This window comes from Ornithorhynchus anatinus, chromosome 19 (assembly GCF_004115215.2).
Source record: "Ornithorhynchus anatinus isolate Pmale09 chromosome 19, mOrnAna1.pri.v4, whole genome shotgun sequence".
NCBI lineage: Eukaryota > Metazoa > Chordata > Mammalia > Monotremata > Ornithorhynchidae > Ornithorhynchus > Ornithorhynchus anatinus.
In genome coordinates this window covers 30,900,566-31,044,744 of record NC_041746.1, presented here as the reverse complement: position 1 = coordinate 31,044,744, position 144,179 = coordinate 30,900,566, and the positions used below count along the sequence as shown (strand labels likewise).

The 144,179-nt window shown below is 41.8% G+C and overlaps 1 protein-coding gene and 1 non-coding gene across 3 annotated transcripts; one reads left to right on the top strand and one right to left on the bottom strand.

The window, feature by feature from the left end:
- Positions 1-31,037: 31,037 nt before the first annotated feature.
- Positions 31,038-114,472, bottom strand: FUT9 (fucosyltransferase 9). Of its 2 annotated transcripts, none has more exons than XM_007671834.3 (3): positions 113,997-114,472; positions 35,369-35,480; positions 31,038-34,339 (listed from the first exon to the last, which is right to left on the bottom strand). In XM_007671834.3, the coding sequence occupies exons 2-3, from the start codon at positions 35,406-35,408 to the stop codon at positions 33,255-33,257; spliced, it is 1,125 nt and encodes a 374-aa protein (XP_007670024.1). In that variant the 5' UTR covers positions 35,409-35,480; positions 113,997-114,472; the 3' UTR covers positions 31,038-33,254. The 2 variants fall into 2 exon arrangements, with proteins under 2 accessions (XP_007670024.1, XP_028902731.1); XM_029046898.2 differs by lacking the exon at positions 113,997-114,472 and adding an exon at positions 110,669-110,830.
- A 19,726-nt stretch (positions 114,473-134,198) lies between these two features.
- On the top strand, positions 134,199-134,336 carry LOC114805785. The gene has a single exon (XR_003753808.1). It is a non-coding gene; the product is annotated as a small nucleolar RNA SNORA7 (small nucleolar RNA).
- Positions 134,337-144,179: the final 9,843 nt, after the last annotated feature.

Sequence of the window (144,179 nt, the reverse complement as noted above, 5' to 3'; positions counted from 1 at the left end):
AGCTCTGATCCACTCATCTGTCTGAACATAATGGGAAACTATTTGAGAATAGATATTTTCAAGGAATTTATGAGATTGTAACAGGCAGGATAAAAAGGAGGATTTCACCACCTTTTATTTATAGTATTCACTCAGACCATTCATATAGTATTATTGAATATAGAAGAGACCATGCAAGAGGCTCATTAACAGTCTCAATTGCATTCCTGCTGTGGGCAGAGCCCTTAGGAACATACACTAGAAATGAAAGGCACAGTCCCTGACCTCAAGGAGTTTACAACTGAATGGTGAAGGAGAGTAGACACTAACTGCAAAGACTCCCCAGGAATGAGAGGAAAAGCACAGATACAAATGCTAAAAATACAAGTAGGTACATAATGAAATCAATAGATTGTTCTATGCATGAGTATAGACATGGTCTAGATGTGAGAGTAAGCGTAAGCTTAATCAAATTGATTCCCAAAGCAACTAGGAGACTCATGGGTGAGCGTGACCTAATGGAAAGAGCACAGCCCTGAGAGTCATAGGACATGTATTCTAATCCCAGCTCTGCCCCTAGCTTACTGTGTACCTTGGGGAGATCATTTAACTTCTCTGTATCTCAGTTTCCTCAACCGTAAAATAGGGATCAAATCCTATTATCCCTTCTACTTAGACTGTGAGTTCCATATGGGACAGGGACTGTGTTCTCAGACTAAGCCCCCCTTTTCCTCAGCTTCCCTTCCCACCACACCTCGCCCCTACTTGCTCCCTTTGCTCTACTGCCCCCCGCCCCCCGCCCACAGCACCTATGTGTATATATGTACATATCTATAATTCTATTAATGCCTGTTTTGCTTGCTCTGATGTCTATATATATCTTTAATTCTATTATTTAAATTATTATTCTATAATTTTTATGTTTGTCTACCCACTTCTAGACCCTGAGCCTGTTGTGGGCAGGGATTGTCTCTCTTTGTTGCTGAATTATACTTTCCAAGTGCTTAGTACAGTGCTCTACACACAGTAAGTGCTCAATAAATAAGATTGAATGACTGAATGAATGTGTCAGACCTGACTATCTTGTAACTATCCCAGCATTTAGTACAGTGCTTGTAAATACTTAAATGTAATTATTGGTGGGCTCCATAAGCATTAGGGAGAGAAAACTAAGCATATCAGCTTTATCAGACTTGTTAGGAGAAGGGTGAGAGGTGACAGAGCTTTTGTATTACTTTAATGACCTCTGGTCATCCTACTTTTTCTCCTAATATGAAGGGAACAATTGGGAAGCTGAGACTTCTGAGATGCATAGTCTGTTTCCTTTCTGTTGTTGAGGCAGTGGTTGTTGACGTTAGCTTAGAGCAACGTGTATTTTGGCATTCATATTGTTTTGTCCCAATTGAATAGTGAGCCTGTGAAATCAAGACCCCTTGGTCATACAGCTACAGGATGGATAATAAGATGCTATGTCTCTAGATGAAGAGAAAAAACTTGTGCACAAGAAAGGCACCTCTGATCTGGTTGATTACTGGGGAGAGGAGGGAAAGCAGAAGACTCAATCTCACATTTATTAAGCATCTTCATGGGCATTTCTTAGAGAACAGTGCACTTAAAAAGGGCTGGTCTGTGCCCTCCAGTGACCTGGCATGGGATTTTGAATGCCACAAGTGGATGTGGCAATGTTAACATTAAGAATGTGCCTTGTATTTTCCCTCCCCCGGTTACTGCTTTGCTTCCAGAAGTGGAAAAATGTTTTTCTTTTTCCTTTCGGGAAAGATGTTCTGATTCTCAACTTGACTGAGCAGTGACGTGACCCCACTTATTTCTCTTCCCTGGTCAGAAACTGAGTGATCCAACCCCTTTAGACCCCATTCTCTGGCAGAGTGAGCCCTCTTAGATTGCCAGGTACCGAGACGACTGCTCCCTCGGTCTCTCTCTGCCCTCTGCCCGCCCTCTGGGTCTCTGGAAAGAATTTGCTCTTTGCCTAGCTGATAATGTATTCTGCTCTTTTCCTTCCTATTTAATTCTCCTTCAGATTTAAACCAAGTTGCCAAAGGGACTTGTTTTTATACCCAGACTTCACGTGCTCTGCATGGAACTCCTGTATGGAGTATTTCAACGTACCCAGGAAGCTTTCTTTATCTTCATTCCTTTTGGCTCTGGCTGAGCGGTCACCCCACAGTCCATTCCCTTCTTCTTTGCCTCTGGCAGCGTCTCTCAGAATGAAATGAGACATATCCTCCCAACGCTCTTGGCTTGTAGGTTTCGATGTGAGGCACATAGGAGCTATTGATTCGTTGTGAATGCGGGGCTAGGGGTTTTGGTTGGTGGTGAATGTAACGAGGAGATAAACTCCACAGTTGATAAGGATGATATTAAGCACTCACTAGATGCCAAGCACTGTGCTAAGTGTTGGAGGAGATACAAGATAATTGGATTGCACATAGATGGAAATGACAAAAATGAGTGACAGAAATGAGAAGCAGCATGACCTAGTGGATAGAGTGCAGGTCCTGGGAGTCAGAAGGACCTGGGTTCTAATCTTGGGTAAATCACTTAAGTTCTCTAGGCTTCCATTACCTCATCTGTAAAGTAGGGATTAAGATTGTAAACCCTATCTGAGTGCACACTGATTAGCTTCCATCTACCTAGTGCTTTAGTTCAGTGCCTGGCACATACTAAGTGCTTAATAAATACCATAAAAATATCCCTGGTAAAAATTGATGAAGAAGCTGAAACCCAGAGAAGTTGAATGACTTGCCCAAGATTATACAGCAGGCCAGTGGTGGAGCTGGGACTAGAATTTAGTCTCATGATTCCCAGTTGCTGGATCTTTTCACTAGGCCATTTGGACTAGGTCAGTAAGCCACATTTTAGGTCTTTTTCAGTCTTGTATGGAAACTCTCGCATCTTGTCAGAAACTTGGGACAAGAAAAGCTGAAAGTCCAGCCTCAGTACCTAAATCCACTATCTCATCTATAAAATGGGGATTTAGATTGCAAGCCCCAACCGGGACACGGACAGTGTCCAATCTGATTAGCTTGTATTTACTCCAGTGCTTAGTACAGTGCCTGACATAGTAAATGCTTAACAAATACCATATAAAAAAAAGCAAACAGAAAAGAAAAAAAAAAACATTTTCTGAATTTCTGGTGCTATGGCACAGTCTCTGCACTTTGTGAGGATAGTCTAATGTGCTGCCCTTCATCTTTCTTTGAACTCCAGGTCCCGGTGGGAACATTACTGGCAGGGATGGGAGAGTCCAAGTGAAGCTACACAAACCAGTAGCACTATCATCTCCCCAAAGGAAAGGGTGGGAAGTTTTAGGGAGTGAGTCATGCTGGTCTCCCCAAGAGATCAGACAGTCATTCATCAACCCACAGTATTTACTGGGCACTTACTGTGTACAAAGCACTTTACTACTGCTGGTCATGGTACAATAGAAGAATACCCTATCTGACAGGGTTAGTAATTTCATTTTTTAATGGTATTTGTTAAGCACTTACTATGTGCCAAGCACTATACTAAGCCCTGAAGTAGAAACAAGCTAATCAGGTTGGACACAGTCCATGTCCCATGTGGGGTTCACAGTCTTAATCCTCATTTTCACAGATGAGGTAACTGAAGGACAGAGAAATTGAGTCGCCCGAGATCATGCAACAGACAAGTGGCAGAGCTGGGATTAGAACCTAGGTCCTTCTGACAACCAGGCCTGTGCTCTATCCACTAGGCCACTCTGCTTCTCATTTCTGTCATTCATTTTTGTCATTTCTGTCACTATTTTCTCTTCATCCCTCACAGTTGACACCTTAAACTTATATTTTGATGAGGTCGGAGAAGGGCCTTATTAATGTTTTCCTCAGCATTGCTCTGCTTTAAATTGAATCCATTCCCACATTGAGGATGTGGAAATTGTTTTTTTTTTATTGCTCGTTAAAGTTAGTGTTCTTATTAGCTTTTGAAACACTAAAATTCTCTTTATTCAAATTTGGCATCCCAAAGTACGACTGATAAATGTTTAACTCCTGCTGCCAACAATGTAAAATTTTGCAGAATAGTTGGGCCAACAAAACTCATTTGCTTTCAAAATCATTTTCATACCAGGAACATGAAAGCTAGGAACCAAATTAAAGCAATTCAGAAAGTCTTGATTTAACGCCTCATGCATTCTGTGGGGGAATTTATGAAGCAGGGCCGTTTGTGTTTCCTGCCTTAAAACATCCGATGCCATTCTAATGTTACAGAAAACATTTTTGTTCATTTTGGGTGATTATCTTTGTGAACCCTCTTCTATTCTTTAGGAATTGGTAGTAGCAAACAATATGTCAGTTTCATTATTAAATCAGCACTCAGTAGTGTGGCCTAATGGAAAGAGCATGGCTTGGGAGACAGGGTGACGGGTTCTAATCCATCTCGGCCACTTGCCTGCTGTGTTACCTTGGGCAAGTGACTTAACTTCTTTGCAGTTTTCTCACTTATAAAATGGAGATAAAGTACCCATTCTCCCTTATTCTTAGCCCTATGAACCTCATGTGGGAAAGGAACTGTGTCCATTCCACTCATATTGTATCTATCCCAGTGTTCAGTACAGTGCTTGGCACGTAGCAAGTGCTTAATGAATACCACAATTATTATTATGTGTGTTTATGTGTAGGGGGCAGAGAGGGAACAGAATTTAATAAGAACCCATAAAAAGGAAGCAAGTATCCTTAAATTAATGATAGGAATTAACTTCAGCCTACATAACAAAATAACGAGGAAAAATCAGGAATAACTTCATAAACAATTGCTTTTCTTCTTCTGTATTATTGACTCCTCAGTTTATCGACTTCTTAAGGTCTGGAGCCCAGAGCCCAAGACATTGTTCTGCTCACAGTGGAAATTTAATAAATTTGAATGAACTAATTAATTAAATAATTAGCCCTTGGAGGAGAAACAGGGAGCCAAATAGAAGCAGCGTAAACTAGTGGAAAAAGCACAGGCCTGGGAGTCAGAGGACCTGGGTCCCAATCCCAGCTTTGCCATGTGTCTGCTGTGTGACTTTGGGCATGTCACTTAACTTCTCTATGCCTCAGTTACCTCATCTGTAAAATGGGGATTCAATTCTACTCTCTCCTACTTAGACTGTGAGCCTCATGTGGGATGGGACAGGGACTTTGTCCAACCTGATTGAGTTGTATCTACCCCAGAGCTTAGAACAGTGCTTTGCCCATAGTAAGTGCTCGACAAGTACCATAATTATACATGCCATAATTGAAGAAGACAGAGGAAAACTGCATTAAAACATTTTCTAAATGTGTCCATGATCAGCTTTATTGCTCTATTCTGTGCTCTAGAAAGTCTTAAAGGACTCTCCCTTCAAAACACTTTATTTCCATAGTGTTTCACATGCTTGTTCAGGGTCAGGAGATGCCTGCAAGCCTCACTCCTCCCTCTAGTATTTTCATGTCTCCTGCTTCAAAATGGCCATCGTATATGGTCATCATCAATGGCTTTCACATTCATAGGTCAAGGAGATGCATCGGATGTCATGTGTTATGCTGGGAATGCAGACTAACATGATGACTTTAGTTTTTCCCTGCCCTCTAGTCTGTAAGGTCATTGTGGGCAGGGAACAGATCTATTAACTCTGTTTCACTGTACTCTACCAAGCTCTTAGTTCAGTGCTCTGAACACAGTAAAGTGCTCAATAAATACCACTGATTGATTCCTCAGGTGAGGGAATTTCAAGAGATAGTAAACAATCTTATTTCCTCACCTTCTATTCACCACCTCCTGTTTTTCTAGCTCTTCAATGTCTCCTCAGTCAATGTGAATTCTGGCACAATGTTTATACTGAGGAACTCAGCAGTGGGAGCCATCGGGGAGAAATTAAGGGCTGGAAAAAAAAAGCTGCACACAAGTGCTCAATACCACATCAGACGCATGGAGGCTGGCAGGGGACAGACCAACTGAAAACTGGCCATCTTATGATCAGTCCAAACTCAGCATCCTCCTGAGAAAGCAAGTCAGGTTGGGCACCTCAGCCCTTCGGTCATTTTGAAGATCGATGCTTTCTGCAAGGGTTGGGGCTTCACTCCTCAGTGGCTCTAAGAATGATGTCTGCTGTTTAAGAGATTGGGCTTCTGCAAACACACTCGAAGTAATCCCTTCACACAGATCGCCTGAGTTGCTGGGAATCATTTCCTCCTGGAATATACCAGGGTGTTGTTCCTGCAGTTTTTATCACAGCTCCTGAGAAGAAAGTCTCAGGCATTCCTTGGAATCTGAAATGGAATCGAGATTCCGGCCTGAACCTTGAGCTCCCGTGGGGATGAAAAGAGGAGACAGGTAGTACAGGTTACAAGAGTCTGAGCACCCTTGTAACATTCCAGTTCTCTCACCTGAGGAAGTAGGATGATTTAGAGTGCTTTCGGTACCCCTGAAACTCTCCATTTCCCTCTCCTGTAGAACCAGAACAATTTATAGTGTCCCAGGGCACCCTTTAAACTTCCCAGTGCCCTCACCCGAGGAAGCAGAATATTTTCAGTGCTGTGGAAACCTTTGAAACTCTCCTCATCTTCCTTAGCTGAGGAAGTAAGACTGTTTACAATACCTTGAAATTTCTTCACCTGAGGAATTAGTCAATGGTATTTATTGAGTGCTTACTGTGTGCAGAGCAGTGTACTAAGAGCTAGGGAGAGTACAAAACAACAGAGTTGGTAGACATGTTTGCTGCCTAGAATGAGCTTAAAGACTAGAAGGTAGGGAAAGCATGTTGGGGAGTTTGGAAAGATATTTCTGTGAATAATAATTTTCTCCTGACAATAATCATTGTCCCAGCCTGACAATGGGACATTCCCTATCTCCCCCAGTATTAGGGAGCTCTAACCTTCTTTATTTTTTTCAAGGTGTTCAGTTTCCTTCCGTCGTAGGCAGCTAGTTTACTAGCAGTAAATCACAGGGAGCACAGAGGGGCTTTCATTAATCTCTGAGCTTCCAAGCATCCATCTGCACAACCTTCCATCCATTGCACCCTTTGGCAATACCTTTTCCCAAAGCAGACTGCTCTCTGTACTGCAGCACAAATTTAACCTGAGCTCCCAAGCAGGTTTCCTGATGAGTCTGCTGATTTTCAGGATATTTCATTCTGAACAAGGACATACACATCGGGAACCAGCAATAAGCCTCCTTAAGATCCCCTCTAGAAGTCCAGCCCTTTGAGGCAACATCCCTCGAGCTGGCCTGATACCCCCACACTCACATAGATATGAAGGAGGGTTAATTTGCAGCTGTGGAGGATTGAATGTATCTTTCCTTGAGGAGCAGCTGGAATCCAGTTTATCTGTGACCTCCCTTGAAGCTGAAAAGACAAAAAACAGAACACATCATCGAAGGGAGGGACTGTGGGGTGTTACTAGGTAGATTTAAGAGATGTCATCAATTACATCATAGGACAGAAGAGCATCAAACTCACAGCACATCAAAATTCTGCTCTCACACTGCAGTGGCTGTCCTTGGTCTCCCGTATTTGAAGCCACAATGTTTTAACTCTCCCTCCACTGACCTACCTGCACTTGAGGAGAGAATCTGATTTGAAGAATCAACAGATCGTATTTATCGAGCACTTACTGTTTGCAGAACACTGTATTAAGCACTTGGGAGAGTAAAATATAACAGAGTTAGGAGATACATTTCCTGCTCACAATGAGCTTACAGTCTAAAGGGTGAGGCAGACATTAATATAAATAAATAAATTACAGATATGTACGTAAGTGCTATGGGGCTGAGGGAGGGATGAAGAAAGGGTACAAATCCAAGTGCAAGAGTGATGCAGAAGGGAATGGGAGAAGAGGAAATGAGGTTTACAGTTCGGGAAAGCCTCTAGGAGGAGATGTGCTTTTAATAAGGCCTTGAAGGTGGGGAGAGTGATCTTTTGTGTCTGATAAGAAGAGGGGAAGGTATTCTAGGCCAGAGGTCAGATGAGGGCAAGAGGTTGGCAGCAAGAGAGATGAGATTGAGTAGGTTTTCATTAGAGGAGGGAAGGGTACAGGCTGGGTAGTAGTGGGAAATCAGGGAGGCGAATTTGGAGGAGGCAAGGTGATAGAGTGCTTTAAAGCCTACGTTAAAGAGTTTGTGAAGAAGGTTTGGAACCCTCAGTTCCCAGGCTTTAGAATTTCAAGTAGAAGGACGATTCTGTTCTTCAGTGTCCTTGAGGCACAGCCAAAGGGGTCAGAATGAGACAGAGACATAAACTAAGCTCTCCTCCCCAATTCTACCCACATCTTTCTTCCTTCCCAAAGCCCCACCCACCCTATTAAGATGGGGTTGTAAATCAGTTGGAAGGATGATTCCAGCTCCGTTTCTTGAATTGGTGGAATAAGGTAGCAAATGAAGAGTTTGATGAAGAGAATTACTCTAGTTAGCCTGGAAAATGAGTTCTAGTACTCACATCATGGGTCTAAAAAAAATTAGGGAAGCCTAAGAGGAAATCATTTAGATGATGTCTTGGAAATCAGGCAGCAGACCTAGAAGAAATGTCTTTTTTCTATTTAGAGAAGCAGCATTGCCTACTAGATAGAGCATGGGCCTGGGAGTCAGAGGACCTGGGTTCTAATCCTGGCTCGGCCACTTGTCTGCTGTGTGACCTTGGTCAAGTCACTTAACTTCTCTGTGCCTCAGTTACCTCACCTGTAAAATCGGGATTGAGACTGTGAGTCCCATGTGGGACAAGGGACTGTATCCAACCCAATATGCTTATAACCACTCGAGTACTTAGAACAGTGCCTGGCACATAGTAAGTGCTTAATAAATACCATTATTATTATTATTATTGTTATTGTTAACTTCTCTGTGACTCAGTTACCTCATCTGTAAAATGGGAATTAAAACTGTTAGCCCCACGTAGGACATAGATTGTGTCTGACCTGATTAGCTTGTACCTACCCCAGTGCTTAGTACAGTACCTGGCACAAAGTAAGTGCTTGACAAATACCATAAAAAATTATATTACATCTCAGTGGGAAGGAAATCTGAGTGATGGTAGTAGAAAGATCAATCAGTAGTATTAATTGAGCACTTACTGTGTGCAGAGTACTGTACTAAGTGCTTGGGAGAGTACAATACAACACAGTTGGTAGACGTTCCTCACTGTATGCAAGGAATGTGTCTGTTTATTGTTATACTGTACTCTCCCAATCACTTAGTTCAGTGCTCTGCACACAGTAAGTGCCCAGTAAATATGATTGACTGGAATGCTCCCTGCCCTCAAGGAGCTTATAGACTAGAGTATGCCTGCATTTTTCTTAGCTCAGCAGCATGGAGATCAGGAAAAGGAGGAAGGGCATCAGGTAGAATGGCACTGGTCAATGTGAGTCTAGACTAAAGTGAATGGGCTGAATGATTTTTTGAAAATAAATTGCTCAGCTCCTTAGACCCCTTACCATCAACTTAAAAGCACTCAGTCCCCTTGTCCTTCTTACCTCACCTTGCTACTCTCTGACTAGAATTCAGCCCACACACTTTGCTCCTTTAATGCCAATATATTCACTATACCTTAGTCTCCTCTATCTCACTGCAAACCTCTTGTCCACATCCTGCCTCTGGCCTGGTATGCCCTCCCTCTTCATAACTGACAATTACTTTCCTCATCTTCAAAGCCTTATTCAATCAGTCTATTAATCAATCGTGTTTATTGAGGGCTTACTATGTACAAAGCACTGCACTAAGTGCTTGGGAGAGTACAATATAGCAGTATAACAGACATATTCCCTGCCCATAGTGAGCTTATGGTCCAGAGAGGACACATCTCCTCCAAGAGGCCTTCCCTGGCTAAACTCTCATTTCCTCTTTTCCCACTCTCTTCTGCACTGCCCTGACTTGCTCCCCTTATTCATTATTCATTATTCTGTAATTTATTTATTTGATGTCTGTCTCCCCCTCTAGCGTGTAAGCTCACTGTGGTCAGGGAAGGTATCTGTTATGTTATATCAAACTCTCCCAAGTGCTTAGTACAGTGGCCTGCACACAGTAAGCACTCAATTAACATGCTTGATTGATTGACTGATTAAACTCTGCTAGCAGTCACTTTAAAAAATGTTTGCTCTTTTCCTTATGCTTTTCATACTGTTTTGGGGAGGTTAAACACTCATATGGTTACTAAATTATGATTGACTGAAAGACCCCATAGGATTCTTTTGCCCCCTAAATATTTGGCTGATGGCTGATTTAAAGATGCATCCTCAGTGATGGAATTTTGATATCCACCTCTTCCAGGCTGCCTTCCTTGAGTTAGGAGACCTGGGTTCTAATCTACTTTGTGACTTAGAGTAAGTTGATTGACATTTCAGTGCCTCAATTTCCTTATGTGTATGGGGGCTAAATCTATTTTCTGCCCCCACCTAGACTGTAAGACCCATGTAGGATAGAATCCGTGTCTGAAATGATTTTCTTGTATCGATCCCAGTGTTAATTTCTGTGCTTGGCACATAGTAAGGGTTCAATAAGTATCAATGATTGATTGTTTAAGTGTATAACTAGTATTACAATGATTAATTCCCAACACCCTCAGACATATCAACCCAACGGTCGACTCTAGGACTTCACATATTAATTCATACCCATCTTCAGCACAATGATAAATTTAGTACATTTAGGATTAACTCTCTAGGGAAGCATAACAGAGAAGCAGCATAGCGTAGTGGAAAGATCCTGGGCCTAGGAGTCAGCAGACCTGGCTTCTAATTCTGGCTCTGCTATTGCCTGCTGTGTGACCCTGGGCAAGACAAATAACTTTTCTGTGCCTCAGTTTCCTCATCTGTGTAATGGAGTTTCAATACCTGTTTCCCCTCCTTCTTAAACTGAGAGCCCCATGTGGGACAGCGATGGTGTCTGACCCACTTATCTTGTATCTACTCCAGCACTTAGTACAATGTTTGGCACATAGTAAGTGCTTTAACAAATGCCAGAGTTATTTTTATTGCTAAAAGAGGGAGATTTAGAAGTACTTCAAAATATCCAATTGGTCACCTCCTGCCTGCCTCTCCTTGCTGATCTTCATTTTGGGGATAGATGGAGGAGGGATCCCCTGGGATTGAACAGGACTTCAGTGAAATGTCAATAGAGTGCCTGGAGAACTCTGGGGAAAGAAAGCACTAAGAAAGTAAAATTGAATTTCATTACCAGTGTACACTGGGCTGTGGGGGTGCAATCATGCTTTCTGTTTTTAGCAGGTGATGTTTATTTGCAAGAGATCTACTTACTTCCTAAACTCAGGAAAGGAGAACACCTGGGTAAGCCTGAGGAGCCAGGCGGTTTACCTAAGTGAGAAAAGCCTCATTTTCAACACAATTAGCCTAATTACACTCCCAAATTTCCTGGAGGTGATGGATTTGCCTGTGGAAATCATGTAAAAGCATTCTGAGATATTGTGCTCTCTTTAGTGCACAGCTAAGTGTACAGGGATGGACCTGAATTTGAAATCATTTTGATAGCGGGGTAAAAAAAATTCCTTCTACATGGAGAACTGGAATGGACACACACAAGGGCTTATGTGCACATCCAAAATTTAATAACTGTTTCTCCCTCTAGACTGTAAACTCCTGGTGGGCAGGAAACATCTCCACCAACTCTGTTGCAGTGTACTTTCCCAAGTGCTTAGTACAGTGCTCTGCGTATCATCAGTGGTATTTATTGAGTGCTTACTATGTGCAGAACACTGTACACAATATGGTTAATAAATACCATTGATTGAAGGAAAGAGGGCAGAAAAAAGATTTTAAAAATGTAAGGAAACACAATCTTGAATCACATAGTGTGGCACATATTTCACACAGCGCATATAATGTCAGTGTCATCTAGTGATAAAGCATGGAACTGGGAATCAGAAGATTCTGGTTCCAGTAAATAATCATCATCATGATAATAATTATAGTAGTATTTGTTTAGTGCGTGCTATGTACCATACACTGTACTAAGTTCTGGAGCAGATAATAATAATAATAACAATATTTGTTAAGCGCTTACTATGTGTCAAGCACTGTTCTAAGCACTGGGGTAGCTACAGGGTAAGCACTGTTCTAAGTGCTGGGGTAGCTACAGGGTAATCAGGTTTTCCCACATGAGGCTCACAGTCTTAGTCCTCATTTTACAGATGAGGAAACTGAGGCCCAGAGAAGTGAAGTGGCTTGGCCAAGGTCACACAGCAGGCAAATGGCAGCACTGGGATTAGAACCCATGACCTCTGACTCCCACTAAGTGCACTTTCCACTAAGACACACTGCTTCTCATATTCAGGTTGGATCCAGTCCCTTTTCTACTTGGGGCTCACAGTCTAAAGTAGGAGGGAGTAGGATTTAATCAGATGAGGAAACCAGGGCGTAGAGAAGTGAAATGACTTGCCCAAGGTCACACAGCAGGCAAATGGCAGCACTGGGATTAGAACCCAAGTCCTCTGACATTCTGGTCTCTGCTCTTTCCACTAGGCCATGCTTTAATCCTCCTCTGCCACTGGCTTGCTATGTGACCTTGGGCAATCAATTAATCATATTTATCAAATGATTAATCTGTGCAGAGCACTGAACTAAGTGCTTGAGAGAGTAAAATACAGCAGAACTGAGAGGCGTGTTCCTTACCCACACTTTATCTCCCTGGGCCTCAGTCTCTTCATCTGTAAAATGGGGATTAAACACATCCTTCTTAGTTTGTGAGGCAGAGACTGTGTCTGATCAGATTATCTCGTGTCTACCCCCGCATTTAGCAAGCATTTAGCACAGGTTTGGGCACATAGTAAACGTTTAATCAATACCATCATTATTATGAAGGATGTGAAGGGGTAAAATGGGCAAGTGAGTGATAAAGGAGAGGATTTGACTATCATTGACTTGCAGCACCAGGTCAGAATTTTTTCGTGGGTACATGTTCCAGCAGTTCTCCAGGATGATAATGCCTGTCTTGCCTGAGTGGCCTTAGGATTTGCGGTCAAGTCTGAGGATAGCATTTCGCTCTGCACCTGTGATTCTGGCATGGGACTCGAACAAGCTGCATTGTCCCTTTTGATTCTGCAGAACAATAGGCTAACTGAGGGCTAAATGGAGGATTTTGTTTTTTTTTATTTGGCCTTTCAACACTCAACCTTCATGTTGCCCTTCACAACCCCAGGAGACAAATGTGAATCTAGCCAATTGCCAAAAGCCATTGCTGTCTAGTTTATTTTTTGGTTGTAGTCCCTGAGGTGTAGGGCAATTGAGGCCCTTCGGGTATTGGGAAATAGGTCAATAAGCATTTTCCTACCTTTGTCCTTGAAAAACAAAGCCTGTTCTCTGCAGAGTTTTTCTAGGAAATGCTATAATCCTCACTTCCTCCAAGCCAATTGAAGAACAAACCCCAAGGCAGAAGGAGCTTTACAGATGGATGTATGAATATGTGAATCACACACGAGCATTTCAATACATTAGCATGATAAATCCTTCATGGATGGGTTTACCCTTTGAAGCGAAATGTCGGGGTGAAAAATCCGAAATGAAAATAAAATGGAAGTAAAGGAATGAAATAAAATTAAGAAAGGAACAGAAAATGTTTACCCAAGTCTGACCTTCTTTGTGGCCCATCTAAAAGAGCCATGAAGTACCCTCCTTATGCCGTTCATTCCCCTCTTTCCTAGCCATTAACTTTGTATGATTCCTTGCCAATTTCACACCAGGAAGCCGTGCACGACAAATGGTAGAGTCCGGGCAACTCAACCACAAAAATGTTGAAAATGGCTTCTAAATCGGGCTTTGTCGACATCCCCTGAGGCATCTAGAAACAGTCTCTGAATTTGGAAGGAACCAGAAGTCCCAGGTCACATGGTCTCCCCTCCTCATCAATTCCCCTCTTCTTGGAAGTTTGGACTCCTTTTCAGATGGTACAGATAGTTTCTTCCTTTTCCACATTAAGATCCCACCAGCCTTGTGTTTTAGTAGGGAGAATCGTAATAGTGTTTACTGAGCATCCCCTTGGGAAAGTGCACTGTATGAAGCATTTGGGAAGTACAAAACAGAGAAGAGCAACATGACTTGTCCACAAAGAACTTCCACTGTAATGGAGGAGATTAATGGAAAAATATGAACCAACAGAGTAAATAGAGGAAGTCACTAAATGCACAGTTTGAATAACCTGTGTGCTCAGCTGCTCAGGATGGTTGTCATTAAGTGCTCAAGGGCTGGAAATTTCTGGTTGGTTTATTTTGCTTGAGGTACGGGATATCAGCGGAAAATTCCATCTAGGCCCAGTGTGTTGGATTCTTCTTGAATATGTAACTGGAGAAGGAAGTAGGTGAGGTGGAATTCAATGGCCGTGAAACAAGAATCTTATATTTCCCCTGCCGTGGGAAAGCTGTAGAACAACAATAGACATTTCTGGGAGACTAAAGGAAACATCTATCCACTTTGAGCTAACAATGCCGGTCATTCTAGAACCGCAGTCTGCAGGTTCAGACCCTGGCCATTATTGTACTACATCATTATTTCTGATGTAAGCTCTTTGGGGCCTGTCTGTGTAATGGAGTTTTACTTTTCCCAACTCCTTTCTCAGCCAAGGGTAGGGTTCTGGGCCCTGTGTTGGTCTCTCTGATGGTGACTGGCTCCCCTTGATGATCCCTCTGAGGTTCAGCCTGATGGCCATTTTAATTGGTCATCCCCCGATGGTTACTCTAACCATCATCAATAAATCAGTCAACAGTATTCAGGGAGTGAACACTGTACCAAGCTCTTGGGAAGGAACCATACAAGAGAGCTTACATCATTCTTATGGTCACCTCAGTGGTCACCCTGATCATCCCTCTGATGATCCACCTGACGATCCACTCTGGTAGTCATCCTGAAGGTCCCTCTGATGGCCATTCTATTGGAGCCACTGAAGAGACCCTCAGATGGGCAACCCCCCTGCCTCCAGGCCGAGCTCAGCTGGGAGGAAAACTGGAGGGAGCATCACAACCTGGAAGAGATCTCTTCCTGCTTTAACAACCAAGAGCAACAGTCCACTGCCTGGTAGCCTCTCAGGAAAACACCGGAAGCATTAAAACATTGGAATTGCCAGGAGGAGCCACCCGAGAGAGAGACCGGAGGGGGAGAAGGGAGAGGATTGAGCAAAAGCTGGAGAAAACTCTGATGGTGAACCAGGTGGCCTTGGCCGAATCACCTCAGAGTTGAATCAGAGCCCCCCGGTGGGTCTGGCTCTTCTCTTTATCACTGACAGAATTCCTTTGTGTGTCCCCTTCCTCCTGTCCTCAACTCCCCTCCTCATTGTTCCTCCTCTCACCTCCCACAGACCTTTATTGAGAAGGTCTCAGCAGGCTGCTGCTGCCGCTTCTTGTGCAGGAGGTTGCCTCTGCATTTTGAACAGTCCCTGTGAACAGCTTGGCTCTCAGGTGGTCCCACACAATGGGATTATCATAACTGAAGAACTGGGAAATCCTCCACCCCACTGTCCCCAGGATTCAGCCTCCCCGACACCTGTCCATAAAAGGCACAGCTTCATCAAACCTCTCTTTTCTAGAAGGCTCTTCCTTTAATCAATCAATGGTATCTATTGAGTGCTTACTGTGTGCAGAGACCTGTACTAAGTTCTTGGGAGAATACAAGGCAACAGAGTTAGTAGACAAGTTCTCTGCCCACGACGAGCTTACAATCTAGATAATATTAACAATAATAATTGCATTAAGTGCTTATTGTGTACTAAGCACTAGGAAATGTACAAGATAGATACAAGGTTAAGAGATGGGACACAGATCCTGACCCACTAGGGGTTCACAGTCTATCTCATCCCCATTTTCTAGATGAAGAAACTGAAGCCCAGGGAGATTAAAGCAACTCACCCAAGGTCATACAGTAGGCCAGTGGCAAAGACAGGACTAGAACCTCATTCTTTTGACTCTCAATCCAGTGCTCTTTCCACGAGGCCAAACTGCCTGCTCTTCTGATACAGTAAAGGATATAAAATACAAATTAAATCTCCCCTTTCCTTCTTTAATGGTATTAAAACAACAGTTGGAGGATCAGGATATATCCATCCTTGAATGACCGTTTGGTGAGTGGGGAATACTAACCCAACTCCTTTGTCTAAGGGTTTTCCTCTTCCTCATATATCTAAAAGATTAAAATCCTCCTTCTGGCTGCTTACTCTAAGAAGGGTATTCTGAGAGCAGTCCAGTGGGGAGGGGTGGAGGGAAGTGGATTGGCCAGTGTGAAATTTAAGCATAAATTAAAATCACCTCCCATCTGATCTGGCTCGGTGTACTCCGCTGAAGCTGAAAGGGGAATTTAATTCAAAAAGCGGAGAAGTCTGGAAGAGGAATGTACTCATCGATACTTGTCAGCTGCTCACTGTCAGGATTCATTGTCCACGCGTTGTCTCTTTCTTTGTAGATAAAGTCTGGATTGGTGGGCTGAGCTGGAGGGGGTGTTGGGAGGGGGCGATTTGGGGTCGTCAGCTTCGCAAATGATTTATCTTTTCACCCGACTTCGCTTCTTGGCTTTTTCTGCCAGCATGAACCATCCTAGGCTATAGGACTGTTTCAGTCCTGCCTGTGTGAGCAGGAGGAAGGGCAGTAGTAAGCATTTACTCTTTGCCAAGCCCTATACCAAGCACTGGAAGAGAGATATAGTACAAGCAGGCCAGACACAGCCCCTGTCCTGCATGGGGCTTGTGATCTAACATGGAGAATGGTATCTTAAATCCATTTTCCAGGGGAGGTAACTGAGGCAAAGTTAAGTGACTTGCCCAAGGTCACATAGGCAAGTGGCAGAGCCAGGATTAGAATAATGATTAATAATAATGATTGTGGTATTTGTTAAGCATTTACTATGTTCCAAGCACTCTACTAAGAGCTAAGTTAGATACAAGATAGGTTGAGCACAATCCCTGTCCCACATGGGGTTCATAGTCTAAATAGGAGGGAGAACAGACATTGATTCCCCATTTTACAGGTGAAGAAATTGAGGACCAGAGAAGTTAAGTGGCTTGCCCAAAGTCACACAGCAGACAAGTGGTGGAGGCGGGATTAGAACCCATGTCCTTTGACTCCTAAGCCCGTGCTCTTTACTAAGCCACACTGCTTCTCAAAGTGATTTGCTCAGAGTCACACAGCAATCCAGTGGTGGAGTTGGGACTGGTATTTATTAAGCGCTTACTATGTGTTATGTGAAGGGTTTAGGTTGTAGTAAAGTAGGGACAACTTTGTCTAGGGACAACTTTGGCTAGAACTTTGCTTCTAAATCCACATCCTTCTCTTTAGAATCTTATTCTCATTAAGTTGAGAACTAGTGTGGCCTAGTGGAAAGAGCACAGGCCTAGGAGTCAGTTGACCTGGGTTCTAACCTCAGCTCTTACCACCAATTTTATTTTAAATGGTACTAAGCACTTATGTGTCAACCACTGTTCTAAGCACTGGAGTAGATGCAGATTAGAATAGTCCCTGTCCCACATATGGCTCACAATTTAAGTAGGAGGGAGAACAGGAGAACTGAGGCATGGAGAAGTGAAGTGACTTTCCCAAGATCATACAGCAGGCATTTGGCAGAGCCAGGAGTAGAACCCAGGTCTTCTGACTCCCAGACCCATGCTCTTCCCCCTAGACAGCACTGCTTCTCCTCTTGTCTGCTATGTGACCTTGAGCAAGTCACTTAACTTTTCCAATCCTCAGTTACCTTATCTGTAAAATGGGGATTAAGACTGTGAGCCCCAGGTGGAACATGGACTGGGTCCATTAATACCTTGTAACTACCTTAGTACAGTCCTGACACATAGTAAACGTTCAACAGATACCATTTATAAAAGTGAAATATAAAACTAAAAAAAGTTTCCAGCCCAGGGATTGTCCTTTCTGAAGACAAAGGCATCACTGAGGCAAAAATCATTTAAACGTTTTAAAGCTAGTGTTTGAAGCTCCTAGCAGGGGTCCTCTGGGTTTTTGATTTGTTTGTTTTCTGATACTAAAAACATAATTAGCTGAGCACCGTACCAGAAAAAAGCCAACTTTTCATAAATAGAAGGTTCTCATTTCCAGTGGCTGACACGCTTGGGTCAATTAGAAGTGATTTGTTTTTCTCCAGACTTTCCACTGCCTGAATCATCTGCATAGAGTCCTCTAATATCACCTTGTATGTGTGTAATGTTCTTTTCTTTGTCCAAAGCGCTTTCACCTCGATTAACAAAGCAGCATAGCTTAATGGAAAGAACATGGAACCAGAAGTCAAGAATGCTAACTTCTCATCCCAGCTCTGCCACCAGACTGATGTGTGACCTTGGGCAAGTCACTAAACTTCCCTAAGACTCAGTTTCCTCAGCTGTAAACTGGGGATGAGGTGCCGGCTTAGCCTCCCTCTTAGACTGTGAGTCCCACGTAGGGCTGAGACTGTACCTGGTTTGATTATCTTGTATCAAGCCCAGTGCTTAGCACATAGGCAGTGCTAAATAAATGATAAATATGACAATCATTATCTCATCTTATCCTCATAAAATCCCTGAGGGATCAGGAAGCCACAAACTGTTATCCCTATTTTATAGGTGAGGAAACTGAAGCCCAGAGAGATTCAGTGACTTAAGCACAGTCATACAGGAGTCAGGGCAGAACTGGGACTAGAATCTGGTTTCTCTGACTCCCAGAGCCTTGCTTGTTCTGTGATGCTGAATTTCTTTCTCTAGGGAGTTTTGGAAATGGATCAAAGCAGTAACCCCCTTTCTTTAGTGTCACATCTGTCTGAGGCATGACTCTTCTCTATGCTCCTACAAATAATAAAATTCCCAATTTTGTAGTTCAGGGAGTGCACTGGAATCTGGAGTTAGAGACTTTCTGGGCAGTGATCGACAGAAAATGGTTCAGGAGCAGAGACCTGTACTAAGCGCTGGAGTAGATACAAGCTAATCAGGTTGGACATGGTCCCTGTCCTCCATGGGGCTTATGATCTTAATCCCCATTTTACAGATGAGGTAACTGAGGCACAGAGAAGTTAGGTGATTTTCCCAAGGTCACACAGCAAACAAGTGGCAGTGCTGGAATTGGAACCCAGGTCCTTATGACTCCCAGGTCTATGCTCTACCTACTAGGCCACACTGGTTTGAGACTTCTTGAGGAAGAAAGAAGAGAGAGAAGGTTGAGAGTGATTTTGATGAGCTTTCATAATGGTGAATTCTATCATTTTCCCTTGATACCTCAAGTTGGAGAAATGATCTTGAACGGAAAAACAGAGGTTTTTCACTGTGCTAGCCTTGGCCCTGGAAAATGATGCAACTTAGGGTCAGGGGGAGACTATGGTGACTGACCCAAGAACCTTTTATTTTATGTCCTGACCCTGGAGGAATGGGAAAAGGAGCACACTAAGATTCCTGAGCTGCTGCTGTTCTTAGAGAAGGATGCCTCTGTTAGCAGAAGTCCTTGTTAGCCAAATCTGGTGGAGGTGTTGGATGAAGGATTTCAGTGGGTTTCAGAGGGTGGTGGGAGGTTGGATGGTTCAGTTGGGGTTCAGGATACCATCTAGAAACTTTAATTTTGTTCCATAGACTAAGCTCCTTATCTTGTCTTGAACTTTCCCAAGTGCTTATTACAGGCTTCTGCACTCAGCACTCAATAAATACCATTGATTAATTGACTAATTGATTGGGGAAATTTACTTGAATTTTTTTACCTGCTCTAGACAGCGATCTCTTCCTTTTTCTCCATCTCCACTTTGTCTTCCTCCTCCTTTTCCTCCTGCCCCTCTTCTTTCTCTTTCTCCTCTTTCTCTTCCTCTTATCATCCTTCTCCTCCTACTCCTAAAATCACCATTCACCCTTTATTATGGGATTTTAAATTTACCTATGTATTCAAATTCAGAATTTGGAACGTATTTCAGCAAATGCAGTGAAGGGGCATAAAGAGGCAGATTTGAGGTTAAGCTCTCAATTACCTTTATTGAAGTTTCATTTAAATAGTGTACTCTGAAAAATAGATGGAAAATGAATCCTTCCTGATCCCATTATCAATAGAAGCAGATAGGAATCTATAACTGGACAGTTTTCTCTTTGAGAAGCCAATCCTAGAATCCTGAATTAATGTTGCACAGATTCATATCCAGGAGGAATCCTAGACAGGGATGCGATTTGCATAAAATCTTTGGTTAAAGAGTGTTGTGGTACGCTGTTGATTCTCTTAGATTGCAGATTCCTTATGAGTTGGTGACATTGTCTAACAACTCTATTGTTCTCCCCCAAATACTCTGTACAGTGTTTCACATATAGTAGGTGCTTAGAAAATATTATTGATTACTGGTTACTGATTATTGGTTACTGAGGGAGCTGGATTGTGTTAGCACTGTTGGTTGTTTTTGACTTTGCAGTGATTGGCGGGGAGAAAGCACCTCCCATTGGAAAGGAATGTGCCCATGGAACTTTCACAGCACTATTTTTATGGTATTTGTTAAGAGTTTACTATGTGCCAAGCACTGTTCTAAGTGCTGGGATACCAAGTTGTCCCACATGGGGTTTTACAGATGAGGTAACTGAGGCACAGAGAAGTTAAGTGACTTGTTCAAAGTCACACAGCTGACAAGTGGCAGAGCTGGATTAGAACCCACAAACTCTGACTCTCAAGCCCGTGCTCTTTCCACTGAGCCACACTACTTCTCTAGCCCAAGAAAGTCACATAGTTGACAAGTAACAGAGCTGGGATTAGAACTCATTTCCTTTGACTCCCAGGGCCAGGGTCTATCCATTAGGCATGCTGTGTCTCACTGAGGCAATGGGGAATTAGAGAACATTCTTCTAGCCACACAAGTCTGACTGGACCAAAGGTGATATGATTCTGGAAGAAATGGCTGTGCTCATGTACATGGCATAGATCAAGGCAAGAGTTCTCCTTAATGTAGGGGGAATACAATAAAATTAATAAGCACAATCTTTGCCCTCAAGGAGCAGAGAAACTGGAAGGGGGGCCTAAAGAACCCCTTAGAATGCTTAAGAATCCAAAATTGATTATGGATATCCAATCATGCAAACTCTTTGTGAGCAAAAAATTCCTTGGCAAAAATTTAAAGGGAAAAGAATAATCCGGTGTCACTTGCTCTTTTAATTGGGAACAAGTGATCTCTCATCTTTGGCAATTTTTTTCCCAGTGCTGGTCTGAAGCTAAGAAATGGAGTGAATATTTTTAGCTCGTATTCATTCAGAAACATGTTTCAATTTTCCTAGAGGTGCTCCATAAATCAATAAGATAATTGGACATTCTTAATGATTTAGGTATTTTTAGGGCACTTTAGAATTTCAATCATTGTTAAAATGAACTTCCCATCCCGTTAGCTCAAAAAGAAGTAACCAGTAACAGTTACTGCTATTACTACTACTACTACTACTACTACTACTACTACTACTATTTATAAGTGCTTGTTATGTGCCAAGCACTGTGCTTGAGCAGATTCAAGGTAATCAAATTGGACACAGTCTACGTCCCACTTAGGGTTCATGGTTTAAGAAAGAGGGAGAACAGGTATTTAGTGTTCGTTCTACAGATGGGGGAACTGAGGCACAGAGGGGTAAAGTGACTTTCCTAGGTTCACACAGCAGGTAAAGGGCAGAGCAATGATTAGAATCCATGTCTTCAGACTCCTAGTCCTCACTCTTTCTGTTAGGTCATGCTGCCTCTAAATAAACAGGAAAGGGCTTCTTTGCTCGAAGGACCAATGATACATAATGGGCAAGTGACAGGAAACAAATGGAAAACTGAGGAAGAAATAGTTGAACAAAAACTGGCATTTGCAGATCTTCTCTTACCTTGCAAGTAAGAAATCATGTAGATCCATGAAACAAAAATGCTAGAAGATAGGGGTGGGGACCTGAATACATTTTTGAGGTACAGTTTTATTATTGATATGCTGACCCTGGAAATTTTTCACAAATAAAATAATCCAAGTTCATGGAGAGAAAATAATAACCCACAACTTGTGAACCTAGCCCTAAAGTTGGCTAAACAGCCATTAAATTTTAACCAGGACCAAGCCATCAGTAGCCCTGCAAAGAGAAACACCCAGAATGTCTCCAGCAAAACATGGATGAAGCACCCCAAACACCAAGTGTCACATCAACCCAGTAGACAATTACCTTATTTATTTATATCCAACCTCAGCTCTTGTGATATATTTATATGCATGCTCAATTGTACATCCAATTAATATGTTCTGACTATTCAATTTGTAAATATTTTTTATGTTTGTCTCCTCCATCAGGGTCCAAGCTCTTGGTGGGAAGGGAACATGTTTTGTGCTTCTGTTCTACGTTCCCGAGTATATAGTGCATTTCAATCAATTAGTGGTATTTATTGAGCACTTACTATGTTTGTAGCACTGTACTAAACACTTGCACCCAGTAGACATTCAGTAAATACTATTATCACTATTACCAACATGAGAGGTTGGATCTTTACTTTTGCACTTAGACCTGAACACTTCGGGCACTTGGAGTTCACCTACCCTCAGATAACTTATGTACAGTACATATCCATAAATTTCTTTATTTATCTGACTCCCCCTTCCCTCTAGACTATAAGCTCCTTGTGGGCAGGTAACATGTCTACCAACTCTGTTGTACTGTATGCTCCCAAATGCTTAGTACTATGCCCTGCACACAGTAAGTGTTCACTAAATACCATTGATTGAGAAGTTGATCAGTGGAGTCCAACAAGGAGCCATATAGATGTAGCATGTACTGAAAGCATACCAGACGTTATTTTTCCACAAAAGGTTACAATACTTGAGAAAGAGAAATCTGAAGAAAATTTCTATCTACTCTATTTAAGCTTTGACTGTGTTAATTTGAATTTATTTTACAAGCCCCAGGGGGAGATGAATAATTGGGAATGTAAAAATGCTAAACAATCAACAGAAACTAGTGTACATTTAAAATGCTTCCTTTTATTTTAAGTATATCTATTACAGTAATCTGTTAGGCATGTATAGAGCATCATTATTTACATAGACATTGTTTGCGCTTTGGGTGAATAATTCATTCCAGTGTTAGATAAATCAGCAAGGGGCTTGCATTATTGCAGGAAACAAGATTTCAAGTAAGAAAGAGATCGATCTCCCACAAAGATGTCAAAACAATGAAATCCTGGAGGTGACTGCATTTTCCCTTCACAAAAGAGTTCAGTCCTTATTGAACATTGGCCATTATATCACTAAAGGAAACTAATAGCAGCCACATCATATTTCAGCTGCTAGAGAGATCTTCCCTAAAATAATGGTAGTTTAGCACTTTCTATGTGCCAAAAACCTTGCTATGCACTGGCATGCGGTGATACAGGATAATCACATCAGTTACAGCCCCTGCCCCAGAGAGGGCTAACAGTCTAAGGGAGAGGGAGAACAGTTATTTAACCCCATTTTACAGATGAGTGAGTTGAAGCTCTCCCGCCTATGAACTGATGCTTTATCAATCTGAAGAGGGGGTGTCTATGGAGTCGCTATGGGCTGAAAACAACTTGAGGGCATATGAAGAAGAGAACTGAGCCTCGGAAAAATTGCCACTTGTCTTCATCCACACAACAGGCAAGTGGCAGAGCTGGGAATAGAACACAAGTCTCCTGACTCCAGTCCTGTGCTTTTTCCTAATGATTGGGAATTGACCCTTAGGAGAGAAGTAATCTCAACAGGATCCCATTCAGATTGAATTTAGCTACAACAACTGCCTACCAACTCTATAATAGTGTACTTTCCCAAGTTCTTGGTACAGTGCTGTGCACACAATTTACATTCAATAAATATGATTGATTAACTGATTGACATTTAGAGAATGGATTTTTTCCCCCTAGATATCAGTGAATAGGGAATGGGTCCCTATTATTTATGTTTTATGATTTTTTACTTTTATGATTTATGTTTTATGATTTTGTACTTTTCATAACGCATCCTTTTTGCTGGGCAGGGAACAGAACAGGTTTTATAAAATTTCACTTTATACACATGGATACCAGGGTGGCAGTTGTCTCAGACTTCAGTGCAAGAGGCAGATTGATGTCAGCTTGCTGTCTTTGTCCTCCAAAAGCCCAGTAGAACCAGATTTCTTCACTATTAAAGAAAAAACCAATTCTCCTTCACCTTGTGGGACATTCTGCCGATTCATATATTTTAGAATCTCAACACTTTGGAGAAGCAGCACTGCCTAATGGATAGGACCTGGGCCTTAGAGTCAGAAGAACCTGGGTTCTAATTCTGTTTCTGCCACTTGTCCGTTGTGACCTTGGGTACATCACTTTACTTCTCTGCATCTCAGTTGCCTCATCTGTAGAATGGGGATTAAGACTGTGAACCCTATACCGTGTTCAGCCTAATAAACTTGTAACTTCTCCAGTGCTTAGCACAGTGCCAGATACAAAGTAAGCACTTAACAAATACCATTAAAAACAATAAAACACCAACCCCCCCAAAATAATAATTGTGGTATTTTTAAAGCGCTTATTATGTGCCAGGCACTGTACTAAGCGCTGGACACCTGGTGCTTCAAACTTATGTATTCTCCCTATGTGCAATTCCCAATCTATATTACTACTACTATTATTACTAATTGTCGTAGTTAAGTGCTTACTATGTGTTAAGTGCAATTCTCAGCACTTATGTAGATAGACCATAATCAGGTTGGACACAATCCCTTCCCACATGGGGCTCACAGTCTAAGTAGGAGGAATTTTTTGTTCATTATGGATGTTTCCCCAAGCACAGAGGCATTTAACAGATTAACAGGTTTTGTGGATTTTGGGACACGTCTCCTCCTCTGTGCATTATGGCGCTGTTGGCCTTTTGGGTTAGAAGAAGCTGAGTGACGTTTGTGTGCGCCTGTGGAGGGGTATAAAGTGGATGCATGTGTATGTTCGTAAAATACCTATTCAATACTATAATGTAAAAAAACATTCAGTTCACCCATATAATGGGGGTTGTGTTCTTGCAAAACCCTGTGCTCAGGAGAGCTTGCAATGTAGCACTCATTCTGTCCTCTGACACTGGCATGTATCCAACCATTCCTTGCAACACTTAATTACAGTTGACTCAAACAGGCTTGTGATATCGGTCAAATGTTCTCTAATTCCCAAAGGAGATCCAAGACAAAACATGAGTGAAAACCCATGTTCTGGAAGAGTTGAATGTCTATGCCACCACAGATATATTCAGTGTAGCCACACAGCAATATTGTTTATATTTATATGGCACAAAGGGATTTGGATCTCATTCCTTTCCTTAGATCAAACTGGCTTCATTTCATGTGGATTCCTTTTATGTGGCATTCTCCCCAAATGCTTCACTCCCATCTCTCTTGTGGCTAACTCTTGCTCACATCTTCCTTTCTGCATGGAACCCCCTCCCACCTTCTATCCAGCAGACCGCTGTTCTTCCCATCTTCAAAGTTTCTGAAAGCCCATCTCCTCCAGAAATCCTTCCCAGGTTAATCTCTCAATTATCTACCCTGTTTCTCCCCTGTGCCACTTCTGTAGAATTTATGAATATACCTTTATATACAACTGCTTTCTTGCAGCTGTAATTATTTTAGTGTCTGCCTCCCTGCTAGAGTGTAAGCTCCTTGAAGGTAGGGGTCGTGTCTCCTATTCAGTTGTATTTACTGAGCACTTACTGTGTGCAGAGCTTACTCTGTCTCCTATTGTATTCTCCCACGTAGTATAGTGCTCTGCACAAACTAAACACTCAAATACATTTGATGGATTCATAATCCAAGGAAAAGCAGGTTGTTTGCTTAAATAACACAGATGGCTTGACTGCACTTAGATTGTGAACCCACTGAAGGACGGGGACCATGTCCAATTCCCACCTCTATATTCTCTCTCAGCGCTTAGTATAGTGTCTGCACACAGGGTTCAAGAAATATTGCTGCTGCTGCTACTACTACAACCACTACTATGCTACTTCAATTCAAGGGGGTGATGATTGTTTCTCCTCTTTAGTTTGCATTATGGAGACCAGACCCAGATTTATTTGCCAGTTACAGCAACAAAGCACCTGCTGACTTGAGCAAGATAGAAAGTGGCTCACTTTGTTCACTCTGGAAGAATTTGTGTCACCCAGTGGACTTAGTTGACATAGGCGTCACTAAGTGTTTTCTTGTGAAAACCTGCTGGAAAGGGTAACAATGGCCTACCTAGCCTAATATCCAGTATGGAACTCTAATGGAAACGTTGAGCACAAGTTTCTACCAAAACAGCAGCTCCATCTGACAGCACTGTAAATAATGGACTTCACTGTAGCAAAGCCTCAAAATGTGCTTAAGAAAAGGCTTGACCCAAACCTGTTGATTCAGAGAGGAGACACTGAGTCCAACTGGAATTGTGCACCACGGCACCGCAGATGTTGCTGAAATCCGGCATATTTTCCCTCATAATGGTGGTGCATCCTCACACCTTTACTGCATGCTTCATTCTCTAACACAGCCACTTTCTAATGTCAATCTGCTTCTACAATGGGTACCCGAAAGGGAAAGTGACAGCATATGTAAAACAGTCATATGGTGGAAAAATACTTTACGTGAAAAGAGGTAGAAAAGTGATTTCTGATTAATGAATATGGATTTTATCTATAAAAACCAAGATATCTAAACAAGGTGCTTGAAATGTCCCTGAAAGTGCTATGACCTGATAATACATTACAATCGCAGTTTACACAATTATACAACTAACATCACAATATCATGACACATTAAATCAGAAAAAAATGTTAATTTCCAAACTGTACATTTGGCATGTCAATATTAGAGTTCTTTTTTTAACCCCAAATGGTGCAAAATTACAGTGCATGAACACAACTTCCTGTAGATGTCATCAGAAATGGTTTTTGGATTGGCGGTCACCTTTCTCACCCACAGACTGGAAAGTAAGCAGCATACTGGTTCTGCAGATGTGGTGGCTTTGACCCATGGGCTGAATGTGAGTTTTAAACCATCAAGCATTCTCAGTTCCTTGTGGGAAAGAATTCCCCAGAAAATTCCAACTTCTTTAGTTGGGAGAGCCAACCTCTTTCTCCACTAGAGCTTCCAACAGGATACCAGCAAGAAGAGAAATGGGCAGATTTGGGTTATATCTTTCCCTTCCCTGTTTACCCTCTGGGGATGGGGAAAAAGCACAATGAAACTGCCCATTAGTGGAAGGGTGGGAGGCGGGGGAAAGAGATGTGAAAAACCCTGGATAAATCCAAATAAACAAGCGAGTAAGGTTGTTGTTTCTTTCCAATCTTAATGTCACAGGGAAGGAGGCAATCTTCAGCCTATTTCTCATCAGAATACAGGAAATTCCAAAGCATCAGAACAGAACAGCAAACAACCCGAAGAGATGGACTCATTCATCAATACTGGATGGTTCATTTAATTTTCTAGGTCATTCTGACGTTGGCGATAACGATGGAGTCCCATCGATTTTTGCCAGCTCTCATGTGCCTGATGCAGTGGGCTAAAACTCAAAAGCAGATTTTGCAAAGTGAAATCTGTCACTGAGATCTGACAGGGAATGCTGAAGCCTTCAGATTTACAACTTCCTTTACCTGGATGTAAAACACAGTCAGGTACTACCCAGTTTCACCTGCCTTTCTTTCCCAAAGATAGATTTTGATTTTGATTGGCTGCCCAACTTGTCATGGAAAGTTTAGAGTAAATTTCCCATTAGATAGATGGTAGATTCCTCCTTAGATTGTGAACTCCTTAAGGGCAGGATGGTTGTGTCATGCTTCCACTGCACTCTAGCATTTAGTACGGTGCTTGGCACTCAATAAGTGCCATTGAAAGAATAAACGAATAAAAGAGGGCTCCAATCCCGACCCAACTCCTATTTCAATCATACAGGTGAATTTAGAAGGACTTATAGTAATGTTCCTACACTTCAAAAGTGAATACAAATACACTGTACAAATACATTTATTCAGCTTCTTTTATATAAGTTTATATCTGTCTTCCTTATTAGAATATAAACTCCCTGTGGATAGGGAGTGTGTTTTCTCATTCTGTTATATCTTCTCCAAGATCTTAGGGCAGGGCATTGAACTCAGTAGGTACTTAATAAATACCATTACTAAGACTAGAATATTGCTCTACTCTTTCCTTAAAAAGCTACTTCTTAATACCGCTTACCGAGACACTTTTCACTTGGTCCTTGAAAAACCTTTCATTATCCATAAATTTAATCTGACATTAGACCTAAGCAATGACTCGGTTCAGTGAATTAGAGTAATTGGAGGGTCTACCATGTAAGAATAAATCAGTCAATAAACAGTATTCTCTGAGCTCTCACCGTGTGCGGCACATTGAACTAAACCTATGACCTAAACTGCTGTGTTGAAGTGCAGAGGGATTAAAAACTGATAGTGTTTCCTGCTTACTTCAACACACTTGAGTGATTTTTTTTAAGTAAACTTTTAGTTGCTAAATTTCAAAATCGGAGTGCATTTTGTGCTTGGGAAGGCAATGGATTGATGGCTCTGCAAAATGAGGTACTCATTTGGCCTAAAGAGGAAATTATCATCATTTTCTAAAGGTCATCCTCAATCCCTCTTACATATTATTACCTATCATTTGGTATCCTTTCCCAATTGCATGATAGTAAACTTGGATATGCCCTCTTAATTGAAGATCTGCCCCTTTGATTGTCGTATCTATGGGATTCAAGATGACTAATGAGGTCAAACCCGACATCAGCAAAGCTCCAGTGTCACGGTGTAGGGCCCTATTTGCCCTAATGAGCAGTTCTGGTTTGTAAATTTGCCCGGCCTTTATTCCCATTGCCTTAATGGACTATTGATCCTCATTAGCCAAAGTGGAATACAATGGTATTAGCAGACATTCCTGGGAAACTTTTCCTGTCTGTGAAAAACTAGGTCTCCGTCTCATCCCTCTTCACACCGTCCATACACTCTTTACTTCGGCTGTCCTGTTTAGGAGTAATCGGAGTTCAGAAATGTTTACAGTGCTGCGGCTTGGGTCTGCTGGTCAACCCCAGGTACTGACTCATTTGTATGATAGCAAAAACACAGTCCCTTCCTGTGGAGAAACCAGGGGTGCTTGGCACTCAGGAGACCCCCCCCCAGTAAACCTTACTGAATCTAGTGAGGGACCTGGAGAATCTTTTTGCAGTGGCAGTCTTCAAGTCTGATTATTGAGATGGTTTGTTTCTATGATGCCGGTCGGGAGACTATCTTGTAGCCAATAGGTCAGTCTATAGGAAAACTGAAGAGACTGTAAGCTCCTAGAAGGCAACTAACTTTTACCTCTGTTATTTTATCCCAGACCCTTAATAGAGAGGAGAGAATCAGGGTGATTTAGTGGAAAAAAATCATGGGTCTGGGAGTCAGAGGACCTTGGTTTAATCCCAGCTCTGCAACTAGTCCTGCTGTATTTCATTGGATGAGGCACTTAGCTTTTCTCAGTTTCCTCAACTGTAAAATGGGGATTAAATGCCTGTACTCCCTCCTACTTAGATTCTGGGAGCCTCATGTGGGACAGAGACTGTGCCTAACCTCATTATCTTGTGTCTACACTAGTGGTCGTCACATAGTAAGTGATTAACAAATATCAGAATTATTATAATGTGCTGGTCAGTCCTATCTCATTTTTACTTTGAGTGCCGTTATAACTTCTGGTTTCCTGTATCTATCCTACTAGGGCCCAATCAGTCGCCTTTCCATCTTGGGGTTTTAAGGGCTATTCTAGACTGTAAGCTCAGTTAGTCAGTCTTATTTATTGAGCACTTACTATGTGCACTTACTATGAGACTTACTATGAGACTGTAAACTCGTTATGGGCAGGGAACGTGCCTGCTAATTCTGTTGTTTTCTCCCAAGCGCTTAGTACAGTGCTCTGCACATAGTAAGCACTCAATAAATACCATTGATTGATTAAGAAGGACGGAACCTTTTTAGGAGCTGAGTCCGAGTGGGCAGTTCCCTTTAATGGCTCCTCCCAGCATCTCACACCTCTGACAATAGGCCAGTGGTATTTATTGAGTGTTAACTGTGTGCAGAACACTGTTAGTGTGGAAACACCCACTAATATCCACCTCCAGTTAGAATTTAGGCTGCAAAGATGACTGTGATCTGACTACTTTGTATCCATCCCAGCACTTAGAACAGAGTTTGGCACCAAATAAATACCATAATAATAATAATTTCTAAAGGATCCAAAAATAATCTAATAGCAATCACATCAATTTCTGTGGCAGGGAGCTCATCTGAATTCACTCAACCCAGACTGATTCCAGAATGCCATCTTTTAATTCACCTACAACAGAATGCAAACTCTCCCTAAAAATATTGTCTATTTTATGGTTAATGGGGGTATGTGACAGTGCAAAATCTTTGTTCCATCAACTCAATTTCCCTGGATCAGCTGTGAGTAGGCAGGTCAGATTTTCCTGACACTGCATTATTTTGTTGACCACCGGACATTTTTATACTTAATAGGTCAAAGTTAGAATAGCTACTTCTCTCCCCTTGCTGAGATATCCTCATTTAAAAGGGCTCCCTTACAACATGATGTATACAATGCCTCTCAGCCATTATCATCTGAGAAAGTTTCATGAGGAAGACCAAACATGATTTTTGGTGGAAAAACAATTATTTAGAATTTCCCCTCATATTAGTATGATCCATAGACCTTCCCATGCATCTTTTTTGAGCATCTTCCAAGGCAGGAAACAAGATGGTATGTATTTCTTAGCAGAAATATTCAAATTTTCCTTTCACTTATTTACCCTTTGACATGTGGTTGCATCTTTTTCAGTTTCTCTTGAGTACCTTCATGAAAGGAAATCAAACATTCTTGGCTTAGCTTTATTTTTTTATAGTAAATACAGGATTTTGGGGACTTTATCATTCTTCCATTTAGACTTTCTTTGGGGAAGATTTGCCTTCAGTCTGACAAGTTTATGCTCATCATATTGGCTAGCTTTCTCTGGCAGAGTTTAGTGTAGGTGGATTTGGAAGTTTCAGGGAATAATCTCCGTGGTTTAAGACCTTATAATAGATATGAAATGAACAAGCAGTAGATCACATAAGCTACAAGTTTCATAGTTCAGTATACTGAGACCAGAATTTTACAATTAAGTCTGTATTTTTCATTTCATCCTTATATCCGAATCCATATGCTACCTTTAACGTGTTTTTCAGCTTGGCAAGCAAGATAATGCCCCCAAATCAACACATTTTTCACCTAGAGAAACAGCATCAGAGGAATGTATTACTAAAATTATTGTAATCTAATTCTGAATTTAAAAAATTAAAAATTCATACCCTTTATTATTCATTGGTGACATTTTTTATGTTAGAGCAAAGCTTCTAACATTGTTAACCACAAAAACTAGTAATATGGCCAGGGTTTTCTGAAGAGCTCAAATAATTTTCACCTAGTTTATGTTGTGTGTCCTCACAACTGAGTCCCAAAGTCATGCAGCAGATTATGGCAGGACCACTAACATTAACATTCAGTTTAAATACATTAGAGGAATGTTGAATTCCAATTGCTTTCTTTCATATAAAGAATAAAATCTTAAAAAAAATGGTCATGGTCCCTTTCAGGGATTGCATGAATCCTTTCACCTCTGATCTAAATGTTTCCTCCTAGAAGATTTTAAAAAGGAAGAATCCAAGAGCGATCTCTGGATCATAAGTTTCAGATCAGAAATAAATGATTGGGTTGATTTTTCTGAGTCATCTCATGATGGCAGGGTGCTGGAGTTAGAAAGAGAAAGACAGTACAAAATTTCCAACTGAAAATTCAACTCTTGCATTTTGTAAGAGGGATACATTAGTCATTTCACATGAGAAAATCTGCTGTCTTGCCTGTCAAGAACTAGATATTACAGTACCCATAATAAGCATAAAAATCTATGAGTAGATAATGTTCATACAATTTAATCCGTTCGCATGTGAGCACCTTTGTCTACATATCTGTCTCTCTCCCTTTCACACACTAAGATATATGTTACTTGACAAACACAGACATCTCTCCTATCATAAGCATCTTACTTTCCCACTTGGCCAAAATCATAAGGTGTTCATTTTGGTTTGGGAAAATACTTAAGAGATAGAAATACAATATCAATTGTTCCTGGAAGGGATTTTATTTCGGATGGCTAGGTCCCTCCTGGAATCTATAGATCAGGCGTCTATTTTCATGCACATATTCAAAATCATAATGACATTTGGATATTTGCAACCACAGAAAATAGTGCTTTGAACGTATTCCTAGTCAATGCATTATAGTTCAAGTAGCATCCAGAATTAGGACAGATGCTGCTTTTTCTTTACCACTTCCTTTTGTAGGAACAGCACTTTAGTAAAAATAACGTTTCAGGGTGAATTCTGGCTTATATTTGGTTCAAATGCCATAGGTGTAACAATTCTCAGATTACAAAAAAATATTGGGTGAAGCAGATGTTGCTCAATACTTTTATTTGATCTGAAAATGAAGAGAATCATGTTATATGCTTCCCAATTGTTCGTTGGCAGAGTCCTAGCCATTAGGGTGGATGTCAAGTAGGGCAATCTATTATATTGTTCTTCCAAGCATTTGTTGTGCCTCTGCTGGAGACTTGGCTAGTTGGACCACTGTTCTGATCCAGCAGTGGCATTGTTAATGATCTTATACGTTATCTTAGTGGAAACAAATGGAAAGACTAGTAGCTTTTTCTATAGAACCCCATCTCTCTGTTTTGCTCCATCGTCTTCCTTTTCTCTACATTTAATAATTCTGTTCTGAAAGTCCTTTAAAACAGGTAAAATAAGAACAATTCTCAACAAAGTCTGCACTCTATTCATCTTGAGCGTTGAGAGGCTAGAATTCAGTGGTGACATTTTCTTCTTCATTGCTTCAGTGCAAATTTTGAATAGAAGAGGAAAGAACCCAATTAAAACCCTTCATTATATTTTAAGCTCTGGGTCTTCATCTTTCCAGCAGACCAAACAGCCAGTCAATGAAGAAACACAACCATCACATCACCAGTTTATGATTCAGAGACAGACAGGATATCCCAAAATATGAAAAAATGGTTGACTAAAAACGGGAGTAAACAATAAATTATTTTTTCAGTGCACATAATTAGCTATATACAGCATAATTTAAACTGAGTGCTGATGATTGCTGCTGTTGAACACTTAACATCTCAGACAAAATATAAATAAGGTCTCCCCGAGAGGATGACTTGGATGAACTGTGGAATAAAACACAGAAGATTGCTTCCCTCTCTTATCCCAGCTTGGGACATTGATTCTGTCAAAACCTTCTGTAAACTGTGCAAGAGGCAGGGCCGTTTAGTTCCAAAACCATTTCTCTAGGTTGCCCACGGACTTGTATTCTTGGTGTCTTTTCACATGGTCACAAGCTAAGCAGGCGTGGGACTCCCAGAATCGTGGGAGGTTGACCGTGAAGTCCTTCCGCCAGTTAAAGTAACTAAGATACAGTTTATCATTTTTGTCAAGCTCCTTGAGATACTTGGCCAGCTCTCCAGGAGAGTTGTAATCTTCCACGTGGATGAAAGAATCCGCCGGGATATAATTCTCATAGTTTTCTCTAGAAGGACCCAGCACCACGGGGACTGACCCAGCCAGGAAAGCATTGTAGAGCTTTTCGGTGATGTAGTCTTTATGGATCGAGTTCTCGAAGGAAAGGTAGAATTTGCAAGTCGATATGGTGGGAATCAAGCTTTTATCATTCACGTACTCTCCAAACGCTTGCCCGTAGGTGTGGATCTCAATGTTTTTGCTTAGCTCATTGTAGTATTTGACTCTAGCGTGCTCTGGGTTCCAATTACTCACCACCCAGCACACGAGCTTCTCTTTGCTCGGAACTTCGAAGACAAAGGGGCTGGTGCTCACTGTCATGAAGCCATAAGGCACTTGAATGTCAGAGTCTCGTCGGTAGGTCAGTGTCAGGTTGAAAAGGCGTTCTATCCCACTCTTCTGGGGCGTGTGAGTTGGAGATTCCAAGTTCATCCAGATCCATTTCTGGAATGGCGGCCTGGCCTGCTGAGGTAAGTTAGCCAGGTCCCAGCTGATGTCACGGTGGTGGATCAGGACGGCGTGGGATTTATTGTACAGAGAACGGTCCGTGGTCAGGTGGCAACCCTGGATGTTGAACATGGCCTGGCAGGACGTCAGATCGAAAGTCTGGCCGAATGGCCACACCCAGATCAGTATGGTCGTTTCGTTGAGGCAGTCCACCTTGGAGAAGAAGTTCTTCATTTTCAAGACGGAGCTGGCCGATTCCATGGGGCCAAAGATCCAGCTGCTGGTTGGTTTGATGTAGATGAGCAGAAATGCCATGAAACAGACCAGGACAATGCAGGTGATTAAAAATGGGCGGAGAATCCCCTTGGATGTCGAGGTCATAATTTTTTCTGCAAAACAAAGACCAATGGAAATACACATTCAGGTGGCCAGTTTTCGAAATGGTTCGCAAATAGGCTTGGTCGATCTTTAAAAGAAGCAGCTCCTCAAGCCTACATTCCCTTCCCTGGTGAGAACCAGTGCTATCATCAAGGCAATCACATAATTTATTCCTCGTTAACAACATGTTAATTAATATCTCTGGGTTTACAACTTGTTAAAACTTCTATGTTGACAATATGTCCACACCTCCATGTTGACAGAGCATCACTGGGTAGAATGTGTGTGTACACACAGCATAGTCCAGACTAAGTGTCTCACGTTGGTTTTTTTATTACTGCTTTATTGATTGATTAGAACATCCCAGCTTTGCCACTTGCCTGTTGTGAGACTTTCGGCAAGTCACTTAACTTCTCTGTGCCTCAGTTTCCTTAACTGCAAAATCAGGATTCAGTAACTGTTCTCCTTTCTTCTTAGACTGTGAGCCTAAGGATTCAGTACCTGTTCTCCTTTCTTCTTAGACTGTGAGCAGGACAGGAACTGAATCTGGCCTGATTAACTTGTATCTACTCCAGAGGTTAGAATAGTGCTTGACATACAGTAAGTGCTGAACAAATACCATTGAAAACTTCAAAACATTACAGCCAGGCCAAGAGCAGTAGAGACTAAATGTACAGACTTTAGGAATGAAATTCCAGCCAGTTCAGTGTCAGGAAATCTGCAAAATCTGCTATTGTCGGTCTAAAGCCACATAAATGTGTGCAAAGGATTGGAGCTCCTAATCTGAGTTTTGATGAATACTTCCCCCTCCTCTGGGTCACAAAGCACCTAATTGAGTTATTGCAGACAATGCCTTTTGTCCCTCTTGTCGAATAATTTTCTACCAGAGAGATGTTAATAGTAATTGTCCTTTCCCAGCTCCAAGACTCAGGTGTATTAATATTTTACATCTACTAAAAGCTTAGAAGGTGATCCTGTCACATCACGGTTTGCTGAAGGTCTGAGAGGAGAGAGGTGTGAGGTATGAAGGTTCTACTTACGTGTTACAGGATTGACTCCATGAACATCACGCAAGTGCATTGTGAGAAACGTTCAGGCAGGTCGACCCATTGTAGCAGGTAAGAGATGCCTAGTGGTGGTCAGGCCATGGTCCTGTTTTTCAAAATATAGAGATTAAATCACTGTCTTGTTTGTCACATCTCAGGAATTTAGAAGACAAAGAGCACAAAAATCTATCCATCAATCAGCCAATCGGCAATTATTGAGTGCTATAGTGCACAGAATACAATTCTAGATATTTGATGGAGTTAGTAGATGTTATTGCTACCTTCAAAGAGTTCGCAGTCTAGGAAGGGAGACAGACACTGAAAGAATTTACAGATAGAGCAAAACAACATCCAAGTCAACCTGAAAACGGAGACTTCAGTACTCTCACAAATTTATCACTTTGATGCCCACAATAAGCCAAACATTCTTATATAGCAAAGGCTGATCACTGAGTTTAGGACAAAATAGATTAGAACCTATATACCATCTTTCTTTTAAAACTCCAAAGTGCGCTCCTCACCAATGGGATGACAGGATTAATTTTTGTAAAGGAGAACTCACTTCCTCAACATGTAATCATCATCATCATAATAATGGCATTTGTTAAGTGCTTACTATGTGCCAACTACTGTTCTAAGTGCTGGGGGAGATACAAGATTATCAGGTTGTCCCACGTGGGTTCACAGTCTTAATCTCATTTTACAGATGAGGTAACTGAAGCACAGAGAAGTTAAGTGACTTGCCCAAAGTCACCCAGTTGACAAGTGGTGGATCGGGATTTGAAGCCATGACCACACAATCACAACTCACTCTTTCTAAAATGGCAAAGGGGCACATTTTCACCATTTTGCACAATTGCTATAGCCCCAATCTCTGTTTAGAGAGTGTGTGAAAGAGAGAGAAGGAGGCAGAGAGACCAAGGGAGAGATGAGGCAGGCAGAGGCAGAGATGGTGAGAGACAGACAAATGCAGATAGAGGGAAAGACACAGAAACCTTGAAAGATGCAGACACACACACACACACACATGCACACATAACAAGTGTCTAGTACATCAGAATGAGGTGTTCTCTTAATGGTGTCCTTCCCAACTTCATTTTGTAAGGTCCAATTTACGTGGAAGAAATTCTTTTTGTTATAATTTCCTCTCTTGGATCATGATGTGACAATTTTATCTTCTGTTTGACATTTCTGTAAAACTTCATTAAGCCCATATACGTTGATTCAAATTAAAAGAAAATTCAAATTTAGTTCCCCAGTTGAAAAGCTCCCCTACTCTATGCTTAATAAAACGATCAGAGAATCTGAACTCTGCTACTGCAGGTTGGGTTTTTTTTCCCTATTCCTTTGAATTTTGAATAATGAGGTTTTACTGAAATAACTTTTGAAGTGAACTGGAAGTACTGAAAGAGAAACTAGTTTTGAAACATTTTTTAGATAATAAGATAGCGACATCAGCATCAGTATTAACTGAGTACTTACTGTGTGCTGAGTTATATAAAGAAGAAGCACAGATACACTGCCTGCTTTCAAGAGCTTATAGTACAATGGGAAGGACCAGGTTGATTACATTAATAAGCAAAGAGGATGCTTATTCAACAAACATTTTCATGTTAGTCACCCATTTTAGAAAGTAAGTGCCTTATGGACAGGGAATGTGTCAATTTTATTGTGTACTTCCCTAACACCTATTGTTATTATTGTATGTTAAGTGTTTTTTATGTGCCAGGCACTGTACTAAGTGCGGGTGTGGTTACAAGCAAATCGGGTTGGACACAATCCCTCTTCACGTGGGGCTCACATTCTCAATCTCCATTTTAAAGATGAGGCAACTGAGGCACAGAGAAGTGAAGTGACTTGCCCAAGGCCACACAGCAGACAAGTGGCAGAGTTGGGTTCACTCCACCAAGCGGGCACTCAATAAATGTTACTACACTACTACTGCAGTATTTCTACAACTACTTGTATTATTCCTACTACTACTATTACTAGCAGCATGGCCTAGTGAAAAGAGCACAGGCCTGGGAGTCATAAGACTTGGGTTCTAATCTTACTCTGCCACTTGTCTGCTGTGTAATGTCAGGAAAGTCACTTAACTTCTCTGGGCCTCAGTTACCTCATCTGTAAAATGGGGATTAAGAGTACGAGCCTCATGTGAGACAGGGACTGTTAACCTGATTAACCTGTATCTACCCCAGTGCTTAGCGCAGTGTTTGACACATAATAAGCACTTAACAAGTACTGTTATCATTATTATAGTTATTATTATTGTTGTTGTTGTTATTTGTCCAGGAAGGTTGATTTGCTGCAGCAGGGAAAGGAAAAGGCAGATCCTGCCATCTGAATGACCTGAGCCAAATGAGATGTTTGCGGTCAAGGGACAGGGACCCCTTCTCTCCTGAATCTCGTAGCTTAACTCAGGTTGATAGGGGAATGGGCTACTTACCTAGAATACCAGTTTTGCAGGGGCAATACTCTCACCTGTATGGGATACCATCCTCTGTGGACCCTTAAAAAGCTAAGTCCTTATAAATAACCCAAAAAGGAAAAATGCAAGAGGAAAGTAGAACTAGCCCTACTAGATAAATTAATCAGAGATGTCTCCTTCATATGTGATTAGGACAAAGCCCGTCACCCGATAACGGGGCTCCCCAGAGAGTATCTTGCCTTGCTGGATAATCTCTGGGTTACCCTCAGGGAAGACAGTCTGGCATAGAAACTTGTTGCTTTCTCTTTGGTCCCTGAGGCAGCACAGTGCTCTGCGAGGATGGACCGGCTTTCTATTTTGGAAATGAGAACGATTCATTTGCATCTAAAGGGCGGGCTGTGTGGATAGGCTTCACTTCCCCTAATGACGTTGCCGATGTTGACACATCAGCATCATTTCACACAACTCTGAAAGCTGGCTGCACTGAAGGATCATTTAGTCTTTACATTTCAGAAGGCAGCAGGTCCTCTGCCATGAATTCCTGAAGGTCTAGGCCAGTGATTTAAATAAATAATCATGGTCCACAATTAAGACTTCTCCAAATACATTTCCTTCAAGGGCTCTGAAACATTCTGGAGCAAGGGGAATCTCCTCAGTGTATGGCCAAAATGTCACCCTTATAGGGAATCCGTGAGCACTTTTGTGACAAATGCTGGAATCGATACAAGATAACTAGATTAGACTGAGTCTCTGTCACAGGGCTCACAGGTCACACAGGCCATCCCCTCTCCTCTCCTACTCCACCCCATCCTTCCCCAAATTACCCTCCCACAGTGCAGCATGGCCAAGTAGTTAGAGTATGGGCCTGGCAGTCAGAAGGATCTGGGTTGTAATCCTGGTTCTTCCATTTGTTGACCGCAAAACCTTGGACAAGTCACTCAACATCTCTGTGCCTCAGTTAATTCATCTGTAAAATGAGGATTGAGACTGAGGGCCCCTATGTGGGACTGGGACTGTGTCCAACCTGATTATCTTGTATCTACCCCAGCACTTAGAACAGTGCCTGGCACATAGTAAAGACTTAACAAATTCCACGGTTATTATTATTATTGTTGTCTCTGACCACAGTACTGGGTAGGGGATGAGGAAGCTTTGGTTCAGAGAACTGAAATGCCATCTAGAAGTCACAGACCAAATTTGTGGCAGAATTAGGAAAAGCACCCAGAATTTCTGATCAATCAATCAATACTGTTTATGGCGCTTTGGCACATAGTAAGTGCTTAACAAATACTATTATTATTATGTGCCGAACACTGTTCTAAGCACTACAGTACAAGAAAATTAACAGCCATATTCCCAGCCCAACGCTGTCTTTTTCCACTCCACCACAAAGTCTCCATCTGGTAGTCCAAAGACCTCCTCCAGACACTGAGGGTGGAAGGAATGAAGGAAAAAAGTCCTGTATTACTTTCTAATCGGCACCTAAAAGACTGTAATTGGCCACAGAGAAACAAATTTCCAAACAAACCTTTAAAACTAGTCTATTTATAGATAAGTAGTAATTTGGCACTTTACATGTATGCAGGCCTCTAGCACCCAAAACACTTTGCAACTAGCAGCAAAACATGCTACTTAACACACCGAGGGCCCCCGCCCCAATGCGAGAACATCTATTGTTTATCATGCAAAATTCTTCAATTTTGCTGAAATGCAAGTGCTCATGAAAGTATCCCAGATACAGGTCAATCTGGCTACATACAAGAATGAGGCTGTAGGAGCCTAGTGAGAGAGATACTCTGAATCACAGCTGTGGACCTTTCTGTATTTGTAGGGAGGAAGAGGAGGAACACATTTTAGTCAAACCAAGGAGGAGAACTATCTGTGACTGATATGATGGACTGGAGAATCAACCATTTCCTCTGACCATTCCCACCTGTTTCCACAAAACTGAAAGGTGAGCAAATGCCAAATTTTTAAATTTTTTAGAGCAAATGGGAGAAACATGCTACTGCACTCTGGACTGCAAGCTCCTCCTCTAGACTGTAAAATTATTTTTTTCTTTTTCTTCATGATATTTGTTAAGCACTTACTATGTGCCAAGCACTGTACTAAGTGCTGGGGTAGATACAGGCTAATTAGGTTGGACACATCCCCTGTCCCACACGGGGCTCACAGCCTTAATCCTATTTTATAAATAAGGTAAATGAAGCACAGAGGAATTGAAGTGATTTTTCCAAGGTCACACAGAAGAGAAGTGGTGGAGTAGGATTTGAACCCAGCAAATATTAGCAAATATTAATGATAGTGACAATAACAACAGTAATAATAGTGGTACTGGTAAGGCACTTACTAAAATACCCATGCTCATTGGCTAAATTTTGACTGGATTACGGGCATATCTGGGTGCCAGTTTCCACCCAGCTGAAGGGGTGATTAATGGCACACTCATGACCTGCCATTCTTTGATTGGTTTCTGCAGATCGGATCTGATTCGTTCATCTGATAAACTGGTCATAGCTCAAAATGGCACTAATCCTTCTTGGAACCCTTACCATCTATCCCAGGTTAGCCAGGATTGTTTTTTATTGTTCCAAGGCAATGATAGAAAAATGGACAGTTGTCCCCAAATTGGGACTGAGACATCCTACTTTTTCATTCCCCAGCTGCGCTTTATGCTCCACATCTGTCTCCCAAGGCGGAATGAATAGGGATTGAAATGCTAGGAGCCCACCTTGGAGAGTAATGCAGGGAGGTGTCATCGTTATTACTGAAGCGAATGTTGTGACAAACAAGATTAAATATCTGATTAAAAGCAACTGCTCCACTTCACCCCATTACCATCAACTATATTTAAAACTAGGAATAAGGTTAATGGTACAAACGTCACAAGAGCAGTTCAGTGTAAGAATTATAACCAGAAACAAAAGTAGTTTTCTCTGGAAGAAAATTAAGAATTCAATCTCATCTATCTCCAGAGGATAAGACAAAACAGCAGAGACATGAAAAAAATCCAAACAGAGTTGCCTATTACTGAGTGATAGGTTCAGAGGAGCTGCTGGACAGAGGAAGGAAGATATTCTCCTCAGAAAATCCATTGGTCCCCAGCATAATGCCTCTTAGGAGCAAGCGGTTATACAAGAGTGCCCAAGTTATAACTGGTGCCATCAGAATAAAAGAACAAAATTGAGACCATCTTATATTTTATGGTTTCTCTCAGTCACCTTTTTTCAGAGTGCCATAGACCAGTGACCCTCCCTTCTGTCTGGAACTCCCTTCCCCTTCATATCTTTCAGACTACCATTCTCCTTATTTCCAAAGCCTTAGTAAATTCACATCTTCTCTAGGAGGCCTTCCCTGACTAATTTTTCACCTCCCCATCTTATTTTAACCTCGTATTACATTACCTATGCACTTGGATTCTCACCCCTCTAAGCACTTAATTACTCAACTCCGATCCCATACCAATTACATACATATCTTCAAATTCTGCTGCATCCTCCTACCTGTAATTTATTTTAGTGCCTATCTGCTCCACTAGATTGTAAGCTCCTTGAGGCCAGGGATCGGGTGTACTAACTCTACTGTACTCTCCCAAGTGCTTAGTGCAGTGCTCAGCACTCAGTCATTGGTATTTATTGAGCACTTACTGTGTGCAGAGCACTATTCTAAGGGTTTTGGAGAGTAAAATGCCATAGAGTCGATAGACACAATCCTTGCTGTTAAGGAACTTACAGTAGAGTGGGGAAGCACAGAGTAAGTGTTCAGTAAGTAGTAAGGACAGTGTTTCTGAACACGTACTGTTTCCTCTTTTGTCTCCATCCCCCTGCTCCTCTCTTTTCTATTCACTGAGAGGCCAAAACCCAATGAAAATCACCCATCCCTATGAACACAAAGTGAGCCAAACACACACATACACACACACACACACACACACACACACACACACACGAACACATTGACACACACAGCACACTCTCCTTAATACCTCCCCTGCTTCCCACGCTGGCCACACTACTTCTTTGGACTATTTTTGCCATTCCCCAGCTCACTCAGTAATAATAATAGTGGTATTTGTTAAGTGGTTACTTTGTGCCAGGCACTGTACTAAGCACGGGGGTGGATACTAGCAAATCGGATGGAACATGTGTTTGGGGCTCACAGTCTCAATCCCCCTTTTACAGATGAGGTAATTAAGGCACAGAGAAGTGAAGTGACTTGGCCAAGGTCACCCAGCAGACAAGCAGCAGAGCAGGGATTAGAACCCATGACCTTCTGATTCCAAGGCCCGTGCTCTATTCACTGTGCCATGCTGCTTCCCCATCCATAGTAGTAGCTACAATTTTGTGTTTTTCTTACTCTCACTTCTGTCTCTTCCCCTCTCTAGACTGTAAGGTCGCTGTGGGACGGGAATGTGTCTGTCATACAGTTATATTGTACTCTTTCAAGTGTTCAGTACAATGCTCTGCATCTTGCTTAATAAATACGGTTGACTGACTTCCCATTCTGGACTGTGCCCAGGGGTAGATTGTAGATCAGTGAAGGATCTTCCAGAAAGAGTCAGTTCATCCTTCTCCTCTATCCAGGACTCTGCTTTTATGAGACCGAATCTCTTGTCAACTCGTGATTGTATTTCATTTCTTGCCCCAATTAGGTTCCTGCTAATTCGCTCTATTTTTTTCTCGCTCCCGTTATCCAAAGTAATTTTCCTAAATTTCCTCTCTGATTGAGTCCACACTCCAGTCCTGGACTCTCTTAATAGAAGGGGAAAAAAATGAATGCCTACAAGCCCCTTTACTCTATTACCATGGAAAAGGGGTTTTAATTGTTTCAGAATAATCAGTTTTAGATATAGTGATTCTTGGATTTTAGCTAGGATTCTCAGGGCCCAGGCTCAATTCTCTGGTATTGCCTGACCCTTGTTCCAGAGGAGGTGAGGATTTCATTAAATGGCAGTGATGCTTAACTAGGTTAGTCTGACAACCTCACCTGGGTTAGGGGCCAGTGCCTCATGGGGTTTTGGCTGATTCATTCATTCAAAAACACTTTTGAGTGCTTACGGTGTGCAGAGCACTTGAACTGAGCGGTTGGGAGAGTACAGTACAACAATAAACAGACACATTCCCTGACTATAATGAACTTACAGTCGAGCCATCCCATTCCACAATTCCCTCGGTGCCAGAGCAGACTTATATTGGGATGCCAGGCTCATTTCAATGGGGCAAGGGTCTAGTTTAAGGGTCTCTGTGCAAAGTCATTCAATGACACTCCAATGGAGGAAGTCCATTCAGCTGCACCATGTTGTGTACAAAGGACACAGATATAGCTGTTGGCTTGCACATTTTTAATCTTTATCTTTCAGTGGCATTCTTCTTCTGCAAAACTTAAGCACTTGGTTACTCATCCCTCCTCCGCTGCCCTTGTGTACATATCTTTCTACTCTACTACTTTCCCCTACCTGCAACTTACTGTAAGTTTGGTTTCCCCCTCTAGATTGTAAATTCTTGAGGTGAGAGGATCACATCTACTATCTCTACTGCACTCTCCCAAGCACTTCATACATTGGTTTGAACAAAATGAGCGCTCAGTACAAGTACTGATTGAGTGATGAAGTTCTTGGGTCCCTTTGTTTTTTGCTTGCTTAATCTTTACTCAACACTATTAATTTATTTAGCACTTTTTATCCCGTGAAACGAAACATTTCATAAATCTGGGTTTGTGGACATTTAAGATGAAGATTCGATTGGCCCGAACTCCCCTAACATGGAAAACTCATTCCTCTGGATTTTTCTAAGTCTAACTTTTTAGGAGATGTCCCCCACCCCCCCAGGGCTTATGTACATATCTATCTATCATTTAATTACTTTATATTAATGTCTGACTCCCCTTTTAGACTGTAAGCTCATTTTGGGCAGGGAACGTATCTACCATCTCTGTTATTTTGTACTCCCGTAAGTGCTTAGAGTGCCCTGAACACAGCAAGCTCTCGATAAATATTATTGATTGACTTAATAGTGAAGTTTGGAGTCCAGGTGAAAACAACTAGGCACACTAACAATCTCTACCACTTTATGGAGAGTTAATTTTTGTCTCCCAATTCCTCAAGTCTGGTTTGGGTTCCTGGAGTTTTTCCCGGAGCTTCCATGATCCTTTGCTGGCCCTGCTCTTGGGAAGAAAAAGTCCCTAACAAACCCAAGTCCTTCATAATCATCTTGGGCTCTCTAACTGATGCCCCTTTTCCATCAGAGCAATCTTTGTTCAGTCTTTCCTTTGTTGCTTCCTCTGAAACTAATTTTCTCTCTAGGCCCCTTTATCTCTGTTCAGTTATCTCTGTTCACCTTACCAGCTAATCTCTGATGTGGAACCGTGTCAAATGCTTTTCTAAAATATTACATATATTTCTGACCAGAACTTCCTTTATCTAGCCAGGATGTAATAACTTCAAAGAACACCTGCCGATTAGTTATGCAAGCCTGAATCCATGGTGGCCAGCCATTACCTAACTGATTCAACACACTGGAAAAAGGTGATGACTTGACCCAAACCTTTGGAGTTCACCTTCGTTCAAATACTCCTTGCAGAGCAGGGAAAGACAGGGAGAGTTGAGAGCCAGTTTTTAGTGACTCCTGCAAGTAGGCTTTTGGAAGTGGGAAGCAGCCTGTTTGGGGAGCCAGAAGTTTCATTTTTCCTCAGATCCTCTGAAGGTATGTGTAGGGAAGCAGCATGGTCTAGTAGAAAGAGCATGGGCCTGGGAGTCAGAGGATCTGGGTTCTAATCCCAGCTGTGCCACTTACCTACTGAATGACCTTGAGCAAGTCACTTCACTTCTTCATACCTCAGTTCCCTCATATGCAAAATGGGGATTCAGTACCTCTTTTCCCTCCTATTTAGACTGTGAGATGCATGTGGGGCCTGATCATCTTAGTGCAGTGCATCTTAGTGCAGTGCATAAAGAAAGTGCTTAACAAATATTATAGTTACTATTAGTTAGGGTATGAGTCCCACCTTGTATGAGATGACAAATCTCATTCTCCTTTTCTCATTCTTCAGCTGAAATGTCAAAATGAGGGCACCATGGAAAGAGCATGGGGCTGGGAGTCTGGACAGCTGCTCTTCCCTGGGCAAGTTACGTAAACTTTCTGAGCCTGGGTTTCTACTGTAAGCTCTTAGAGTCTACCAACAATATTGTACTCTCCCAAGTGCTTGATAATGGGCTCCGAACTTACTAGGCACTCAATAAATACCACCAATTGATCTGTAAAATAGGGCTTGTAATCAATCACCTCCTCGTCCCACTTCCCAGGGATGTTGGGAGGCTAAAATGAGATTATTGATGTGAAAGCACTGTGGAAATTGAAAGCACTATAGGAAAAACCAGATATTATTATCATTATTTTTATTGAGGATTAAAGGTACTTAGCCCATACTAGTGGACAGGACCTCTAGTTTAGTTCCGCCGAGAAAGGAAGAATGCAAGCAAGTGAGAAAGTTGGTGGGAGAAGAGTGACTTCTTGTGGGGTTAGAGTTGGGGAGAGAGAACCTGCCCTTTTCCCCCCTCCCCGCCTACTTCCTTTGCTTGCTTCTCTTTCCATTTTCTGCGAAGAGGTATTTCCATGAACACTTTCCTGATTTTTTTTTATGAAACGAGAAGCCCTGTTGATGAAATCATAGTTGTCCACAGAGAGAGAATTTTTGGCTCCAAATTCAGTAGTGAACAAGCAGGCTTGTCCATTAGTAGTAATAAAGCCAGGAAGGTGTTGGTCTCAAGAGCATTCCCACTGGCTGCTGAATACTGCTGTTTAAACTCATTTAAACTCCAACATTTTTTCACCATTTAGTCATTTGAGTCCTACAGCATGTGGCTCAGCCCAGGCAGGAGGAGATGAAGGTGCTGGTATACAGTCCAGGAATTTCTGGCTTTCAGGGTAGACTCCTTTCTTCAATGAAGGGTGCGTTTCTCCCTGAGTTAAAATACAGCCCGATGAGACAAGCAGAAAACCACTAACCATATAGTTGGGGGAAGAGATGAGAACTTTCTTTAAAATTCTAGGGTAAACAGAGTCTCTTGAAGGGGGAAGGTTCGAACTGGAATGGAGTATTCCTCTGACTCATCTTTCTGCAGTATTTCCAGATTTCCCATGCCCTGTGCTCACATTTAAGAATCTCAGAGACGTATCCCAGAGTCAGGCTTAAACCTTAGATCACTTTGGAACTAGTCTTCTCTGTTAAGGATCCTTCAGGTTGCAAGAGCCAGGGGTCTTGATCCTCACCTCCCAAATAAATATATCAGGCCTGGATAGAGTAGTAGATGCTCTTATGCATAAGAGCAGGGAATGTGTCACTATGTTTTGTAATTCCCATGCACTTAATAGAGGGCATTTGCACCAAGTGGGGTCTCAATAAATGCTACTCTCACAAACGAGTTAGTAGTAAACACAACCCTGTCTTCAAGAAGTTTATAATCTAGAGAAGGAGGTACAGAAAAGAGGAAAAGGAAAAGTGGCTATGCTAATGAATGAGGGCTTCAAGAAGAGGCCTCATCCAAATTACTTTCAGCCTCTCTTTATCGAAATTAAATTTCCACGTAAGAAAGGGATAGGAGTGAGAGAATAGCTTCCTTTCCACTTCTTTCTGCTTTCATTCCCCCAAAATGAGGCTGTTTCAATCCTATCAGTGCAAAGTCAAACAGTAAAGCTGACACGGGACACTTTGGTTGCCTACTTCAAAGGTTGAGTACAGATGTTATTTTTAGAAACTTTTGGAAAATGGTGACATATTTTATTCTGACACTGAAGTGTTTCTAAAGCCAAGTGCTACCTTCTTAAGATGCAAATATACACAACCATTCAATTCTCTCAGTGTCTTCCTTTTTTTAAGCGGGAGATCAGATTTGTCAGATGGGGCATCATAGGTAAGGTGCCACTACCAGCTTCCTGTCTTCAACTCAAGGGATTTCCTTGAAATAAATCCTGTTCCTTCAGGAATGCCTAATCCTAGCTAAAACTAGAGTAAGGGTTTCAGCTCACACATGAGCCAAAGGTTGAGATGATACTAAATGAAAGAGATAGGTCTGAAAGACTTCTAATCCACCTTGCCCTTATCTTTCTCCAAGTTCAAAGATTTAAGGGCCATGTTTATAGTTTCTGTCAAGAAGTTGGACAAACTCCCTTGTTATATTCCGAGAGGAAAAAAAAAGTATTGAAATTCTCACAGTCCTCAACAAACCTTCAAGCCAGCACTTTGTCAGAGGACTTAAAGTCTTGGTGGATGGCTTCTTACCGGTTGATAATCAATCAACCATATGGATTAACATTTAGTACAGCACATTCCACCAATCAGGTGCTCAATAAACACTACCATTTGTTGAGCATCAGCTAAAGGTAAAGCACTGCAGTAAACTTTTGGAAGAGTAAAACAGAAGAATGATTCCTGCCCTTAAGCAGCTTAGAATCTAATGGGGGAAACAAACAATCAGAATAGGAGAAAAAACAAGGATCTAACAGCCAGTAGTACAAATAAAATAGGATAAAATCTATAGAATGGACATGGGAATGCCTACCATCTCTTTGGGCAGAAAAATAGATAACAGAGCTAACATTCTTTAGGAGCCCGTGGTACTCTGTTGAAAGGTACTGCAGTGTAAGAAGAATTAGAACTGTATCTCTCTCTGGCAGAAGGAATTCCTGACATTATCAGGGGAAGACCAAGGATTCCTCTACCCTGAGAACAATGATAAAAATATACAGTCAATTGTACTGAGTAATTCCATTTATGAAATAATGGATATTAGATCTTAAATATTAAATTAATTTGATCCTTTCTTTCCCACTCAGTCTCTTCCCTCTTGCAGCTAAAATAACCAAGATCCATCGTGTTTTTTAATCAAATTAGCAAGCAGATTTCCTCCTTTATTGCTCTTCTATAAAAATCTATTTAGCATAAAATAAGGACGTGAAGCATTTTCAGGCAAAATTTGATTATATTCAGACTTAACTGCTTCAAATTCCAACCAATTATTGGAGGATGCAGCTAATTGTTTCTCTGCTTCTAATTCAGCAATCTGTTTTTCCAGTTGTTTCAATCTGGCATCTCATTCCCTTTTCCTATCAGCAGAAAAAGGAATAATAGCCCTCCATGAAACCGGTTGTTCTTTATGGACAACTTTGGAAGCCTTGAACAAATCCCATTATTTGTGCGACTAATTAGAGAAGATTCGCTGCTCTAAAGGAGAAGTTTGAGGAAGCATCTTCCTGTAATGTTGGTTTCTGAAAAGTCAGAACCTAAACCATCAATAGAATTTATTGAGCACCTATTATGTGCACTGCCCTGTACTAAGTAAACCAGTGGGAGAATGCTATAGAGTTCGTAGGCATGATACCTGCCCTCAAGGAGCTTACCAATTCATGGGGGAGACAGTCTCTAATATAAATGACCAACAGAGGAGGAAATAAGAGTATAAATATATATACATAAGTGCCTGTTGCCTATCAATCAATCAGTCAACTGATGGAGTTTATTGAGCACCTACTGTGTGCAGAGCAATGAATTAAGTGCTTGGGAGAACACAATAACATAAGTAGGCATGAGTCCTGCCCTACAGATTGTGGGCCGGGAAGTCAATACCTTTAACATACTTCTTCTGAAACTGAGTTCTAAGGCATTCTGGAAACCAAGGTTTTCAATCTTAGTGGCTGCTTCTCTTACTGGTTGTTATCAGCATGCTGTTCTTTAGAGCACTACTGGTGACCTTCCAACTGACCACATCAATTAGTCAGTATACTGTTTATTGAGTGATTACTCTGAGCAGAGCACTGTACTAAGCGCTTGGGCTTGGGACAACTCATCTCTGGGGCTATTTCCAAGCTAAATTCAGACTTTCACTAAAGAACTCCTACTCCCCTGAAAGGAAAATGACTGGGACTATGACTTCCCAGGACTAGGAAAGGACTTTCTTTGTTGATTAATTAGTAGGATACATTTATGGACACTTAAAAAAAGTTTAGATTTTGCGGCAATAAATGATCCTGTATACTTGGATGTTGACAGGCAAACTGAAAAGCAGTAGCCTTCTCCAAACTGAAAGTTCAGTGCTGATTGTTGCAGCTGCTATACTAAATTTCTGTCAGACTACACACTGGGGTAATTTCAGCCTATTAATTGTGCATTCAACCTTGCTGCTAGCCATCTGTATTAACACTTCTGGCTCTCTCTCTTCATTATGATGTGTCATTGTGAATTGCACTTTTCCTGTAAAAATGAAGTGTGAAAAGAAAGAAGCCCATTGCTTCTCGGGCTTTATTACCCAAGTATATTTCTGGCACATTTATTTCTTGGGTTGTCACCGAATTTTGTTGTCAGCATTCATGACGAAAAAAAAAAACAACACAGAGCAGTGCGTAAAGGAATTCATTTTCCTCTTGTGTAGCCATAGGAATGTCCTTCCTCTAGTCCTTCTTCTAGTCCTTCAAAGACCTCCTCAAATGCCTGCTTCTTCCCACTATCTCTGACACACAGTCCTGAAGAAACTGCTCTGTAAATATTTTATTCCAACCCATTTATTCATTATTTATTTGTTTACGAGTCTGTCTCTTGCTGCTTGCCTTTTCTAGATTTGTTGTACCATTGTGGGCTGTCATCGCCAGCTTTTGCCATTTGTTCTTCACTGCAGTTGGCTGATTAGTCTGAGAGATTTGAGGAACTTGGAATGTGTTAGTTTTATCTTTCTAGAACTTCATGCCCTCCCCTTGGGATCTGGACCCTTTGGAAATTGTTCTAATATGGCCAGGAAGCAAACTGATGGAGTAATCTGAAGGGCAGAATTTGGGATGCTTAATTTAAGGTGTAGTGGTTTTCTTGGGAAGATCTGGGGGTCAGATTCTGATGGAGACCCCCATCAGGATTGTCAACTCTATGATTCTGTCCTAGGTTAGAAAGAACCTCAGCCTTGAAATCATTGACTAAGTTGGTTTTTCTCTTGTCCTGGTGATAATTTTCGATTGTCAGTGTGTGGACGGCAAACACTAGGTTATAAACTCAGTGTGGGCAGGAAGAATACAATACAGCAGAATTAGGAGTCATGTTCCCTGGTCATAACAAGCTTACAGTCTAGCAGAAAGTGCTCAAATGTGTCTGGATCCAAACACTTGTTAACTGTTTTTAATCATTTCAACTTAATCAATCATAGTAATCATTGAGTATCTTCTGTGTGAAGGGCACTGTACTATGGACTTGGTTGACTACAACAGAGTTAAGACATGATTCCGGCCCGCTTAGGCATTTACAATCTAAAGGGCAGAAAAATGCAAAAATAATTTACAGGTGGGAGGAAGAGGGAAGAATGGATCTGTAGATTAGTGTTTCTGAAGTACTAGAGAGTGTTGGACGATATACACAGGAGTGCTATATGTGACTTGAGTAAACAAGTGTTTCATTGGCACAGAAGTGCTGAGGTAGTGATTAGAGGATATAATTTGAGGGAAAGAGAAATTAACTGGAAAACACCTTGTAAATTGATATGATACTGTAGCTAGAGGTCAAGAATAATCAAAGTATTTTACCTTCCCAAGATACTAAAATTAATTTGATAAGCCACATGTATCCACCACTGGCTGGAAAGGATCCCTCTTAGTTGTCACTCTATTGTCTTGGTGCAGGATGCAAATGATGAATGAGAAATGGAAGAGTGGACAGAACATGGTGCTTTGCCATTGGTCCTGATGGATCATTTTGACTATTAACACAGAAAAAAGCAACGACTGAAAATTGGAATCAGATAGGTTTCCATTAATTGTCACATTAGTACTGCTTGGCTGCAATCAATTGCTTTGTAAATGATCTCCACTCCTGTCCAATTTTGCTTTTTCCAGACAAGGCATTGCACCTGCCATCCTGGGTTATGAGGTGGATGGGTAACCACTGGAGTTTTTTGAGGTGGGGGTGACATATCCTGAATGTTTTTGTAGAAAAATGATCTGGGCAGCAGAGTGAAGTATGGACTGGAGCGGGGAGAAACAGAAGGCTGGGAGATCAGCATGGAGGTTGATGCAGTAATCCAGGCAGGATAGGATGAGTGACTGTATTAATGCAGAAGCAGTTTGGATGGAGAGGAAAGGGCAGATTTTAGCGATGTTGTGCAGGTGGAACTGACAGGATTTGGTGAAAGATTGAATATGTGGGTTGAATGACAGAGAGGAGACTGTCCCACATGGGTCACACTCATAATCCCCATTTTACAGATGAGGTAACTGAGGCCCAGAGAAGTTAAGTGACTTGCCCAAGGTCACACAACAGACATGTCGTGGATCTGGGATTAGAACCCAGATCCTTCTGACTCCCAGGCCCATGGTCTATCCACTAAACCAAGCTGCTTCTTGTAAGCTATGCTGCTTCTAGAGATACCATTAATAGATACTATTACTATTATTATTTTTATAAGTAGCCACTGAAAGCATGCAGACATATGATCTGGAAATGGAGGGGAAATCTGTGTAGAAACCAGAGAGGCAGAGAGATAATATTACATATTCAATAGCAATGAGTATGCTGATATTAGGGTGGGCTCTGATTCCCCTGTGTCTACCCCAGCGCTTAGAACAGTGCTCGGCACATAGTAAGCGCTTAACAAATACCAACATTATTACATTGTATGGAGGAGAAGATTACACCCCTAATCGTCCATCCTGATCTTCCCTCATCAACTCAATTTAAAAGTCCTCCTGGCTTTTAGTACAGTGCTCTGCACATGCTAAGTGTTCAATAAATACCATTGATTGACTGATTGATTAAATACAGCTGCATGATCAAATGGGAGATACAAACCTGTCCCAGTAATGAAAGACTTTGAACTGGATTTTTCATAAATCCTGTATCAACTTTCCCTGACTAAGCCCTCATTTCCCTTATCTTCCCCCCACCTGTGCCGCCCATGCACTCAGATCTGTAGTCAGACAATCATATTTATTGAGCTCTTACTTTGTGCAGAACACTGTACTAAGCGCTAGGGCGAGTACAACATAACAATAAACAGACCCATTCCCTACCCACAGTGAGCTTATAGTCTAGAGGAGGAGACAGACATTAATATAAATTAATAAATTACAGATATCTGTACCCCTGAACCACTTGATATTCGACCCACTTCCAGCCCACAGCAGTTATGTACATAACCTTTTCACTCTGCCATTGCCCCTACCTGCAATGTCTGTCTCCCCATCTAGAATGTAAGCTCCTTGTGGACAGGGAACTTGTCTACCAATTCTATTGTAGTGTACTCTCCCTAGCTCTTAATAAAGTGGTCTGCACGAAATTAGTGCTAAATAAATGCTGATGATTGATTCTACTAAACCTGCCTTGAATGGGCTGCATATTGCAGAAGAGTAATCCCACAGTTTCTTTGTATTCTTTAATCAAGAATGCATGTAACACCACTGAGCCATCAAAGGAAAAAAAAAAAACTAGTTAATTGTGCCCAAGCCTCCTTGTTTTTCACAATACTGATGCATCCTTTCCCTGGCTTCTTCTTGCTTTTCATTTATTTAATCCCAACGCTACCCCAGACACAAACATGCTAATTCATTTCTGGATTTTTGCTACGCTGAAAGGAAAAGCATCAGTCAGACTTCAGAGAAAACCACATTTTAAATATGCAGTTGGTTTGCCATCCACAAAATTATTTTAAGTTCAGGGACACCAGAATTTAGACTGCTAATTGCCTTTGTAAGAACTGCCAATTTTCTGTCGAGGTGTTGCTGATGAAAAGCGCCTGAATTGTTCCCCATTAACTCCTCTGTTCACAAAATGATTATGTTTTAGATCAAAGCTAAACTTTGGCATCACAATAAAAAGCTGTGGGCCTCGACAGTATCAACAAAATGAATGGCTCCACAGGCCGAGTTTTGGGGGGAATCATTATTAGGCGATAGGCGGATTGCTTCGACAATTATTTTTCAGCCATGGATCATTTATAACACTTTTCTGAAAACACTATTTATTTAGAGTCCCGTGTTTTCTATGCTACCCTTTGAAAACTAGTTTCCAGCATGAGGAAAAGCAAGAAGACTCTCCAGACCTCACTAATATCCAAATCAAATGTGAATCTCCGTTCATTAAAGATACTGAAGTCACAAACTTCCTAAATCAAAGGTGTGACTCAGAGTTGAAAGCCATTTTCTGCTTTCTGGCATTTGTAATTACTGTGAATAGTCACCTCTTTCTTTCACCATCGATTACTATTTTTAACATGTCCATCAGTATGACTATGCTCGAGTAGACAATCAATCGATAGATCACTCTGGGTTTTTTTAAAAAGGTGGAGAAACATTTCTTCCTATTTCCCCAGGTTGACTATCTCTTCTCCCTTAAAGCCTCCTAAAAGTTCACCTCCCCCATGAAATATTCCCTGATTAATCCATGATGCCATGTCCCCTGCCACCTCTGCATCCATGTATGCTCATCTGTTCTTGATCGATCAATCAGTGGTATTTGAGTGCTTACTGTGTGCAGAGCATTGTACTACGCACTTGGGAGAGTCTAATATAACAGATGACAGACACAAGGAGTTCACAATCTAGAGGGGGAGAAAGACATTAAAATGAATTATGGATATCGATATAAATGCTGTGGGACTGGGGGTGGGGTGAATATCAAGTGCTTTAAGGCGTTTTAAGATCCAAACACATGAGATCATAGGTGCATCAGATTATACATGGTACATTTTCCACATGGGGCTCACAATCTAAAAGGAAATGAGAACAAGGTATTTCTTCCCCCCAACCATTTTATAGATGAGGAAACTGAGGTACAGAATACTTAAGTGAATTGCACAAGATCACAAAAGAAGCCACAAGGAGAGCCAGGTTGGAACCTGGATCTCCCTTTCACTAGGCAATGCTGCCTTGAGAAAAGTTGCAAAATGAGATTTTTAGAAACCTCACAAATAAATAAAGTTATGCATACAGTAACTCATCCACCCATTTAGAGTGACTAATGCTTTGTGCTGGATGGCTGTGGGGGAAGCACTGATTTCATTTGTCGTCTACTTTTTTCTAACTGCGGAGAGGGTGGATTTATTAAAAATAATGTGTGGGTTATTATTCGGTTGAATTATTATGCGGTAGATAACGACCTGCTAATCTGCATCTTTTCTGAGACCTGAACAAGTGGAAGTCATCTTAAATGACAGCAAGACAGATTTTGGTGAATGAGGAGGAGGAAGGTTTGGACAAAGAATAAGGCGGCTCTTTATACGGGGGGTCTTGAGCCTTGGCAAATGCCCACACTTAAGGTGCTAACAGTCCTTCACACCACAAGGCAGGCAGATTACTGGAGGCAGAGTGGGTAGACTTGACTTCTAAATTTCCAGGACCAAAGGTATTTATTTAGCATCTACTTTATTCTTGGTCACTAAGGCTCTTGGTCCCCAAATTGCCAATCTCATAAACTGTAAGCCCGTCAAACGGCAGGGACTGTCTCTATCTGTTGCCGACTTGTTCATTCCAAGCGCTTAGTACAGTGCTCTGCACATAGTAAGCACTCAATAAATACTACTGAATGAATGAAACTGTACCAAAACACATCTGCCATTTATGACATGAGATTTCATTTCTCTAGACTGTGACTTATTCTCTGTCAAATCCCAGGAGACCTATCTGTCTTTTAATGTCTGTCTCTTCCATTGAAATTTAAAGTGTAAGCTCCTTGTGGGCAGGGAATTTACCTCTTGCTTCTGGGAGCTTTCTCAAGGGCTTAATACGGTACACTACACCCTCTAGACTGTAAGCCTGTTGTTGGCAGGGAACTTCTCTGCCAACCATTATATCGTATTCACCCAAGCAATTAACACAGGGCTCTGCCCAGAGTAAGAATTCAATAAATACAATTGATAGGTAGAATGACTGATTGGTACTCAACAAATACCATTATCATTGTAAGGTTTTCTCTTAGTTGGCACATTTCACCAGCATGAAATAATTTTTTTAATATCCTAATAATACGGTTGATAAAAAGGAGTTTTCTTTAAAGCTGGGTCTGTGATCATAAAGATATGAAGTTCAGATTTTAATAAGTGAGGCTGAGTTGTAAATTTTCTCGATATTAAAAATGTCTCAGCATTATGAGATCATTCTCCTGTACAGCAATTGTGTGACAGTTCTGATTAAGGATGCAGATATTAGAGTAAAGGATCACAAATGTCAAAATATTCATTCCTAACACAAATGAACCAATAACTTTGTCTTTTCGTCCAACTTACTTAGGTGGCATTCTGTAATTTAACCAGAGAAATACATTTGAATAGAAAGTGGTTTGCCTCTTAAATTAGATTAGCAAATTTTGATGATGATTTGAATTTAAATGAAAAAAATGGGTAAGAGCAGTTATATTAAAATAATATAAGACACAGGCATCTAAAGTGTGGTCTGACTAACTAAGAGCAAAACAACATTTTGTGAGGTCGCATAGCCTGGTGGAAAGAGCATGGGATTGGGAGCCAGGAGACCTAGGTTCTAATCCCAGCTCAGCCACAGGTCTGTTGTGTTGCCTTGGACAAGTTGCTTCACCTCCCTTGGCCTCAGTTTCTTCATATGTAAAATGGGGATAAAACAAATTGTGAACACTATGTATCACAGGGACTATGTCCCGACCCTTGTACCTACTCCAGCTCTTAACACACAGTAAGTGCTTGATAAATGTTGTTATTATTATTGTGCATACAGTGGTGGGAGATTGTTTTTTTAAACTGGGAATTGGGTTCACCCTTTCAGAATAAAGATGCATTACAGAATTGTGTACGCTGCCATTTTAAGAGGAAGTTCCCACTGTGTCTTCATTGAAATGGCAACCAGAAACTGCCAAACGAGCAACTTAATATTTAAAGGATAAACAATTTATTGGTGAGCCTGTGTCAAGCTCTGTTCTGTTGCTTCTACTCCATGTTTTTTGATCTCTAGGAAGAACACCTCCACTTCATGCTTGACCTTGGGGCACAGGTCCCATTTCCCAGGAGCCCACCACCCTTTAAACTAGGCTTCCCCGTAACTCCCCACCCCTTGTCACTCCAGCTATCTGGCAGGACCTGAAAGAGTTTCCCTAATTAGGACTGAAATGATCCCAAATGACAGGCTTTCTGGCCTGTCAGCTCTCTGAAGATGTCCCCTCCCAGCCCCTCACGCCCACCTAAAAGTCCGGCCTCCTTCTCGCCCCTGCACTTGAAATGAAAAGTGAGCACTTCTGTGTTGAGATATTAGATAAAAGGGTAAACATCTTTATAAAGGGCAAACATTTTAAATGAGAACCAGCATGCCCTAGTGGATAGAGCATGGGCCAGATAGTCCAAGGACCTGGATTTTAATTTCAGCTCTGTCACTTGTCTGCTGTATTACCTTGGGTGTGCCACTTAATTTCTCTATGCCTCAGTTCCCTCATCAGAAAAATGGGGATATTCTCCCTCCTATTTAAACTGTGAGCCCTAAGTGAGCTCTGATGATCTTGTATCCACCCCAGCTCTTAGTACAGTATTTGGCACATAGTAAGCACTTAGCAAATACCACATTTATTATTATTATTATTGCTATTATTATTATTATAAATCTTAGAAGTGGCCTGCTCCTATCATCCAGGTTAGAACTGATTAACCTTCTAATTATCCAGAGCAAGATCTCTAGGAGACAGTTGCATGGGATAATAATAATAAAATTGGGATTTTTTTAGCACTAACTATGGGCCAAGCACTGTACTCAGAACAAGGGTAAATACAATGCAATCAGATCAGACATAGGGTCTGATCCGCATGGGGCTCACACTCTTAAAGGGTAAAGAGAATATGTATTTAATCTCCATTTTACAGATGAGGAAAGAAAGGCAAAGAATTTAAGTGACTTGACAAAGGACACACAGAAGGCACCTGGCAGAGCCAGGATTAGAACTCCTGATCTTTGTTTCTCGGTCCTGGGCTCTTTCCACTAAGCAACACTGCACAGGGAGGAGATTGTCAGGGACAGAAACAATGGTGTTGATTTTCTAAAGGTCACTCCTGAGGTAGGTCAACTGGACACTCCACATAGGACACTGAAATCTAATCAAGCAGCTGTATTAGGAAGTGAGCAAGGCAATGGGTCTCTGGAGAAGGAATTTCTCCTGGGCCAAGGAAATTCTTCTGGAAAATGAGAAAAAGGAGAAAAGGAGAAACATCGTGAAAAAGACAAGCCAGGGAAATAGGGAACAGATGTTTAGGAATAGCAAAGAGAATGAAGAGAGGCATAAAAGGAAAAAAGAAACAGAGGGAGGCTGAAGAGAAAAGGAAGTTCGAACAGGGTAAAAGAGAGTACTTCTTTGTAATGCAGTTTTCACTTTCAGTGCAGGCTCCCACAAGCTGCCTCTGCTTCCATGTACACAGGACTTGAATACCAACTAGAGAACTGAATTTTTCTTTCTGAGGCACTGAAAACCCAGACAAGGTCTGGTGGAGGGTAATTCAGTGACTGCCCTGTGGTCCTGCACGACAAATCTCTAATTAAATGTCCATGGCCTAAAGCGAGGTCCCTTGTCATCAAATCAGACTTTTCAAACTTCAACTGGGGATGTTCCCTGTCCTGCCTTTACCAGTCAGGGGAATATTTTTTGCCAGCAATCTGATCTCCTCTATGAAAGGCACCAGGCTTGAGATCACGCAAGGAAGCTGATCTCAGAGCTCACAAGAAGGCCATCTGTGCCCTTGGCCAATCTGCTTTTATTTGTTGATTGGCTCTCTCCAGGCCCAAATTTTCTTCTGGCTGCCTTATGGAAAGTGGTGAGGTGGAACCTATGCAAGAGACATTTTCATTTCACAACAGCATTAGAATGGAAGCTCCTTGTGGGCAGGGACTGTGTCTCAGTCCTTTTCTACTTTCCTTTGCACACAGTAGCAGCTCAAAAGGTTCTTTACTGGTACTCCTTCTCCTCTTCCTCCTTCTCCTCTTCCTTCTCTATTTTTACTAGGAGCCACTTATGCTATCCAACATGAATTGTAAATAGTCTCAGAGAAAGAAATAATAATAATGATACTAACAGTGGTATTTGTTAAATGTTTACTATGTACCAATCACTGTACTAAGCGCTGGGATAGGTACAAGAGAATCAGGATAAGTCCCTGTCACACATGGGACTCACAGTAAGGGGAAGAACTGATATTTCTTACCCATTTTACAGATAAGGAAACTGAGGCACAGAGCAATTAAGTGAAATAAGAGAAACAATGGAGCCTAGTGGAAAGAGCACGGACTGTGAGCCCGTTGTTGGGCAGGGATTGTCTCTATTTGTGGCAGAATCGTACATTCCAAGTGCTTAGTACAGTGCTCTGCTCACAGTAAGTGCTCAATAAATATAAATGAATGAATGAAAAGGACCTGGGTTCTTATCACTGTTCCATCACTTAACTGTTGCGTGACCTTGGGCCAGTCACTGACCCCCTTTTGTCATGGCTTCTGGTTTCAAGTTCCACAATTCAGATGTGGCCCCGCGGTTCACCCAGGCCTGGGAAGGGAACACAAATGCTCTGGAGAAAGTTCTGGGTACAACTTCTGAGAAGTACTCTGTGACATCAGTATACTGCTGCAAAATTGTGCGGGCTTCTCTGCACGCAGAAGGGGCTCAATAAATGCTACCAATTGATGATTGGATGGGTCATTGGTGGCCAACTTAATCCCAATAGATAATACCACCAAATGACATGCTTGGACTAACTATTGGCACTAGGTTTTCTGAGCAATTGCCCATATCTAATCCTATTCACGTTGACAGCCATCACTGGCCATTTACCATGAAATGGTCCTTCTGGAGAGATTGTCAGTGGATTTTTCACTCTCTGAAATAGTCTAAGTGTCCACTAAAATCTTGGACAAAATATTTCCCATCTCCCCAGTTGAGCTCACTCATGACACTATGATCATGCACATTTTCAATTTAGGGAATTTGGGGCAGTGATTATTGTCAGTGGGAAAGAACATGAGAACATATGGTTGTCTGTTTAGATTTTTAATTGGTTTATTCAAATATCCTTGGGTTTCCATATTCTAAATCCATGGTTGTGAAGTGTTGGAGAGGGGCACTACAGTAGGAAAAGAAGTGAGAGATGAAGAGAGAGAGAGGGAGAGAGAGAGAAAATCAGAGAGAAGTCCATTAATGAAACATGCTGAAGGGTAGCCAACTGCAAAAGAAAGTGCCATCCTGCAAAATTAAATCTTTTTGGGTTTATGTTCTTTCCGATATTTTTGTCGTTCAATTATGTGTAATGCAACCCAAAGCATTTCTTACTACAGATAAACTACTTAACTTTCCACAATACCTCACCTTATATTTATAGAACTCTTCTACTCTATTTAAAAGACAAAAAAGCCCCTAGTTTTCAGTGCTGAATTAAAACAAAAATCATTGCCCATTCCCATAATACTCTGTGAAATAAATAAATTTCAGCCATCCATATGGAATGAAAAAATTGTGAGTATATGCTTGGTCTTGCTATCAATAATATGAGATGAAAAGCTTGTAAATAGAATGGGAATAGGAAATAGTCTTTAATAACAACAAACACAATTATAACAATAATAATATTTGAATACTTTTATTTTTCCAATGCATTTTTACATTACTTATCTCACTTTGTCCATACACCATTCTGGTGAGGTCTGGAGAGACAATATTATTAATTCTAATTTTCTAGTGGGGAAACTAAGGCAAAAGTGGTGAAATGACTTGCCAAGATTTCTCAGTAGGTCAGGGGTATGAGGGTATCACCTGCTACTTCAGACCTTTTGATTTTATTTTGTTTGGGAGACTGTGTGGTCTATTGAAAAGAGCATGGGTTTAGGAGTCAGGAAATCCCCACTCTAATCCTGTTTCTTTTGCCCGCCTGCTATATGACCTTAGGCAAGTCACTTAACTTCTCAATTTCATTATCTGTAGACTGGTGATAACATTCTTGTTTACTCTCCCTTTATGGTACATGGACTGTGACTGTGTCTGATCTTATTATCTAGTGACTACCCCATTACTTGGTATAGTGTCTGGTACATATAAACACTTAACAATCCCTGTTTATAACCAAATTCATATGAGTGCAATAAATATTTCTTTGAAAAAAATCTATGACACTAATGAAATTCTAGGAGTGCCATGTCCTCCTTGAAATTTAACTTTCTGAAAATGGTTTCCTAAGAAAAATAGCATGGTCTAGTGGAATGAGCAACAGAGCTGGGAGTCAGATATCTGGGTTCTGGTCCCAGCTCCACCATTTGTCTGCTTTGTGACCTTGGGCAAGTTAATTAACATCTCTGTGCCTCAGTTACCTCATCTATAAAATGGGAATTAATCCTATTCCTCCTTACTCTTGCCCATTCCAATAATACTCTAAGTGAAATAAATAATTTTATTTCAGCCATCCATATGGAATGAAAAAAAATGTGAGTAAATGCTTGGTCTATCAATAATGGGCAAGAGACTGTGAGCTCTATGTTGGACAGGGACTGTGTCCAACCTGATTAATTTGTATCAACCCCAGTGCTTAGAGCAATGCTTGGCACATAGTAAACACTTTACAAGTACCACAATTATTATTATTTTTCTCTTGGAGTTTTTTCCCAGGCTGCTCTCTCACTACAGAATAACACTGAATGAGAAACATAAAGATATCTCAGTTGGAATCCTAGGCAACGCCTTGGGAGTAGTTTTTAACATAGTAATTTGGTTCCCTGTGAATCTGGAGGAGCAGAGTCAGATCAAGTTTACAAGAGTGATTCTGTTATTATTTACATCACCATCCAATGAATTGAGACCCAAATTCATGGAATTAGGACCAACTTCACAGTTTCTGGTCTCATGATGAAAATCTTTGGCTTTCTAATACATAGGTGGCACGTGACCTAGGCAAAAATGCACAGGAATTAGGGGACCTGGGTTCAAGTTCTAGTTTGGCCACTTGCCTATTGTTGGACCCCATCCATCTCCCCCCATCCCCATCTATAGCCTGTTTGAGAAGATGGCAGATGTAGATCAGTAGGGTTTTTTTTGTTGGCTTTTTATGGTACTTGCTAAGTATTTACTTGGTTCCAGGCACTGTACTAAGTGCAAGGGTAGATACAAGTTAATCAGGTTGGACACAGTCTCTGTCCCACATAAGGTTCAAAGTCTTAATCCCCATTTTACAGATGAGGTAACTGAGACAAAGTGAAGGTAGTGACTTGCCCAAGGTCACAAAGCAGACAAGTGGTGGAGCTGGGATTTCAAGCGAGGTCCTACTGACACTCAGGCCCGGGCCCTATCCACCTGTCTAGCTAATAAAAGTGTTATAGTCTCCTAAATCTAAGCATGACACCCAAACAAGGCTGCTAAGTTCAGGGCCTCTCACCACCCAGGTAGTGACTTTTCTTTTAAAGCCAGTTAATTCAAGATACTCAGAAAATGCAAAAGGCCTCAAAGATCAGGGAAACTGTAAGAGAGAAAGAATCCCAGGCTCTTTAGAAAACTCAACTTAGATATCTGTCCAGGGAGCAGCATGCACATAAGGATGCTTCAGTGGCAGCAGAGGGAAAAAGTCATCCAAAAATACACCGCTGAGCTTAGAACCTTCTGTAGTATGTGCTATCCAATTTGGCCAGCTCACTTGAATAAAGGGAGAGCGAAAATTCAAACTGTTTCAGGGCAGCAAAGATGATTATGACATCGCATGAAGGGGCATGTAGGAAGCACAGCTCATAGAGCAATGGTAAATTGAGTATCAATTAGCTTGTAAAGTTGAAAAATGAAGAGTTTTGGCTTAGAGTTTAGTCTCTCCCTGCTCCCCTTCCTGATTTCAGAAAGGGGACTCTTACTGAAATCACCTGATGCACTTCAAGGATGCTGACTGAAGAACAAATGATGGAAAGCTGCTTTATACAGTTATTGTAAAAGAGAGTTGTATTTTCAGTTAGGGGAGTTTACCTAGAGAATTTTCTCTCCATAGTTAGCACCTAGATTGGGAGTCCCATGTGGGACAATGACAGACCTGCTATATTTGTCTCTCTCAGAACTTAGCTTAATAAATGCCATAATTCACTAATTTTAGGCAAGGATTGCATCTTTTAACTCTACTGTACTCTCCCAAGAATTGAGCACCATGCTCTGTACACATTAGGTGATCAGTGCATACTACTGAATGATTGGACACACATTTTGAAAGGACTTGAGATATCAGGAGTGTGAATACTGGCAGTTAAATATGTCAGTAATGGAACAGGAGAGATCTTATATTTTGGGGATCTTGATTTCCCAGAGAAAAGTTTCCCTTTTGACCAAGATCCTGGTCTTAGTCCAATTTCTCCTGAAAATGCATAGATTTAATTGACTTTTGACAGCCCATTCTTCACTGGGGGCAAGAGCAGGGAGCAGGAGACATACATAAGATTACCAATTTATATGGTCCACCCTAAAGGCTTTCTAAACACTGAATGAAAGGTGCTCGGTAAGGATAAATGAGTATTAAAAGCTGCCAGCCTCCAAAATATGACTTTATTGCTTGTTTCAGCTGCAAAATTGATAAGTTGCAAAATTCTTTGGGCAGTTTTCCAGTTCTAAACCTGTGTTCTTAGGAAGTAAATATTCATGAAAGCTAAACCTAAGTTTCTACATGTTTTCTTTGATGAACAAAGAAGAAATACTAATGCTGACAAAGGAGTTAATTGAACATTTTATTCAAAGGCATCTGAATTTAAGTTGAATGCATTTCCCAGCATACTAAATTGGGCTTGCACAGAAAGATTTAAAAAATCAGATTTACTTATTATTCTCGGCTTCTCAACAAAACAAAACATATAAAAAAAATTCATCTCAATTTTTGACTACCACTATTGTATAAAACATCCCCAAAGACAGAACAATGAATTATTTGGGTGCAAGAGTTTAAAAAAATGGGATTCAGCTCAGAATCAGAACAATTTAGCAGACTCCAAAATATGTTTTAAATAAGTCCCCAAACTATTCAGTTAATGGAAAAGGGAGATACTTAAAGAGATGCTGAATCATTCCAGTTCTTCCTCATAGATTTTTCTCTCCACCTGAATGGTCAGGGATTATGTCTGATAACTCTATTGCATTCATTCATTCATATTTATTGAGCACTTACTGTGTACAAAGCACTGTACTAGGTGCTTGGGAGCATACAATTTTACAATAAATAGGCACACTCCCTGCCCACAACAAGTTTACAGTCTTTTGTACATCCTTAAGGGCTTAGTAGAGTACCCTGCACAGAGTAAATGCTCAATAAAGACTATGGGTTGACTGATCTGTCCCAATTAGACTCCTGTATCAGCCTCCTCACTGGTCCCCCTGCCTCCAGTCTCTCCCTTCTCCAGCTCATACTTTACTCCGCTACTCAGATCATTGACCCAAGACAACTTTCCTCTTAAATCTGTGTCCTCTTGAAAAACCACCAGCAAACTGAATGGGATTTGCGAGGAGAATGAGCAAAAGCAGGATATTAAAGAAATGGGGAGACCTCAAACAAGTAAGACAGAAGACATGATCTAAAAACCCAATGAAGCAGAATCTTGAAGATTACAGCATAGCTGGGAATTGCTGGGAAGTAGCAACAGCAGGTAGAACAGAATAACAAAACAGGAAATCATCTAACCAGTGAATTGTAAACTGCCCTGTTCCTCCCGCCCCGTGAAAAAGTGACTCGGAGCATACGGCAATAACCAGTAGACTTGGATAGTGTAAACACACAATTCTCTTTGTCAGGATGAGAAATTCAGACTAGAAACACTCCTAGAAAATGCAGATAATAAACGAGGCAAGTGGATGGATGGTTTTGCTATAATTCACACCCAGACATGGATTTGCTAATGCCATTCCAATGGCCATGACAGGAATCGGCTAGGTAGCACTCATTTTAAGAATAACTTTTCATATGGTAACTCCACTTATGCCTATTCTAATCTCCCATATTTCTGTGTGAGGAAACACTTGCTGGATTATTATTAACTCCTTCTCTTTTCTCTAGCTGAAAAAAAGAAAAAACATTCCCTAGAAGTTTTAGAACAGTCGTAGTAATAATAGAAGCAGCAGCAGCAGTAGCAGCATAATTCTTTGGGATTAAGGAACACATGTGTCAAACTAATGAGCTTGGAGCATTAATTAAACCATCAGGAAGATAATCACTATTGGAGAAATGTAGTTTATAACAGGAATATCAATGATGTCATGATTAATTCAAAGGATCTTTTCTGACCATTTTTAATCATTTTCTCATGTATTCCTTTACATTCCTTATATATTTGTGGTCCACATGGGTAAAGAGAAAGACTATTCTTGGTCTTGACTTATTAAAGGAGTTAAATTAATTTTCACCCTACTGTGCTGTGTGCAAAAGTCAAGTAAGGAATAAGAGAGGATTTATTAGTATTTCACTGACCTTTCTTCTGTAAGGTTGCTTGAAAGGCTCAAAGACTATTTTAGAGTTCAATTAATGAGACTCCTTCCACTGAGCTTCTCTGCCCAAATTAGGGATTTATCATTCTACTTATTCATCAAGAAATATTTCAGTTTTGGGGGCAAGAGATCTGGTCTATGGATTGGAGCCATCAATCTCCAATCAGCAGTTAAAATTAATTCATAGGAAAAAGCAACTTGGTCATCACAGTTGCAAATGGGAGGGCCAATCAAGGGGAAAAAGATGAAATGGTTATTCATTCAATCAGTCCATTGATTAATGGTATTTACTGAGTACTTCATTTATTTGTTTGTAATGGTATTTGTTGAGTGCTTGCTATGTAGCAGGCACTGTACTAATCACTGGGATAGGTACAAGGTAATCAGGTTGAACACAAGTCCCTTTCCCTCATGGGGCTCACAGTCTTAATCCCCATTTTACAGATGAGGGAACTGAGCCAGGAGGAAGTGAAGTGACTTGCCCAAGGTCACACAGCAGACACATGATGAAGCTGGGATTAGAACTCGAGTCCTTCTGACTCCCAGACCCATGCTATATCCACTAAGCCATTCTGCTTTGTGCAGAGCACTGCACTAATCTCTTAGGAGAGTACACCAAACTTGGTAAGATTTCTCTTAGGAGGTAGGTTTTCAGAAGATCTTGAAGAAGGGGAAAGCTGCAGTCTGGCAGACTAATCACCAAAATGTGCTTCTCTGCAACTCAATCAATCAAAGGTATTTATTGAGCACCTAATATGTGCAGAGCACTGTTCTATGCACTTGGGAGAGCATAATAGAATTAGCAGGAAGTAATTACCTGTCGGGGGTAATTCTCTTCAAAGGTGTACCTGTCCCCAGTTCCCAGGCCAAAGACTTTTCTGAAGCCATGGGAATAAAGTAATGGGAGTAGCTCAAGAGGCTGAGCTGGGAGTGGGACACTGAAATACCCATGTCTGAGCATTGAAGCCTTCGGCTGGGCTCCACGGGAGTACCGAGGCAGACATCCAGGTAGGTGCCCTCTCTCTAGTTAACAACCTCACAACCACCTTCCTCATGGCAAGGGGCTATAGGCAGGGAATGTGTCTGCTACTTCTGTTGTACTCTCCCAAGTGCTTAATACAGTGCTCTGCACAGTCTTGTCTTGTTTTACGCTGTCGAGTCATCTCCAACCCATAGCAACTCCATGGACACATCTCTCCCAGAATGCCCCATCTCCTTCTGCAATCGTTCTGGTACTGTATCTGCATATAGTAAGCGCTCAATAAATACTATTGGTTGATTGATTAGAGAAAGAACACCACTGTGTGAAACCTGTTCTGAGATTTGGGAGACTGTGAGGAGTGAGACTATGAGACCCTGTTTCAGGATCTGCCTCATCTGGAACACTTTGAGGGGCACTGTACTATTTGAATATAGTAAATATATGCGATTGTGTGGTCATGTGCAGTGTCATTCTGATGAGTGGGTTATCACATATTTAACGTTGTTAGTGTTATACATTGTGATACTCTATTATGTTTACTTTCCCAAGAGCTTAGTCCAGTGTTCTGCATACAGTAAGCACTCAGTAAATACCACTGATAGATTGTTTGGTTGACTCTATTGTCTTGGTTTCTGCCTAAGAACTAGATCCACCCAAGCTAGGATGTGAGGAAAGGCTTCCGAGCTTGCCTGGGGTAATCAATCCAACAATGGTATTTATTGAGCACTTACTGCGTGCAGAGTACTGTACTAAGCACTCGGGAGAACCCAATCCAATAGAGTGAGTAGACACAATCCTTGCCCTTAAGGAGCTTACGATCTAGTGTGGGGCTTGTTGGAATCAGTCTTCTCACCGGGAGCTGGGGCAGGGATTACTCTCCCCAGCTTCGAAGTCTTAATGAAGGCCCATCTCCTCCAAAAGGCCTTCCCTGACTAAGCCCCCTTTTCCTCTTCTCCCACTCCCTTCTGCGCCGCTCTGACTTGCTCCCTTTCTTCATCCTCTCTCCCAGCTCCACAGCACTTATGTACAGATCTGTAATTTGTTTATTTATATTAATGTCTGTCTCCCCATCTAGACTGTCAGCTCACTGTGGGCTGGGAATGTGTCTGTTTATTGTTATATCTTATTTTCCCAAGCGCTCAGTACAGTGCGGTGCACACAGTAAGTGCTCAATAAATAGCACTTACTGGATGAACTTAATGGATGAACAAATGACCCAATGGCTCACAGCTGTGCACCCAGATACCCTCCGGGTAAGATGGTGGCTGCTACCACTCTCAAGTGCCTGGCCTATTTCAGTGGTTCACAGGTGCTGACCGGGAGCTAGCAGATGAGTTTCCCTCCCAACACAATCACTGCAGGAAACCCAGGCTCTATGACAGCATCACGCCCTGGCCTGCCTGTTCTTCTTCACACCTGACCGCACAATTTGCCTCTTGCTCGGCAGTCAGCCTACACCGAACAGCCGGACACCGGGGAGGGCGGAGAGATGGATGGGCCCTGTCAGCATAATGTGAGATGGACAGAAAATAAGCAATTCAATAGAAAATGGAGTTAATAGAAATAGGCTCCTGGGAAGGCAGATAAATTGGAAAGGAGGTCAGAGGCTCAGAAAACCCCATTGGCTTCCTATTTTCTGCCCTGTGCTCTGAACCCTCCCACAGTCCTTCTCTGATGAGCTCCCCAAACCAATCTGACATCAACCCCACAGCTACTACCATTAGCACTTGGATATTTTATACGCTCCCTTCCTCAGACCCTATTTTTCATTCTGATTACCCCAAAATAATAATAATGATGGTATTTGTTAAGTGCTTACTATGTGCCAAGCTTTGTTCTAAGCGCTGGGGTAGATACAAGGTAATCAGGTTGTCCCACGTGGGGCACACATATTTAGTCCCCATTTTACAGATGAGGTAACTGAGGCACAGAGAAGTTAAGTGACTTGCGGAGCCAGAATTAGAACCCATGACCTCTGACGCCCAAGCCCGTGTCTTTCCACTAAGCCATACTGCTATTTTGATCTGTCTCCCCTGTTAAAATGTAAGTTCCTAGTGGGCAGGGAACATGTCTTGTGCTTCTCCTGAACTTTCCCCAGTTGCTTAATACCCATAGGACACTCTATAAATACCATAACTGCTACTTCTAGGACTCCAAGGTGAGTTAGCTATGGTTTTTATTAAGCGCTTACTATGAGCCAAGCATGGTGTTCACTGCAGGCAGAGGACAAGGTGATAACCAGATCAGATGCTATGCAGCCCAGTTCAGAAACAATTATGTGCACCAGCACCTCTTAAGGGTTGGCCACCATCTGGAGCAGATGTCACCTTCACCGGGTTTGGGAGTCAGAGGTCATGGGTTCGAATCCTGGCTCTGCCACCTGTCAGCTGTGTGACTGTGGGCAAGTCACTTCACTTCTCTGTGCCTCAGTTACCTTATCTGTAAAATGGGGATTTACTGTGAGCCTCACATGGGACAACCTGATTACCCTGTATCTACCCCAGTGCTTAGAACAGTGCTCTGCACATAGTAAGTGCTTAACAAATACCAGCACTATTAAAAACCAGCCACCCTCTTGCAGGAGGAGGAAAGTCACCAACAGTCTGTACTAACTGATAGAACATAGGAAAGGCAGAGCTGTTCCTAACCATGGGAAGCATCATCATGGCCCTTAGTGGAAAGAGCACAGGCCAGGGAGTCAAAGGACCTGTGTTCTAATCCTGGCTCTGACACTTGCCTGCTGTGTGACCCACTTGCCTGCTGTGTGACCTTGGGCAAGTCACTTAAAACTTCTCTGCCTCAGCTTCCTCAACTGTCAAATGGGGATGAAATACCTGCTCCTTCTATTTAGACTGTGAGCCCCATGTAGCATAGAGACTGGGTCCAACCTAATTAACCTGTATCTATCCCAGTGTTTAGAACAATGTTCGACAACTAGTAAACACTTAACAAATACCATTAAAAAAAGCACTGGGGTAGATACAAGATAATCAGGTCCTACATGGGGCTTACAGTCTAAGTAGAAAGGAGAACTGGTATTGAATCCCCATTTTACAGATGAGGGAACAGAGGCACAGAAAAGTTAAGTGACTTGACCAGGGTCACACAGGAGACAGGTCGTGGAGCCAGGAGTGGATCCCAGGTCCTAAATGCCTATCTCTACTGCAAACAGAAGACCACTCCCTCCTGGTGTTTTCAAAATACTTGGTTTTCCCTTGAAAAAGGTGGGAGAAATGCTTTCAGTTTATAGCACTGGAGAGAGACTCTAAGTTATGGTATTAAGCACTTACACTGTGCTTAGTGCTAATCAGATCAGATAGAGTCCCTATACCCCACTGGACTCATGGTCTTTATCACTGATTCCAAATTCCTGTGGTTGCTCAGTAAATGTTTACAGATGATTAGAGTTTCCTCCAGCACACCAGCTGACAACAAGCTTAGGGTTGCTGGAGAATTAGAATGTTTCTGTGGCTCCCTTTGGTCTGCCCCATGTTAACCTGGGGAACTTGGCTTTAAGATTCAGTATGTTTGGATTAATAACAAGTGGCATCTTTTTAAAATCAGCACGAGGGGGCCAAGTTCCCTTTAGCCACACCGGGGGTAGGGGAAGGGGTCCTGATTAGGTCGGTTATCATCTATGGCCCCATTTCCGATATTTCTGGAGTCCAGCTGTTTGGCAGCCTGGAGAGTCAACAAAGTAAGTAAGTAAATAGATAAGTGGATAAGTAAATGAATCCATTTATTGAAGGTGGGAGCTCTCAGATTTCTCACTGCTTCTGGCAAGTAGTAATTGAGAGGCAGCATAGCCTAGACCTGTGGTGCGTAAATCCTGGCTCTTCCAATTGCCTGTTGTGTATGACCTTGGCTGCGGCACTTCTCTTAGCCTCAGTTTCTTCATCTGTAAAATGGGAATTAAACCCCTGTTTTCCCTCCATCTTAGCCTGAGAGCATCATGAGTGACAGGGATTGTGTCTGATCTGATTGAATTGTAATTACCCCAGTATTTAGCACAGTGCTTTGTATATATTAAGCATTTAAAAACATTATTATTATTATTATTACTACTTGGATTAAAGCTGTGAGCTCTGTTTAGGACAGGGACTAATCTGATTACCTTTCACTGACTCCTGTAATGGCCACCTGTGTATTCTCTCCCAGCACTAAGTACAGTGTTCTGCAGTTAGGAAGCATTTAATAGTTGCTATTACTACTACCTCTGCACTTACCCCAGTGTTTGCCTACAGCAAGTGCTTAATAAATGCCATCATTATTATTAACCTTGAGTCACACTGCTGATCAGTGATGAAGCTGAGATTGCAGTCATTCAATCAATCAGTAGTATTTATGGACCCCCCACCTGGGTGGCGAATACGGTATTATGCAGTTGTGAGAGTAAAAGAGAGGTTAAAAACATGATCCTTTCACTCAAAACATTCAATTCCTTGTTTTGTACTTAGACCCCGGAAATGTGATTTGTTAATTTATCTGTCTTGTGATTGTTACTCTTTCAGATGCTTCCATTTTATAAATGCCACTTAATCGCTACTAATCTATCCTCTGTGTCAACATCTTTTCCATTGATAAAGTTTTTACACATTCTCAAGATGTCTAGTCCCACAGAGCAAGTCTGTTAATATTATTCACTGTCTCATCTTTTTTCCTCCTCTATCCAAAATCTCTCATCTTGACAGACTCCTGAGAAAATAATCAGTGCCAGACTTGTGAGCAAATAATCAGTTCTATGATTGTAATATGCAAATAGTCCCGCATTAGCACATCTCCTTTCACCTTGACTATAGCTCTCTCCCTCTTCTGCCTTAGATGTTCCCCATCTCTTCTATGTTCAAAGCACCTCATCTGAAACAGTCTTTCTTTCCCTCTACTGCACTTGGAGATTAACAGAGAAAAGGGACAGTATCTGCTTAGAAGAGGTGCGTGAGTGTTTATGACATAAATACTATATATATGTGTTTATATATATATATATATATATATATATATATATATATATATATATATATATATATATACACAAGTTAATCCAGTTGGATGCGGTCCCTGAACCACATGGGGCTCATAGTCTTAATCCCCATTTTACAGATGAAATAACTGAGTCACAAAGAAGATAAGTGACTTGCCTAAGGTCACACAGCACAGATGTGGAGGAACCTGTATTAGAATCCAGGTCATTCTGACTCCTAGGCCTATGCTCCATGCATTAGGACACACTGCTTTTTACTCTATATGTGTTTCCAAACAAGATTCTGTTCATACAACGTCAACTGTAGATTGAGAATATTGTTTATTTGCTCTATCCACTTCTCCTATAACACATGTTTTCATTACCTAATTTGGTTAGAGCAAATTGGAAGAAATAGGGAATATCCTTCCCACAAAACAGAGCACATGATCCACAAGTTGGGGAAAAGAGATTTGGTGCAGGAAGACACCACTGCCCATATACATGGTCAAGACCTTGGTCAAGGTGTGATACTGTTAAGCTTCCCAGTCTCTGTGTCAGCCTGAACAGTACAGTATTTGTGTTTCTTGTAACTTTATGGCATTTTATTCAGTAAAATAGCAATATGTTTCAAGGGTATAAAGCATTCAGCTTGCAGTGGCATAACACAAATGTAGCACTGTGTGTCAAAAATGTTAATCATGGTGGTGTCATCTAGCCATCTACCCTCTAACCCTTTAATTTCCATTGAATCAAGGGTTACTATTGTATATTTCCATATCACAAAGTTGTTCAGAACACTGAGAAACAGCATGATTAATGGTTAGAGCATGGGCCTGAGATTAGAAGGACTTGGGTTCTAATCCTAGCTCTGCTACTTGTCTATGTGATCTTGGGCATGCCATTTAAATTATCTGTGCCTCCGTTATCTCATCTGTAAAATGGGGAATAAGACTCTGTGCCCCATGTGGGACAGGAACTGTGTTCAACCTGATTTTCTCGTATCAAACCCAATACTTAATACAGTGCCTGGTACATAATAAGTGCTTAAGAAGTACCAGTAAAAAAGAAAACTTAATCCCCCACTCCAGAAGAGAAATTCCTGTTGTGTTATTCATTTCTCTCAAAACCAATATTTTGTTGTCAGGGAGTATATACCTTGTGATTTTTGGTCTTTAAACTGGTAAAAGACCATAACTTTTGCCAACTTTATTCATTCATTCAGTCATACTTATTGAGCACTTACTTTATGCAAAGCACTCTACTAGGCACTTGGAACCGTACAATATAACAATAAACGGACAAATTCAGTCCACAATGGGCTTACAGTCTCTTTCCTGCTTTGCGGAAACCCTGGAAAAAGTCTTGGCATACCTCCATTTTGAAAACAATTCCTATGGATTGTGGACATTTTTCTCAGGGATCATAGGGGTTTTGTCATTTAGATTCATAAGCTTTCTAAATCCATATCTAGACCATATGAACACCCTCAGGTAATTTTCAGAATACTGTCTCTGACAGGTTGGGAAGATATTTTAATCAAGCACGTTCTTTTTCTTTCACTGGCACCCCGAGGAAGATAAAAGTCTTCTTATATCTCTGGGAGGCATTGACTTTGTATCCCAAGAGGGTGCTTTAAAGTCAAAGTCTCTTCAATTCACAACCTTTATGTACAGATTGCACATTGACTTGATCTGTCTTGCTGTGTGTGGTACGGAGTGGATGGACCCTTCTCCAGCACTCCAGCACAGACTACTGTAGACATGAGAAGCAGCGTGGCTTAGTGGAAAGAGCATGGGGTTGGGAGTCAGAGGTTGTGGGTTCTAATCCTGGCTCCACCACTTGTCAGCTATGTGACCTTGGGCAAGTCGCTTAACTTCTCTATGCCTCAATTACCTCATCTGTAAAATGTGGATGAAGACTGTGAGCCCCATGTGGGACAACCTGATTACCTTTGTATCTACCCCAGTGCTTAAAACAGTGCTCGGCACATATAAGTGCTTAACAAATACCAGCATTACTATTATTATTATTATTATTATTACTACAGACCAAACCTCTTTTTCTTTTCTTCCACTTCCATCTTCATTGCCCTGACCTTTTTCCTTTATTCATTCCCCCTCTCTGGCCCACAGCACTTACTTCCATATCCCCAGTTTATTTATATTGTCTGTCTCCTTCTCTAGACTGTAAGCTCGTTGTGGGAATGGAATGGGTCTGTTATTTTGTTATACTGTACTCTCCCAGTTGGTTAGTACAGTGCTCTGCACACAATAACAGCTCAGTAAATACAATTGACTGGTGTCATCACTGCTGCTGGGAGTGGCTCAACCCAGTGCTTCAAGAGATTCATCTTGGCATTACCTTCCTAAAATTATATCTCACCAAGTAGCTTTTTAAAAAATGGTATTTGTAAAGTGTTTACTCTGTGCCAGGCATTGTACTAAGCACTGGAGTAGAAACAAGTTAATCAGATTGGACACAATCCATGTCCCACATGGGGCTCATGCTTAATCTCCAGTTTATAGATGAGGCAACTAAGGCACAGAGAAGTGAAGTGACTTACCTAGGGTTATCCAGCAGATAAGTGAGGTTAGAACCCAGGTCCTTCTGACTCCCAGGCCCATGCTCTATCCACTAGGCCATGCTGTTTCTCTGGCAGCCCTTCATTCCCCTACCTTATCTGTCCTGCCATTTGCACTGCCTAGGCACTTTGGTCTGTACCCATTAAACTTTGATATTCACCCCACCTCCTGCTCCCGGCACTTATGCCCATATTCTTGTGCTCTGTCTTATCCCATATTTGTAATTTATTTTAATGTCTGTCTCCCCACACTGGCTGTAAGCTTTTTGTGGGCAGAGATCATGTCATCCCCACCTTACTGTATTGCGCTCCCAAGAACTTAGTACAGTGCTCTACACACACAGTAAACACTCCATCAGTCAATCAATCATATTGACTGAGCTCTTATTGTGTGCAGAGCACTGAGCTAAGCACCTGGGAGAATACAGTGCAACAGTATAATAGACACAGTCCCTGCCCAAAATGTGCTTACAGCGATCAGTACTGTTTATTGAGCTCCTACAGTGTACAAAGCACTAAATTAAGCACTGTACACATGTTAGTAGACATGATGTTAGTAGACATGATTTCTTTCTCCAAGGAGTTTATAATTTATCAATCAATTGGCAGCATTTACTATGCACTGCCTGCATGCAGAACACTGTACTAAGCACTTAGAAGACTGCAGTAGTCATCAGACACAATTGCTTCCCTCTAGGAATTTACAGTCTTCCTTGTGCAGAGCACTGAACTGAGTGCTTGGGAGAGTACAATACAACAATATAACACACATTCCCTGCCACAACGAGCTTACCATTGATTGACTGATGTGACCAAAAGCAGGTATTTCTTCTCCCCTCCTATCTTCTGGCTCTGCTGAAAAGGCTCTCATCCCTTGTTTAGATTGGGTCCTGTTAATCCGAACTATTTCTGACACCAATCATTTGTCAGCCAGTCTAAGGATTAACTATCTGGTGTCACAGTGAGCTTCCAATCATTACACAGTAATTGGATTGTTTATCGTCGATAATAGCCCTTTGAAAATCTGAACAGAACAGCTTTTGAAACTCCTCTAATGGTGAATACGAAGTAGAGCTGGAAGACTAGAGGTTGCTACAGAGACAGCTATTTCGGGAGAAATATGGAGTCTGGAGAAAAAAACTCTCTGGGAAACAGATGGTGGGATAAGAAGCAGCATGGTCTAGTGGATAGAGAATGGGCCTGGAGTCAGAAGGACCTGGATTTTAATCCCAAATCCCCCACTTGTCTTCTGTGTGACCTTGGGCAATTCACTTCACTTAACTGTGCCTCAGTTACCTCATCTGTATAATGGAGATTAAGATTATAAACCCACTGTGGGACATGGACTGTGTTCAACCTGATTAGCTTGTATCTACTCCAGTGCTTAGTACAGTGACTGGCACAGAGCTAAACCAATACTATTAAAACAAAAAAACAGCTCTGGGAATCCATTTAAGGGTCCTAAGGCTCAGCCACACTTATTCACCCTTTCTAGATAAATTAAAGTGGGTCCTACCCTAAGCACAATTCAAGGGATCGGTACTTGGGTATATTGTCAGTCAGTCAGTCCATTATATTTGTTGAACTCTTACTGCGTGCAGAGCAACGTACTAAGTGCTTGGGAGAGTACAGTAAAATAATATTCTGCTGATAAACTACCAAATGGATCACTTCTAGCAGCTTGTAAAGAATTTAAGGAATTTTATTCTATAATTGGGATCTGTTTCACATTGAGAACGATTAATGGAATGTCCTTAACTATGTTTATGAAGCTGAATACTTACATCTGATCTGTCAAATGGAAAACCATTATGCTCCTCCAATTAGACAGTAAGCTCCTTGAGAGCAGGAGCCAGGTCTTCTTCCTTTATTGGATCTCCCCAAGTAGTTAGCATAGTGCTCTGCACTCAGTACCTGTGAATATCTTATGACTGATTGATTGATTGAATGAAAATGAAGGGAGCAGAAATAGTAGGTGGCACAGATTTTAAATTCTATAGCCCTGGTTCTATAATTAAGAGTTCAGAAATGATTTAAGGCCAGGACAACGAGACTGTGCTAAAAACTAACAGAGAAATAAAAAGTGGATCCTGAAAGTTTTCCAAGAGGGTTATAAAACTAGAAAGTGTCCTGTCTTAGCTGGGTTGAAACTGTGCTGCGTCTTTTCAACTTGGTTTCCACCCTGTGCCTTGAACTCAGTTGGGATTTTATAGTTTTTCTGAGACCCATTTGAGACCTTATTAGTTTACAGTCTTCTAGACTCTAAACTAGACTGTGAACTCCTCCTATAGACGATCAACTCCCTCTGGATAGGGAATGTGTCTGTTTTATTGTTATGTTGTACTCTCCCAAGCACTTAATACAGTGCTCTGCACACAGTAAATACAAAATAAATACAACTGATTGATAATCTTTTTACTTGACCCTTTGTTTTCTTCTTGAGGGCAGTGATCATGCCTTTATTTCTGTCGATCAATCAATCATATTTATTAAGTGCTTACTGTGTGCAGAACACTTACTAAGGCTTCCTAGAGTATAATATAACAGACACATTCCCTGCCCCAAACAAACTTACAGTCTAGTGATCTCTTCTGAGCATATTTTTTAATGCTTTGCACAAGATAGTCCTCATTAAACACCATTAATTGAATTCCTCTCCCTCATCCTTTCGTATAGTATAGCACATGACACTTTGAAGCTGAAATTCTTGAACTCAATCCCTTTTGCAGCTAAATAGATCTTTTTGGACCCAAACCCTGAAGGACAGTTTTGGCTTCTAACCATTATGATCCTTAATTCTCTTATAATTTGAATTTACTTCAGCCCAATTCTGATACCTCAGAAGATTGACATTCTATAGGGCTATTGTATTTGGTGTCTACTGCTGTGGTGTCTTTTCTTCAGATGGCTGGATCTCTCTTGCAGCAGGATAGCAAAACAGTGTGAAATCATTCCACATCCTTTCTTTGCAATGTCTACAAGTCGAAGTTTTATAATTAACAATTTGATTAATTTCTCTCTGCAGATACTTCACGTAATTTAGCTATTTAGAGCCCGAAAAATGGTATCTAACATAATTTAGTAATTATCTAGCAGGCTTCTGTTTCCAAGAAGTCATTTTTCCTTTGGCAAACCTGACTGCTGGTTGCTTTGAACTTTCTCAAATAAAGAATTTTACCTCTAGTTCATACGTATTTATTTTTTCCCATCCTTAGTACTTGTTTCTCTGTACAGAATTCCTTGTATATTCTACTATTTATTCTGATTCCATGGTTGTATGTATTTTTTTGTGTCTGTCCCCTATATTGGAGTATAAACTTCTTGTGGGCAGGAAATGTGGCTCTTGTTTCAGTTGTGCTTTTTTAAGAATTTATTACAGTGCACTGCACTCAGTCAGTTCATCAATTGTATTTATTAAGTGCTTACTGTTTGCAGAGCAATATACTAAGAACTTGGTTGAGTACAGTATAACAGAATAGTCCACAGTGAGCTTAGTCTAGAGGGGGGAGACAGATATTAATATGAATAGATAAATTACACATATGTACATAAGTTCTGTGGGGCTGAGGGTGATGTGAATAAAGGGTGCAAATCCCAGGGCAAAGGTGAAACAGAAGGGAATGGGAGAAGAGGAAATGAGCACTTAGGTAGGGAAGGCCTCTTGGAGAAGGTATACTTTTAATAAGGCTTTGAAGTGTAATCGACTCTCAGATATGAAGAGGGAGGGAGTTACAGGCCAGAGGCAGAGTGAGGGCAAAGATTCCGTGGTAGTCATTTAATAAATACCATTGCTGCTACTGCCAAAGGGACAACTTAAGTTCAGTGGTTGTAGAAAAGGAAAAGAGTCTTTCTCGGTTAATCTTCCAGTTGTCCCCTTTGCCCTTTCAGGAATAGGGAATGAGGATTATTTTGATTGATTCCATCTTTCAAAGCAGGAAAATGAATCTGCCTGTATGGCTCAGAGTTTGAAAGAATCCTTTAGTCTTCCAGTTTCCCAGTCTAATTGTGCCAAGCTTCATCAACACATCCTTATTTATGAACACACTCTGTGTTTAATGTTTGTTCTCCATCCACAAGACAACTCTGTTTGTAATAGCTGCCTAGGCGGTGTTTTAACAACTTGGAGGACAGATGCTATGAGTATTCTTCATACACTATAGTGTGAATAGCACTGGGCGACTGAAAATAACTACTGGAACCAAGGCCGAACTTGCTAGAAGTCAGACCTTCCAGCAGGGGAGGGTGGACCAAAGGACCGGGGAAAGGGTCCTTGCAATAAGCTATGAGAAAATTGCTTGTCCCCCAGCTCTACAGTTCTACTCTCCCTGCACAAATATTGTAGCGTACCACTCCATTACCCCAATTTACTCAATTTTGGAGCCACAAAAGCCTCTATTGATTCACATTACACAAAACCTCTTCATTGATTCTGCTCTAACGTCACAAAATTATTATAATAGAGAGACACTATATTAGAATGGCCTCCTCTTGAGATAATCTTATCTCTTTCAAAGGAAATCACCTCTCCTGGCTTCTTTATTATTATGATTTTAAAATGAAGAATCCCTTTGTAGAAGGAGCATCTTGTGGCATATGGGGCAAAGTCCGCCCACTTTCTGGGTAATGTGCGCATGCTCAAGCTTCCAAAATGTCCCTTCTCTCAAAGCTTCCCCAGTTCTCCAAATGCCATTTTTCAGACATGCAAACATGGTCTAAGTGAAAAGAGCATATGACCGGGGTCCTAATTACTGCCATATCATGGGCTTACTGTGTGACCTTGGGCAAGTCAATTAACCTCTCTGGGCCTCAATTTCTTCTGTCAAACCCCAGAGGAGACACATGTACAATTTCTACAGATCCACCTTGTCCCCTAAAGGCAACTTCACCCTCCCATTTCTCTCTCTTTTTCTCCCTCCCCGCCTCTGTTTCTCTCTCTCTCTCCCTCTCCCTCTCTCTCTCTCAAATTTATTGAGAATATTTAGAGTGAAAAGCACTATACCGAGTGCCGAGAGAGTATAAACAAAGCAAAACACATGTTCCTGCCATTGAGGAATTTAAAAATCTAATGGGGGAGACAGACAAAAATGATTGCCGAATTGTGGGAGCCAGAGGAAGAACAAGGACACAAGAACAAAGATACAACATGAAAAACAGAATTATCTGGACATCTGTGCCACTTGAAGGCTCATATTCTCTGAGGACTCACCATTCAATCAATCAATCAGTGATATTTATTGAGCTTTTACTTTGTGCAGAGCACTGTACTTAGAGTTTGGGAGAGTACGATATAGTTGGCAGAAATGATACCTGCCCTTTAGGAGTTTAACATCTAGTGGATCAGGCTCTACATATCTGGTTCTCTATTGATGGCAGTGGACTAAGGACACTTCCATTACAATACAACAGACAAGGCCATTGGTCTATGGGGTGTGGTAGTGATCTAAGAAGAGGGGCAGAAGAAATGCCTTAAGCATACTGTGAAAGCAAAATCTCAAAAGATGAACCATAGCTGCAGGCCATGGAGAGAGAGCTTGGATGGAGACAAGAAGTCAGTTTGGCTCAGTTGAAAGACCATGGGGCTGGAAGTCAGTAGACCTGGGTTCTAATCCCCTCTGTTACTGGCCTGCTGTGTAATCTTAGGTAAGTCCTTTTATTCTCTCAGTCTGTTTCCACAACTGTAAAATAGGGATAAGATGCCTACTTCTCCACACTTAGACTTGGAAGCCTCATCTAGGACAAGGACTGTATCCAGTATAATTGTCTTGTATCTATACGTGTCGTTATTACTATAGCGGCAGAAGGTAGTTCATCTTGTGGCACACAAATTAGAAGAGAAGTTTCAAGAAGATTAAGGCACAAATACAGGGAAATAAAAATGACCCGAGGCATTGTGGGTAACAAGGGGCCATCTTTTCCTGTACTTAAGGTCATCCTCTAGACTGTAAACTCCTTGGAAATATGTCAAGTGTATTTACTGAGCACTCACTGGGTGAAGAGCACTGTACTGAGCACTCAAGAGTACAACAGAACAATATAACAGATCCTTCCTGTTCTATGGTCCTTTCTCAAGCTCTTAGTTCAGGCCTCTACACACAGTAATCACTCAATAAATACCAAGGATTGCTTGATAGACTCGAGCCCAAGTGCAACGAATGCGTAGGCAGGCACAGGTGGCAACACAGTGTGAAGTGACAGATCCCGTTCATGGCCAAAGTGACTTCGGCACAGGAAATGGGTCTGTTCATTGTTATATTGTACTCTCCAAAGCGCTCACTACAGTGGTCTGCACCCAGTGAGTGCTCAATAAATACGACTGGTGCATTGCTGGGCCTGTGCTGGAGCTCTGTGACCTGGCAGACAGTTGCCTTGGTAGCCACTGGGCTTCACCTTCCTCTTTTAGTCAGCTGCTTTTCAGGATTCCTTTTGGGCCTGTCCACCTCGTGGAACACTCTGGGTAGTATCTTGGTCAGAAACCTTCACCACTGTTGGCAAGACCCCAGAAGACTAGATTCTTCTTCTTGTAGAGCCAAGGTTGGGACCCAGATCTCCTGATTGCCAGAGCTGGGCTTTGGGCACTAGTCCAACAAAAGCTCGAGCGTAGAATAGGCCTCCCTGATAGTTGCGCCATAATTAAACCTGGAGGATAGCTATACAAATAGTATTGAATTCCAGAGACAAGCTAAGCCCCACGGGGCTAAGGCTATATTGGACTGATCGATATTCCATTAAGACCATCATTTTGGGTCTGGGTATTTTGCGATATGAATTAATTTTTAGCATGAACATTAGTGCTAAGTGTCTGCACTGAATTGTAGTGAGGGGGATGTAGTGTCTACTGCAGTTCAATTGTTTTTTTAGATCATTGCATGCTTTAATAAGGTAATAAATAATTCAGATCCTTTGGGATAAACTACTGAGGAACTCAAGAAGAACAGAATCCAGCACGGATGGAGGTTATCCAGAAAACTAATATGTGTAGATATTATATTTAGAGCCTGGCTTTCCCTAAGCAGTCCTGTGCCCAAGTTATTTTAAGCTCCTTTCGTTTAAGGAAAGTTTCTTATAGTGTGCCTTCAGCCTCTGGAGTCTGTTTCCAAAGTGGAAGCATGTCAGCCCAGTAAAATTCCAAGAGGCGACCAGCAGGGAGTGTGGAGTATAATCTGCAGCAATGACATTTACTGAGCATTTGCTGGGTGCAATGCACCTTACTAAGTGCTTGGCAACTTGCCTAGTATATTGGAATATTCTGACACCAAAGATGAGGAGAGCCAGGGGGCAGAGGGGAACTGAAGGCATTCTCAGGGGTTGAATATTTCTTTTTGTACTAAATTCCATCCAGGTGTCAGGATGTTTCTTTTGGAGTCCCATTTTCCAACCAGAACTGCTTTAGGGAATATGTTTTGTAGGACATCCTTAAGTACTACTGTGTTGCCAATGGTACTGCTATGTTAAACCATTTCTGGGATGTCCTCACTGCCAGTAAAGTTGGAACTGCCTTTGGTCATACAAGATAGGAAACTTACATTTTTGTTGGAAACATATGAAGGGAGACTGTTATGGACGATGATGTATAAATGTGTGAATTCTGTTTAAATATAAACACCTCCAACCCTGATCACTCTCTCCTTCTCTGCAGTCTTGCATTTCCTCTGCCTTCAAGACATCTCTACTTGGATGTCCTGCAGTCACCGCCTTATCTTCCAACTCAAACCCTGTCCTTCCCTTGACTTTCCTAACACTGTAGACAGCACCACCATCCTTCCTGTCTCACAAACACATCATTTGGGCATTATCCTTGACTCCTCCCTCTCATTCAACCCACATATTCAATCCATCACTAAATCCTGTCAGTTGAACCTTCACAACATCGCCAAATCTGCCCTTTCTTCTCCATCCAAACTGCTACCACATTAAGCCAAGAACTTATATATTACCTTGATTACTGTATCAGCCCCTTGATTACCGACCTGCCTCCTGTCTCTCCCCACTCCAGTTCATATTTCACGCTGCTGTCCACATCATTTTTCTACAGAGATGTTCAGTCTCTGTTTCCTCACTCCTCAAGGACCTCCAGTAGTTGCCCATCCATGCCTGCATCAAACAGAAACTCCATACCGTCAGCTTTAAAACATTCAATCACTTGGCGTGCTAAGACCTCACCTAGTTTATCTCCTACTGCAACCCAGCCCGCACACTTAGCTCCCCTAAAGCCAACCTACTCACTGTATCTCGATCTCATCTAACCTTCCACCAGCCTCTCACCTGCCACATCCTGCCTCTGGTCTGGAATGCCTTCCTTCTTCATAGCTGACAATTACACTCCTCACTTTTGAAGCCTTACTGAAGGCACATCTCCAAGAGGACTTCCCTAACTAAGCCCTAATTTTCTTTCCTTCCACTCCCTTCTGCGTCACTCTGACTCACTCCCTTTATTCATCCCCTCTCCCAGCGCCACAGCCCTTATTTATATATCTGTATAATTTTTACTTATATTTATCTCTGTCTTCCCCTCTAGACTGTAAACTCATTGTGAGCAGGAAATGTTTGTTATTTTGTTATATTGTACTCTCCTAAGTGCTTAATGCAGTGCTCTGCACACAGTAATTGCTCAATAAATATGATTAATTGATTGATTGGTTAAAATGAGAGAACATTGTTTTCTCTATTTACCCCTTTGTTTTCACCTTTGATCCAAACCAACCAATGAATGAGATTGCTTATGTGCAGTGCTCTGTACTAAAGCTCTGAGGAGTGTATAAAGGAATTAGAAGATGCAATATATCCTTCACTGAGGGGAGCATGGGGGAATCTTTAGCCAAACCTTTACAATGGATGTTAGTGAATTACCAAATTCCTACTCTGATTTAGTTCTAATTCATTCTCAGTTTCTTGATCCAAACAATAGGGAGGTGGGAGAAACAATATAGTCCAGCTGAGCAATATCTGCCTCGGTTACTCTGAGGATGAATAGACTGATGGTGGAACAGAAACACACTAAAAGTGAACAGTACAAAAGAGGAGAGATGCTGGTTTGAATGGATGGATGGCTAGGCATAAGATTGCATGCTTGGGTGTGGACCCTGATTGGTTTAGATGCTGGGCTGATTGACAGCTGCAAATAATAATATAATGTTATTTTTAAAGCCTTACCGTGTGCCAAGCACTGCTCTAAGCAGTGAGGTAGATACAAGGTAATCAGGTTGAACACAGTCCCTGTCCTACATGGGGCTCAAAATCTTTATCCTCATTTTAATAATAATAATGTTGGTATTTGTTAAGCGCTTACTATGTGCCGAGCACTGTTCTAAGCGCTGGGGTAGACACAGGGGAATCAGGTTGTCCCACGTGGGGCTCACAGTCTTCATCCCCATTTTACAGATGAGGTAACTGAGGTACCGAGAAGTGAAGTGACTTGCCCACAGTCACACAGCTGGCAAGTGGCCGAGCTGGGATTCAAACCCATGACCTCTGACTCCAAAGCCCGTGCTCTTTCCACTGAGCCACGCTGCTTCTCTACCTCATCTTTTACAGATGAGGTAACTGAGGTCCAGAGAAGTGAAGTGACTTGACCAAGGTAACCCAACAGACAAGTGGCAGGGCTGGGATTAGAACCACTTCCTCTGACTCCCAAGCCCATGCTCTCTGCGCGGAAGGGAGGGAGAGTGGGCGGGGTCTGTGCAGCTTTTGTCTCCTGACTCTAGACCTCCTACATCCTACCAGGACTGTCATAAGGCTTCCCAGGGAACAATGCTCCCACTTTCTGAAAAATAAACCTGGTTACAAATGGAATATCCAGAACCTTTCAGGAGCCCACTTAAAGCCTGTTTTGTGCAGAGAAAGTAGATGGAGTCAACACTTTATTTCTTATTACAACTTTAGGGATGGGATAAAAAGACCAGCATTCCATGTTCTACAGTGTTCTTGCTATTATTATGGTAACAGTTATTGCTAACTGCCTTGTCCCATCAATTTAAGAGTTGTTGAGAGTATACAAAGCTTTGATACTGTCAGCACCAAATGACAGTATCAGAGTAATTATTTGGAGAGCTGTCTTGGTTATCGGATAATATGAAGACTAATAGCGAGAAGAGGGTCCAGCTGTAATGATCCTCCTCCATGCCTTCTTTCCTCCCACCCCCTCCCAACCAATGACAGGAATGAAACTAAGAATCCCATGAAAGGAAAAATGAAATGAGAATGGAGTTCACCTAATGAGAAGCTCCCTAATTCTTTTGAATATGAGGTGATCCCGAGAATCCAACAAAATCCGAAGTGAAAGTCAAGAACGTATACACCTTTCAATAATGCAAAAGAGATCATGGCTATTCAACTTCACCAATATCTTGCAGATAAAATGACAGCACCTAAATCATTGATCAGCTCAGAAGAAAGGAATAAAATTTCTCGGCCAGAACAGTTGCTTGACAAATGTCTCCCACTTCGCTTCAACGTTTACTTTTGATGAATGACTAGACTTTCCCCGTGACTTTGCCTTGACATTTATCTCACAGTAGGAGACCATTATCCTGTGACAACAATCTATCCATTTGTGTTATCTTTCAGCTCATAATTGTTAAGTCTTCTCACAGAGGATTTTCTAACAGCTTTGTAATTTATGACATACTGGACTAAAGTTTCAAAGAAAGTACTTTGGTACCTTAGTTTATACTTGAATGTAGAAATGAGCAGACATATCTTATTTTAAAAATTTGTTCTTTACATACCCAGTTCACTAGGAAACAAAAAGGCTTTGAGGATCCAGTCAGAAATTCCTAGCAGCTATAGCCATAAAACCATGTCCGAGGATCAGATGTTTATTTTCTTAGGTAAAGTATCACTATTTCATCTCCAAATTTCAGGAGCTGTTTATATCACTGCTATTCCAGACAAATCAACGATAATAATAGTAATGATGATAGCACTCTATTGAGTACAAAGGCTTGTACTCAGCATTGGTCAGAATACATGGATGGGAATTAAACATAGTGCCTGACCCTCCAGGAGTTCACAATCAGTACAACTATGCTCATAAAACAACTTGTATCTCATTTGCATTCGACTGGCATGTCTAAATGGACCACTCCTGGGCTGGTTGAGCAAGAGTCCAAGGGAGCTGTGATCCTTACATGTCTTCTCACGGCTCCCGACCTGTGGCTCTTCCTGAGGCTCTTTAGTTTGAAGAGGAGAAGGTTTAGGACTGACTTAATGGGGTTCAGGTTACTATATGGACTGTGTGGGCCTGTTTTCCAGTATTTCTGAGGAGACAACAAGTGCAGGTGGACTTAGAGCAGGAAAAATTTACATTAGATAAGATAAGGCGTTTTCTGTCGGAAAGAGCAATTGCACCCTGGAACCGCTTACTAAAGTAGGTTGTGGAAACTACTTTCAGCAGACCTGTGCCCTTTAGTTGGCATGACAAGGGTCGAAAACAAATTGTTGAAAAGCAAATATCAAATTGGTCAGATATCGACAAATCAATTCCTTGCTGGCAGGGATCGTATCTCCCAGCTCTGTTGCATTGTACACTCCCAAGCACTTAGTGCAGTGCTCTGCACAGAGTAAGTGCTCAATAAATACCACTGATTGATTGAGAGTCCTAAAGCAGAAAAGTATGATTAACATTGTCCACTGTGCTCTAATCAAGAGGTCTTCCAATGTGATACTAGTAATTGGGTACTTGTTAAGTGTGAATTTTGTACTTAACACTGTAGCAAATGCTGGGGTATATATAATCCAGTCAGACACAGTCCCTGTCTCACATGAGGCTCACTGCCTAAGGAGGAGGGAAGAATAAGTATTTAATCCCCATTTTACAAACTAAAAACTGAGGCAGCAAGATGCTCAGTGACTTGCCCAGGGCCATGTGGGAGGGAAATGGTGGAACCGGGATTAAACCCTAGTTTCCTCCATTCTCATTCCTCTGCTCTTTCCACTAGGCCATAGACCTTCTTTTTTTATCATTTGGGCTTCCAATATGCATCTCCTTTTTCAGACTGGGCTTAGGTTTCCTCCTTTAGAAAGTTCCCATTCAAATACATTCATGGTTCTGATTCTCTGCATGGTCTGTTCAACAATGCCTCATATTAGAGTACAGGAGTCTCTTGGACTGAGAATATGGCTTGTACTTCTGTTGGACTTCTCTGAGTGTTGGGTACAGTGCAGTTTATTCACTGAGTGTTCAATAAATGCCATTACTGCTCTCCATATCTATGTCAACCTTAGCCACAGGCTTGAAAACACCATTAGTGTGTTTCTTTGGTAAATAACAGCATGGTCTAATGGAAAGAGCGTGAGACTGGGAGTCTGAGGACCTGGGTTCTAATCCGGGCTCTTCCACTTGTCTGCTCTGTGACCTTGGGTGAGTCACTTAACTTCTTTGGGCCTCAGTTACCTCATCTGTAAATTGGGAATTAAGGCCGGGAAGTCAATGTGGGACAGGGCCTACGTCCAACTTGATTATCTTGCATTACCCAGAGCATAGTGCCTGACACATAGTAAATCCTTAACTTAATGCTTAGTAAATGCCATTGGAAAAATAATATATTAAAAAAATTCACTGTAAAACAAAATATTTCAGCAGTTGGGCCTAATTTCTTCAGTTTTAAACATTTATGCAAAAATTTGGTTAAAACTCAGAATAAGTACAGAAAATAAAATTGATCTTTCTCTGAGCTCCTCAAAGCACTTAACATCACACAAGCATTGAGGGGCTAAACTTTTGCGATTCTGAAAAATCAAATCGCGCTCTTCCAGTAACAACACTGTCATGTTTAACACACGTTATTAAAGGAGTGCTGCTGGGTCTCCCTGCATTGAAAATTTATAAATTAATTACAGAGCAGTTCAAACACTCATTCAGATTTTGTTCCTTGGAATTATGCATTTAGCTTTTTTATCCAGTTAAGAAAAGGTTCCACCGCTTTCGTTCTTCAAAGGAATTTCCAAAGTGTTCAATTACTTCTAACTGGAGCCTTTTCTGGGGTTGGAGGAGATCCAGCTCTCCAGTCTTTGCACTTTTACTGTGACTCACCCTGTCTTCTTGTCGCAGAGGTTGTAAAAAGAGTTTTCTTTCATGACTGCCTCCATAGTGAGGGGGCCTTTCTTGCTTAAGAGAAACAAATACAGCTTTTTCTACCCGAAATGAAACTGGCCTTCTCATTCTGCTGCAGCTTTTGCTGAGTGAGGAATCAAACTCTCTCCACAATAGCTGCTTGTCCACAGGCTCTATTCACCACTGGGCCACCTTCTTGGGAGTGGGGAAAGCTGTATTTTTTGAGCAGTGGGAGAAGCCAGACAGAGCAGAACTGAACACCATTTAAGAGTGCCTCGGATTTCCAGGGGGGCTTAGTTACAGTGTCGGGGCTGAGCCCATTATTTCAGGGAAGTACTGACAGCAAAGGCCAGGGAAGAGAGGAGGATGGGCAGGATCGTTCCCTTCTCAAAACCTGTTATCCAGGAGGAGGAGGAGGAGGAGGAGGAGTAGCGGCAGTAGAAATGATAGTAATAAATACGACCAATTGACTGATGGTTTAAGTATCCACCGAGTGCAGTGCACTGTGCTATCTACTTTTTTAATGGTATTTCTTAATCGCTTACTATGTGCCAAACACCGTACTAAGTGCTGGGGCAGATACAAGATTAAGTCAGAGGCCCTGTCGCTCTCACACTCTAAGTAAGAGGGAGAATGGGTATTGAATCCCTATTTTACAGATGAGTAAACTGAGGCATAGAGAAGTTAAATGACTTGCTCAAGGTCAAAGAGCACACAAGTGGCACGACCGGTATTAGAACCCAGGTTCCAGCAGAAGAATGAAACTCGCTCCCTGGTTATAAGGAGCTTACGCCCTAGTCGGGGAGATAGTAATAGTAGTCATAGTAATAATGGTATTTACTGATGCCCACTGGATGCTTTGTATTGTGCTTGCACTTGTCAAAATACAATAGAAGTATGAGATATATTCCTTGCCCACAGAGAGCTTACACTCTAATGGTGGAGACAGTAGTAGAGTAGTAGCATTAGCAGAAATGGCAGCAGTAGTAGTAATATTCATTCAATCATATTGATTGAGTGCTTACCATGTGCAGTGCACTATACTAAGCACTTGGGAGAGGACAATAAATGGACACATTCCCCACCCACATTGATCGTAATGGAAATAGCATTTATTGAGTGCCCACTGGATGGGATATACTTGAGTTATTTTTCCCACTCATCAAGAGTTTACACTCTAGTAGTAATAATAATAATGATGATGATGTATCTGTTAAGTGCTTACTATGTGCCAAGCACTGTTCTAAGCGCTGGGGTAGATACAAGGCAATCAGATCATCCCACGTGCGGCTCACAGTCTTAAATCCCTGTTTTACAGATGAGGCAACTGAGGCACAGAGAAGTTAAGTGACTTGCCCAAAGTCACACAGCTGATAAGTAGCAGAGCTGGGATTAGAACCCATGACTTCTGACTCCCAAGCTGTGTTCTTTCCACAGAGCCATGCTGCTTCAGTAGTTGTAGTGGTGTCCACCGACTGCAGTGCACAGTACTAAGTGCTTGAGGCAGTACAACAGTAGCTTAAGGCACATTTTCTGCCTTCAAAGAGTTTACAGTCTAGCAGAAGTCTGCGAATCGCTTTGGAGAACAGTGGAGGGAAAGGTTTGGGTGTGAAGAAGAAGGTGCTGAACTCAAGCAAGTCTGAAATGCTGACAAACACTGAACCTCTCTAGAGAAGAGTCTCATTTACATAATTAGCAAAATAGTTCCTGCAAGGTCTACTTCTGGGTGAAAGCAATTAGAAATCAGATTTATCGGAGAGTTCTAAGGAGGATCTGAACTTTGTTAATTACTCATCATTTCAAGTCTTTCAAAGAAGCAGAAAAAAAAATTACCAACTCTTCCCATCAACCTTATTGTTTAGCTACCTGGCCTTCCCAAAGGAACTGGACAAATAAATGAAACTGATAGTCTTTGCTATTTGTTCAAGATACAGCATTAGTCACCCTGAGAAAAAGGTTTGCTGCCACTTTTCCTTGAGAAGCAAAGTAAATGCATCTGAGCCTCCTGCAAGATAATATTATTTTCTTCAACAGATATTCAGGGAAAAAGAATCAGAAATAGTGTCTTCACTGCTTTATCATTTTTCCATTAATCTCTAATCATTTTGGCAGTTTCCCCTGTATTTCTGTGTGCAAGACCCCCGAAAAATTTGAGAGCTAATGTCTAATGCACTTTGGGTAATATTTAGTACATAACCTAGATATTTTGGGTTTGATTCAAGTTGATACAATCCTCTCTTGTATACTCACATCATTCTAATGTGGAATTCCAAAGGTTTCAATCCCAATTTCAGGATAATCTGAGATTCCCAACAAGGCAGGAAATCAGATTCCCCCAACCCTGCACATTTCTTTGGAGATCCCCAAATCTTTATGGAACTGCAAATCACTCCTGAATTAATGACCTGGAAGTGTAGGCCAAGACAAAGCCCAAGACAAATCCCAGATTTCCAAATCGTTCCCCTACAGAGCTTTACAGTGGAGAAATGATCTATTGGGGTCTTTCAGAAGGATGTTAATATTCATTCATCCATGGAAGTGAATTTTCTGGCCTTTGATGAAAATAAGTATATTATTTTGTTAGGTATTTCACATTTATTGAGTGCTTACTGTGTGCAGAGCACTGTACTAAGCACTTGGGAAAGTACAATATAACAGAGTTGGTAGACATGTTTCCTGCCTGCAACATTTTGGTTCAGGATATACATATACGTGTCCCAGAATCTGGCCCAGTGATTACCCCATAGTAAGCACCTAGTACCAATTAATCAGTGGTATTTGTTGAATACTTATTGAATGCAAAACACTATGCCAAATGCTTGAGAGAATACAACAGAGACAAAATACATGTTGAATGCCCACAAGGAGCTTATGCCATTCGTTTTGTCAGTTATTTAGAGCATTGGCAAAAGGTTGAGTCAGGGACATATATTAGAGTAATTGATGCAAGTAGGAATTCTGGACTATCCAGGGATTTCAAATATACACTTTATCCCTCTTTGTCATCCATCGCCTGGGAGAAGTAGGATTGCTTGCATACGTATTTAATAATTTTAATTCATAGTTGTAGATGCTGCCCTTAACATGATTTTCTGTCAAATTTCCCACTGTCTCAAGGATATAGTGTAGTGGATCAGCTTGCATTCTAAATGTTCTCTGTCATTCATTATAAGAATGCCTTGGATTTGTCTAGCATTTTAAATATCCTTAATGCTTTCACATCAATGATATCATTTATACTTCTTAATATCCTTGGGAGGTAGGAAGAGGATTATCTCCATTTTACAGATAAGGATACTGAGGCCCAGAGGGGTTAAATGTCTTGTCCAAGGTCACAGAATGGACCAGGAGCAGAGTTGGGATTGGAACTCCCAGACCTATGCTCTTTCCTCTACATTAAGAGAAGCAGCATGACCTAGTGGAAAGAGCACAGGCCTGGGAGTCAGAAGGACCTGATTTCTAATACCAACTTAATCACTTGTTTGCTAGGGCAGGTCACTTTATTCCTGTTACTTCATCTGTAAAATGGGGATTAAGACTGTGAGTCCCATGTGGGACATGGACTGTGTTCAACTTGGTTAGCTATATCTACCCCAGGGCTTAGTTCAGTGCCTGGCCCAGAGTAAGCGCTTAACAAATACCATTAAATTAACCTTAAAACCAAACAAACTAGGCCACGACCAGCTCCTGCAAGGCCTAGCAGAGAATGAATCCAGATGGGCAGCGGGGGTAAACATACAGTCTCCTTATTCTAAATCAGTTCAGTCCAGTTGTAATAGGCAAAGAATTGCTATGCATTATTATTTAAATTTTATGCTGTCTACTGGAAAAACAACACCGTTCATTCTGTCTTTCTGGATGCAGATTGCTATTTCAGAATCAGAGAGCAAAAAGGGTCACAGTAAAGAAGCTCATTAAAATGAGGAGGTGGTTTAAATTGACAGATTTCTGAAAATTCAGGCTTATTGCTGAAATTCTATTGCTTTTAATCTGCCTCATTCTTCTGAGATATTGCAGAATATTCTGAAGATTGGTGGATGTTAAATATTGTATATGCTACAGCTGATTTCCTACAGAAATAAAAAAGAATGATATTTCAGTAGGAAGTTTTGAATTCATGGTTGTTCAGTGTATGAGCAAAAACGGTTGTTTTCCTTCTATCTTTTGCTAATATAAAATTTTATAATGTTCATGGTGACAGATAAGCAGATGACTCACATAGCACATATTGGTAGAATTACACATACCACATTTAATTAAAATAGACAAATAACTGCAAGTCAATACCTTCACATTGCATAGCTATAGTACATTTTAACATTGTAATATATTTCATATTCATGTAAGATTTTCAGTTGAGGTGAGTAAATGAAGGATAATGTAGGGAATTTCTAGTAGAATCACATTTCTGCATTTCTGCGGAAATTATGAAAGGCATGACCTGAACCTTCAAAGACAGATTCTTCATTATTACTCAACTATTTTCTGTCTTCCAGTTCTTTAGTGTTAATCTCCCCAGCTAGATGGAAAATCACCCTCTTTGGGACTTAGGACAATGCTCTACACAAGGTAGGAGCTCAACAAATACTATTGATTTATTATACTTATTCTCCCTCCCCCTTAGACTGTGAGCGCCAGGTGAGAAGGGGGACCGTGTGTGACTTGATTGTAGTGTATCTAGCCTGGTATTTAATTCAGTCCTTGGCACAGAGTAAGTGCTTAGTATATATTATTATATTTATAATATAATTTATAATATAATATATATTTATTATATTTATTATTGTTACAATAAAATGTAAGCTTCCTGTTAGGGATATGTTAGCATGTTACTTTTTTATTTTGTTCTTCCCAAGCTTTTGGGATAGTGCACTCTGCAAAGTGGGTGTTCAAGAAAAAACAGAACTTCTAAAAATATTAGTCCAAAAACTTCTGAGAAAACGTACTCCAAACTAGCCAAAAGTGAACTTTTTCCTCAGGATTTTTGATTTCAAGGGTTATTTAGATTTGATTTACTACACCCAAAGAGAACATTTCACCCAAATTACCCACTGTCCAGCTATTTCCTATGCTTTATATGCCTCCACAATATTCTTTGTCATCACCATGACATAGTAGGAGCCACCCAAAGGTCTATGGCTGGGGATGACACAGTGAAATATCTAAGTCAGAGGATGTACTTACACTATAGGCTCTGAATGCTTTGCAGATCATTTGTTAACCCATTAGAGAAGCAGAGTGGCCTAGTGGAAATAGCATATGCCTGGGAGTCGGAGGACCTGAGTTCTAATCCAGGCTCTGCCATGCATTTGCTATATGAGCAAGCCCACTTAACTTCTCTGTGACTCAGCTACCTCACCTGCAAAATGGGGATTCATTGCCTACTCTGCCTCCTACCTAAACTGTGAGTCGCATGTGGGACCTGATCATCTTGTATATACTATGGTGCTTGGCACATATTAAGAACTGTACAAATACCACAATTATTATCATTATTATAAACACAATGATGCAAGATGGAAACTGCAGTGGCGATTCATCTGATTTGTAAATCCTGTTTCTCATAAGCTGTTATGCTCATGCATACTATTTCCCCTTAATCATAATTTAATGCAAAGAAGTGAATACTGTCTACACCATGTACTCTAGACATATCCAATCACACTGCACATCTGAGTTCCAAGAAAACTGTAAGATTGATCATAAATATTCAGCAGGCAATACTTGGGTTAGCTGGATATGGTTATTCTTTTGAACTTGTGTGTGACAAATTTATTCTTCCCAGTTCAATTGGTTTAGGCTTTTCTTCTTTTCCTCAGGTGAATAGAGATTCTCCCCTTTTTTCCTTTTCGTTTATTCAGAGTTCTAATAGTTCTCCGGACATGAGTGTTTGCAAAGCCTCTTAAATATAGAAGTACATTCAGCAGGGGCGATCAAGCAGCTTGGGGAACAATGTACTTACTGGTTCTGTGCTTCTGAGCGGACTCTATTAAATGTTGCTTTGAGGACTGCCTTTTGTAAATGCTAAAACCCAAGGTATTATTTCAGAGAATGTCTGAGCTTCCGAAAAGTAAAGTCAAAATCGGCTTACGGTCAAGTGGATTTGTTATGCATTTTAACGCTTCCTGTTCAGAGCCAGGACTGGCTTCCACCATTTGTCTACGCTGCGATGGGGAAAAAATTGCCAATTACCTCCTCCCAAACCCAGTGTCGTCACTGTGTTGTGATTTGTTCATCTGTCAGGCAAAAGCCCGTGTGATATCTTGAACCTAATAATAATTGTGGTATTTCTTTAGTATATGTGCCAAGCACAGTGCAGAGGGCTGAGATAGAAACAATAAAACCAGGTTGGACATAGCTCTTGAATCAAATAGGACTCACTGTCTCAGGGGGAGGAAGAATAGATGGATATCTCATCTCCATTTTAACTGATGAGGAAACTAAAACACGGAGAAGTTAAATGACTTGCCCAAGTTCACACAGCAGGCAAGTGGTAGAGCCCCTTACTCTCTAGACAGCCTTCTAGCCCATAAGCTCATTATGGGCAGGAAATGTGACTGCTAATTTTGTTTTAGTGTACTCTTCCAAGCACTTAGTGCAGCACTCTCCAGATAGTAAAGGCTCAATAAATACCATCACTTCATTGATTCTCTGTGCCTCAGTTTCCTCAACATGCTGACAATCTGCCACTGGGGACGGTGCCTGGGACTTAATCCTGAGACTTCAGGAGGAGTTGATTTTAGTGCTCAATTTAATGTTCAATCTCTAACTTTTCTCTCTTTGTCCACCAAATCTATGAATGCAACCCACAGATATTTTCAGCCTGCACAACCCCCCTTTTTATTTAATGGTATTTGTTGAGCACTTACTACGTGCCAGGCACTATCCTGGGGTAGATGCAGGCTAATCAGGTTGGACACAGTCCATGTCCCACATGGAGTTCCCAGGCTTAATCCTCATTTTATAGTTGAGGTAACTGAGGCATAGAGAAGTAAAGCAGATAAGGGATGGAGCTGTGATTAGAATCCAGGTCCTTCTGACTCCCAGCCCATGCTCTATCCACTAGGCCACACTGCTTCTCTAATGCTTCCTGTGTTAACAAATTCCCTATCCTTACTATTCACTGTGTGAAGAAATGCCCTTTTTGTCTGTTATGATCCTACCGCCTCAGGGTTTAATGAGTGCCTCTTATTTTGGTGGCTAAGATTTAACAAACAACAATTCCATAATTGCCCTGTGCAAGTCCATCATGATTCTGTAAACTTCACTCCCATCTCCCTTCAGTCTTCACTCTCCAGTCTGGGATCCTAAGCCTTTCCATCCCCTTGATCATCTTAGTTTCCCTTTATTTTCAGCTCTTTTTTTCTCCTTCCTCCAGAGCCGCCTATGGAATTCCATTTGTAATAGTGCATAGAGGCAAAGTTTGCCTTTAATTTCAATCAATCAGTAGTATTTATTGACTGGCTATCATGTTCAGAGCACTGTATTCAGTTCTTAGTAGAGCACAATAGAGGAAGGAAAAACTAACCGTTAATGATGGTTTTCATTTTGTTTATGGCTGTATTTGTGACTGCTGTTTCATACTGGGCTGATGATTTGAGGTAACTTATTATCTAAGATCTTCTTCTTGATTCTTGATTGGTGGTCCTGAATCAATAATCAACATAAAAAGGAACCTCTGTCAGGCATATGATGGAAGGTGAACATAGATCATGAATGTGATCTTGGCTTTTTTAAGGTTTTTGATTTTAATAATAATCTTTTTTCTTGTATATCATTTTTATTTTTTCCAAAGCACTTTCACATCAGTTAATAATTGTGGTCACTGTGGTGTTTGTTACATGATTACTATGTGCTAAGAATGTACTAAGTGCAGGGGGAGATACACCATAAGCAGACTGGACACAGTCCAGCTAACTACGCTAAGTGACTTGCCCAAGGTCCCCCAGCAGGCCAGGGGCAGAGTCAGGACTAGAACCCAGGTCTCCTGAGTCCCAGCCCTTTGCTCTTTCCATTAGGCCACATTGCTGCCCCACCCACAGGTAAATAAGTTCAAATTTACTTCTCTAGTTCAGAAGAACTCCATTGCGGTCACTTCCTCTATGACGTCTTCACTGAATAAAACAATTTCATGCTTGTAATTAAAAGACAATTGCTGATCCTGAGCTAGACAATTAAAGGACAAATAGGAAGTTAATGTAGTTGTTCATGCTCAGGATTATAAAAACAAAAATTGGAATAAAGACCTGACGAGCATTAAATTGGCAGTGCTACTCATATTCACAGTAACATATATACAGCATATGTCGTGAAGTGTTCTGAAGACCATTTTTAAAAAGCACTTTCAAGCATCAAAGATGACGGGGAATCTTGGCAAACTCAACAACTGGCCCCATGTGAACTGTAAAAGGGATTTTACCTCAGGCATGGACATGACCAGTGATTTTGAATCATTTGGCCCTGCCCTCCACTGTCCATCCCAGTTCTGTCCCTAGAATTGAATATTAGCCAGAAGAAGATCAATCAAATAGTAGTATTTCTTGAGCACATGCTGCGTGGTGAGCACTGTACAAAGCACTTGGGAGAGAATAGAGTTAGTAGACATGGTCCCTGCCCTTAAGGATCTTACAATCCAGAGGATTTGATTGACAAATATTCCAGAGATATGAGTGGGAAAAGAGAGGTGAATAATAGGAAGAAGCGAATGAAAAGTGACTCTTGGGGATGAGGGGCTGTAATCCCCAGGATTTCAGCTAGTTGTAAGACAGAAGGATCAGAATAATAATAATAATATATTTGTTAAGCACTTACTATATGCCAGGCACTGTACTAAGTGCTGGGGTGGATAAAAGCAAACCAGTTTGGAAACAGTCTCTGTCCCACATGGGGCTCATAGTCTCAATTCCCATTTTACAGATGAGATAACTGAGGCACAGAGACGTGAAATGACTTGCCCAAGGTCACACAGACAAGTGGCAGAGCCAGCATTAGAACCCATGACCTTCTGACTCCCAGGCCTGGGCTCTATCCACTACACAATGCTGCTACATCATCCCTTTAGCTCTCTTGAGAATATGAGTACAGGTTCAATAAACTCAAATAATAAATTATAAATAAGAGATAATGTTCATTTTTTCCAGCAGTCAGTCAATCAGTAGTACTGATGAGCACCTACTGAGTGAGAAGCACTTTTCTAAGTGTTTGGGTCAATACAGTGGAGGAAATAGATATGATCCCTGCCGCAGAGAACTTAGAATCTATGTGGGGAAGCAGACACTGAAAAAATATGCAGGCAGGAAGGAGGAAGAAGGAAAAGAGGAAAAATGCATCGGTTCCTGTCTAGCTTTCTGAATTGCTATTTCTCTGGGTTTGATTGTCTGCCATCCTTGATGAACATAGCCATCATTCAGCACACTCTGTAGAGACTACATTTACCCAATGAGGGTGAGTTAGAGAAAGCATTTTATTATCGGGTGTAATTACGGAGTCAGATTCAGATAGAGAACCCATCTGCTCAAAGACAATATTGAAATAGAGAATGGGACCTAAAGTGTATTTGTTCTTTGTTCTTTGTAAAAAATACATCACATTGTTTAATGCCCTGGACATTTTAGAAGATAACTAAAGTCACAAAGAAGGTCATAATGCCTGTTTGCATCAACCTTCTCTCAGAGAGCTTAATTCATTGCTTGCTTTGATTAAAATGAATCTAGCTATGTCTAGGAGCTTAGCACATCTACTGACTCTTTAGGAATTCTTGAGAAATCTCAGCTGGGATTCAGTTTCAACTCTAAACAGGATTCCCTTTAGACGGTATTATTATCACTATTAAAACAATATCATTACACCATAATAATAATGATTATCAATGTGGTATTTATTAACAGCTTACTGTGTGCCAAGCACTGGTGTAGATACAAGATAATTAGATTAGACCCAGTTTACATGGGGCTCATAATCTAAGAGATAGAGATTTTGTGGCCCCTGAGAGACAGAAACTGTCTAATTCCCATCTGTATTTTTTCCCAGTGCTTAGAACAGTGCTCTGCACACAGTAAGGGCTTAATAAACACTGTTGCTACTAGAGAGTGGCAGGTTTCATGTCCCCATTTTACAGATAGGGAAAGAGGCCCAGGGTGGATTAGGGATTTACCCAAGGTCACACAGCCATCCAGTGGTGGAGCTGGGGCTAGAACTTTGGTCTGTTTGATTCCCAGTCACATGCTTTTCCCATTAGGCGCTGAATTTAGTTGCTAAAGGAGGACTTATTCAAGGTCACAGGTACCCTAACACATTACAGAGTTAGTAAAGTTTCCACAGGATAAACATCTCTCCATGTGAGAATCACAGAGATGTGTCCAAGACCAAGGGCAAACGGCGTAGCTTAGTGGAAAGAGCACGGCCTTGGGAGTCCGAGGACACGGGTTCTAATCCCGGCTCTGCCACTTGTCTGCTGTGTGACCTTGGGCAAGCTACTTAACTTCAAAGAGAAGTTAATGATCAGTTACCTCATCTATAAAATGGGGACTAAGTCTGTGAGCCCCACGTGTGATGGTCTGATTACCCTGTATCTACTCCAGTGCTTAGAACAGTGCCTGGCACAAAGTGAGTACTTAACAAATACCATAACAATTATTATTATTATTTCATCCCCATTTTACAGATGAGGAAACTGGGGCACAGAGAAGTGAACTGACTTGTCCAAGATCGCACAGCAGACACTTGGCAGAGCTGGGATTGGAACCCAGGTCTTTGGACTCCAAAGCCCAAGCTCTTTTCAGTAGGCCATTCTCCTTCTACTACTACTAAGTCAATATCCAAGCCACCTAGAATGGAGAATCCACATTTATTTTTCTGTTCTCCACATGTCTAGCTAGTCTTTCCCAGATATTTATGTTTGTTGTCACTAGAAAAGTTCTTCCAAACATGTATTCACATTTTCAAAGATTCTTACAATTTCTGGCAACATTTTGTCAACTCTGAGTTTTGGCTCACATCACTATTTAGAAAATAATGACATAAAATAAGGAAATGTAGATTCCCCACCCTGGGAAAGGGAAAAGGCTAGGTTAATATTATGGTACTTATCAAGCGCTTATAATGTTCCAAGTGCTGGGGATAATACTGCAAGACAATCAGGTCAGACATTGTCCTTCTACCACATAGGGGAGGAGAAACAGGTAATGAATTCCCATTTCTTAGATGAGGAAACTGAAACACAGAGAAGTGATTTGCCCAAAGTCACACAGCAGGCAATTAGTGGAGCCAGTTAGAACACAAGTCTCCTGACTTCAAGTCCTGAGCTCTTTTCCCTAGGCCATGCTGGATTTTATAGCTCTCCAAATCTGTTTCCCTTAGGTGTTTCCCTTGGGAGTGGGGTCCCTACGGGGTTGGGCCCAAGAGAGGGTATTTAGCTAGAGAGGGGAAGGAAAAGAGAGAGGGAGAAAGATGGGGGGAAAAGAAAGGGACTTTTAGCCTAGAATTATATTAATTTTGGCACTTTATATTTGCTATATGCACCAGATAATTGATCAATCATCATCATTATCATCATTATCCACATTGATTGAGAGGCTGTTGTGTTCAGGGCACTGAGAAGAGTGCTTGGTAAAATACAGCAAATGTAAAGACACCACTCCTGCCCTTAAGTTATTTACAGACTAATTGGGAAGAAAAGCAAACCCAGATGAACAAATATGCAGTGGTGAAAGGAGTCGGAGTGTAGATGGAAATAAACAGAATCTTCTTTGCTTTAGTTCCACAGGCATGACTCTTGTTCTTGATTTCATGATCTCTCCAAAGGGGATATTGATTTTGAGCAATGTTCATGAAGCACTTAGAAGTAGTGTGCCTTAGTGGGTAAAACACGTACCTAGGAATCAGGAGGACCTGGGTGCTAATCCTCCCTTCTCCACCACTTGTCTGCTATGTGATCTTGGGCAAATCACTTGACTTCTCTGGTGCCTCATTTACCTCATATGCAAAATAGGATTAAGACTGCAAGCCCCATGTGGGACATGGACTGTGTCCAACCTGAGTAGCTGGTATCTACCCCAGCAGTTAGTATACAGTAAACACTTAACAAATGTCATTAAAATAAAACACACCAAAACCCCCCAAACTTTGAAATCTTGGATGAAAAGTGATTTGTGGATAGGTAATGATAATATTAATTATTATTATTATGGTACTTGTTAAGCACTTACTATGTGACAAGCACTGTCTTAAGCACTGGGGTAGGTACATATTAATCAGCTGAGAAAGGAAACACAACTGATAACTAATGGAAAAAGAAGCCAGTACACAAATTTAAAAGTTTTTTTTGGTGTGTTTCCGGTAAGACAGTGTCAACATTATTTAGTAAAATGATGCATTTTTGCAGGGTTCTTATCACTGCTACAACAACGGTGAACATTTTAATAGGAGATAATCCACCATTGTTAAATGAAACATAGCAATTGTAGTTGAGATACTTTTTCAAATCTAATTTTGAGTTTCAGTCAATCAATGTTATTTACTGAGCACTTATTCAGGTGTATAACACTGTTCTAATTGCTTGGGAGAGTTCAGTAGGGTTGTTGGACATGATTCCTGTCGAAGGAGTTTACGATTTATTGGACCACATTCTGTTTTCTCTCTGTCTGGTTCTCCACTTACGACAAGGGGCTATGGCCATTTCCATTATAATTCAATGGATAATGCTATTAGCCTACTGTCTACTTTGGTCTCACTGTTCCCCAATCTCATTTATTCATTCATTCAAATGTATTTATTGAGCACTTACCCTGTGCAGAGCATTTATCTTACCGCCAATCCCTTTCCATATCCTCCCCCTAGCCTGGAACTCTCTCCCCCTCCATATACATCAGACCACCACTCTCCTCATCTTCAAAACATTATTAAGATCACATCATCTCCAAGGGCTTCCCCGATTAAGTCCTCTTTCCCCCTGCTCACTCTCTCTTTTGCATCATCTATGCACTTGGATCTCTGACCTTTGGGCATTTGCTATTCTCCCCACCCTCAACCCCAAAGTACTTATGTACATATCTTTAACTTATGTATTATAAATTATTTATATTAATGCCTGTCTGTCTTCTCCAGACTGTAAAGCTCAGTATTAGAATGGACCTTATCTGCTAGTTCTGTTGTATTGTACTTTCCCAAGCGCTTAGTTCAGTGTCTGCACAGAATAAGTGCTCAATAAATACCATTGATTGATTGATTGGTCTATGTAGTGAGCTGAGGAGAGGGAAGAATGAAATACTTTAAAGATGCACTGGATTTCAGGTTGTCATTTAGTCAGGAATGCATGCTAACATGAAACACTGATGGGGAAGATGTTGTGTGCTTGCACTTTGCAATATGATAGAATACCAATATATGCCAGATAGGAGATTCAGGCAGCTTTGTTTTAAAAACAGCTGCAGAAAAGTTTATTCACCGTGGTTCAGCAGGCTTGAATGGGCTTTGCAGACTTTGGATTTCTTGAAAAAGGACCCAACTTTCTATTCAGAATGACTCTTAAACACGAATGAATCCAGGGATGCGGAGACTCTCCTAACACTCTTTGTGCAGACAGAAGTATGAAAATTCAATCTAGAATTCTACCGTCAGTGATATTTACTGGGTACAAAGCACTATCCTAAGCATTTGGGAGAGAAGGAAGACACATGTTCTCTGCCATCAAGAAGTTTACACTTTAATAGGGAAGACAGGCAGATTAAAATTACCTACACTTGGTGTGACTAGGAGGAACAATAAGGATAGAACAAGTAGTATGAAGAGCTGAATAAATATGTGATTATGCACTATATAAATATGCAAATAAAATATATAGATACATAAATGCTAAAGATAGAATATGGTACAAGTAAAGTAATGGGTTAATGTGCCTGGTAACTTGGCAGAATGGAAAAACATGGGACTTAGATTGCCTGCTGTGTGAACCTGGATAAGTCACCTATCTTCTCTAGTGTCAGTTTCCGCATCTACAGAATGGTGATAAAATACTTAGCCTTCCTCCCACTTAGACTGTGGACCTCAGGTTAAGCAGGGTTCGTGTCTCATCTGATTATCTTGTACCTATCCCAGTGCTTAATACAGTGCCTGCCACGTAGTAAGGGCTTAATAAATGCCATCATTAATTAATTAGGGGGACTTCAGGAAGATGAGGAAAATGATAGTTTGGCACCAGACTCTATGGGAAATTACTGGGGCTGATTTGCTGTAATCTATATCAAATTTGGGCCAGGTTTTCAATTAGAACTAGACTGAAAGATCCCAGAAGGGAAAGAAAATAACAAGGAATGGTGTCTCATATTTCTAGTTATCTGCATCACTTTTCTTTCTGATGGTTTCAATGATAACGTTTAAAGAGTTTTCTGGGAAGTTCTTAGAGAAACCAGAAACTTGGATTTATTTTCCTCAAACCTGGTAAATAAAGGCATTGTTGCTGCTAAAAATTGAAGTAATGACCAAACCCTACTCTTGACTAGTTTGCATCAGATTTTGAATCGAGATTAAGGCTATAGAAATCAAAGAAAGTCAAAGGCCAAGAAAATTTCTTTTTGGTGGAGTGAAACCAGTGAGATTGCCTATAGTTTGGGAGTTCTGTAAATGAAAGACCTAGATAAAATAGTTCAGTGGCATGATTTTCAATGTGAAAGATAACAACTTTCCTTCTCTTGCCAGCCAATGACACAAACTTCCCAGTTCTTTCTGCCAGTCTCCCAGAAAAGGCTGAGGAATCTGAGCATGAAATGAGCTTGACCTGAGGTAAAGATCATGGGAGATCCTGTCAAACCCACCAGGCCCTGAGAGGGGAAGTAAGGACCTACTAGTATGATAGGGAAAAATCTGATCACCTCAGTTAATATTGGAGAAATCATTAAAACCTCTTTCAAGATGGCATTAAGGAAAGCTAATGCATGCTAATTTTGACCTTAGAAATTCATAATAAAAAATAGTCATTGGTGCTCCTTACAGATCAAGTAAAAGGTAAAACTAAAAGATTCTTTCATAAATACTTATTTTTGGGTAGTTTGGACAGGATGTGAGCCAGTATAAAAATCAGACTGAAATATGTTTTAAATTTAAGATTTATATGTCACACCCCTCTGAGTGGTTTGCAAAAGAAAGGAAAATAAAACAAACAGGAGAAAAACAAGTGTACCCAGGAAAATCTACTTTGAAATTTCACATCAAAATCAGTTCATTTTTAAAATGGAAAGGTGCCCACTTATGTTGGATGAAGATTAACCAGATACTATTCAATTTTGAAATATTTATAGAGGGCATATGTAATTTACATTTATATTACAAATCACATATTATGCACTGCACAATAAGGAAGAATTAAGTATGTTGTGAATTTTGCGTAAGTTTCCTTGACTTGAGGTGTTTTAAATGAAACTTTCTCTAAATATAATGCATATGCATGCACAATTATTAGTACACATAGATAATGATATTGAGAGGCACAGAGGAACAATGTACATGGTTGCAATTCATGTTTGAGATTGAGAACATCAACATAGGACTGAATTTTAAATAATAAAATGTAAATAATGTATTTTTTTTCAGTAGCAGCTAGGCCTAGTGGAAAGAGCACAGGTCTGAGAGTTAGAGGACCTATCCTGTCTCTGCCACTTGATTGCTGGGTGACCTTGGGCAGGTCACTTAACTTCTCTGTGCCTCAGATCCCTCATTTGTAAAGTGGAGATTCAATACCCATTTTCCCACCTATTTTGACTGAGAGTTCTGTATGGCATAGGGACTTTGTTCAAACAGATTATTTTGTATTTACCTCAGCACTAAATCACTGCTTAGCACATAGTAAGCACTTTAAATAATACAATTACAATAATAATTGTAGTATTTATAAGTGCTTATTATGTCCCAGGCACTGTACTAGGCAGAAAAATGGTACTAGGCACTGGGGTACATAGAAGACAATCAGGTCCCAAATGAAGCTCAAAAGTAGGAATAGTATTTTACTAGTCTGTAAGCTTCTTGAGGGCAGGCATTCTGTCTATAAATTATATTGTATTGCACTTAACCTGAGCTTAGTACAGTGGTCTGCACGAAGTAAATGCTTAATATATACCACTGACTGATTGTAAGCTCCTTGAAGACAGGGATTGTGTACAACTCCATTGTACTCTCCTAATCGCTTAGTAAAATGCTCGGCACACAGTAGGCAGTCAGTCAGTACTACTGACTGATTGACTGAGAAGATGATTGATTAGTTGCTGGACTTGCTGCTTTAAAATCAAACACAACCCATGACGCAGGCATGATGGTATTGGACAGGAGGGGATGGTTCTAACTCTGGACTTTGGGGAGCGGGAGTTGCTATTAAGGTGTTTATTAAGTGCTTACTATATGCCAAAAACTGTTCTAAGCGCTGGTAATATACAGGTAATCAGGTTGTCCCACGTGGGGCTCACATTCTTTATCCCATTTTACAGATGAGGTAACTGAGGCACAGATAAGTTAAACAGCTTGTCCAAAGTCGCACAGCAGACAAATGGTGGAGCCGGGATTAGAACCCAGGTCCTCTGACTCCCAAACCTGAGCTCTTTCCAATAGGACACATTCCTTCTCTGTGTTAGAGAAGTATGTTTCCTGACCACATGGAGATTTGGATCAAATAATAATAATGTTTATGATGATGATGATAGTATTTATTAAGTTCTTACTATGTGGAATGCACTGTACTAAGTCCTGGGGGCTAGATACATAATAATCATGTGGGACACAGTCCCATTCCCATAAGGGGTTCATAGTGTAAATAGGAGAGAGTAGGATTTAATCCCCATTTTACAGATGAGGAAATGAGGCAGAGAACAGTGAAGGGCCCAAGGTCCCACAGCAGACAAGTGGCAGAGCTGGTATTAGAACTCAGGTACTCTAACTCCTAAGCCCATGCTCTTTCCACTAGACCATGCTGTTTAAGTTGGACTAGCATCTTGAGCAATTCTGGGAAGGAAGGAATGACCCTGAGAAACATGTCCCCGTAGAGTCACCTTCATGGTGTCATTAAGATGGAATATTTAATCATTGTGATGATTACTGACCATTTCTAACTATTCAGTGGTTGTTGACATCCTACCCAAGCAATTAAGCCTCCATCAATTAACTGAATGAGGTTTTGAAGTAGACTTGTCTTCAGATTAAAGCCTAAATCACCAAAAATATACTTTGGATCATCAGTTTTGCAACTGTTTCTCATCCTAGCCCAAGGCTCTGCCTACATTGCCTGCCCACTGCTGTTTGATTTTTTTCATGGTATTTGTCAGGCACTTACTATTTTCCAGGCAATGTACTAGGACCGGAGTAGATACAAGATAATAAGGGTCTCACAGTTTTAATCCCCATTCTACAGATTAGGTAACTGAGGCACAGAGAAGTTAAATGACTTGCCTAAGGTAAAAAAATCAGACAAGTGTTGGAGCCAGGATTGGAACCCAGGTCCTTCTGACTCCCAGGCCCATGCTCCATCCACTAGGCCATGCTACCAACTGAGAGCCCTGCACTGGGCACTTGGGAAACACCAAGAAAACGTCTAGAAGGCAGTCCCTACCCTCAGGATTGAGGAATGGAAATGAGAAAGGGCCACAAATGGATGAAGACATCATCATCAACCGTGGCAAGCAACTAGGTAGACAAGGAGCCCTGTACCAACATCACTCTGAAGCAGCAGAGATCCAGATGACAAAAAAAAGCCCAGGCCCACCATGGGAGCATTATTGTACAGGCAGTGAATTTGTCAAAAGAGGGAGACAGCAGTGGAAGTGTGCAGTAAGTCAGCCATATTACTAATGGCCACTCTGTGGGCAGGGTCATCTTCTAAAATATTCATTCATTAAATCACATCAGTTTCAAAGGAATTTTTATGTTGGGTATTAAAAAAATAAAATAAAATAAAATGCTCACCTCCGTTTCAGGGCAATACAATGTTTTTGCATCTGAACTGCAATAAATTCATTCAAGAAATATTCTACACTGGAATGTAATTCTCAGTGTGTCTAGCTCCTACACCCAAAAGGTTATCCACTCTAGATTTATCATGCTAGGAATAAGACATCAGTAGGAAGTGCGGGTCATAATACCTGTCCTAGTCCCATAACCTGGTTTTATAAAGAGTTTATTGCAATCTCTGGTCAATTCACAGGCATTGCTAACCACCCTGAGCTCTCTCAGTGCACATGAGACAAAGAAGCCATTCTAAAGAGTGTTTCATCATCATCCTTTAAACCACAGTATCTAGATATTTTTCAAAGACCTTTGGGAGAAGGTGACCTCTCCAGGCCTTTACAAACCATCCCAAATTTGATATTGCTTTTTCCAGCCTCGTAGGCCTACCAAGTCATGGATGGGTCTAAAAAACCGCAGTGTGATGCCCGAAAAATCTTCATGAAACGAAGATTTCTCCTCTTGATTTCTTTTTTTCCTTCCTTTTGACTGTCATGTAAAAGAAGGACATTTTCAAATGACAGCAATGAAAACTAGTAATGAATCAGATTATCCTCACAGTACTTAAGGTTATAGACCTGAGGATTTTTCAGGCTGAAAAGATGAAAACTGAGAAGGAACAAAATTAAATCTACAAAAGCATGAAGTGTATGCAGAACAAGCATGGAATTGCTGTTGAATCAATCCCAAAACAGGAAGAGGGACACCTTTTGCAGCTGGAAGGTGGTAGGGTCAAAGCAAAGGAAACAAAATGGAAAGTGTTACCACAGGAATTTGTGTCAGCTGAAAATGTCAACAGGTTCAAAAGGAGTTTGTAGAAATCTGAGGGCCCATCCCAAACTACTAGAGTGAAGCAAGGGCTGTCAGATTTTCCTTCCCTAGATATAAGGATGACTACAGCATCAGCCTCCAGGATGACGTCTTGTCTCCTACCTCTCCCTTCTCCAGTCCAAACTTCACTCTGCTGCCCACATCATTTTTCCACACATATCTCCCCAGTCCTCAAAAATCCTCCAATAGTTGCCTATTCCTCTCGGCATCGAGCAGGCATTCAACCAATGATTTTAAGACACTCAATCAGCACTCTTCCCCCTACTTATCCTCACTCCTCTCTCACAGCATCCATGCTTCTCTCCTCTAATATCAACCTACTAATCATATCTCTTTCTCTTCTCTCTCCTCCTCCGTCCTGCCTGGAACTCTCTCTCCCTTCTGGCACACCACTGCTCTCCCTGTCTTGAAAGCTCTTCTGAAATCTCATCTCTTCCAAGCGGCCTTCCCACACTAATCTCTCATCTCCCCACCTACTGTCACTTCAACTCTTCTGTATCACCTATGCACTTGAGTCCTCACTTCCTAAATGCTTGGCAATTCCCTCCAGCATTTCCCTACTCACAGCATTTATATAAAATATATATATTTAAGATATAAATGCATATATCTTTAATCTCTATTGCTGCCTCTACCAGATAATTTATTTTAATGTCTGTCTCCCCTGCTAGATTGTAAATTACTTGAGGATAGGGGAATGCTCTTCCAAGTATTTAGTACAGTGCTCTATACAGAGTAAAAGCTCTGTATGCACTACTGATTAATTAATGTCAAGAAGGGAAACCTACACATTCATGGTTTCTTCTCAAGCCTATTGCTCACAACCTTTAGACTGTGAGCTCATCTCTAGACTGTGTTCACTGGGGCCAGGGAATGTGTCTTTTTATTGTTATAGTGTACTCTCCCAAGTGCTTAGACCAGGGCTTTGCAGAGAGTAAATATTCAGTAAATACAATTGAATGATTAAGTAAATATTACCATATTGGACATAAAACACTAGTCTGAGATTGGACCCAGAAACAGCCTTTCTAATGCCCACTGGCCACCTTTTTAAAGCAGCTTCAGTTACAGACATTATTAATCACTTACTGTGTGGCAAGCACTATGCTTAGGTACTGAGATAGCTGCAACACAGAAGGTCTCTTTTTTTGGCCTCTAGTTAGAAAGAGAAATTGCAATCCAATGTCCAGAGGTGCTTAACATGCTCAAAAAGAAATTGGGCACTGAGAGAATCTGGCTCAATACTTCTTAAACCAGAGCTTAACTTTAAAAGGGTAAACACTTTATTGAATTTTGAAATTCTAAAACATGCCTTTTCCCACCCAAAATCACTTCCTGATCGATAGCATTCCTTGGGGTTGGGAAAGGGATATTTAAAATTTCAGCTCTGGGTCACTGATTCTTATTGACTGAGATCAGTTCTTTCAGAATCCTACTGCATGACGTGACTATTGAATCCTGGGTGTAAACCAACTTTTGGTACACAAAACAAATGCCCAAGTAATACCACCTCCTCCTTCTCCCAACACACACACACACACACACACACGCACACACACACGCACACACACATACACATGCTGAAGAAATGATGAGGATTGACTTGATTTACAAAAATCTCAGGTGGGAACTGTTACCCAGTAGGGGTTACCCTACGGTGCTTATAAAAACCAAAAAACAGAAAAGACCCTCTATACTGAAAGCTCATTGTGGGCAAGGAATGTCTGTTTATTGTTATAGTGTACTCTCCCAAGTGCTTAGTATCGTGCTCTGCACCCAGTAAGTGTTAAATAAATATGACTGAATGAATGAATGAACTATTCAAAGAATTTTCATATTTTAAAAGGGAAAGTGATTGCAATTCTCTGTGAAAATATGATCTCTAAGCAGGAGTTCTCTAACCGCAAGAGTGTTGCATTCATATGAGAAAGGAGTAATGAAATATTGCATGCTTTAGCTGGACTGTCACAATAAACTGTTTCAAAAATCAGTTTCCTCAGAAACATTGGCACTCTTCAACAATAATCTCAGTTACTTGTGTCCATTAGGGTTTTTGGGACTGCTCTATAGAGTGTGTCTACTATATTTCTTATATCCAAACCTATTTCTCTTCACCAGAGAGTCGTCTCTTCTGCAGGTTATTTAGCAGGTTTTTCCCTTAATGGATACTGATAGTATCATCTCTCTGTGACCTTCCTCCCAGGAGAGGAAAATCCACTCTTCACTGAACAGTAAGGAATAAATTATGGAAATTAAATTAATCTGATTTGCGCTTGGCTATGTATATGGGCCTGCTACCCACTTGGCATCTTTTCTTAAACTGTCCATTTGTCATGTAGCTGCTCAGGTGGGCTGGTACCTCCATTCATCTCTAATGCTGGAGTTGAGTCTGTGAGTTTAGCAATTTGGGTGCTACGAGGTGTTCTGGGGAAATGCTATTTTTGAAGTATGCTTGGACATGCTTTGCTCTTCTAGGAAGAATGGTTTTCATTTAGTCCTCTAGACTGTAAGCTCTTCATGGGCAGGGAACTTATCTATCAACTCTGTTAAATCATCATCTCCCAACTGTTTAGTACAGTGCTGTGCATGCAGTAAGCCTAATAAATACTACTGATTGATTGCTCTGCACACATTAAGCACTCAATAAATATGACTGATTGATTGATTGGTTTTGCCCTCTTCCCAGATAATAAGAACAGAATAGGATCATGAAAAGGGGGCATACATTTACTACAAATTAAAGTGTCTCATCTGTAAAGGTAATGTGAGCAGGGAGAGAGGCACGGTCTTTTTGAGGGCCAAAAGACGTTAAGCATCAGAGGCATTTCATGCTATGCAGCATCTTCTATGTGACTCTCCGTTTGTGAACTTGTAATAAAAATGCAAATATCCATTCAAACGTCAAATGAAAATATCTACTAAGGCAAATAGAAAAGGGAGAAGTAAGTATAGTGATGAGACAAGCTATTAAGCGGTTATAATGGTCTTGAATCTTTGTCCCTTATGAGCCCGAAGCCCAGAAATGTTTAGGTTTCTTATCCTCTTGGATTTTCCTCTGGGTCTGCAATTTTAGGGCAGCTGGTTTGGTGAAGAAGATTTTGAAATGTCCTTCTCCTAAGGTCTTCTTTTTAAATTTGTTCCAAATTCATTTTATTTGACTGGAAATCAGTTCCCATCAAAGGTTGGATTGAACCATTGATGGATAGTATTTATTGAGTACCTACTGTGTGCAGATCATTTATGAGAGCAATTAGAGGTAGAAGACAAAATCCCTACCCTCAAGGAACTTAAAATCTAGCACATTTTAAAGTGCAGTCTCCCAAATGTGGCTGTTCCAACAGGCTCCTTGAGAAGGGAAAGACTGAGCTCACCTTGAAGAAATGGACTTATTTTCCCCCCAGCAGTTCCTTAAACCAGCGTTTGGAAAAACTGCCATTTATTTCCTGATCTGTTCAATTCCACGGGTTTGTCTTTTCAGGAGTGACCACCAAGCAATGTCAGTCTGGTGAGTTCTACCCTTGCCAAGGAAAGGGAACTATCTGGGTAATTCCAGCCAACAGATGCATTTGCCTGAAATGTCCACGTAATTCTTGCCAAAGTGGCTTGTTGGTTTGAACTCCCTGAGGAATTGCTCCATATTCTCTACTTCTTGTTGCTGGAGTAAGTCACTGCTCAGGGTCAGACAGGTGGCTGTGAGCTACTGTACAATATGATCTTGTGGGGTTTGAAACATCCAACCCTCTCCCAAAAGTTCTTGGCTTTTGCCCCATTTACAATAGTCTATTACTGTGCATAATTGAACACGCTTGCAGCAATAGCAGTGAGTAAAAACGCAACCACATGAAACAAAGGAAATCATCTTGTGTCTCAATTAAGCAAGGATGCAAACAGCCATTCTTCACAGCATGTCTTCTGGTAAAGAGGTCAGAGGTTATGATGAAACCAATGCAATCCCACCCCCAAAAGCATTTTGGGAATCACAAGCCGTGGCTATTTAAAGCCATTAGATTTTCAAAAATTCTTTTCACTGAAGGAATCACTCTTCTGGAGTGTGATTTTTAACAACTACTATAGACAATGAAGTAGCATGCTGTGTTTACCACTTCACCCAACAATTTGATATAATTTTACGTTTTTTTTCTTTTTCCCCATAGACAGGACATGTAGCTTTTTTTTTTACAAAACTCTTCCTTGCACTAAATGTCTCCTAAAGAATAATTAAATCATTGAAAAATCATCCAGAGAATGTGAGCATTCACATCAATTCAAATATTTCTTTGGAATTACCAGTTTAGGAAATGAAAAGAAAAACAATCCATGTTTATGATCATCTGAACCCCAAACAGGAAATGTAACTGTCCCCTAGCTTTCTTTTTTAAAAATTCATAAAATTATTAGTCACAGTGTCCCTTTAGATTTTTAGTCGCAGCGGTCCACATTTACATTGAACCACCCCTTACTGACTCACATTTTTATCTCCATAACAACCATAAGCCTTAGTCAAAGTGGAGTGGAGAGTCGAAGCACTAAACTGGATAACTGAGGTAAAGTATATATATTTGTTCCTTAGGAAATAGGTAGGCTTGGGGCTGCCTCTCTGTAGTGGATTTTCTGTGAACACTGTTCCTGTGTCTGGTAGTTTTTGCCTTGGTGCTCTGCCCATCTTCCTACCCCCCTCACCCGCTGACACTGAAATGATCAAAACTTAGGTCATCATTCCCTCTTACTTTTTCCTCCCCAGACCAATGGCATATTCAATGGAAAATCAGTGGCCTCCTCCCCTCCCCCCCGTCACATTTACTACTAATGCAGTTTATAAGGTGTTTTGAAAGTGCGTACGGCAATCCAAGAATGGAGATTTTAGTTCTGAATGCATGGATATACTGCTAAGGAGTCACTTTAGTAGAGAGCAGATTTTAGACACATAACCACAGGCCAGAGGAAGGAGAGACACTTTGTCCCCACAACCTATTTTGTTATGAGAATGCTGGTTTATGAATTTTTTTTTTTTAAAAAGCAACAGCGTGTTTATATCTATTCCTTCATGCCCAGACCCCAGAAATAGACAAGCAGCCCCCAGCTTCGGGCCGCTGCCATAACAACCCTTCCACCGACAGTATGACCGGGCTGTTGAGTGACTCGTGCTATCCATCAGGAGGGAACCCCCAGTTCCCCCACTGTCCAGAAGCCTCCCGGCTTTCTAGGCACTGGACCTCAGGGTACCTCAAGGCTTTGGCTCCTTAGAGATGCAGACGATGTCCAAGTGCATTTTGGTCCTGTCCCAAACCAGAGCTCCCTCCTTGGCTCCCCTGATGATGTTGCGTGCCTTCGCATGCCTGTGTGAGGGGGAGGTGGGGAGGAGGAGGAGGATTGGTGGGAGTTCCCAGAGAGGGATCCCCAGCTTCTCCAGACCCCAGACCAGAGACCCCCCCCCCATGGTGGCCGGCGGCGGGTCTGTCCCTAGAAGGAATAGGAACAGAAACTCACCCAGGAGACAAGGTTGGGGGGGGAGGGATATCTCCAGGCAAAGGAGGGAGCCAGGGTTGGGGGTGTGGGTAGGGTTTGGGGGGAAGAAAGTTGAGAGGGGAGAGCAATGTTTTCCTCGTGTTTGGGGGGAAAAAAAACCCAAGAACGGGGGAGAGGAGAAGAGGCCGACCCCCATCCCGCCTCCCAAGGATTGCAGGGATTTGGGGTTGGGGGAGGACTGGCTGCAGCCTCTTGGAGAGATGCAGGAGATGGGGGTGGCACCGGGGGGGGGGGGCAGAGTCTGCTTCAGGAAGGAAGGATCTGGGGGTGGGATGCGGGAAGGGATGCGGGAAGGAGGGTCAAGCCTGGAGCCCTTTAGGGTGGGGGGGTGGTCGGATGCAGGGAGAGGGAGGGAAGCCGGGTTGGGGGGGGAGGGGTCCAGTTGGCACCGGCCGGGGCAGCAGGTGGTTGGGGGCGCCTAGGCAGAGACCCTTCCCCCCCTTCCCTTTGCCCCTCCAGAACCTCGGCCAGCAGCCCCCACCCCCTGGTCGCCGGCCAGCCGGCCCGGGGGGCTACTCACCGGCCCCGGGGGAAGCGCCATGGCCCGGCCGGGGGAGCAAGGACCTGCGGGGCGGTGCGGGAGGGAGGAAGAGGAGCAGGAGGAGGAGGAGGCCCCGAGGATGCTGCTGCTCCGGGTCTCGTTGCCCATCGCCGCCGCCGCTGCTGCTGGTGCCGCTGCTCCAGCCCGGGGGGGAAGGGGCGGGGAGGGATGGGCGGTGCGGGGCGGGGATGCTGGGGTGCGGGGGTCTCTCCTCTCTGAGCTCCCCCCGCACCCTCCTCCTGCGGGGGCTGGGGTCTCCCGGATGCGGGTCGCGGGGCCGTGGGCAGCTCCGTGCAGACCCTCACGCACACCCGGGCATCGCGCACTCTCAATGCACACAGGCACACATGCATCTACACACTCGGACCCTGGTGCGCGTTCACGCGCGGCCCCCCACCCCCCCCCCCCCGGCAGCCCCCCAGGTTTAACCCCCTTGCCCTGGCGTCCCCTTGCCCTGGCACCCCCTTGCCCAGGGCCCTGACACCCCCCCCTTGCCCTGGCACCCCGCTTGCCCTGGTGTCCCTTTGCCCTGGCACCCTCCTTGTCCTGGCACCCCGCTTGCCCTGGTGTCCCCTTGCCCTGGCATCCCCTTGCCTTGGCATCCCCGGGGTCCCTCACACCACCCCCTTGTCCTGGCATCCCCCTTGCCCTGGCACCCCTCCTTGCCCTGGCACCCCACTTGCCCTGGCATCTCTTTGCCCTGGTGACCCCGGGCCCTGGCACCCCCCTTGCCTTGGCACCCCCTTTGCCCTGGCATTCCCTTGCCCTGGCACCCCCTTTGCCCTGGCATTCCCTTGCCCTGGCACCCCCTTTGCCCTGGCACGCCCTGGCACCCCCCTTTCCCTGGCATCCCCCGGCCAGTCCTCGCGGATCCGCAGCCCGGACGTGCCCCCCCTGGTTCACCCCAAGCCCGACCCCCGTCCGAGGAACGCCGGCCAGTGCCAAGGGATAGCAGGAGGGGCAGAGGGGACAGGGGGCATCATCCCTTCCCTGCATTATAGAAATTCCGCTCAGCCTCTGCCCGCCCCATTGCGGAATCTCCCCCAACTGCCCGCACCAAAACAGGGTCGGTTGCAACCGCCCGATGCCCTGGGTGCACCTGCACACACAACCAACCAGGCACACAGCCTCACAGGCACGGGCACACACAGGAGCAGCAGACCCTGCACACGCACTCCCATTCATTCATTCATTCATTCATTCATTCATTCATTCATTCATTCATTCGCATTGACTGGGCGCTCACTCTGAGCAGAGCACTGTACTGAGCGCTTGGGAAAGTCCAATACAGCAATAAAGAGAGACAATCCCTGCCCACAACGAGCTCACAGTCTACCAGAAAAATAATCCTCATAATCATTAATAATAATAATAATGTTGGTATTTGTTAAGCGCTTACTATGTGCCGAGCACTGTTCGAAGCGCTGGGGTAGACATAGGGGAATCAGGTTGTCCCACGTGGGGCTCACAGTCTTAATCCCCATTTTACAGATGAGGGAACTGAGGCACAGAGAAGTTAAGTGACTCGCCCACAGTCACACAGCCGACAAGTGGCAGAGCTGGGATTCGAACTCATGAGCCCTGACTCCAAAGCCCGTGCTTTTTCCACTGAGCCACGCTGCTTCTCCATTATTATTAGCATAATGCCTTATTATTATTAGAATAATGATAATTATAAATAAATAAATGACACGCGGGGTGGGGGGGACCATACTTGGGACAAGGACCTTGTCCAACCCGATTTGTTGCATCCACACCAGCCTCACACACCTACAGTGACACAAACCTTCAGTGACACAGATACAGGTGCACACAATACCAGATACACACAAATAGACCGTGGCCGCGATAGACACAGCAGCACGCACAGAGAAACAGATGACACACAAATTCACAGAGCAAACACGGACACACAAAAACGCACACACAGGCACCCATTAGGCGGGAAGAGACGCACCCAGGCACACGTTGTACAAAATTAGGTCCACAGATTTAAACAACAGACAGGTTTTTGTGGTACGGTGTAACTCGGTTGTAGTGGACTCTCCCCAGCTCTTGGTACAACGCTCCGCACCGTGAGCGCTTAATATGTACGACTGATTGATGGATTCATTGATTGATTGGTGAAATCCTAGGGAAATGGGAAAGCATCGAATCAGGACAAATTTCGGGGGGGGCATAATTTTGGTATTTCACCATCAACACGTGTTTCCTCTCTGGAGAGCAGGGAGAAAGAGAGAAGGAGAGGGCGGGAGAGACAGAGAGGGAGGGAGAGACAGACAGAGACAGAGAGGGAGGGAGGGACAGAGACAGGGAGGGAGAGACAGAGAGGGAGGGAGAGACAGACAGAGACAGAGAGGGAGGGAGGGACAGAGACAGGGAGGGAGAGACAGAGACAGGAAGGGAGAGAGAGACAGAGAGGGAGGGAGAGACAGAGACAGTGAGGGAGAGACAGAGACAGTGAGGGAGAGAGAAAGAGAGGGAGGGAGAGACAGAGACAGTGAGGGAGAGACAGAGACAGTGAGGGAGAGAGAAAGAGAGGGAGGGAGAGGCAGAGAGGGAGAGAGACAGAAAGAGAGGGAGAGAGAGGGAGGGAGGGAGACACACAGAGAGAGAAAGAGACAGAGAGTGACATAGAGAGAGACAGAGACAGAGAGAGAGGCAGAGACAGAAGAAGCCACCACGCAGGAGATAGATGTTCCAAGTCATAAAAAACATTACAGGATTAAAATCTGAGCAAACAGCTGTGTGACTCTGGGCAAATCACTTAACTTCTCTGTGCCTCAGTTCCCTCATCTGTAAAATGGGGATGAAGACTGTAAACCCCTTGTGGGACAACCTAATCCCTCTGTATCCGCGCCCGCCCCCTCCCCCACCAGCGTTTAGAACAGTGCTTCACACATAGTAAGCGCTTAACAAATACCATCATTATTAGGATGATGATTATTTTAGCTGCATCCCGGATCCAGTGCAACCTCGAGAAATACTATCGGGACCAGAGATTTTATCCCTTATAAAGCACGTGGAGAGGGGAGTCGACAAAGCCAAAAGGACTTTCTCTTTTAAAAAAACAAAGCGCCTCAGTAATTCTGCACACATCCCCACCAAGCTTGTAGGTATCACCCAAAAACAGGCAGGCGAATGGACCAAAAGCTCTAAATTCCCTTTTCCCAGCGCACCACGGAGACACCTTTAGAAAGACAAAGTCCAGAGGCTTATAAAGACGATGACACCTCACCCGTTTGCACGGAAAAAAACAGAAAATGAAAATAGAAATAAAAGTGGGAAGGGGAAAAGACATTATTACCTGATGCTCCCGCAAAGCTGACCCGATTCATCTCCCTGGTGAGTAGGCACCGGCTCTGTCTGCATGATGCTTGCTAATCTTCCGTGCACTTTTCGCTGACTGAAAGGCAACAGTAACTTCTCCAGTACGCAAAAAAGCACAGGAAACTGGCTACACCACAAGAAATTGCCACATCTTGCAGTGGCAGAGAAGTTGATTCACCTTCTCAGAGGCTCACCTGCCCCCCTATTTATACTAAGAGCTTCTGGGAGTGAGATTAAAGAAGTGTCCGGTAGCCTCTACAGCGAAGTTCGTTTTTGAGTTTTACTTCTGTCAGCATTCAGAATCCAGGACCGGAACCTTGAATGAGCACCACTTGCGAGTGTCCTGTAAAATTCTGCAATTATCCCAGGGGGGCAGTGACAGAAAACGGAGGGCTGGAGCTCGCCCTTCTGCAGATCGTAGCTGCAGTTTGGACACGATGGTTATTTTTGAAGGGTAAGGAGGCTCTCTTCGGAATTCACCGAATTTCCACGGCTGAGATAGGTAGACAGAAGGAGAAAGATGAGAGACAGACAAAAAGAGACAGACAGAGACCCAGAAATTACAGAGACAGGGCGATTCAGGGACAGAGACAGAGTGTTACAGGGACAGAGAGGCAGAGAGAGATGGAGGGCTACAGAGAGATGCACAAAATCTGTCCCCCTGCAGGACTGTAAAATACTTGAGGGCAGAGATCACGTCTACTAATTCTGTTGTATTCCCCCAAGTGCTTAGGAGTGCTCCTGACAGAGTAAGTGCTCAGTATGTGCTGCTGATTGCTAGGGAGAGTTTTTATACTTGGTCTCTGTCCCCAAGAGATTTACAATCCAAATGCGGGGAGAGACAGATTCAAAGAATAATAACTGTGAGTCACGAACAATAAGTAGCAACCCAAGCATTTAGGACATGGCTCTACCCAGAGTAGATGCTCAAAACATGCTATTAATTGATTTATTATTTTAATTAATTTAATTTCTTGATTAATCAAGAAGCAGCATGTCTAGTGGATAGGATACAGGCCTGGGATCAGAGGAACCTGAGTTAAAAATAATAATAGAATAATAATAATAATAATAATAATGTTGGTATTTGTTAAGCGCTTACTATGTGCCGAGCACTGTTCTAAGCGCTGGGGTAGACATAGGGGAATCAGGTTGTCCCACGTGAGGCTCACAGTCTTAATCCCCATTTTACAGATGAGGGAACTGAGGCACAGGGAAGTCAAGTGATTTGCCCAGAGTCACACAGCTGAGTGGCAGAGCCAGGATTAGAACTCATGACTTCTGACTCCAAGCACATGGCTCTTTCCACTGAGCCAAGCTACTTCTCAAATCCCAGCTCCATTCATTACATGTCTGTGTGTGACCTTGGGCAAGTCATTTAACTTCTCTGGGACTCAGTTACTTATCTGTAAAATGGGGATGAAGGCTGTGAGCCCCATGTGGGACAGGGACTATGTCTGACCTGATTATCTTGTGTATCTTGTGCCTGGCACATAGTAAACTCTTAAGGCCTTCCCGGACCAAGCCCTCATTTCCTCTTCCACTTCCTTCTGCATTCTCTTGCACCTGGATTTGTCGCTTTATTCATCCCTCACTCGGCCCCACAGAAGGTAATTTTGTTTTGTTATTTGTTTCCCCCTTCTAGACTGTGAGCCCATTGCTGGATTTCTCTCTATTTGTTGCCAAATTGTACTTTCCAAGCGCTTAGTACAGTGCTCTGCACACAGTATGTGCTCAATAAATGCAATTGAATGAATGAATGAATATCCACAATGTATTTATTTATATTAATGTCCATCTCGCCCTCTAGATTGTAAATTCATTGTGAGCAGGGAACATATTAGCCAACTCTGCTATAGTGTACTCTCCCAAGTGCTTAGTACAGTGCTCTGCACACACTAAGTGCTGAGTAATTACCATTGATTTAACAAATACCATTAAAAAAACTCTGCATGTGTTAGTATTAAAAAAAATAACTCAGAATCCCCAACAATGGGCCCGATCCAGGAATGTTGCTGCTACCCCGTCATCCTGAATGACAGAAAATTTCAATTTTTTTCATCCCCTCCCTCCCTTGCCTGTCCTGTGTGTTCTCCAGGTGACAGGTTGGATGGTACTCTTTCTTGGACAGATTTGTACCCTGGACCCAGTGTCCACTGAGACTTTGGGTAGGAGTAGTTTATTATTATTATTATTAACAAACAACAAATGTTATTAATTATTATTACTATTATTATAATGACATGATAATTATATAATAATAATAGTAATAATAATAAATAACATTTGTTAAACTCTTACTATACTCCATGCACTTAATAAGCACTGAGATACCTTTTGTTTGATGGTATTTGTTAAGCGCTTACTATGTTCCAGGCACAGTACTAAGCACTGGGGTAGATAGAAGATAGGTTGAACATAGTCCACATCCCATATGGGGCTCATCTTAATCCCCATTTTACAGATGAGATAACTGAGGCCCAGGAAAGTTCAGTGACTTGTCCAAGGCCAAACAGCAGACAAGGGGAGGCGTTGAGATTAGAATCCAGGTCCTTCTGACTCCCAGGCCCGAGCTCTATCCACTAGACCATGCTGCTTCTCAGATTAGATACAAGATAATCTTATCAGGGATAGTGTCTCTTCCACAGGGGGCTCACAGTCTAAGAAGGAGGGAGAACATTGTACAGAAGAGAAAACTGTATACTGGCTATACAATGGATTCTTATTAGCACAGACTGCCCCAGTCAGAGTGGGTACAGTGTGGAGGTGACTCCATAGGTAGAGAAGGAGTATGGAAAATGTTAAAGGTCAAAATGCTCAACACACTCGCCAGGATACCAGGGATGGGAGAACCAGAATTTCCCAGAAGCCCTCTTTATTATGTTGGGTCAGAGGAGGAACCATAAAAAGAGAAATGTCTTCGTCTGCTCACTGTCTTCCTATCAATCCACTGAAAGAATTGATTCAATGAATTAATTTATCAATCAAACAATGGTATTTTCTGAGCCTTTACTGTGAGCAGAGCACTGTACTAAGCTCTTGGAAAAGTACAAGATAAGAGTTGGTAGACACAATCCCTGCCCTCAAGGAGCTTACAATCTTCCTGTTGACTGGCTTCAATTTGAACCCTATTGATGAGGGAGACTCACAACAAAGGTATAGAATATTAGCCATCACAAAGGATTTGACAGTGGATGTCATGTCACATGTAGTAAATGAAAAAGTAGAAAAAGCCCCCCCAAAAATTGTAAATATGTGAAGCTCAGAATGGCTCATTCCATGTCAGCCAAGAGGCTTGGGGAAGGAGACCACTTCCTCAAAAATCCTGTCCCCTTTAAATCCCATCCCCTTTCCTGGGCTAAACCAGTGTACAGAGATTAGAAATCAAAAGAAAAAGAACAAAATGAAGTTTATCCTGCTTAAATACAATATGAGGACTAGAGCCCATTTCAATTTCCCATTGCTACTACAGTGGCAGACTATTTACAAAAGACTGCTGGACCAGAATATCGCCTAGCTCCTTTGGTTTAAATTGATATCTTGGATTATTGATTAATTTATTGTTTGCTGTGTCAATGTTATTGTTTTACATTGTGAGTCCTTACATGATTTCCTGTGAGGAACTATCCAGTATGTAGCTTGTTTCCCATAACACTTTAGTTCCTGAAATCCATTATAAATCCTAACAGGGTTAGAGTATTTCCTAAATAGGAAGTAAGTGTCCAAGTAAGTAAGGAAGGAAGTAAGTGTTTGTACTAGGTTGATGTAGACCGAAAGTGCATAGGAGGATGAGTCCTGAGCACATATTCAAATGCACACACACATGACCTTGAATTCAAATTCTTTTTATTAAATGTGAGCCAAAAGCCATTTTCAATGCACACAAGAGGAACTTGGGAGTTTTTAAGATGTGGGGTTAATTTGAGAATGAAGGTTTCATTCGTTGCTTTGACTAATCACAAGAGTTCAAGGGAAATTTTAAGGTACTTTAATTTTACAGGTGAGGTAACTGAGACATAGAGAAGTTGCAACTTTTGCAAGTCAGTGCTCTTTCCACTATGTCACACTGCTTTCTTAATTTCAAACCCATTTTATACATTAGGAAACTGAGGCCCTGAGAAGCTTAGTGGTTTGCCTGTCACAAGTGAGGCCAGTGGTGGAGCTGGGTCTAGAAGGCAATAGTTGATAGAGCCTGGGTCTGGGAGTCTGAAGGAATTGGGTTCTCATCCCAGCTCTGCCACTTGTCAGCTGTGTGACTTTGGGTAAGTCACTTGTCTTCTCTGTGCCTGTTTCCTCATCTGTAAAATAGGGATTAAGACTGTGAGCCCCATGTGGGATAGGAACTGTGTCCAACCTGATTAACTTGTATCTACCCTAGTGCTTAGAACAGTGCTTGACACTCACTAAGCACTTAAAAAATGCCATTATTATTGTTATTACTATTCTCTAAGGCCTGAGCCCTCCACTCCGACATGTTTTCTCCCAACAACCCTTTAGAAATTTGGCCAGCAGCTCTCAAACTTGCTTTTACACTGCAAGAAGGCAAATGAAGTTGGAGTTCTGTTTACCTCCTGCACCAAGACTATCAGAAAGAGCCTGGGATTCAGAGATAGAACCTGTCACATGAAGAAAAGATGCCTTTCTGCTCTCCCTACCCCTTAAATTGTGAGTTCCACGGGGAAAGAAAGAACTATGCCTGAGGTGAAAATCTTGTATCTCCTTAGTGCACGGAAAACTGTTAAATAATGACTGTAGTCATTGTTATTAGTAAATATGACAATTATTAAATATACAAAATTTAGGGCCTCAGCTCTGATGTCTCCTTAAAAGCACTTTAGTAACACAATCTTGTTACCACAGAGAAGCAGCGTGGCGCAGTGGAAAGAGCACGGGCTTTGGAGTCAGGGCTCATGAGTTCGAATCCCAGCTCTGCCACTTGTCAGCTGTGTGACTGTGGGCAAGTCACTACACTTCTCTGTGCCTCAGTTCCCTCATCTGTAAAATGGGGATTAAGACTGTGAGCCCCACGTGGGACAACCTGATTCCCCTGTGTTTACCCCAGCGCTTAGAACAGTGCTCGGCACATAGTAAGCGCTTAACAAATACCAACATTATTAACTGTTCTCTTACAGGATGTGAGAAAATGAAAATGAAATCAGCATGCTTTACTCATTCATTCAATCATATTTATTGAGTGCTTACTTTGTGCAGAGCACTGTAGTAAGCACTTGGAAAGTACAGTCTGGCAACAAATAGAGACAATCTCTACCCAACAATGGGCTCACAGTCTAGAAGGGGGAGACAGGCAATAAAACAAAACAAGTACACAGGCATCAATACCATCAAAATAGATAAATAGAACCACAGATAAATGCACATCATTAATAAAATAGATAGACCAATAAATATGTACAATTATATACAAGTGCTGTGGGGAGGGGAAGGGGGTTGAGCAGAGGGAGAGAGTAAGGGCACTGGGGAGGAGAGGAGGAGCAGAGGGAAAGGGAGGGCTCAGTCTGGGAAGGCCTCCTAGAGGAGGTGAGCTCTCAGTAGGGCTTTGAAGAGGGGAAGAAAGGTAGTTTGGCGGATGTGAGGAGGGAGGACATTCCAGGTCAGAGGTGGGACGTGGGCCAGGGGTCGATGGCGGGACAGGCGGGAATGAGGCCCAGTGGGGAGGTTAGCGGCAGAGGAGCAGAGTGTGCGGGGTGGGCTGTAGGAGGAGAGAAGGGAGGTGAGGTAGGAGGGGGCAAGGTGTTGGAGATCTTTGAAGCCAAGAGTGAGGAGTTTTTGCTTCATGCAAAGGTTAATAGGCAACACTGGAGATTTTTGAGGCGGGGAGTGACATGCCCAGAGTGTTTCTGTAGAAAGATAACTGGGCAGCAGAGTCAGGTATAGACTGAAGCGGGGAGAGACAGGAGGATGGGAGATCAGAAAGGATGCTGCTACAGTAATCCAGTCGGGATATGATGAGAGATTGTACCAACAAGGTAGTGGTTTGGATAGAGAGGAAAGGCCGGATCTTGGCGATGCTGTGAAGGTGAGATCAGCAGATTTTGGTGATGAATTGGATGTGTGGGGTGAATGAGAGAGCAGAGTCAAGGATGACACTGAGGTTGTGGGCTTGTGAGATGGGAAGGATCATAGTGCTATCCACAGTGATAGGAAAGTCAGGGTGAGGACAGGGTTTGGGAAGGAAGACAAGGAGCTCAGTCTTGGACATGTTGAGTTTAAGGTGGCGGTTGGACATCCAGAAGGAGATGTCCAATCCAATCAGGTCTACAAATTAGGGGGAAAAACAAAATGTTTGCACCCAATGTGCCACCAGATGTATTTTGTAGTTACCTTTACAATCAATTAATCAATGGTATTTACTGAGGGCTTACTGTGCAGAGCACTGTACTAAGCACTTGGGAGAGTACAACAGAATTAGCAAAGTTCCCTGCCTATAACCAGACTCAGGGACAGAAGAACTGACATAAGAAATATCTTTCTGTCTTTGTATCCTCTACAATGTGGTCACAGATCTCACCATCTTGATAAGCAATTAGTGAGTTACTTTTTTCTAACTAAACTTCCTGATTTTGATATCTCCATTTGCTAGTTTCATTGAGAGTCATGTGCAGGAGGAAAGGGTATAATATATCCAAAATCCACATTAACTGAGTACTTCCAATAATAATAACTGTGATATTTGTTAAGTGCTTACTATGTTCTAAACACTATCATACTTATTCACTGGAATCTAAGCAATTTATGATTTTGCTGCCAACAGAGATAGAGAAAGAGGATGCAGCATTGGATGTGATGCTATTACTATTCATTCTATCTAGTTGTGCAACTCATTTGTGTCCTTGACCCCACGTTATTCTCACAACAAGAGGCTTCTAAGCAGCGTGGCTCAGTGGAAAGAGCCCGGGCTTAGGAGTCAGAGGTCATGGGTTCTAATCCCGGCTCCGCCGCTTGTCAGCTGTGTGACTTTGGGCAAGTCACTTCACTTCTCTGTGCCTCAGTTACCCCGTCTGGAAAATGGGGATTAAGACTGTGAGCCCTGCATGGGACCTGATTACCCTGTATCTACCCCAGCACTTAGAACAGTGCTCAGCACTTTGTAAGGGCTTAACAAATACCAACATTATTATTATTATTGTTATTATTTGGAGTTGAACTGACTGTTTATTTTTTTATGATATTTAAGTGCTTACTATGTTCCAGGCACTGTACTAAGCATTGGGATCAATACAAGCTAATCAGGTTGCACTCAGTCCTTGGGGGGTCACAGTCTTAATCCCTATTTTACAGATGAGGTAACTGAGGCACAGAGAAGTGAAGTGACTTGCCCAAGGTTTCACAACAGACAAGTGGCAGAGTAAGGATTAGAACCCAGGTACTTCTGACTCCCAGGCCCATGCTCTATCCACCAGGCCATGCTGCTTCTCCAGATCTCAAAGAGATCATGTCTATCAACATGTTTGTGGTCTCCCAAGTGCTCAATATAGTGATCTTCCCACATTAGGTTTGCGTAAAAAAGCCGTTGTTGATGATGATGATGCTGATGCTGATAAGATAGTGGTGAGAATAGTAATTATCTGGTCTGGAAACCCACACTACAGACTGGGGAATTGCTGTGATTTGTCATATCAGTTAACAGTATTTATTGAGCACTTATTCTGTGCAGAACATGGCTCAGTGGAAAGAGCCTGGGCTTCGGAGTCAGAGGTCATGAGTTTGACTCCCGGCTCTGCCACTTGTCAGCTGTGTGACTGTGGGCAAGTCACTTAACTTCTCTGTGCCTCAGTTACCTCATCTGTAAAATGGGGATTAACTGTGAGCTTCACGTGAGACGACCTGACGACCTTGTATCTCCCCCAGCACTTAGAACAGTGCTCTGCACGTAGTAAGCACTTAATAATAATAATAATGTTGGTATTTGTTAAGCGCTTACTATGTGCCGAGCACTGTTCTAAGCACTGGGGTAGACACAGGGGAATCAGGTTGTCCCACGTGGGGCTCACAGTCTTCATCCCCATTTTATAGATGAGGTAACTGAGGCACCGAGAAGTTAAGTGACTTGCCCAAAGTCACACAGCTGACAAATGGCCGAGCCAGGATTTGAACCCATGACCTCTGACTCCAAAGCCCGTGCTTTTTCCACTGAGCCACGCTGCTTCTCAACAAATACCAACATTATTATTATTATTACTATAAGTGCCTGGGAAAATACAATTGAATAAATAGACACGATCCCTGCCCTCAAGAAGGTTATGTACTTGTTCTTTCTCCTGCACTTCTATTGACAAATCATTTATGTCTGCTCATATCTCCTTTTAGACCCTACTTGAGAAAAGGGACTATGTCTTTCACTTTTGACACACTCCCTCAAATGCTTAGTACAGATTTCTGCGCAAAGTTGCTGTTGTGCCTTCGAGCCATTTCCGATCCATGGTGACTCCGTGGACACATCTTCTTCTCCAGAACGTCCCATCTTCGTCTGTAGTTGTAAATACAATTGAATGAATGATTGCTTAATTGATTGATGGGCTAACTTTTAAACCAAGGAATAATGATAGCAATAAGAGCATTTGTTAAGCCAAACATTGTATTAAATGCTGGAGTATATTCAAGATAATCAGATTGGACACAGCCCCTATACTACATAGGCTCACAGTTTGAGCAGGAGGGAGGTCAGGTATTGAACCCACATTTTACATGTAAAAACACTGAGGCCTAGAGAAGTTGAGTGACTTGATCGAGGTCAAACAGCAGGCAAGTAGCAGAGCCAGAATTAGAACCCAACTCTTCTGACTTCCTGGCCTGACTTCTTTCCAGTTGGCCATGCTGCTTCTCTGAGATTTGTTTCCTGGCCAGACTGGAATTAATTAGTAATAATCCTAGTTATTGAGTGCTTACTGTGTGCAAAGCACTGTACTAAGCACTTGGGAGAGTACACTCTAACATCAGACACATTCCCTGCCCACAACGAGCTCACGGTCTAGAGGGGGAGATAGACATTAATATAAATAAATGAATTACAAGTGTACACAGATATATACATATGTGCCGTGGGGCAGGAAAGGACGATGAATGAAGGATCAAGTATCAGTGGTGCAGAAGGGAGTGGGAGAAGAAGAGAGGAGGGCTAAGTCAGAGAAGACTTCCTGGAGGAGACATGCCTTCAGTAAGAATTTGAAGTGGGGGAGAGCAACTATCTTTCTGATATGGGGGGAGGGCATTCCAGGACAGAAGTAGGATACGGGCGAGGGGTCAGTGACAAGTTAGATGAGATCGAGATGCAGTTTAGAATAGCACCAGAGGGATGAACTCTGTGGGCTGGGTTGTAGGAGAGCAGAGAGGTGAGGTAAGAGGGGCAAGCTGGTTAAGTGCTTTAAAGCCAGTGGTGAGGAGTTTTTGCTTGATTCAGAGGTGGATGGGAACCACTGGAGTTTCTTGAGGAGTGGGGAAATTCTTCTGGTATTCTTCTGCATTCTCTGCTTGTTGCTCCTGTCTTGTTTCTTTTAGGGCATCTCCATTCCTAAAGCCTCTATCCAGCGGGGTCAGGTCCTTCTTCATTCTTCCACCTATCTCTAAATTATCTCAGGGTCTGTTTCCCTGAGATTGCAAGATATTATTGCAAGACACATGCCCTCTAGACTGAAAGCTTGTTGTGGGCGGGGAATGTGTTTGTATATTGCCGTGTTCACCCAAGCAGAGCCCTGCACACAGTAATCACTCAGTGAATATGGTTGATTGATTGACAATTTATTATACTGTACTCTCCCCAGCATCTAGAACAATGCTGTGCACACAGTAAGTGCTCAATGAATATGATTTATTGATTGAATTGCTTAGTACAGTGGTTTGCCCACAAAATGCTCAATAAATATTATTGGTTGATAATCTGTTAGACATTCTATAACCCACTTACAGCTAAGCTTCCTGAACAATTACAAGTATCTGTGAGGTGTATATAGCTCTTAGTCTTGACAAATTGTATCAAAGCATCTCCCCGAGATTAATCTCAAAAGAGAAAAATTATCTATCATGGAGAAGAATTCTGTACATCACCGAACTGAAAGCATTTCAACAAAGAGTTGAATTTCCTTCTGAGTTTAATGATTTATTTTTAGTACAACCCCTGGAGGGGCCCTGGGGGTGTTTTACTGATTCTGGGTTTAGTGCTATGTGCTATGGTTTGAGCTGAGGTTAAGAGAAAGATATCAAGACACAAGAGAATCCTGAGAAGATTTCAGCTTAGCCTCTCTCTCTAAAATGACAGATTCTCCATTCTTATGACTGATTGTTGTCACTTTGCTCATGCATAATAATGGTGCTGTCAAAGGAGATGAGGCAGGAGGATCCTGAGGGAGGCAGTCTAGCCTAGTAGATAGAAGACTATGAGAAGACCCAGGTTCTAAATCCCAGAACTGGGAGACTATATGATCTGGGGTAAGTCATTTAACCTCTCTGAGGTTCAGTTTCCTCATCAGAAAAATCGGGCTAGTAAGACCTGCCTCACAGGGATCAGTCAATCAGTCAACCTATCAGTGGTGTTTATTGAACCCTTACTGTGTGCAGGGCACTATACTAAGCATTTGGGAAATGATCAGTACAATAGAGTTGGTGGGCATGATCTCTGCTCTCAAGAAGTTTAAAATCTAGTGGGTTTACAATCTAGTGAGAGGAGAAATGAGTTAATGTGAAAGAGCTTTGAGAATATGAAAATGCACTCCAAATTTAGGATGGGAGGGGCTGGCGATGTTCTAGGGGTTGCTATGGCTACTGCTTGGGTCTCCATCGGGGAACACCGTTTCAAACACTTTCTGCTAGTTCTGAGAGAATGATCCAGGTGATGGAAAGTATCAGGAAAAGATTAGACTGTAAGCTCCTTATCCATTAATTATTAGCAATCACATCAATTCTCACCCCATGGAGGCTCTCTGGCATTTTTTAATTGGGGAAGGGGAAGTAGTTGGGGGGATGAAGAGTAGGGGCTCATATCCTTTTCAGCTTAACAGGGCCAGGACCACAGGCCTTCAGAAATTCAGAGCTAAGCAATTGTGCCTTCTAGAGGAGACAGTGGAGCAGAGGGTATTGGTAGAACTCAGGTCCTCTGACTCCCAGGCTAGTGCTCCTTCCATTAGGCCACAATGCCATTCAATGATTAAATAAACCTCTGCATTGGGCAACAGATACCAAATTGAGGCTGTCTACTATAATTTGTTGATTTAAGAAAAAAATCAAAGGGCATATTGAAATTCAGGCTTGGAGCATACGAAGGATTATATTTCTCCTCACTAGCAAACCCCAGCTTGCATTTTATGGTCATCTAAGTTATGTATAAAACACAATTACCAGAAAGCTTCCTGGGACAGAAGCTCGCAGGCATGGATGAGTACAATTATAACCTTTTGTGAAATCACACCTGTTCACAAGTAAAATATCCAAAGCAAGTAATAAATCCTAAATTCGTTCAAACTCTTGAAAAGTAATGATGCAGCTAGGAAAGATTAATCAAAGTAAGAATCTTTATCACCAAAACTGTATTAGTCTCTTTTAGCATATGACTTTTAGAGAAGCAAGTATAGCCTAGTGGATAAGGCATGGGCCCTGGAGTCTGAAGGATCTGGGCTCCAGTCTCAGCTATGCCACTTGTCTGCTGTGTAACCTTGGGCAAGTCACTTCAGTTCTTTGGGCCTAAGTTACCTCATCTGTAAAATGGGGACTAATCCCATCCTGATTAGCTTGTATCTGTCTCAGTGCTTACTATAGTTCCTGGGACATAGTAAGCACTTAACAAATATAATTTAAAAAATCCAGTTTGTAGAAGTTTCTATGCTTTCCACTGAAATGTAGAGAGTGAAGGTGACTGATCAATCATTCAGTTAATTGTACTTATTGCTTGATGTTCTACAGAAAAGGCCAATTTTAGAGTTGTCTTCTGTTTCTCCATTTTCTGCAAACATTTAGAGTTAAGAGTTAAGTTATGAGTTTGATTTTAAAGGAAAAAATTAGGATTGTAGATTTTAATAATAATAATAATAACAATGGTATTTGTTAAGCACTTACTATGTGCCAAGCACTGTTCTAAGCACTGGGATAGGTACAAGGTAGTCAGGTTGTCCCTCCTGGGGCTCACAATCTTAATCCCCATTTTACAGCTGAGATAACTGAGTCCCAGCGAAGTGAATTGACTTGCCCAAGGTCACACAGCAGATAAGTGGCTGGGATTAGTACCCATAACCTTCTGGCTCCCAGTCCTGTGTTCTATCCATAGTGCCATGCATCTCACATGCAACTGAAATAAATGGTACATATTTAGAAGCAGATAAGTACCATCCCCCCAAAAAACCCCAGTGAAGTTTTTAAAGAACACTGAATTCTCTCACACCTTGAGGTGGAGTTGAGCAGTACAACCATCAGGGCAGATTGTTAATCTGGATGGTGCAGTCTAAGGACTCAGGTTTTGCAATGGCAAATTTGAGGAGTCAAAATGGCTTAGTGGAAAGCTCATGGAAGCAAGAGAGAGCTGACACAGGTTCTAGTCTCAGTTGCAGTGTTTTCAGATCTGTCTGAGTATCTTTCCAAGGATCCTGAACAGCTCAGGACTGCAGAAAACAGTTGCACATGAGGGGCTTGGTGGGACAGAATCAAGTAATTGGCTGCACTATCCTCCACTCTGAAGGATTCCTCTGGGTGATCTAGACCTGTCAATTGATCAGTGGTATTTACTGAGTGCTTACTTTGTGCAGATTTGCTTTGAAGAGTTTAGCAAAAGTCATGAAATGTGCTGATGTAACAATTGCCACAAAAATACAAATTGTCAATTCTATGGTGTTTCCAGGGACAATGTATGAATCTGAAAGCTGGGCAGTGAAAAAACAGGGTAGAAAGAGCATCAATTTTTTTGAAATGTGGTGTTGGAGAAGGCTTTTGTGAATGCCCCGGACTGCCTGAAAAACAAACAAATGGGATTTGGCGCAAATTAAGCCAAAGTGGTCTTTGGAAGACCAAATGACTCAACTTAGATGAGCACACTTTGGACACATCATCAGGAGGATTAATTCTCCAGAGAAGACACTAATGCTAGGAAAAGCCCAGGGAAAATGCAGAAGAGGCAGACCAGTAGCTAGATGGATAAAACCATAACAACAATAATGGAAGAACCATTAGCAAAATTACGGATTATAGCAGATGACTGTGTTCTGGAGAAAATATATCCATAAAGTCACTGTGAATCAGAAATGACTCGATGGCACTTGATAATAATAATAATAATTACTTTGCACAGAACATTGTAGCAGCTCTTGGGAGGGTCTATACAGCTTATCGACACAATCTCTGCCCTCAAGGAGTTTATATTTTAGCATCAGTGGGACATGGTAATGGGATTTTGTTCAATCAATCCATCAGTGGTGTTCAGTCTGAGGAATTCAGACTAACTTCTAACTTCTAACTCTAACTTTGTAATATCTTGGGCTGGGCTTTTCAGGGCTCCGATTCTTCCACCCCCATAGGGACCTCAACTGAGTTTTCTAAATGGATTCTTGAAATGAATGCTTTTCTACAATAATACACTACCACAGAGCCCAGAGGAGTTCTAAGTAAGTGTGTAATGATGATCTGACCATAGACTAACATCTAATGTCTCCGTTAAGTGATGGGTTTGATGGAAGTAAATGTGGCAGTTTAAGAAGGGCTTGAAGAGGTTTTTCAGAAGTTTGGAAAATGAAGTCTATTCAGCCCATGATGCCCAACATATCCAGAGATAGGCAATTAGCACAGTTCAGTAAAAATTAGAACTAGAGCTCACTGATATTCGGCAGATGCTCTTTGCCCACCGGTCATCAATCAAGGCTATCTGAGGTCTCAGGGCATAACTGAGAATTGCTGCCCTAGTAATTACGGGCTCAATCTCAATTTATTTGTGTTTCTGGAATCATCTTTACTGTATTGCAGGTTTGTTAACTGCAGCAATAAGATTAACAGAAGAGAAGCATACAGAGGAAAAGTTCAGTATTTCACCACCAGTGATATTTGCTGAGCACCTCCTGAGAGTGAAGAATTGTGCAGAAGTCTTGGGAGAACACAGAAACAATCAATCTTTAATACTGTGTGCATGTTCCTTGCCCACAAGAAGTTTACAAACTAGAGGGGGAGACAGACATTAAAACAAATTGGTAACATAAGTGCTGAGGGGCTGAGAGTGGAGTGAATATCAAATGTCCCAAGGGAACAGATTCAAATGCATAGATAACACTTCCAAGCGCTTAGTACAGTGCTCTGCACATAGTAAGCGCTCAATAAATACTACTGAATGAATAACATAGAAGGAATCGGGAGTTGGGGAAATGAGGACTTAGTTGGGGACAGCTTCTTTTAGGACATATGATTTTGATAAGGCTTTGAGTATGAGGAGAGTGATGGTCTGTTGAATATGAAAGAGGAAGGAGTTCCAGGCCAGGGATGGGATGTGGTTGAGTGGTTGGCAGTGAGATAGCCAAGTTTGAGATACGATAAGTTGATGTGAGAGGAGCAAAGTTTGAGGGCTGAGTTGTAGCAGGAAATCAGTGAGATAAGATAGGAGGGGGAAAGTGATTGAGTACTTTAAAGCAAGTGGTAAGGAATTTCTGCTTGATGTGGAGGTGAATGGGCAACCACTGGAAGTTTGTAAGGTGTGACGGAACAAGGACTGAAGGTTTTTTTTTTAGAAAAATGATCTGTGATCTGGGCTGCTCTCCAGGACCTTACAATCTAATAGAGTGGACAAACTGACCAAAAAAAAAAAAAAATGACAGGTAGTAGAAACGTTTAAACACCAATGTTTTATAAAGAGTTATAAATCCTGTCAGGTAATCCCAGTAGAGTTTGCCCCTTACAACAAAATATGCATTGCACGTTTTCCTCATCAGATTTTCTTAAACTTTTTGTAAGAGTGCCTTAAGTTCAGAAAAATCCTTTTAAAATGAAGTCTTTTTTTCACAATGCAATTAGCGTTAAACAGATTTGTTCTCTCTGGAAATTTCAACTGATACAACATTACATTGAAAAAAATTGGTCTTTGGTTCTACTCAGTTCATTGTGGTGGACTTCGTTCTAAGCACAGCTCAAAGAGTGAAATCTTATTGATTCTATCATCCAACCGTGAAAAGAAAAGAACATATCTGTCAGTGTTGTCCCTTCATTCATTCAGTTTATTCAGTCATATTTATTGAGCACTTACTGTATCAAGAGCACTGTACTAAGCGCTTGGAAAGTACAATTCAGCCACAAATAGAGACAATCCCTACCCAACGGTCTCACAGTCTAGAAGGAAGGGAGACAGACAACAAAACAAAACAAGTAGACAGGCTCTTAATACAATCTGACTCTTAATATAATAACCCCGCCTGTGAGCCCAAGCCAGAAGAAACAGGCTCCTCCACATGGACCTAAATCTTAGCGAGACACCCCTGGCCCCACCGTTAAAGCTATTAGCTGGTCTTCCAGTTGGGCTCGCTATGACTGCTGCCCTGAATTGTGCTCGCCGCCGATGAATTGGAAAGCTGCCTTGGTCATCTAGAAATCAGAGATCTACCGTTATTCCAAGTCGGCTCCATTAACCCAGGCCACCATTGGACTGGCTGCTGTTCTAGCCCTTGGGTACAATTGCTTGTATTTTCAATAGCGGCAAATGCTGCCACTGCTTTGAACAAAGAATAACCTCTTTAAGTGCCAAACAGCAGGATGCATAAAAATAGAAATATGGGCATCTCTTCTGGACCTCAGGGAGCTGTTTAAGACTAGATAGCAGCTACCACACAAGACCACGTTCTGGAGGGTCACAGCCCTGAAGTGAATTGTGCTACAAAAGACCACATCTGCAATGCAGTGATTATCATACCAGCTTCGCACCCCAAAATAGCCTATGCCGAATTTGGTGCTGTGGCCATTTTCTTGCTTAGTGGGCATTGATACAACCAGAGCAGTGATAGAGCCTCATGTCTGTCCAGGGGAACAGATGGGGACTGTGGCTTTCTGCTTTGCTCCAGAATCCTAATGTGTGGGAGAATGAATTGCAATCATCTTCCTGCGGGCTGCACCAAATGACCAAACTCTTTGCTTCCCAGTTTTTTGATTGCATGCTTCGGCTTGGTCAAGCTCTCTGCTGGTGTTGGGTTAAAGAAACACTTGGAAATGCAAAGTCCAGTGAAAGCTCTTTCGATCAACATCGGGGTTGCCTCTTCTTTGTATGTGTGGCTTTCCCTGATGAACTGTATAGGTGCTCTCTTTCAGGACAGCACAGCAACACCATTGTTACTATACACACTCTCTCTCACACTCACACTCACACACACACACTCATGCACACACATTCATATATATAAATATATATATATAATATATATACACATACCTTTCTGCTCATTCTTACGAAGTGACTACATGACTGCATCCCATGTATCATCATAATATCCCTTGGAGAAAAAGCCACTGGTTGGTGTTTACTCTCATGTTTTGTAAATTAAGCAGAAAGAGCATCAGACCATAACATAAGACCATCTGCAGTGTCACCCTGGGACAGACCAATGAGTCACTTGGCCAGGTATTTTGTCTGCAATGGTAACAGCTAATGCTTGGGTGGAGGAGGTGAAAGCAAACTAGAAATAAAAACATGTCTGTAGAAAGACATCCAAACGGGAGGGTGCTGCATTTTTTTCAAATGGTATTTGTTAAGCGTTTATTACGTGTCAAACACTCTTCTAAACTCTGGAGTAGATATAAGATAATCAGGTTAGACACAGTCCCTGTCCTGTATGGGGCTCACAGTCTAAGTAGGATTAGAACATGAGCACTTTGGGAAGCAGCATGGCCTAGTGTATAGAGCATGAGCCTGGGAGTCTAATTCCTGTGACTGCTGTGTGACCCTGTGTGACCCTGGGTAAGTCATTTCACTTCTCTGTGCCTCAGTTCTCTCATCTCTAAAATGGGGATTAAGCTGTGAGCCCCACGTAGCCTATGAACTGTGTCCAACCTTTTATCTACCCCAGTGCTCAATAGAATGGCTGGCACCTAGTAAGTGCTTAACAAATACCATAAAAACAAATAAAAAAACTAGTGGTTTAATCTCCACTTTTACAGTTGAGGAGATTGCAGCACAGAGAGTTAAGTGATTTGTCCATGGTCACCCAGCAGACATGAGGCAGAAAAGGGATTAGAACCCAGGTCCTCTGACTCCCAAGACTGTGCTTTTTTCGCTAGGCCATGCTACGTCTCAGACTGCATTTCCTTCTCTCTCTCTTGCTCTCTCTCTCTTGCTCTCTCTCTCTCTCTCTCTCTCTCTCTCTCACAAACACCCCCCCCCACCCCAGGGCTTGCAGTGTGAACCCCGTTTAACTAGGTTGATTTCTATTGAAGCATGACCTGGCTCTCTGCCCGCACCATGAATTTGCTCCTTCCAAAATGTCCTGGGATCCAAGGGAGGCTTCATACTCTGATCGGACTTCTGGAGCTTTCCTGACCAACCCCTCTGATTACACCATGAACCTGCACAAGAAGGGAGGACCAGAGCCAGTGCCCTGGGAACTCCTTGACTCAGACAAAGCCCCTCTGATGCCTTCAAAGGTAAGCTTCTTCAGGGCAAGAAATATAGGCACCCATTCATTCATTCATTCATTCATTCATTCATTCAGTTGTATTTATTGAGCACTTACTGTGTGCAAAGCACGTAGTAAGCACATGGGAGCATATAATATGCCAATAAATAGACATTCCCTGCCCACAGTGAGCTAACAGTATTCTGCCACCATCGGCACCCGGAACAGTCTTCACGGTAAGTGCTCAGGAAGTACTGTTCATTACTTGAGTGATCCTACCCCACTGCAAACATTACACAGGGGCAATTCTTGTAGCTCAGAAACTTTGGATGAAAAGTTTTATTCTTTCAAGACTATATGAGAATAGGAGGCTTCATATCTAAAAAAGTGGAATTTTACATTGGTTGTGGCAATATGTTTGACTCACTGATTATTTCTGTGTGCTGGCACCTATTCTCCCAAACCAGGAGAGAGCAAATTTCCATAACAATTTGCTGCAGTGAACAGAATTGAATTCCATTTTTCTTTTCCACGTGCATTGGAAACTCAGTTAGCTCAGGGTGTTACAAAATATGAAGAAACTACATTCTCTTTCATTGGCATTCTAGACATCAAAACTCTAAACGATTATTTAGTTCCCATATTGCCAATTTTTATGAAGCTAGAATTGTAAATCAATTAGCACAAAATCTTCTCAGGACCAATTAGTCCATAAGCAAACTAACGGACCAGGCTGTGTTTCCTCTTTGCTTGGCACAGAGAGCAAAGAAATGAAACTAGGACATCTGGTAAATAGGCACACACAAAACACACTGGCATGCCTAAATTTCTTTGTTGTTGACGAAAGAGATGACTTCAGTCGCATGCACATTTTACTAAACATTTAAGTGAACAAAGGAATGCTACACTGTTGAGATTAAAAGAGCACAATAAAAATGGGAGAAAAACATTTGGGAGGATGTAGCTAGATTCCAAATTGAAATTGTTTCGAAGTTATTAAGTGTGATCGAGTTTTTGAACTGTGTCAGAAACCACAAAAGGTAGAACATTTCAATCTGATGGTTGAGAAGGTGTTTTGCATTTCATACCCATTCTTCAGATGAGGAAACTGAAGCACAGGTAAGGTTAAGCAATTTGGCCACAGACATGCAGCACATTAGTTGGAGAACTGGGATTAGCACCGCCACCTCTTGCCATTGATCCCACAGTTGTTTTTGTCTGTGGTCTCCACATTATAAAATTCTTGGACAGAAAGAATGACTAAAAGGAGCAAAGTAAAATTCACACTTCCTGAGCTGAATACAGGATCACTGTACCATTTAATTGTTTTTTTGGACCGGTTAACTCTTGTAGAAAGTTGCACATTAGTCTGTGTAAACTCCTTGTTGGTAGAGATCGCATCTGCCAACTCTGCTGTGTTGTACATTTTCCAAGTGCTTAGTATAGTACTCTATAACCATTAAGCACTCAATTGATCAAATTGATTGATTGCAAAAACTGTAAGCATTTCTATGGAAGTTAGAGTTTTTTCTTATTCTACATCTACAGTTACCATGCGTGTTTCACCCCAGTGGAGAATATCTGTCCATATCTGTAATTTATTTATTTATATTAATGTCTGTCCCCCCCACCACCCCCAGGCCCCACAGAATGTAAGCTCATTTAGGGCGGGAATGTGCCTGTTATATTGTTGTATTGTACTCTCAGAAGTGCTCAGTACAGTGCTCTGCACACAGTAAGCACTCTGTCTCTTTGTTGCTGAATTAGTACAGTGCTCTGCATACAGTAAGTGCTCAATAAATATGATTGAATAAATGAATGAATAAATATAATAATAATGATGATGGCATTTAAGTACTTACTTTGTGCCAAGCACTGTTCTAAGGGCTGGGGAGGATACAAGGTGATAAGGTTGTTCCACGTGGGGCTCACAGTCTTAATGCCCATTTTACAGATGAGGAAACTGAGGCACAGAGAAGTTAAGTGACTTGCCCAAAGTCACACAGCTGACATGTGGTGGAGCCGGGATTTGAACCCATGATCTCCTACTCCCCAGCCCGTGCTCTTTCCACTGCACCATGCTTCAATACTATTGAATGACTATCTGACTCAATGGAGAGCAGAAAAGAAAGAACGAAATGTGAAAAGGTGTTTAATGGAAATGAATCAGTACCTATATTCCACTCTAAAGTCATTCAGCTTCTCTTACTTCCTCAGGATTTCCTTCTTCTGTCACACTTGGACATTCACATTAGGATGTAAATCTGTCCCAGGTTTATTTCTCTGAATTTATGTAGCACTTTCAAGAGGAGGGGTTCAAAGTCCATGTCCAACATGATTTCCTGATCACTAACAAATGGAAATGAGGGTGAGGTCAAGTACCTCTGGAGCAGGTTCCCCATTGTATTTCCATAGGAGAGGTCTATGTTGGTCTCACTCTCTGGCCAATTCATGTTCCAGACTTAGCAGTCATGGAGGCTGCAGGTTAGCCTTGGGCTTTGGATCACAAGGTGGCTCGAATTATACTTCTCTAGCCACTGCTTCCTGCTGATTTTCATTTTTATTGCATGTATTTGTCTTTATATTTTATGATGGTTTAGTACTGATGTCCCCTCTCAGGGTTGCACCTGGAGAGTTTCCAGTACTCTACCAGTCTCGACTATGGGAGGGAGAGTCAAGCAGACACATACCCATCCTATTCCTAGCTTGGGCAGTGGCTAGCGAGTGGAAGGCAATCAGCTACAAGTCAAAACTCACTAGTGATGGGCAGCAGGGTATGGGAGAGATTCAAGGGTGGAGACTCAAGTTTACTGCATGGAAAGAGGCAGTGGTAAACCACTTCTGTATTTTTACCAAGAAAACTCTGTGGATACACTAGCAGAACAATTGCAGATGGAGGTGGGGTGTTCTGAAAAAGATACCTCCATGGTGTCGCTAAGGGTCAGAGACGACTTGACAGCATAAGACAAGGTAACTACTGATGTGCCTGTCCCCAATCCCTTCTCCCTTATTATTATTACTTTTGTTATTTTTGTATTTGTTAAGTACTTACTCTGTATCAAGCACTGTTCTAAGCTCTGGGATAGATGCACGCACAACAGCTAGGCCATAGTCCCTGCCCGACATGGGGCTTACTTTTTTAGTAGGGGGCAGATTTTGAGCCTCCCAAGGGTCAGATATCATGTCTAATTTCCACCAGTGTATTCTTTCCCAGTGCTTCATTTAGTGCTTTGCATTCAGTAAGTCCTTAATAAATGCCATTATTACATCATTTTAGGATATAAGATGCTTCTTGCGTGTCTTGCTTCTGTTGGGCTTTGGGAGTAAGAGGACCTGGGTCCTAATTCTCGTGGCTCAGTGGAAAGAGCACGGACTTTGGAGTCAGGGCTCATGAATTCGAATCCCAGCTCTGCCACTTGTCGGCTGTGTGACTGTGGGCAAGTCACTTAACTTCTCTGTGCCTCAGTTCCCTCATCTGTAAAATGGGGATTAAGACTGTGAGCCCCACGTGGGACAACCTGATTCCCCTATGTCTACCCCAGCGCTTAGAACAGTGCTCGGCACATAGTAAGCGCTTAACCAATACCAACATTAATTAATTAATTAATTCTGGCTCCACCACTGCCCTGCTGTGGGACCTTGGACAAGTCACTTAACTTCTTTCTGCCTCAATTCCCTCATCTGCAAAACCGGGATTCAGTATCTGTTCTCCCTCTTACTTCATTTATTCACTTAATTGTATTTATTGAGCACTTACTTTGTGCAGAGCACTGTACTAAGAGCTTGGGAAGTACGATTCAGCAACAAATAGAGACAATCCCTGCCCACAACAGGTTCACAATTTAGAAGTGGGAAGACAGGCATCAAAACAAGTAAACACACATCTGGGAGCCCTAGTGGGACCTGAATGTCTTGTATCTACCCCAGTGCTTACTACGGTGTTTAGCATAAAGTAAATGCTTAACAAATACCATTTTTTATCATCATCATCATAATTATCATCATTACCACAATGTTTTCCCAACTCCAAGGGACTGGGCCTAGGCCCAGCCCTCAATATCATCAGTGAAGTAGGATATTGATTTTAAGAATAACTCTTAAAAGCCACATTCTCTGGGAGATGCCCATGCCTAGGCCTAGGCCCAGCCCTCAATATCATCAGTGAAGTAGGATATTGATTTTAAGAATAACTCTTAAAAGCCACATTCTCTGGGAGATGCCCATGAGGTCAGAGAGGGTCTGGGTACCTCCTTTCACAGCTGATCTCCTAATATTAAGACACCCAATCTGTTACCAAAACTTCATTTTTGGAATTGTGAGTAGTAGCTCCCTGGCCTCTATTTGATACTCACTCTTGGAATAATTGCTTTCATTTGCACATTTTCAATAGAGACTCAATGTGCATAATCAGAATATTTAGTTATTAAAAGTTATCCCACCCTCATTTAGTAAGACTGTGACATTACACACACAATTAGGCATTCTCGCTTCAGGACTACATTACTAAATTCTTATCTGTGCAACTTTTAATAAGCATTCTGCACTTTTCCTTTTCAACAATATCCCCCAAATCACCATTTTTAATCTTTATAGGTAGGTTATGATGACTTGAATTTTAGACCACTAGAGTAAGTGTAGCAGTGTAATAACAAATACCTTCTATGTAGAGTTAAAATTATTACTGCCCTCAATTTCATAGCAGATAACTTTGTTTTACATTTTGTGTACCCACACAACCACAGGCTCACAAATCATTTCCCTCCAGATTGAGGTGAAGAGATGTCTGTAAGAGAGGCTGAGTGATATTCCTGAGCTGTAAAACATCAAAATGCTCATTATGCTCAAGGAACATGTCTGCCAACTCCGTTGTACTGTAGTCTCCCAAGCACTTAGTACAGTGCTTTGCACACATTCAATAAATACCATTGATGATGAAATGGAACAAGGCCTCATGGTTCACCAAAGAGCCACTGACAGGGAAATCACACTTTTCAAAAGTAGCTTCTGGTCTGGGCCAGATCAGTGGCAATAGGAGGAAATTGAAAATATATGAAACATCAATGCAGATCTGGTTCACGTCATTAGCTGATAGGGAAAATGTTGATGGTACTCAAATACTCCAGATGCCCCTTTGCAGACATGAAATTTCAAAATCTAGTTTATTGCCATTTATGACATGGTTTTGAAATTGTTAAAATGGTACCAAGCAAATAAAATCTTTCTAGCAGATTATAGAAAAGCCCCGAGGTGTTGACCAGTAGAACACATATCAGGAATCCACGCATTACCCCTTTTACACAATTCATTATTTTGTTAATGGGCTGTTTATAGGTGGTGGCTTTCCATCCTTGAAGAAATGGTGACGTGAGTGTATCTGGCATTTCTGATTTTCATCTGATGATCAGTTTAGTGCCTAACATTGACTAAGCCTGGACACAGATTTGAAGTTAAGACCAAATTTTTTTGTTATTACAGTTTGTCCAATGGATTGGGAATTTTGTCATTCAGGTCAGAGCCTCTGAAGCAGGAGATGAAACCCTTTCCCTCGATTAGATGATGTATAACGGGTGTGGATGACATTAATTGGAAAGTGATATGCAGAACCCGAGAGAGCAGGGTATTTGAACAGTGGTTGCTTTACATTGGATGTGCCCACTGGTTTTTCAGCAAATGTGAAAATGAACTCTATTTATAGTAACTTAATTTGATCGTTTCAGCCTAAATAAAGAGAACCTTTATTTCCGAGCCTTTGTTTCTGATGATCAACCATGCAAGGCAGCCTTGTGTCGGGAGGAATTCACTGGGGCCATATGTTTGACTCACACCATGGAAAAATACCAGTGGACTTTGAAGTCTCCAAATGAAAAGGATGTGAAATCAGATGGGAGCCAGAAAAAGGACACCTCGAAATGTGGAAAGGTTTTTCAAGTTGTTTTTTTTAAGTGGAGAAGCTATATTTTGGAGCTATCCATTGTTATGCTGCTATGTACATTTGCAGAGGCCACAGAATGGGGCTCCAAGGTAAAAATGATCTTTTGGGGAGAACAGTGTAGTTTCGAAGTAATGTAAAAGTTCCATACAAGTTGCTTGGTATAACTTTTCAATGACAATACCACCGGAATAAATAGGGTGAGTTGGCAAAAAATGAAGGGAAAAAGTGAGAGAAAGAAGGGAAGGGAAGCAGGTCAAAAGAGTTGTACATTGTGGAGTGCTGTACTGGATCCTAGACTGGATCCTAAATCTAGAGCTCTGGTCAATTTTCATGATAGTGATAGTGGTGTTTTTTTAAATACTATGTGCCAAATTACTAAGCTCTGAGGTAAATATAAGATAATCATGGTGAACACAGTCCCTATCCTACATGGGGTTCATAGTTTAAGAGGGGAACAGTTATCTTCATTTTGCAGATGTGGAAACAGAGGCACAGAGAAGTTAAATGACTTGCCCAAGGTCCCATAGCAGGCAAGTGATGGGGTCAGAATTAGAACCAAGGACCTCTGGCCTCTAGGTCTGTGCCCTTTTCACTAGGCCATGCTGCTTCCTGATTGAGTGCACCATGAGTGTGAAGCATTGAGGGAGAGTTAGGGAGCGCGTACAACTGAGTGAGAGTTAGGGAACGCGTACAATTGAGTAAGAGTTAGGGAGAGTACAACAGAAACAGGACACATAATTACTGTCCTTTAGGAACTTAAATCCTAATGTGAATCTGCATCCAGCATGCTTTGTTGGTATAGCGTAGTGTATATTAAAGAAGGATTTAGCTTTCTAGTTTTATAATGTACCATTGGTCAACAAAGGAGTTGCCTTCTTGAGAAGCCTTTGGTTAAGGAGAAACATTTTGTAGTTTTTACGCCTTGACCGACACCACACAAATTTGCAGAACTATTTCTTCCTACTCCGTAATCCATTCCAGCCCAATTGACCATCAGAAGACTACTATCTGATTTCTCACTGGTGTTCTGGCCCCAAACACACCACAGAAAAACAACCAGTGCTTGAAAAATTTGGCTGAGGTTAAACTTTTTCCTCAGATTACCATTTCTGAGCCCCTTAAACAAAGGAGCAACTTCTGACAGTATAGTTGGGACAGTGACAGACTAATTCTTTCCAGTCTTGGTTAGTTGTAGATAAGTGTATATACTCATCAGGCCTAAACATGTTGGAATCACTGCCGGTAGAATCCAAAATGGCAGTACAGAACTAGAGGTGGCCTGGGCAACTCTTGCTGTCGATCATCCCAGAATCAGGGCAGCCCTGGCTGGAAGCAGGAGGCCCTGAATGCCTCCCTCGGCTTCCCAGCCAGTGGGATCTTTCTGACAGAGTTCATGATAATGATGGTATCTGTTAAGCGTTTACTATATGTCGTGCCCTGGGATAGATGCAAAATAATCGGATCAGACAGTCCTTGTACCAGAAGGGGCTCATAGTCTAAGAAGGAGGGAGGACTGGCATCTCTGGCATTTTGTCTCTATTTTACAGATGAGAAAACTGAGACTCAGAGATGTAAAAATGACCTTCCCAGGGTCAGAGCAGGCAACCAGCAAAGCTGGGACCAGAACCCTAAGGCTCTTGACTTTTAGGTCTATGCTTTCCCTGCTAGGCCACACTGCATCTGGTTTGTATCCTCTTTTGTATGCTCTGAGGGAGCTGCTTCTGACAGTGAGGAACAGCCCCTTCACTCACAGAGCAGCTGGTGGTAGACTGGAGTTGAATTCCAGGTGGGTTTATAGGGTTTGAATAATTCCCCCAGACTTGGAGGGCAGAGCTGCACACTGAAATATTTCCCTCCAAATGTTGATTTTCACTGCAGTACAGCTGCTTCTTGCACTGTGTGGTCGAGAGGTGTCCACAGTGTTGGCAGTTTGTGCTGACATTGTGTGGCTTTCAATGAAGCCATGGACAGAAGCTTCGGAAATACGCAGCCTCAAACTAGAGGTCCCTTGCACAAAGATCGACACTGGGATGACAAGTGAATTTCAGAGTGGAACTGTAAATCTAAGATCGGGACTGTAGAATGGTGTCTTTCATTCATTCATTCAATTGTATTTATTGAGTGCTTACTGTGTGCAGAGCAATATACTAAGCTCTTGGGGTGTTTCTAGATGAGGATCGGTGCTCTGGGGCTGGGGGAGTTGAAGTAGAGTTTTGAAGGGGTCCCAGAATCCAGAGTTGTAAACAGTTTTTTGTTGGTGGTAGTGGAATTAATTAATGGATGAATAAATGAATATTCATTCCACTAGTTCATTCAATCACTCAGTAGTTAATTCATAATTTGTAGAGCACTTAATGGGTACAAACAGTGTGCTAGGTTCTTGGCAGAGTATGATAAAAGTAAGGTCTGTTCCATGCCATCAAAGAGTTTACAAATTAGTGGGGGAGACACATAGGCAACATGTCTACATATGGTGGAAGCAAGAGGTAAAACATACATAAATATGAAACAACAAAAGAGCAAAATTGAATAAAGATCTAGGAGTGCTGATGTCACAATCCTTCCATCTCTTTGACCCATCTTTTTCCTTCCTCCCATTTTTCCATGGTTCCTTACCATTTTTCTTTCCTTTTTCCTCTCTACTTCTTGCTTCCTTCTTCCTTTCCTCCATTAAATCCTCCCTCTTCCCTTCTTTCCTTTCTCCCTCTTTCCCTTCCTCCTCTCCTTTTCTTCTTTTTCTCCCTCCCTCCTTTTTCTCTCTCCCTTCCTTTCCTCCCTCTCTTTCTTTCCTTCCTCCATTTCCTCCCTTCCTTTTTCCCTCCCGCCATCCTTCCTTCTATCCTTCTCTCATTCCTTCTCTACATCCCTCCTTCCTCCTCTCCCTTCCTACTTCCTTCTCTCTCTCCTTCCCTTCTTTCTTTCTCTCACCATCTCAGGATTTTACATCCAGTGTAGTGCCAAACAGGAAGACAACTGTGAAAGTTTTTGGGAAAGGGATGATGGGAGATGTAGTGATACATAGAAACCTTCAGGGTGTGGTGACATTAAAAAAAATTCTAAGTACTGCTAATTAATACTTGTAAAACACCTCCTGTTGGACTGACTGAAGATTCAGTACTACTTAGGTTGTGATACTACCTTGAATCAAACCATCTAAAGGAAAACCAGTTTGATTTGCCTATTAAAAACAGAACAAAATGTTTCACTGAGCACTGCTATTTTTAGAACCACATTTACGGATAGAAGGCTTCTGTGTTGCTTAGGGATAAATTGGTTATGAACTGTATGGTTATGGTCTATGTGGTAGAATTGCTGTGTTTTCAGATAGAGAATTCAGTGGAAGATATCTTCTGGAACTGGAAGGGAGAGAAAATGGAAAATGTAAGAAGGTGAGAGTAAAGCAAAGGCCAAAACAAGCTAGACTTGTTGAACCATAAGACCTTTTCATGCTATGGAAATGTCTTAAAATTTTAGATGACCTTTAACCAAAAGGACAGAATTGAATTAGATGAACACAGTTCAGAGAGCAGCAAAAAAGCTGCTGGCATATTTCCTCTGAGTCTCTCAGGTTAAAATAATACCAACAGGTAACGCTTAGCCTGCTCTTTGGACAGACTGGGGGAGTTTAAGAACTGCATATCTTCCCTGAGTTTTCTGGAAGAAAATCATTTAATCCATTTCCATTGGGTACCTCTCCATGGAGATTCATGGACATGATTGTAAAATGTCTCTTAAATCCTTGAAAGGGAGAGACATCCTTTCTTCCATGGATACTGTTGCTTCTTTCAAAAATGCTCATTCTCACTGACATCTGTGTGGTTTTTCACTTTTTTAAAAATAGTATTTGTTAAGTGCTTACTATGTGCCAGGCACTATACTAAACATGGGGGTAAATACAAGATAATCTGGTTGGACGCAGTCCCTGTCTCACATGGAACTCACAGTCTTAATCCCCATTTTAGAGATGAGGTAACTGAGACACAGAGAAGTGAAGTGATTTGCCCAAGGTCACACAGCAGACAAATGGCAGATCCAGGATTAGAATCCAGGTCATCTGACTCCCAGATACAAGCTCTTTCCACTAGGCCATGTCTCGTCATTTCTGACGATCTCAAAGTGTCTTCTACTTGACCAATATTGTAAATGGGCTGAGGTCCTTCAGAATTGATCCAATATTCACAGAACACTCCAGATTATCAGACTGGATCTAGGGAAATTATGTGTGTGGAATTCAGTTGCCTCGGGAATCTGGCCAGATTGACAGTTCAGATGACACCGATGTGCTCTAGGGAGACTATAGGGCTTATTCATTGATGGTTGTAACGTTCACTTTCTTCACAGTAAATGGCTTCTCTGCTCCCTAACTCTCACTCTGTTTTTTCCTGTGCTTCTGATCCTGAAAGCCTGACTTATCTCTGTTTACATTTTCACCTTGACTGATCATTCCAAAAATTATAAAAATAATTTGCCTGAAAACATTCAATTCCTTGACTTGAGTGTTTCTGCCACACTGCTGTGGTTATTAGAAGAGGAAATAATTATTGAATAGGCACATATGCCCAAACTCATATATAGATATATACTCTCTCACATATACATACACTAACACACACACACACAAACTTATTTTATGCCCTTTCTTCCCCTCTGCTTCCACATCCTTGCCCTTTGTTGGAAAGAGGACAATATGGACAGAGGAATCTTACCCATGTGTGCAGTCGTGTCTGAAAGGACCTATTGGGGAGTGACACTCTATTCCATTTGCTGTGTTTGGGAAGATGGTTCTTTGCTGCACTGATGAGTTTTCCAGTTGTAGTGATTTTCACAATTTTCAAACCAACCCCTGGGATCCCAATCTTCCTGAAGAAGCTTCAGAGAAGTCAGCAGAGTCTGATTTCATAACTAGGCTACAAGAGAGTTCAAAGTAACAATCTCTATTTATCAAAGTGTGAGTAGGTCAGTATAGAACATAATGGGAAGTGGAAGGTTGGCAATTCGAATGGCTAGCCAGTCTGGGCCATTTGTCTTCATCGTTATTACCATTATCATTATCATCATCATCATCATCAAGAGCAGCAGCAACAATTTAGCATCCTACACTATCCAGAGCACTGTATGAGGTGTAAGGGAAAATATAAAATAGATAAAACATATGATCTTTGCTCAAGTAGCTTATGATCTAATAGAAAGACGGACATTCACAAATTGCCAAATATACAATATGGAAAAGACTATAAGTGCAGCCCAAATGGTAAAAAAACAAGTAAGCAAGTGGAAAAATAGAAGTTTTTTTTGTCCTGAATTATCCATACTGGTGGTCTGCTAAACCCAAATCCCCAGTTAATTCCCAAATCTTCACTCCTCTTTGGCTATGTAGACTTTGTCTGAAGGTAATGAGAGTTTGTCCATACTGGTGGTCTGCTAAACCCAAATCCCCAGTTAATTCCCAAATCTTCACTCCCCTTTGGCTATGTAGACTTTGTCTGAAGGTAATGAGAGTTTATTATTACATGCGACAAAGTCAGTTTCAATATTAAAGAATAAAAGCCACAATCCTTACACAGACACTCGTGCCATTCTGTTAATTAGCTTTTGACCGTTCAACTTTCATTTTTAACTGATTCAATTTTGGTGGCATAAAATATAGCAAGAAACCAATTCATACCAAACAAAAAGAGATTTATAAATTAAGTGTATCAGGTAGGAAATCAATATGTCTCAGTAGAGATAAATGTTGACTATGAAATATATTAGTAAATCCTATGAGTCCTGTGAAGAAAGTGCACTGATGCATTCTGATCAGGAGATGAGGGGAAATCACAAGAAACTAAAGTGATTATTAAGTAATTATTATTATTAGTTTGGTATTTGTTAAGTGTTTACTATGTTCCAGGCACTGTACTAATCGCTGGGGTGGGTACAAGCAAATTGGGTTGGAGACAGTCCTTGTCCCACATGGGCTCACGGTCTCAATCCCCATTTTACAGATGAGGTAACTGAGACCCAGAGAAGTGAAGTGACTGGCCCAAGGCCACACAGCAAACAAGTGGAGGAGCTGGGATTAGAACCCATGACTTTCTGATTCCCAGGCCCGTGGCCTATTCACTCTCCATGGTGTTGAATACTTTGCTAAGTGCTAGCATCAATACAAATAAATGGATCAGACAGCCAAAATGAACAATAATAGCAATAATAATAACAGCAATTATAATGGTGGTATTTTTTAAGTGCTTAAAGTGCGTCAAGCACTGTACTAAGCCCAGGGGTAGATACAAGATTTAAGGAATAGTTATAAGATATACGAAGAAATATCCCTGCCCCACATGGGATTTATTACCTTCTTTGGGGGAGGGACCACAGTTATTTTGTATGCATTTTTACAGATGAGGAAACTGAGGCCCAGAGAAGTTCAGTGACTTGTCCAAAGTCACACAGCAGACAAGTGGAAGAGCTGGGATTTGAACCAAAGGTCTCCTGACTCCTAGGACTGTCCTCTTCCAAATAGGCCCCCCTGGTTATTGTGGAAAAGCATTTTAGCGAGCAAAGGTATTCCAAGTCCTGCCTCCGAAGGGTTGTAAATGGAATGGAACTGCCCTATCAAACCTTTTCTTCAACTCCTTGCAGCAGTGGAAAATCAGAAAAGACAGTGCTCTGCACA

Coding starts and splice junctions, on each gene's coding strand:
- FUT9 (XM_007671834.3), bottom strand. CDS start 35,408: ATGCACTTGCGTGATGTTCATGGAGTCAATCCTGTAACAC. Junction 34,340..35,368: donor TGGAGTCAATCCTGTAACAC/GTAAGTAGAACC, acceptor TTTGTTTTGCAG/AAAAAATTATGACCTCGACA.